Consider the following 115314-nt stretch of genomic DNA (forward strand, 5'->3'; position numbering starts at 1 on the left):
TTGGAATAGCGTCTTATAGGTCAGAGTAACCGAAAGTTTTCACTTACACGTTCACTCTGTGGTAGCAGATGCTGAACCTGACGAAAATGTTGTCAACGATATTTCGTAATTTCTTGGAAAATACTATTATTATTGAGGACTTCTGGGCATAGCTATGCCATATGTTTGCTGATAGACCTAGCTGACATCATGTTTTGGAGCAAAAAAAAACAAGCGAATAGAACAATATCATTGATTTACTGTCTCTGTCTCCATCTACTGAACACAGGTAAAATGTCATCATTGCTATGTAAGTATTACTGCTCAAAATATTTCGGTTATATAGCCTACGTTATTTTTGAAATTGAGTGTCTTTAAATAGGTTAGTGGTATTATATAATGTGTATATTTCACACTGTAGCCTAATGTAAGCGTTAGTAGTTTAATCATTTTTACGAAATGTAGGCCTATACTTAACCTTGTCTGAAAATGACCATTTGAAAAGTTAATGCAGGATTTAATCATTTTATATCAGACATAAGGGCACAAACTCAGAGGAAATGGAGGGAGGAGAGAGAGAGAAGGGGGAGAGAGATGCAGCAGTGAAGTCCCGTCTCTTCACCTGCACACAACGCTGAATCCTTAAAAACAAAACAAAACAAAATCCTTAAAGTCGTTAACGCTTCCCCACCCTCACATCTAGGTCTGTTGTTCTATACTTCATCTCTGGGCCTTTTGGACTATTGGACTAGTCTTTGTTAAATATATGGGAGGTGGTCATTTTCAGACCACATTAAATTAATGTTATTTGGTTAACAAAGCTAAAGGCAAACAGAGAGTGAGCTGTGCCTACACAAGTTGGGAGAGCTTGAGCCCCCCAATTTATCACATAATTTGTGGTTAGTAGGCTAGATCAGCGGAACTGGGATCTAAAAAAGTGAACTATCCCTTTAAGTAACATGTGGATTACGGTTATTCTTATCCAAAATTTTATGATCAAGGTTTACTAGATAGCACTGCTGCTTTGCTATATAAATACAAAACAATTATTGAGACACACAGGGGTGGCCCAGTTGAAACTATAATTGGCTGGCACCATCAGAATCCCAGCACAAATCCCCTTGAAAAGCACATTATCTACTCACTCATTTGAAGGGCATCTGATGAGCCTACATTTACAAAATCATCAGCAATCGACTGCTCCCAAGCTCTGACGCTCTTTACAGTAAGTAGCCTGTAGTCAGTTCAGTCTCTCCCTATGCTGCTCCTCAGATAATTCTTGATTAATTTTCATTTTAAAAAATGATGAATTCATTTAAACAGCACTGTGCTGTTGTGACTGTGGCACGCAATGTCACAACAACCACATTAGCCAACTCCCCAAAGGTTACTTTCCACAGTAATTATTTTCACAAGTTTGGAGACGTGTGTGGACAATCTCAGTTTTAAAACATGTATTTAAAACCTGAATGACAGCAGTTGAGCAAGGAAGGTTGTTGATATATTTGTGGTAAATAAATACTGATAAAAATGACAAATATTTTATATATATATAATAATATAATAAATATTTATAAATAAATCTTACTAACCTATCATGACATTGCCCCATTAACATTTTTGTGGGTCAAATAAAGTTTAGCCAAATAAGTACAATAGTACAATTTCTTTTTCAATGTAAAATAATAAAAATTCTTATTTGTGGAAACAATTTATTGTTATAATAATAATAATAATAATAATAATAATGCACTTTTTTCCATCATGTGCTTTTCATACACCCAAAGAACTGGATGCAATTTTTTTTTGCTGTGACCGCAGCTCTGTAGCTCTGTCTGTCGGTTGGTTGGTTGGTCCAGAAAAGTGTTCCACCCCGTAGCGGTCACAGTTTTAGCCCCAGAAGGCTGAAATTTGGCATGGAGGTTGTTCATGACCGAAGGTACAACTGAGTAACTTTCAGGCCGATTGACCAAGAGGGGGCGTGGCGATTGGCGTGGCCTATCACAAAAATGCGCATAACTCCAGAATGGATCCACAGATTTGCGCAAGATTTTGTGGAAAGATTGGTCATGAGCCAAAGAAGAGGTCACGTGTTTGTGTGAGGGTGTGTGCGTGGATGCATGCACACATGGATGCATGGGCGTGTGCAGTTCCAGCTATTGCGGATTCGCGCTTGTTAAACATATGGTGTCATCATTTTACAAGTTCCAGATTGTTCCCACACTACATTGATTGGAATTTCGCACTTTCATGTTATACATAAACTTTGAATGACTACATTCTCTTCATTGAAATGGTAAGACGAAAAAAACACAGGGCCAAGTTAGATTCAATAATTTTTGAAACATTGAGCACATTGCTTTGGAATTGAGCTTGTTTTATTTGCGTGAGCTAAGATAACTAATACTGTTCGTTGTAATTTGGCCTAATTTTGATATCAATACGTTAGGCCTAGATTTTGCAAGTTTAATTATAGGCTTATATATAGTGCTTTGTATACGTCAGTAACTTCCCATTTTTGTACGTTGAAGACGTGTTCTTGTTGAAATTAAGTAAATGAAGCATAAAATGGAGCAATGGAAAGGTTTTCAGATCGGTTGCATGGTCCTTTAAAACCACGTGATTTGCTTTAGTAGCTATTGCCGGTATGCCTGCCCTTGCATGAGCGCACACAAGTTCCTGGCAGCAGGTTGATCACTTTACTGCAGTTCTCTGTGTTTAAATGAGAATTCACCGTTTAAGTCGCGAGACTTGCAAAGACCCGTGGGTGAATTTATTTGCGAGGACTCAGGTTCTTTTCGAGCGATAGGTTTTTATGGAAACTTGTGGATAATGGAACACGAGACGTTAATGTAGCTGAGCCAACAGCAACTGCTAAGGCTATGCGCAGATAAATATACAGGCTATTTTCACTGCAGCCACTAGTTAGCTATGTTTACACTGACAGAACCAGAGAGACAGCTCCGCCCCAACTGAGGTCAGATAACTGCAATGGTGTTCCCATCTGGACATCCCCTTGCCGACCTCCTCACTTCACGAGGTTTTATCCCGTGTAAAGGTCTTTAGAATTAAACCGAGTAATCAATGACCACAAAACGTCTGTATGCAACATGCCCGGTGACAAAGAGCTAAAGGTAGGCTTCTGATTTTGTGTTCTATTTAGGCCTGCTGCATTGGCTGAATTCATCAAAATGTTTCATTTGGCCGACATTTCATGACATAATTCCGTTTGATTTCAACGTGGTTACCTGAATAATTTAACTTTAACCATATCTCTGGATAGATGTGGTAATTTAAAACTAGCTGATAACGTTACTTCCATTTGAGAAATAGCCGATAGCCGCTGGATTTAACTGGTTCGAGATTTAATATTACGTCTGTTAACCCAACACGTTACAAATTAAGCTGTCGGGCAAATGTCATTGACATCTGAATTTGAAAACCGGACATTCCGGTCGAAAATTGGGCGTCTTGCAAACCCTAACCAGAGATGGTCCTGTAGGCCAGTGGATTCTAATCTCTGTCCTGGAGCTCCTCCGTGTATCCTAGTTTTTGTTTCAACCGCAATGCCAGAATTTTAACTAGCTGTTAATTTTCTTAATTATGTGCTTGTCGTTTTTAGATGGATTATTTACCTTATTAACCACATTATGTCAGAAACGGCTATGCATCCCATGAAGTACTGTACAAAATTACAGCGGTCATATTGTGCCATATTGCAAACAAATTATTTAATTGATGAAATTAACCCCTTGGCGCAGTTGCATAATCTGGGCAATCCTGACCCATTTAGGGTGTGTTCTATTTAAGGTTTTATTACTCGAGGTGTGAGTTATAAAACCTGGAAATGGCTTAAATTAAGCAGGACTCTTGTACCATTTACAATACTAACTTAATTTAGCTAGAAATAAAGTGCCAAAAATGCAACTATCTTGGTGAAAAGTGCGAAAATGAAATTGTTCGCCTTCAGATTGAAATGAAATATTAAGAGATCACATATATAGCAGGTAAAACGATACATGTCCTGGATCATTTAAACTCCTTGACCACAAGTATGGAAAATCTGAGGGTGATACACAGAACTGATAAAGATCAGTGAAGCAGTATCAAGTTAGTGTCTCCTAATCTATTCAAAATATCAAAATTCTGCATTGCTGTAAATTATAGCATAATCATATATTTCACTAAAATGAACTGTTTTGACTCATGAAACTAACTTTTGCATCATTTTTGAGTGCAAATCTTTTCATCGGTATAGGCGTCTAAGATATCTTTCAAAAAACTATACAAAATCGCTCAAAAAATGAATACATTTTTGTCCATTATACATATGTAAATGTGTGCCTTTTTGATGGCTTAAGATGAAACATTGATATCACTTTGAAAAATAATGCAAAAACATTGTGACACATTGTGATACAAGTACCTAAATATGCAATCATTCACTCTTGTATGCGTTTCTGAGCTGTACAGTAGGTAATCTTTTGTTGCATGGGGATGGGACAACATTTTTACAAATGTTACTATTTATGATCAAGGGAAATTTTATGTTCATCGAGCACATATTGCCACACAGTAAATCTGAAGTGTTTTCCATTTCCATTCCATACTAGCAGCAGCTAATACTGTTAGTTAGCCCCCAATTGAAATGTGCTGAGTATTATTAGCAAAGGCTGACAATTGTCTCTTGCGATCAATGCAAATATAACAATATCAAAAATATGTATAATGTAATGTAAATAATGTAAATAATTGAAATGTTACAAGCAGTAATACGTTGTTCTTGTATCCTAGCTAGACTGTATGCTTTTTCCTCTTCTGACCCACTCCCCAGAGAATTTTCTTTAGCCATGCTGATGAGTTGGCAAAATTAGAACAAGACCAGGTCAAAACCTAATGGCTGGACCTAACACACTTCATCCAGCCGACCAATGTTGTAACTTCATAACTTGGCCGAACAATGGTGTAACTTCATCACTCAGTCACTCTGTCTGATCACTCAGTCACAGACATTCGCGTTTGTAGGACTGGCCTCGCTGTTGTGGTCCAGCCAAAAATATTCCAAAAACCAAAGGGAAAAAAACAGTTGTGCCTTAATGGTTGCAGTGTAATGTTATGGTTGAATGCACTATGCTGTGCTGAAGCAGCCACTCATGCAGATACATGGGGCTCTCTCTCTTTGTAATAAAATTCAAATGAAACATGCCATATAGGCCTACTGTTAAAGCTTGTACCATACTCTACACAATCAAAGAAAATGAGATGAAAGGAGTTATGCCGGGGTAAATAGCTACTGGGGTTTTGCACATGGCCATTGAAAATACCTACTCCCACTTTCTATTTGTGTGTTTGTTTCTCAAATTGTTTATTCAAGACAATAAATGACCACTGAACCTTGAAAGGGACATCTTTATGTGTAAAACCAATGGTAAGATTGTATAGGCTATTTATTCCATATTTAGTCACAGATATTTGATAGTAGAATGACGTGGTACAATTCCACAAAAATTCCTTTTTTTTATTTTGCTATTAAGTGAGCAGCATTTTTCCTGACTGTATTGGCGTACCTTTGGGCTATTGGCTTTATCTTGTTGCAGTGATGGAATACAAAGTTTTGGTGGTGAAAGAATATTTTCATGAACTCCCTGATAGACACAGTTGTCCAGTGTATCATGCTTGGTGTAGTTGCAGATGAGACTGCTGGGAGGGGTTGGTTGTTAAATGGATGACCTATGCAGCAATGGTGGCACCTAGAAACTCCATATTTTCCATAGTGTATCCTCTACTCATAAAGCGAGAACACAGAGTTTGTTGTTTCCACTCATAGTTTGGTTGCTGGAGCAAAGAATGTCTGAGTTGTGCAATTTAGGATGCCAGCTTCCTGGCCACTAGGGGCCTCCTGCAAAAGGGTTAAAGACCAAAATTAATGACAATGCTCCTAACCGGTGATGGTGTGGACACCTGGCCACTAAAACTAACCATCTGGGGAAAAAAAAAAAGTATTCAAAGACAAAAAAAGAAAATAACAAGCCAAACCTGCGTTGTGTTAATAAGGAAAAAAAAACTATGAAAGAAATTAAACGTGTGTTCAGCAGTCTGCTTAGGAGTCTGTTGTTTAAACTCAGTCCTTCAATTGTTACCTGTTTATGTAATTGTTTTGCAATGTAGCACAGTATGAACATGGGAATTTTACTCCTCATGGCACACAAAGCTATTTCTAGAATAATTTGGCTTACGAGGGTAAATAGCTAATTCCTTTAAACATGAACATGGTTGAAATGAAGACCAGCATACACTGGGGTGCCTCAGGACTCAGTCTGGAAACCACTGCTGTAGGCTACCATACAGCATCGTAACCTTCTGGGCAAAATAAACAAGATATTTAATGATTTTACTGGAATTTGGGGAAAAAAATCTGCACACTGTGATTACTGCTACTAGAAAAAGTGCATTCACCACACAAAGATCAACCCCAGATTGCAGTGTTGCATTTGACCAAGGTCAGTGGATTTGTTGGGATAATGCTGGCATCTGACATTGTATCCATGACATTTTGGCTGCTGGCATTAGGATGGCGTAACGTTGCGCTGACATCCACATTAGGATGGCATAACGTTGCGCTGACATCCATTGGCGTTGCATTGGCTAAGGTCACATTTTTGCACCTTTTGTAGTTTCCTCAACATTGGCTTATAGCTGACCAATTGCCATTTATTAAATAAAATTTTTTTTTTAAAAATTACTTACATTTGCAGAAATGCATCAGACATGGTTTATTACCAAATCATCAACAAAATCACAACATGTGAACAACAACTGTTCTAATGTCTCTGGCTCCATTGCACAGTGTTCAGATGTATTTTCTAAAAAAACATGAGTAGAAGGGGGTTACTTATTTAAAAATCATTTCTGTTGTGATGTCTGCCTAACGGTCAAGAACAAAATATCTCAACATTTAATGTCTCCAAATATGTCTGTAAAATGAAAACATTCATTAAAGCATTAAATGTACGTAGTTAGGCTTCAAAGTGTCATCTTTATCTTAAAGGGGAACTGCACCCAAAAATTTGTTTCCCCATTATTTTATAAGCCCATCATGAATATATGCAACTATGTCATTAATCGGTAGTTTACTAAGTGACAATTTTTACTTACTGGAGAGTCTTCCGTGTGGCCCCGATGGTTTGGACTGCATCTTTGAGGTGAGTGAAGCAAACTTGATCACCTTCTGGATTCACATTAGGTAGCAAATATTCTCCTTTGTCCTACTTGTTGCAACATATAAAGAATTCTTCCTCTGATGGCATTGCTTGACAGTGCCCACAAATGCACCATGCTCTTGGTTGCTTGCTCTTGGTTGCTTTGAAACCACTGCACCGAGTATTTTGCTCTCGTTCTTGTTGTTCGGGACTGTACTCTGCTCGTAACAATATTTCACATGCCAATTTCCTCCATAATATGCTCCATATTCTCCATAATATGCCAAAATAAAAAAAACTGTCGATTTGCTCTTCACTTTCTGACTCTGCTGAATCACTTCCAGATGCTTATACTAATGTTAGTGAAAGTACTTACCAGTAACAAAATGGCTAATTTACTACAAATATAGATGTGGCCTGATTCAGGATCCCACAGTCTTCCAGAAGTCTGACGTACTGCAGAGGAAAACCTTTACCCATATCTGTGGTAGCAGTAAAAGACACTGCACCTGATGAAACGTTATCAACGATTTTTTCGTAATTTCTTGGAAAATATTATTATTATTGAGTACTTCTGAGCATAGCTAAGCCATATGTTTGCGGATAGACCTAGCTATAGCGAATAGAACAGTATCATTGATTTACTGTCTCTGTCTCTATCTGTCAAAACAGTTGATTTGTAGTGAAATACGTGAATATGTTGTGATTTACAGCTTTGAATAATTTAGACATTTTGGATAGATTTGGAGACGCTGGGTACACTGCTTAGTTTTTGCTTCATACATCTATAGTAGTTCTACATATCCACCCTTAGATTTTATGAACTTGTAGTCAAGAAGTTTTTGATCCAGCACATGTATAGTTTAACCTGTTGTATATATGCAATCTCTAAGTATTTCATTGCAAACTAAAAAAGTGCAAATTCATTTTTGATTTTTTGTCTAGACAATTGCACTTGTGGCACTTTTTTCTTCCAAAATTATGAATATAAACTAATCTGCGTTAGTATTGTAAATAGTACAAATGTCTTTCTTCATTTAAGCCATTTTTCAAGTCTCTGTGGTGTTCACATCTGGAGTTATAAAGCTTTAAATAGGGTACCCCCGAAATGGGCAAGGATTGGCAAGATTTGGCTTGTGCGCTAAGGGGTTAAGAATGTTATTTACATGAAAAAGCATTTGATTTGTTCGTAATTAAAAACATTTTATATACATGTATTTACATTGGGGAAAACACATGTTGCCAACAAAATGGTGATTGTTTGTATTCTGTCTTTGTTATCGTTTTCACTCTGTCTGTGTAAGATGGTGTAAAGAGCCACAGTAAACAGCAAGTAAAGCTTACTATGACTCAAGTCATCATTTTGCAACAAGAGTTTAGCTAGTTGGATAGCTGCAGTTCCTACACTGTAGTGAGGACAACATAACAGCAAATGATGAAACAATAACAATTTTAAAAAAACAATAGGAGGAAAAAACTATAAAAACTGAAATATTGCCACGACACTGGTATTGGCACCCTTCAAATCAGTTTGAAAAAAATAATTACATTTGATTCACCTGTGATAAATTATAAATTAAACTCACCTGTGATAAATTGTCAGTGCCCACATGAATTAGCCAATGAACGATGACTTTAATGCTTAAAAAAGGCACTTGTTATTCCCTGTTCCTTTTACACAATGGTGAAGACAAGGGAGCTGTCTGAGAGCATCAGAAGTGCTATTATCACCAAACACCTCTAAAGCAGGGATCAGAAACTCACGGTCCTCGAGGGCCAGGAACTGCTGGTTTTCCACCCTCCCTTTGCCTGGGAGTCAGGTGTGAAGACAGTCTGGCCAATCAGTAGCACTAATTGCCCAGGAGAAAAGAAAACCAGGGCTAGATTTGGATTTGAGGGCCAGAGTTGATGATTCCTGCTCTAAAGGGTACAAGGCCATCTCCTAAGACCTTGGTATCCCTGTTTCAACAGTGCGCAATGTTATTAAGAAGTTTGCTAAGCATGCAACTGTCAAGAACCTCCCTGGATGTGGGGGGGAGAGGAAAATCGATGAGAGAAGTCTTCGGAGGTTGGTGCGAACTGTGGAAAAAACACCACGTAAAACATCCAAAGAGCTGAAGGCTGACCTGGGACAATCTGGAGTCATGGTTTCAACACATACCATACACCGCACACTAAACCAAAGGAGGACCTCATTGCTGAAAAAAAGACATAAAAAGGAACTGATCTTTGCCAAAGAGTACCTGGACAAACCACAAACCTGGGCACATGTTCTGTGGACAGACAAAACCAAAATAGAGCTTTTTGGCAATGTACACCAGTGATTTGTTTATAGACGACGAAATGAAGCTTATAAGGAAAAAAACACCCTACCTACAGTTAAGCATGGTGGAGGATCCATAATGTTGTGGGGCTGCTTTGCTGCCTCTGGTACTGGAGGCCTTGATTGTATCGAAGGAATCATGAAATCAGAGGATTATCAAGGAATTTTAGAGCGAAATGTGCTACCCAGTGTAAGAAAACTAGGTGTGGGTCAAAGATGGGTTCTCCAGCATGATAAAGACCCAAAGCACACATCCAAGAGCACTCAAGAATGGCTGAAAAGGAAAAAATTTACTGTTTTAAACTGGCCAGCAATGAGTCCTGATCTCAATCCTATTGAAAATCTTTGGAGAGAGCTGAAATCTGCCATGGGGAAAGGAATCCTGCAAACATTCAAGAGCTTGAACAAATTGCAAAGGAAGAGTGGGAGAAACTACCAGCTGACAGGTACAAGAAGCTTATAGATGGCTACAAGAAACGTTTGGAGGCCGTCATCATTGCCAAAGAGTGTGCAACCAAATATTAAGGAAGGTTGCCTTTATTACTGTCCAGGTCATATTTTCCATTTCTTCTTTGACATTACTGTAATGTAAGTTGAAAAATGTTTTTTTGTTGAAATACTTTGGACATCCTATTAAAATATTCTGATGATACAAACTTGGTACATTTCCATTTATTTTTGAAGATATTCTACAGGTTATACAAAAAATTCAAGGGTGCCAATAATGGTGACCAGGACTGTATAAGTAGCTTGTAAAGTTCGTATTTTATTACACAAGCAGTGAAGACAGGTAACCTATTAAAACAGCGGTATTCACATCTGATTCACGTTGTCCTCGATTGGGTCCAATGCATGGAAACATTGAGTGGAAACTGAGTAAACGGTGAAAGTAGGCGTTTTCAAATGCATTCCTGGCTTTAATGTCAGTAGATTTGACATATTTAAGAGTCGCAAGTCTCCCCTGCATAAAAAAAAGAAATTACCCTACGTTCAGAAATAAGAGCGTTATTTGACGAGGATTAAAGGGAGTGCTTTTTAACGCAATTTGCATCTCTTGGCTTGAACAGATTAGTCGGGCCAAAATCATTTGCCAGTCGGCTCAGGCTCATTTTGAATGACTGCCCAAAGTCTGCCCTATTGCTCTCGCCCTGATCCATTCACAGGATCTTTGCCGACAACACAGTAACACTGCTGATGCACCAGAACCCTCCCAGATATGATTGATCTGGCCTGCGTATCGTTTGCCAACACTGCCGTTACAGCACCAGAATCCCCCCAGATATTGTTCGATTAAAGGATCTGGCCCGGGTCTGTCCGCCAGATCTTTACCGTCAGAATATCAGAATCTCCCTAGATACGGTACCTGAAGAAGTATAGTCAACAGTAGGCTTGGTCTTATAAAAATTTTATTTTATTTGCATCTTCACATTGTGCTTATTGTGCTACTTTATATTGCAAACAAATGCATAAAAAGAGGTAACAGACTGCGGTAAATAAATAAGCTCCAAATTAGGTCCATACTTTCACCAATCAGGAGCCAACTGGTTCACCTCAGTCTTTAATATGGTTAGTTAAATCATTTTTACCTGTATGCAATATAGCACAATATGATTATGGGACTTTTATTCTTCATGACATGCATATACATTTCTGACATAATGTGGCTTAAGACCGTGATTAATCCCCTCTAAACATGAAATGCATATAATTAAGAAATATCAACAGCTCGTTAAAATTCTGGGATTGCCATTGTGGTCGGAACAAAAACTAGCATACACAGGGAGTTCCCAGGAATGAGGTTAAGAGCTACTGTCTATAGGCCTGTTATAACCTTGCTCCTGAGGAAAACAGAAAATATATTTTTTTTTAATCAAAGCAATATTAATGTCATTTAAGGCTTAAAAAATGTCTCTATTTAATACCTGTGGTGCTTTGGGCCAAAACAATAACTAATGCTTAAATTAAATGCTTTGGCTAGAAGCGGGCTATATTGAAGCAGACAGGTAATGGGCTATATGAGAGCTACAGCATAACCAAAACGTTCAAATCGCATCTACTGCTTGGTGGACTGAAAAGTATCATAAGCCGTTCTTCTCTCTCAGTGAACATATCTGCAAGGTCACAGAAGACACTCTTTCCACTGCACGAGTAGCCAAGTGCTCCAATAAAAGTAAACATGCCACTGTCTGGTTTGATGATAGTGCTCTCTTGGTCCTTTAGTCTACATCATCATGAATCACTCTGAACAAGCTTTGGTTATAATTAAATTGCCTATGAGGTCTCTGATTGTAAGCTACTGAAACATTGTTTCGCTACTATGAGGTTTCACAGTACTGTAACTCATTTGGCAATAAGGACAAGTCAAGTATAAGCCAGCGTAATACCTTCCCGCGTATTTCCAAACACACATCCAATTTGATTGTACCAAAGAACATATTCAGGCAAGAATACAAGGATCAACGCCGCAAGGGTAGGGCAATTGTCTGTGTTTAGATCGGCCAAATATGACCCTCAGGGATCACTAATTGCCGATTGTATTGACGGTGGGGGCCGTTGGGTTTCTCATGGTCAGTTTTGCATTTCACAATTTCACAATTTTGATTAATAATCCAGCCTATTCAGTCAAATAAGTACTTTTTATTATGTGCTGTTAGGCTACAATTATATAGGAAGCTTCATGGTTTCCGTTGGTAATAATCAGTCGTGCTGCTACACCACAGCAAGATTTAGAGCACCACGATAAAATATTTCCCAAAATCGAATAAATTTAAATGTGACAACACGGAACACAACTTTCTGAAAAAGAATTGGGGAACTTTTTCCTGCCACCATTGGATGGTTTTTCTCCCCGCTGTGGAGTTTTTTAATTTAAAAAAATTATTATTTTTTTTACCACCTGCTATTTGGGAGTTCAGGTCTGGTTTTTTTTCTGCTACTGTGTAAAGCATCTTCGCGATAGTTTTCTATAAAATACAGTACGCATAAAATTGATTTGATTTGATGTATATTCATTAAAAAACGTGTGTAGAGCCACCTCCTTAAGCACAAGCGGTTTAAATGCCTGCTTCCGATTGGCTCGCATCCAGTTCAAATGAGTTGCAAAGAATTTTTGAAAGGATGCGGCAAACAGATTCTTTGGTGGTCATTCCACCAACAAGTCCAAAGTAAGCTATCTGAAAGAAAAACAAATCTAATTTATTATGTCCACAATGAAATATGCCCCAAAATACTATATACATTAAAAAATGGAATTTAAAAAATTAGATTTCAGTCAAATTAACTACAAAGGCAAACGGTAGGGATATGACGGAACACTGAATTAATGGTGCAATTTGTTTCCCAATACAGTTCACGTAATGGGGGTGATTAAGAGGCAGGAAATACAGACCATCAAATGTTAGACTGCTGAATTACACTGTTTAGTTTTTCAAGTGACATTCCCGATGAAGCCTATGCATTTTGTCTCTAGTGTGTGCATTCATTAGGCTACTTGAACTAGCAGCGACCAACTCCTTTTTTTCCCTGAATTGTGGCGTCAGTGTGGAATTTTTAAGAGTTCAATTTATTCCGCCGTACTTTTGTAAGTAGAAAAATAAATGCAGGCACGTCTTCGTTTCAAAATAGGTTGTTTAATGTAGCAAAGGAACTAGTGGGTCTGTTACCCAAGTACAGATAAACACAGAACCAACAAATGACGGAGACAGTGAATACTTATACCCTGTTCCTTCAAGGAAACAAAGGGCCAAATGGTTATCTTAAACACATCACGGGGAAAGGGGGGGGGGGGAGGTAATCAGACATTGGGGGGGGGGAAGAAACAAGGTGTGGGGGAGTTGGACTGAAGTAGGGGGTAGAGGATATCACACAATGGTACTGCATATCAAAGTGAGACAATTTGACTGGGCAAGGGGGTAGAGGATGTAGCACAAAGGGTGTGATTAGAAGGTTAATTTAAATGAGTGTGGTGGTAAACAATCAATGTTATCTGTAACTGGCCCACTACAATGTGAGACACCTCAGAAGGGTAAACTGTGGCTCCCATGTTTTCCAACAGTCAGCTGCAAGGTATCTATGAAGTTCAATTGATAGGAACACACATTTCTACATTATCTTTGCTCTGTGCAGTTAACTCACTTTGTAACTATGCAAATATAACTTTATATAGATCCGCTTGTTATGCTTTGCACTCAATATTTCTATTGTGTTTTATCCTGTGATATGGTTTATTTATGCATATAGTTGTGCCATAATGTAATTCCAAATTTCCGTATGTAGGACAATAATGGATTGAACGGCGTTTCAGGATTTTAATAACAATGGGCCTCATTCACGAAACATACATACGATCACATTTTATCATAAACTGACAGGGTTCGTACGGTCATGGAAAACCTGGAAAAGTCATTGAAATTTAAAATGGAATTTCCAGGCCCTGGAAAAGTTATGGAAAATAATATTTTTTGAAAAGTAATGGAAACACAGCTAAAGTTGAATCAAATATAATTACTAATTAATCCAATCATAAAAATAGTATGTATAGCAATAAAACGTAAATTGGCACGTAACCTTCGCGGTATTTTGGTGGTGTGAGAAGTTCGGTCTGGCTCAGTCTGTTTACATGCACGCCCAACAGGCACGCTTCTGCTAATGTAGCAGTTAGTAAACTTAGGCCCTACTGTGCCGACAACATGCCAGGGAAGTGCAGCTTCAATAATATGTCAGGGCTCGAAATTAACTTTTTTACTTAGTAGCACTGGTGCTCCCAACTTCAGACAGTTAGGAGCACCCACCAAAATGTAAGGAGCACCAACAATATATGCAATAGATTTTTTATTGATAAAAAACGACAATATAACAGTACGGTTTACAAGTAACAGTTAAACTGTCACGCCTAAAATGTGTCAACTCTTCAAGGAATTGCGTGTTATGCATTCAAACGACTAAGCGCTTCTCGTCACATTAATACCGCGAATTAAATCAACCGCCAGTAAACTGCATCGGAGAAATGAGCTGTTTCAACCGGGTCGCTACACAAAACACTACGTTAACGTTTCAAAAAAATGCCGTAATCGTTCGCTTCAACTTTTCAGCTTTCGATAACGCTAATAAATTGAACTTAATAAACTTTTGTCTTCAGGTAACATTAGTTGACGCGTTAGCTCTCTCTGTCGCGTGACAGTGGAGTGCAACGAAAGGGAGTGATTGAAGGCTAATATTAACCTATTTAAAATCAGCATTAAAGGTAAGAATGTCAAGCTCACGATTGGTTAGAAGGGTCACCGTCAGCTCACAATGCACATACTGAGTGTACTAACTAGCGAATGTACAGTGAAAGACGTTCGACTGGAAAAAGAAAAAAAAAAGGTCGCACCAGAACAATTACTTGCACTCGCACAAATGCTCCCAATTATATTTCGAGGTCGCACAGATTAAATTTCGGAGCATATGCGACCAAAATGATCGCAATTTCGAGCACTGTTTGAGACATTGACAAAAATGTTAAACTATTCGAATTAAAATATGAGAGAATGTATCTGTGTGTCTGTCTGGTGTTTATTTGTTTTAAAGAGACACCAAATGTTTCAGATGCAGGCCTAATTTTACTTAGTGTTACAATAAATAATTTTAAATCATCCCGCTGAGATAAAGTCACTTGTTTTGGTCATGGAAATTCAGTTAAAGGTTGTGGAGAAGTCATGGAAAAGTCATTGAAAATCATTGGTGAAAAAGTGTATGAACCCTGACTGTGTATAAGAACATTTCCATGAACATTTTGGCATTCATCTTTTTTTTCTTATCTGTATTTGTTAATGGCTGTTTCCTTATGCTAATCACATGAACAGGATTGCACATCAAATTTACAAATGCTCAGCATACATCTCATACACCTGGGACATGCACAAAAACAAATACACATGTAATGAATCCCGTATTGGTTTTTTGCAGGAACATTTTTAAGAAGAAAAGATATATAATTTCAGAAACATTTTGTGAATGAGGGCCAATGTCACTGTGTCATCAACATTACCAGTTTGTTTTTTAACTCGGGAAGCTGTGAAATCCTGTTCTCCACATTCCTAAGCTGGTGATGGGTAACTTAAAAGCAGTGGTGCTTGGAACCTCTCCAGGGCCACTGGCATTTGACCACAGCCTTTGTAGCTTCAGTAGAATCAACTGATTCTTCTGCTTCAGCATGTCCAGTGTAGTGAGAATCTCACGAAGAACAACTGCCAAGATACAAAACACACATTTGAACCCCTGTTACAATTCCACAATCATGAAAAGTTTTACTAAATTTAGACTGAACTGATTTCATATACCACATTCAATATATGTGAGTGAATATATTCCAGGGAACACAACATTTTACAAAAAAGGTAAATCGTACAAAGAGATGATTGACTTTATTACTACTCCTGCAATTAACCATTTATAGAACTTAAGGTGTTCTGGAAAAATTATTTATCACTTTATCTAGAATGTAGAATTTTCAAGATGGGTGTTTTAGAACCACATACCACCCCCTGCCACACACACACACACACGCGCGCACGCGCGCTATGTGTCAGCATGGCTGAATAACCATTGTGCAGATAGTAAGACTATTTAGGTTGGGATCTGTTAGTTGTTCAACTATCCAGATTTAAAACTGATGGTCGCAATGCCATCTGTTATAGCCCCTGGATTGTGAAACGGCCTGTACCAGGAGTTCAGAGAACTTAATACTGCTATGTGCTCCCCCAGTGACCTACAGTATGTTTGCAATGTGAAAGGAATTTTTCACTGTCAGATGTGTGGATGTTTTGTCAATTGGTGATGTTAATTTTGTTGATCGATGCAAAAACCTTCTGATTAAATGTGATACAGGTGTTCATGGACATAGCACAGCGATCAGTACCATCTAGCGATAAAGACATGGAAGGTTGGAAAAACACATTATTTGCCCTCATGACATGCTCGCACAAATCACAAAGTTTACAGATACAGGCTATGTGGTTCTAAAACAGTAAATTACTGGTTGTAATGCTCCAGGTCCAGGGTTTCCCAGCAGTCCAGGTTCTCATTTGCTACTGGTGATGTCATCTGCCATGGCAGGTCTAACCCTTGTGGTGTGGAAGTAGATGCCGTGGTGGGTTTGCTACTGGTGGTAGTGATGGAGATGTTGTCTGTTATGGCATGGCTGCTCTTGGTGGCATGGGTGATGATGTCCCTTGCTGTGGCAGGAATTCTATCTTTGGCGCAGGAAGTAATGCTGCACATTCCCAATTTTTTGTTTGGCTGTGGTTGGTTGCCTCGATGCTGCTTCTTCCTCATCCTCATTTTCTGTGTCTGTTAGTTCCTTTGAAGATAAAACCCATAGAGTTATCATCTCTCAGGATACTGCAACACATTTAAATAGCCTTTTGGTAAAGAGGAAAAACATCCATTTTTACTGATGCCAAATTTTTTAATCCAATGATGATTCATACGGCATAGCCCACCAGTTATCAATGTTTATGACCAGTGTTTGACCAAAAAAAGTTTGGAAAAGGTTCAGGTTGAAAACAATTAGAAAAATGTGAAAAATTCTGGAGGAACTTGTACTTGAATGTACAAAGGATGTCTGGACTACTACTTGTCACGGTGTCCCCTGACATGGGATATTATTATTGTTAGTATTTTGTATTAGATGTATTGTTTTTTTCTATAATACATTTTCCATATTGAGATTAAATATAACAGTGTTTCTCCATGATATAACCTGTCTCTACTGTACTTTTCAAAAACACAACTGAAACCCGCCATCACTGACCACTGCCATGCTACCACTTTGCATGATAAGTTTGATGTATTCATTTCTGTAATAAAATCGTTTTCTACTTTCTACCTTAGTATATTCTGGGTTCTCACATCATCTTAACATCAATTTTAAGAATACTGTCTACAATTCAATGACTTTTACTCAGCATAATCTGTGACAAACATTTATGTTAATCTTTTAATAACAATAATTTTGAATAACTAAATTCTACGTCATCTGAGACAATTCAATGTTTGTCTCCAGTTGTACTAAAGTCACATGGTCTATGATCCAAAAGAAAAAAAGTAAGGAAGTCATAAGGACACATTTGATGAAATACACAATTTATCCCCTGCATGAAGGACAAATTTTCTGTGACACTTAGAGAGGCCTAATTTTTAGAAAGGCCTACCTTCCTTTTTCTCTTCAGGTATGCAGGACATTTATCTTAATCCTCTGTTGCAGTCGTGTCTGTACTTTTAAATGAACAGGCCAATATTATCTTCAATTCACCAAAATAATCTGTTGTACAACATACCATGCAATATATTTGTATACACAAATTCATTAAAATGACTGGAGACAGATTAGAACGCTGTTCTATTATTTCATCCACTTATGTACTGAAACACATTCAAATCACTTGAAACAGACTGATCTTGATACATCACTTCAGTAATACATTGTAGTGGCTGAGATACCAATAAATCATTTTGTGTTCAACAATGAAAAACCGTATTTTTACTTTTAGTATGCATAATGCACACATCATAGCGATTTGCATGTTGTTGGGCTCTCCAGCCTCATCACTGCCCAGTCGAACCTCGCCCTGTCTTCTTATGGGCACCAGTAGCACATGCCATCATGGACCCATGAGGCTGGAACTACTGTATTTCTGTTTCATTGGAATGGATAAAATCCACAAATCTGAAACATCCTACATTTAAAAAAATAAGAAAAGTTAACAAGAGATGCCATGTTTATTCAAGACAACCGCTAAGGAATCCATAATGCAAATGAAAGACGTTGTCCAAAGAAGTATTGATTTAAGCATAAATTATTTACTGCAGTTAATATAATTTGATTAAATAGGCCTTCATCAAAAAAAACAGCCCTATATCATAAAAGTTAACCAGGTCTTGTGTGTATGATGAACTTAACTATACAAACTACAAATACAAAATGTTGCCATAAGCCACAAAAGTACAACAACATTAGTTCTGGTACCATGGTTTGCTACAACAAGGTACAAGACAGTCCACACAAAATGGAAACTCCCCAGCCCAGCTGTCCATCTAACTTCAACCCTAGTCTTTGTGCCATTACGTGTGTGGGGTACTTATGCACTTAAGCTCCTTGAGACAGAAAAGCAAGTGTAAAACCCACAACCTTTCTGAAGAAAGAGATGTGCTCCTGGGGGAACTGCTCTACCCACATTTACTACAACTTTAAGATTTAGAATGACTAGTCCCATAGAGGGAAAGTAGCCTTTCCCTACCCAGGGTATTTGGTTCCTTTGAGGTGAAGTGACTGTCCTAAACAAATTATTGCAACACACTAGCCCCAAACTTATCCAAGCTGAGCACCTAGAAGCCAGGCCAAGATTAATAAATTGAATCCTATGCTTCGTTTCCTTTGTCATATGCAGTCACTACCTTGTGTAACCTTTATGCGGAAATTTTGAAGGTATACTTCCTTGAACTCTGGCCCTGTTACTTGAACTGGGAGAGGATCATCATGGTGGGCTTTTTTGACTTGGGATAACATGGCTGTTCCATATTGTTGAACTCTGACATATAATCAAAGCAACAGGGAAGTGTGGCCTATGTACTACTTTTTTAAAGGTGATTCAAGGTGAATCAAGATGTCCATGCAGTTTGACACTTGGATGTATAAGGCCATGGACATTATAAATTAAATGCTCTCTGCCATAAAGCTGACCAAAAATGCTCAACAAAATGCACTGAGGGATTTTGCTAATTCACACATTTGATCATTTTGAAGAGTGTGGATTTGCTCAACTGAGAAAAGCATGAAATTCTGATAAAAGTATTGAATATCATAGAGAAGATCTGACTCAGTATACAATAAAAACGGTCTAAATTTTGTAGCCTTCCATCTTTGCCTCTCTTCCACTGCACTTGTCTTTCTTGCTGATTCAGAGGGAATGTAGTTTCTCGGTGAGATAAGCCTCTCTGAGAAGAGGGATACTGCACAACCTGGTAAACGACATTGCAGAGGACCAGTGCTACCTATTGAAAGCTCTAACATTTTCCGCATAACTCCGAGATACCCAAGGTGCATATAGTCATGGGAGAATGCTATTACCATGTATATACCTATGTCAGCTAGTGGTGAGGTTTCTTTATGATGTTCCTCATCTGATTGTAAAGGAAAAGTCCTATCTGTTCTCAGGGTCTCTGAAAATGTCATTCTGAAGTTCACACACTCTCCATATGTTGTGCATTTATCACATTCAGCGTAACCTGTGTGACTTGTTATGCCTTTTGAGATTAAATACACCACTGTTTCTCCATGATATAACCTGCCACTACTGTACATTTCAAAAACACAACTGAAACCTGCCATCACTGACCACTGCCATGCTACCACTTTGCATGATAGTTTTGATGTATTCATTTCTGTAATAAAATAGTTTTCTGCTTTCTAACTTTCTACCTTTAAAGAATACTGTCTACAGTTCCATGACTTTTACTCAGCATAATCTGACAAAAATGTATGTTCATTTTTTAATAACAATAATTTTCAAGAACAAAATGGTACATCATCTGAGACAATTCAATGTGTCTCCAGTTGTACTAAAAACTTTTTATGCCTTTCATAAAAGCCTTTGCTGAGGCATTACATATCACTGAGGGAATTACACTTTACAACACTTCTGCTTCTCATGACTGATATTGTCCTTCTAATGAATGTGTCGCCCTTCATTTTTCGATTAGTTATTTTATTATGTTAATATTTTACGCTGTTTTGTTGTTTTCCTTTACAAATGCAGGAAGTAGACCCAGACAGTTTAGTGTCGAACTCGAGGATGCACATCATTGCGCGACTTCTGATGTGGGCGTACCTGCAGACAATAACATTAGGTTGATCGTAGAAATAGTGTTGTATGACTACTAGCCAGCGAAATCGAAAATGTCTGAGGATGAAGGCGATTTTGTTTTTGATCATGGGATTGTTGTGCCCTATCGATTCGAGCTGGAATACACAGAAGAAGAGCTGGCTAATTTGCAGGCTGATCATGTGAGAGCGAGATCGAGTCAGGAGCTGACCGAGATTGAGGAACCACAGGCTATTCCCAGGACAAACGGCAACTGGTGGTAGACATCCTATGTTTCACAGACAGACGCGATAGCGTTACCCAGCCCGCATAGTACCTACCTCGAGTGGTTCAACGATGGGAAAACGGCGGATACAACTCCAGGCTTCTGATGGTCGCCTTGTTAGTCGGTGCCTTCAGAGTAGTCGCTGCATACCCTTAGTCCTCGTTTGCGAACTTCTTCGACTGATATGTTGGGGTGTCTGATTACATCCAGCCATGTCTTACACAAAGCATTGTGTGGAAAACTATGAAAATGTGCTTTTAAGGCAAGTTTAACGACGGCATTATAACAACCGGGTACAATGCAACTAATTTATTACACTGATATTGCATCAAACAAAAGCTAGCAGCCGTTAGTTTGTTTGATTTCAACATTCCAAGTTAACGGAATGTTTTGCTTCGCTTCTTCTCGATTTTGCCGCGATACAAAATCGAAGAAGAAAAAAACGGAAACAGTACTACTATGTGGACTTCCGCTAAAAAAGCAGGTCTTTGTTTCTAAGGTTAGACACTTAAAATGAAATAACTAATCGAAAAATGAAGGGCGACACATTCATTAGAAGGACAATATCAGTCTTGAGAAGCAGAAGTGTTATAAAGTGTAATTCGCCTTTAATTGTTAGGAAGAGTTGTTTTCTTTAAAAAATAAAGCCTGATTCCAGGGGCTTTATTTCCTTGATCAAATCTTTGAAATACAGAGAGAAAGTGTGTGGTTATAATGTCCCACCATATACTTAATATTGATTCAGAAGGGGTGTCTTGATGTTAAATCCCTGGAATAAACCTAAAATTTGCCACAAATGCCGACCTGAGGATTTGAAGAGATGGACCCCATCAGAGTTTAGCTGTAACCTTATTGAGTGTTTGTCTGGTATTTTATGCCATATTTTGGCGAGGGAGCCAGAAAGACAGTTCAGAATGCTTGAAATAATGATAAATCCCACCTGCAATTCACTCAATTTTATATGAGCAGTTGGTATGAAAGATAATTCTTCCATCCTTGGGCAAAGCTGGGTGGTATACACAACTGAGAGGAGTACAGAAAAGGCAGCTAATGTAATGCCAAACTGAAGGGCCCAACCCATCAGAGAATCCTACAAATTTTTCTTGTGAGATCCCCAACCTCATTCTCCTCCTCATCATCATTATCATCATTTACATGATGATGATCCATAACCTCCTCCAGATAATCATCATTTACATTATCATCTATAACAAAATAATCTGAAGTATCCCCAAACACCTCATCTTCCTGGAACTGCACTATTTCCTCCGTAGCATCCATGGGCATGACTTGCTTCAGGAATTAAATGCTCTTGTTCTTTTTCTTTGAGTAATTTGGACACATTGACTAGGGACTTTTGCCTTGTGCTTATACCTGTCTGCCATGTTGTTGTGTAAATTTAGGATTATCTAAAAACTTTCTCCTGAGAGAGAGAGAGAAAAAGATAGACTACTTACACACTGGCATGCTAGTTTATGTTTATATTTTAAAAAATATATTTCACCTGAAATGCCCATTTCATTTTGCTTATAAATGTATGTTTTTTGATGCAAAATTAGTTAATTGGCTAAAGAGCTTCAAACTATCGATTTCTGAATGCGATTTTCCTTCCTTCCCAGCAGCTATTGGTTTCTGTTCATTTTGGAGTGATATGAAAATCAGACTCTTGAAACTTACTTCAGAGGTAATCTATCATGATAAAAATGACGTCAACATTATTTTTGGCCAGGGGGCACTGGTGGTGCAACTGCTCCTTGGTGGAAATTCCAGCTCAGTTACAACCTGGTTTTAAGCTGGTCTAGCTGGTTTGAAGCTGGTTTGGAGATGGTCAAGCTGGCAACAAGATGGTTGAGGTAGCAACCATGCTGGAAAGAATATGTTGAGCTGGTGGACCGTATCGAAGGATACGAATGTTCGTTTTAGGTGAATTTGCCATCTCTTAGCGTGTATTTCATGATTAAAAAAAACACACAGATATAAAGCATAATTGACCGGGCTTTTTTAAAAGTACCAGAGTTCTGGATAGTGGGTCTAACAACATTACAGGGCAGAAAGTAGTATCAAAAGGTTGTCTTTGCCCATATTGTACTTTTCCTGTAAACAATGAAAACAAGCCAATATTGCATTAGGTGACAAGCTTATTTTATTACTACACATTGTTTATATACATAGCCAGAAATATAAAGCACATTGCATGTTTTCATCTGAATAAAAAATACAACTTAATATTGATAATCATTTGCTTTCTCTCATGCACTACACAGGCATTCAAGACCAAGCAAGCAGACAAATCATGTGATTTGTCTATATTAGCTATCTGTTCCTGTCTGCAATCACTTTTCACAACAATGCATTTTGCTTGCGATCAGGGTAATGTTGGCTAGGTAGCTAGGAACCGCAGGGAGGTCATTTACAAATTTAGAAAGACTATAATCAAATTGAAGAGTTACCAACCACATTTGTATTTAATTTGGAAGTCACTTGTTTGTCTCCTTTAAACAGCAGTAGCTAGTAGTAGCTACCCTGACAGCAAGGAACTCCAGGATGGATCTGCTCCGATTCCATTCCAAATTCAGATCATCTGGGCCCGATCTGGCCTGAAGTCACTTGCTAAATGGGAAGTTACCATGACACAGAATGGCTGAGAGTGCACATTTCTTGACTGTAGGATTTATAATATGTTGCAGTCGAGTGCCACCGAATGTTTGTATTGTTCTGAAAAGTTAGCTAGCTATGGTAGAACTGTTCTAATGTCTAGCTGTCTGGGGCTAGTCAGTTAGAGAGGTCGATAGCTAGCTTGTGAAACATAATAGTTCTTTAGTTGGCTATCTTACCACAACTTCTCACTGCATTTCAGTCTTGCTAGCTCGTGCACCTGTTAGCTTCTCCAAGTATGTATATAGCTAGCTAGCTAATGTAATGTACAGTCAAGTGTTGATGAACGCATCTATAAAAATCTTGACTGCCTTTTTATTAATTTAACATTTAATATTAGAAACTACGTTATAAGTGGCTTTGTCACAATGAGTCACTGGTTTTCTTACACAAAATCCTGTAGCTGGCCTGCAAATTCACAGTTTGTCAGACAACCTGAAAGGCTGCATGAAACCCATCCCCTTCTCCATGGGTGATAATTAAATGCCAGTTTTCATATCGGCAAGATTGACAACAATGCACTTCTGTATCTGGAAAAAAGCACCCACATTCACAGATTGCAGATACACTACGATATTGAGAAAAGTATTTTTGGACCTCATCATAATTTAGGAGCTCGCTAATGTCATTAAAACTGACAAATAGTAAGCTTCTAAACTTTTCTGCATCATCGGACAGCTAAAATTAACTATACTCATGATGATGTGCATCAACAGCTCATTGAAGAGCCAATGTACAGAGCTAGCAAAGCACATTTTAATGTATGTTGTTCATGTAGGCTGTGATGGATAAGGTCACGGTACAAGGAAACATAATGTTATTATGTCAGGCCTGTCTACTATGGGAAACCTCACTATAGGCCTACCATTTTATGAAAAAATGTAACTCTGCTATTAAAGGAATTCTGTAACAATACTAGAGCCCGACCGATGCCAGATTTTTGGGTCCGATGCCAATCCCGATTTTGGAGCGTCCTAGCCCACCGATTACCGATGTTCTGACCGATATTTTGTCAAAAAGTGAAACATTTTCAAATCAATTTGAAAAACTTATATTTTATCAAAGTTTCTATATTTGAGAACATTTAACTTATAAGCAAACAAATAAATAAAAATAAACACACAAAGAACTTTTTGGTAGATAAAATGTAAAAGATGATATTAAATTAAATATATATATTAACACCATCTTCATGGCAGGTATGCCAACCCCCCAAGTTACACCTTGGTGGGGCAGCATGCCCCATACCTGTACAGCACTGAGAGTTTTGGCACTTTTCAGGATTTCCTAAAGAAATACATTAGATGTGTGCACATCCAACCAGTATTTGGCCAGGTGCAGGATAAAAGTACATGTGAAGATTGAAAGAAAATGGATATCCGCACACTGGATTACAGCTCCCAATACTTTATTGACTAAAAAAAGCAAGGCAACGTTTCAATCCAACAAGGGCATTTGCCTGATGAAGACCCTGTTGGGTTGAAACGTTGCCTTGCTTTTTTTTTATTCCCAAAATATTATTTGCAAAAGGTGCGGTTCATCCACACCATTTCAAATGTACATTAATTCCTGTTCTCATACACACGTGATGCAACATTGAGACAATTAGATTTTGAGGCAAGAAAAAGATTGTGTCTTTTCATATTACAGATAATAAATTACAGAAAATACAAGTGAAGGGAACATAACCTAAATTTATTTATTTTTTTCACATAACCGCCATTGTTCAATTTCTGTTTTAAGCCATAGCTCACTTTTCAAAGCACATAATAGTCTTTGCAAACACGTAAGGAAGACCAGGAAACATGAAACGGTCCAATTGCATTAGATTTAAGGTGGACCGGAAATTTTTAATTGGGAGCTAACTTCAGTGTCGTCCTAAATAATGAGAAATCATGATGGAAAGCATAAACATGTCCTTTCTTGTGTTTAAGTGTTCATCAGATGTTTAAATCATTCATTTAAATGATGTCTTCCATGTGGAAATTTAAAAAAAGTGTGATCACTTGATGTGACATTTAAAGGTTTGAATGACCACAGTGTGTTCATATAAGATCAATGTGTTCAGATAGGGGGGGGGGGGGGCAGTTTTTTCTAAGCCACAGTATGTGCCATTCAGTTTACAGGCCTGCATTGCCTAGTGATTTTTTTTAAGCGAAGATCATTGACTCTGTCAGGTTTTTGTTGCAGCAAATGGTGGACCACCTCCATATTAATGCCCATAGTTTTGGATGTTGGATGTCAGGTCCATGTACATTTGGCTAAGTAGTGTACATATACTCTACCTTTCACAAGCTTAATGGTTTGCTATTACAGTACTTCAGCTTCCTGGAGATGACACCAGATCAGACCACATTGACCACAGTGCAACTAATGCTAAATAATTAACAAGTTAATTCTGGCCAAAGCATTCTTTCTTGCCTTGAGGTACCATATTATAACTCTTTTTCACTGAATACAATTTTATTGCCTCATTTTTATATAAGTATTAAAGCAAAGAAAGCCATATGTTTTAGTCTAGCAAACAAATGTAAAAACATCATTGTGTAGCCTTACGTCCTCTGGTATAAAACCTGGAATGTTTAATGTTTTAAAGATCTACATGTCTACATCTGCATAAAAATCTTTTTATGAGTGATTCATACTGTTGTCTATGCCAACAGGGTAATGCTCGAATCCTGGTCCTGACAGTGTGTTCGGCAGCCATTGGAGGAACTCTTCAGTATGGTTACAACATTGCCATAATCAATGCACCTACTATTGTAAGACTGCCAGTTTCAGTTTTTTCATCAGTAACTACAGTTTCACAAACTGGTGAAACAAATGTTTGAGCAATGAATGTTTATGTTTTCTTTATGCAGTATGTCCAGAAGTTCATCAACGAAACTTTCCAGGAGCGCTGGGGTGCTGAACTCCAAGTCTACCAGGTGACTCTAATATGGACCTTCATTGTGTCCATCTTCTCACTGGGAGGGCTGGCAGGTGCCCTGATTGCTGGTCCAATGGCTATCTACTTTGGAAGGTAATGATTGGTAATGTTTGTTATAAACTCTTTCACTGTTGCACTGGCTGCAATTGATTTAAAGAATTCCACCCTAAATCGATCTTTTATTTGTAGAAGAGTAGCTGTCCTGATTAAGTTTGCAGCCAACTCTCTACCTGTAGAGAGTGCAGAGACATAGGCTTAAACTACTGTGCTACATGCTCCAAGTACCTACTGAATACAAACATGGGGCTGGGTGTTACTACATGGCTCGGAATCATACTTTGAGGGTGACATTACTCACTAGCAGGCTAACCACAAAAGGTTGCAAGGTTTTAATGTAACTGCAATTTGAATAACAGTTTGCAGTTGGCATGTAGCAAGCTATTTCAGACATGGTCACAATATGTGCTGTATTTATCATAATAAATCCGGCAATAACAGATGTTTTAAAAACTCCTGGTGGGGAGAGAATGGGGAAGAGGAGATGAAGGCATTAAGCCAGGCAAGGAGAAATGTATGGTTGACATCATTGACATTGTCTCTGGGTGACATTCTTAAAATAATAACAGCAAGCAAGCCCACTACGCTGGTTAGCTCACAAGCTAATACTGTTAACATGTGGAACAGCAGCTACCCCAAATCTGTCTGACATGAGTTCGGTCAAAGCCCTCTTCACCTACAAGAACTACCCCGCCCATTGTAGTTCTTAAAAAATGAGAAAGGGTAATAATGACATACACCTCTATCAGATTCTTTTGGCCAGTCACTAAGAGAGACTTAATCAGTTACGCCTTGATCTGTTAAATGAAGTTAATGTTGTTATTGTGGTGGAATTTCCCTTTGATGTACATTTCCATATTTTTACAGTTGAGGCCAAAGGTTTACATACATCTAGGCTAAAGACATTCAAACTCAATTTTTCACAACTCTCACAACACTTGGGGTAGCCTTCCACAAGCTTCTCACAATACTTTTCCGGAATTCCTCCTGACAGAATAGGTGTATCTCAGTCAGGTTTATGGGCCTCCTTGCTCAAACAAGCTTTTTCAGTTCAGTCCACAAATTTTCTATGGGATTCAGGTCAGGGTTTTGTGATGGCCACTTCAATACTGTGTTGTCTTTAAGTTATTTTGGAGGTGTGCTTAGGATCAATGTCCTGCTGGAAGACCCAGTTGCGACCATGTTTTAACTTTCTAGCTGATGTCTTGAGGTGTCGTTTCAGTATTTGTAGATGATCCCCCTTCCTCATGATACCATCTATTACCTGAAGTGCGCCAGTCCTTTTTCCAGCAAAACATGCTAACAACATGATGCTGCCACCCACATGCTTCACAGTTGGGATGGTGTTTTTCGGATTAAAAGCCTCACTCTTTTTCCTCCATACATAGCGCTGACAATTATGGCCAAACAGTTCAATTTTTGTTTCATCTGACCAGAGAACACTCCTCCAAATGGCTAGGTCTTCGTCCTGGATCACCTGCAAACTTCTGGCTTTTTTATGCTGGTCTTGGAGTAGGGGCTTCTTCTTGCGGGACAGCCTTTTAGGCATTGACAATGTAGGATTCTCTTAATGGTGGATGTAGATACTTTGCTACCTGATGCCTCCAATTTCTTCACCAGTTCCTTTGTTGTTGTCTTGCAGTTCAGTTGAACCTTTCGGACCAAAGTTCGTTCAGCCCTGGGAGTTAATTTATGCCTCCTTCCTGAACGATGCAGGGTCTGTGTGGTCCCAAGATTTTTATATTTCCATACAATTGTTTGTACAGTTGCTCATGGAACCTTCAGTTGTTTGGAAATTGCTCCTAAGGAGGAACCGTACTTGTGGAGGTCCACTATTTTTTTTCTGAAGTCTTGACTGAGTTGCTTGGATTTTCCCATGGTATCAAGGGCAAAAAGGCAGTGGCTCTAAAGGTAGGCCTTTAAATACAGCCACATTTGCCAATTAAATCCCAATTAACTCCTAATTATGACAACTGGCCAATCAGAAACTTCTAAAAAGTCATTACACTAATTTCTAGAATCTTCCAGACTGTTTAAGACAATCAACTTGGTGTATGTAAACTTTTGACCCACTGGAATTCTGATATAGTGAATTAAAGCTGAAATAAATCTGTCTCTAATCGATTGTTTTAAAATGACCTCTGTGAACATATTAGATGCCCTAACTGACTTGCCAAAAGAAATGTATGGTAACATGAAATGTGCGGAGTTGTTTAAAAAGAGTTTGAATATCTTTAGCGTAGGCGTATGTAAACTTTGGGCCTCAACTGAACATAGCTCTCCGTCTAATTAAAAGTTTGTAGCTGCACTGTATATCTAGCCTTTTATGATTACCTCTGTGATTTCTCCAACTTTTAGGAAGAAGTCATTGCTGCTGAACAATGTATTTTTGCTGCTGAGTTCTGTGCTGGCAGTGTTTAGCAGAGCTGCTAGGTCTGTTGAGATGATCATTCTGGCCCGGTTTCTAGTGGGGATCAATGCAGGTAAGGAGTCAAACTTGTCTTTGGAAATGTGTTCAGATTAGCTCAAAATAAAAATGAGAAGAACCCTATACTCAGATATAAGCAGTGGTCATTTGTTTTAAATAACAGTTGATCCACACATAAATCTTACAATGTGAAAAGGTTCGAAAAAAAAATGTCTTTCATTTCTATCTCATCATCTTGGATACAATTATTTGAGATTCTCTCAGACTTGAGTGGCCAAGTGCTCCTAGAGTAAAGTAAATAATTTCCTTTAGGAGTTCCTTCTTGCGATACTGGATTACCATTCTTAGTTAAACTTACACGAAAGTGTGTGGAATGAATTATAACATGCTCACGTCCATTGTGGGAATCATTACATACCCACTGTAATGATTTTGTGAAATGGACGTGTGAAACTTCTGTGGCTGCCTGGCTGTGTTGCAGTTCTAAATATTACATATATTCCAAATATATGTTCACAATATCCATAGGTCCAAATATCCAGAGAGAGAAACAGTACGAGTAATTCCAGGAAAGACCTTCTGTAAAATGTAATAAACATTAGTTTTTAAAGAAAACTAATAAACAAATATTAATGTAAAAAAAAAAAAAAACCACAGCCGCAATTATAAACCCCCTTATTTGCACAGGTGTCAGCATGAACATCCAGCCCATGTATTTTGGAGAGAGTGCACCTAAGCATTTACGAGGTGCTGTTTCTATATCTTCAGCTGTGTTCACAGCTTTTGGAGTGGTGCTGGGACAAGTGGTAGGGCTCAGGTAGGCACACTATCCTTATGCGTTTTACGCCCATGGACCTTAGTACACTTTCTAACAGACATCTGTAGAAAAGCCCACTTGAAGAGAACTTAAATCAGGGCCAAACATTGTGGTTGTGAGTCACAGGTGAAAAACTACATTTGAGAATTTTAAGTCGCTGGTGAAAACAAATGTAATCAGATGATCCATTTTGTGTTTTAAAAAAAAAACTTTTCAGGAATGACTTAAATTATTAAATGCAAAGATCAGTGTATTCATAATACCACCATTTGACATAAATCAATATAGCATAAGTAAAAATATTCAGATGGATTTCTGTCCTCAAGAGCTGTATAAAGCAATAAGTGATAATAAATGAATTTAGCATGGTAAGAAGGATAATAATGATTTGTTCCCAACAGGGAGATCTTGGGGAGTGAATCCTGCTGGCCATACCTTTTGGCTAGCAATGCTGTCCCTGGTTTCATCCAGCTGCTGACATTACCCTGGTTCCCTGAAAGCCCCCGGTACCTCCTCATTGACAAAGGAGACAAAGAGGCCTGCATCAATGGTAAGGAGAACCCAAAGTTATTGTTTTGTGAAGCCAAATAAATGTCATCTTTCAGTTTAGTTAGTCAGTTAGTTCGTTTTTAGGTTAGTCCTGCTGTTAATACAAGTAGGTTTGACCTTTTGTGAAGTCAACTTTGAACCAAACTCTTGTTTTCTTGTAATTCCACATTCTGTGGATGGGATTATATGTGAAATGACCAGATTTTGAGAGACAGTGTGAGAGTGAGAGTGAACAAGTTCTGAGACTGATCCCTCCTGCCTTTGCACAGCCTTATGTCGGTTTCGGGGTTGCGATGTCCTGCACAGTGAGATCGAGGAGATCCAGCAAGAGCAAGCAGCAGCCCTGGGAATAAAGGCCAAGGGACCCTTGGAACTGTTTACGGATCAGAGTGTGCGATGGCAGCTGCTGTCAGTCATGGTCATCAGCAGTGCCATGCAACTGTGTGGGAATGATTCTGTGAGTGAGGTTGGATGAAGAGCGGGGGGTTGGTGACTGATCAAATGTGGCATAGTGAATCATCTTGGAATAAGGCTCAAGTATGTATTTTAGTCAATGGATAATTATAATTCCAAGCACCACAGGTGGTGGAAAAGTATTATTTTTGTTACAATTAAATTTTTTGCCCATTGACCTCAAATAACTTTTAGCCTGGAAGTCTGAGGCTTACCAAACTTGGGGGTCTCATTTTTGATGTCTGTAAATATGGCGCAGATTGGAGACCTGATGGCGCGATAATGCACATGGCAATTTTTCAGCTTCACAAGGCCATGCCCAGTTTGCCATTGAGCCACAAAAACTGGCACGTCGGTCCCTCTTCTGAGGAGCTAAAAAGAGAACCTGGGTAGTTTCTCTGCCATTTAGAATTTTTAAAAGAACTGTTAAAGCCACTCCTTCTAAATGGAGAAATTTGCTTGAAATTTACAGTTTCTTCATAGACATTTTACAAATTTGGATATATCAAAATATTTGCGAATGGTAAGATAATAACTTGTCAACACGGCTTTACACAAATGTGTATAATTCCCAAACTGTTTGACATGAAGTCATGTAACTTAGCGTGCATGTTGATAACAAATAACAAAGTTAAAACTCCAGCCCTAAAAAGTTGGCCACCACATATATATATATATATATATATATATATATATATATATACAGTACCACTCAAAGGTTTGGACACACCTGCTTAAACCAGTTTTTCATAATTAAAAATGCTTTAAACTGCATAAACTTGTCTATAAACACTTAATTTTTCATTATATGCTATCTGTACTTATATGAGCAGATAATCATAAGTGAATTGCATTCAAAAGTTAAATTTTTAAATGAAAATGGAAATCTTGTAAGCTCATTGGGAAAGGGGGTGCATTGTTTTGTTATTTAAATATCTTTGTACGTACTAGTGTTCATGATGACGTCTAATTTAACAGGTGCTTTTGAAATATGGCGGATGGCCTTTATTTTTTTTAAATATGAAAAATTCTACAGGTCCTGGAATACCTGTTAAGATAGATGTGATCATGAACACCAATACGTACCAATATATTCTAATCTATTTAAATAACAAAACAATGCACCCACACAATGAGCTTACAAGATTTCCATTTTCATTTAAAAATCTAGCTTTTGAATGCAATCCATTTAAGATTATCTGCTTAATGTATATAAGTACATATATCATATAATGAAATATTAAGTGTTTATATTCAAGTTTATACAGTTTAAAGCATTTTTAATCATGAAAAAACTGGTTTAAGCAGGTGCATCCAAACTTTTGACTGGTACTGTATGTATATGTATATATATATATATATATATATATATATATATATATATATGATGCAGTTTCAAATGTATTACTAAAAATAAATAAATAAATAAATAAATGTATAGTCAGCTGTATACCTTTTTCATGATTTGGCTCTCTACTCCACAATTTTAGATTTGTAATCAAACAATTCACATGTACTTAAAGTACACATTCACTTTTATTTAAGGGTATTTTTATACACTTCGGTTTCATCATATTGGGATGGCAGGTATGCCATCCCGCCAAGTTACGCCTTGGCGGAGGCATGCCCCATACCTATACAGCATCGAGAGTTTGGCACTTTTCAGGGTTCCCCACAGAAATAACCACAACAGCCACAGACACTCAGCCCTTAAAAACATTACATTCTGTACATTCTGACCCCATTTCAACAGACAGATTTCATAAACAACTTCACATGTCCACACAATAAAGCCCCAAACTAAGGGGATTTTGCGTTTTCTCTTCTTCTTCTCTTTCTTCTTCTTCTTCTTATTTTTCCTGCCGCCTATCCCACTAACAACATGTCTCCCCATTGGACATTTTACCGACACCAGCCAAATCTTCACCTACACGACCCAATCAAAAACTTGCATACACACGCAAAATACCCATACCTTTTTACTCTGAAACATTTCCAGTTTAAACAGCTAGTTTGCCTGTGGCCTAGTGGGCAAGGTTGCAGTCTTGGGAACATGGAGTCCTAGGTTCAAGCCCAGCTTGGAACATGTTTCTTTAACCTGCTTTTACCCTCACTAATAATTGTCTACTACTTCTCAATTATTGCTTTTGCACCATATCTACCCGCCGTTCACCGAACATATACACTGCATTATGACGTACCGTCTGCACGTTCAGATATTAACCGGCTACAATATTGCAAAGCCATATGGATTCAACGGGAGCTCTTCTGTCCTTACTGGCCTGTGTTCTTCTTTAAAACCACGGACAGGTTTGCTAATGATATTTTACGCATTGCATAGCTATGTCATGGTGCTGCACTAACAAAGTCACAGACTGGTAAACCTCCGGTTGAAGGATTGAATCCTGCCTCGCCGTCAGGCAGATAATTTCCTCTTTTACAAAGAATTGAGGAAATATTGGGTAGCATTGCTTTGGGATACATCTTATTTAATTTTGGTGAGGAAAGATAGCCTATATTGTTTGTAGTACCGTAACTTGGCGTCATTTTGATATCAATACTTTTAGTGGCAGGCGTGGATTTTGGCAGTCTGAATGAATGAGTTATAGACGGTGTATGCCTTGTATGTGTGAGTAACTTTGCGTTTTTGTATGTTGAAAACGTGTTTTTTATGAGATGGACATTACAGCACTTTTTATACATAGCCCCTCATTTCAGGGCACCATATTGTTTGGGACATATTAATATTATGTAAATGAAAGTAGTCATGTTTAGTACTTTGTCTAATATCCTTTGTGTGCAATGACTGCTCGAAGTCTGACCCATAGACATGACCAGGAGCTGAGTATGTTCTCTGGTGATGGTCTGCTAGTCCTGTACTACAACCATCTTCAGCTCCTGCTTGTTTTGGGGGCTGGTTGCCTTAAGTTTTCTCTTCTGCATATGAAATGCATGGTCAACTAGCGGGGCTGGCCCAAGCCTTTATGGGGCCCTAAGCAGAATTTGATTTGGGGGCCCCCCACCGCCTCGGCGCCGCCAATACTATTGACTATTGTCAATGCTTGACCATTCACACATCTACTGTAAATCTAACACATCCATTATCAATTTTATTAGTTGTAGCTGTGTTGCTTTACATCATACCAATGTCAGCCTGGTACGTTTTTACCCTTCTATGGTTTTTAATCTTAAAAGTTAGCAAACTCAAAAGTGGTCTGGTGTTAATTTGCACTTTATTATTCAAAGTGATACAGTACTAAGTGGCATACTGAACACGGTGTACTGAAAAGTAACAAAATAAACCAGCAGACAATGCATTCAACTAACTAGCTAGCTAACGTTAGCTAACAACATAGCCTAGCTAGCATATCTTGTCTTAGTTTAGTAAATGTTTGATTAAACATCCCTGAATTACGGTGGCCCTGAAGTGCAAAACAACAGCAAGTCAGAAAACACACACCAGCAAGTTCAGAAAACACGAGCAAGTTAGAAATCACACACCAGCAAGTTCAGAAAACACCAGCAAGTAAACAAAACACACCAGCAAGTTCAGAAAACACCAGCAAATTAAAAATCACACACCAGCAAGTTCACTGAAAACGGAAAGGGTAGGTACGAATGGAAAGAATTCCTTGTTGCTGATTGGACAGACAGTGTGTCAGTCTGGGACTAATGGAAGTAGCTAGTTTGAGTGCTTTTTCAGCTGAGCTGAACGAACGAAGAGCCCAGTACAGACCCAGAGCTTTTATTAAAGGGCATTTTTATACATTTTGGTTTCACCATGTAGCAATTAGCTAGCTAGTTATGGTTATCATATTTCTGTATCTATGATGGCTACATTCAACGTAGCTAGCTAGCTAACTTGGCTAAATAACGTTAGGCATACACTTGTCATCAGTGTCTAATTCCGGTCCTGGAGAGCTACCCACTTGGAGGTTTTCTCTCCAACCATAACCTAGCACATCTGATTCTATTCGCTAGATAATTAACTGTTAGGTAGCTAAGTGAGCTGAAATCGGTATGTTCCCAAGGATGTTGTTGGGTCAAAAGCCTGCACATAGAGTAACGTTTAGCTCTCTAGGACTGTAATTGGAGAACCGAGCAGCCTGTTGCACCAGTATAACGTTCGAGCGCAGGCTAGTTTGATAGTAAATTCAGAGTTACGCCATAACTTAATTTCATTTCAATTTTCCGGGATAGATTACCCATTTGATTTGTATGATTATATTGATGTGCACTTGTGCGTTCGTTTTCGGCAAGCTGAGATACAAAAAACAACCGACCTTTCTGAGTACAAGAACAAGTTCCTCAGTAAATGATAACAGAGAATATAATTGAAAAAAATATTTTATTTCATACCAAGTCAATTGTTGGAGAGCAATACATATCAAAGAAAAAACAGAGTTAAGGCAGTCCAAAATACATCCACTAAAGGCCCATAACAAATCACCAGCTAGTGGTGGTGGTAGCTGTGTCAGTACAGTACAATAATTTAGCCATCATAAATATTACTTGACGTTAGAAGGGCACCTTTAAGTGCGTTTTTAGGGTGCGCATACTCATTTTAATGTCGTGAAAAGTTGAGAGTATCCAGGATTATGTCATGAATGTCCTTGATTAAAATAAGCACGTATGTGTGCAATTACATGACTCGAATCGTTTAGGCTCATTTTCTTTCTCCCTAGAGTAGCATGTCGCCACTTCCTATTTCCCGGTCACCCAGAGTGACAGACTAAAAAGTCCAATCAGCAACGAGGAATACTTTCAATTCGTACCTACCCTTTCCGTTTTCAGTGAACTGGCTGGTGTGTGTTTTTTTAACTTGCTGGTGTTTTCTGAATTTGCTGGTGTGTGTTTTCTGAACTTGCTGGTGTTTTCTGAACTTGCTGTTGTTTTGCACTTCAGGGCCACCATACTAAATTGCCTTGACATCTTAAATCCACCTAGTTGTATGTATAATAGCAAGCTAGCTAAACTAGCTAGCTAGAGAAATTTCGATTTTAACAGGTGAATGTGTTAGATTAAAACGATAGATAGCTAACGCTAGCTGAATATACCTTGACTGAACTGAAGGCTTGTATGATGCATCTATCTAGCCAGTGGAATGTTTATGGTAAAATACTGTAATTAGTTATGCAAACATACCTTCATCTTGCTATTTTTTCTCATCTTCTGTTTTCTCTTTCTTTCTTTTCTCTCCAGAAGGATATGTCCTTTTTTGCGACATTACTTTTTTGCTGCTTTTTCCATCGACCCAGAGGAGAGGACTGTAACGTTAGTCTGACTGACTGTGCTTGCATCAAAATGCAGTTAATGTCCGTTACAGTGCGCATGAACTTGACACCAGCTCAGAGGCAGCGGCAATTCATTACACCAGTAGTATTAGCTAGCCAGGCCGTTAACATAATATTGCGTTTTTGTATGATTACCATTGACATAATATAATATATCAAAAAAATAATAATTCAAGCTCGCTTGTGGGACATTTCAAGCACTCTTGGGGGCCCTCTGGTGGCCACGGGGGCCCTCAGCAGGCGCTTAGTTAGCTTATGCGTCGGGCCGGCCCTGTCAACTAGATCCAGAAAGGGTGAATGGCTTCACCAGTCAAGAATTTTCCTGTTTTTGGTTTTGAAAACTCTTTGCAACTTTAGTAGGAGGGATTATAGGTTTGAGGGGGATTTCCCCCCTTATGAGCAACATTTTGGGGGTATTTCAATGGCTTGGGGGGCTTTTGATTGAGCGAGGGAAGGGTGGTGGCAGAAGTGTAAAAGACATGACAGGCAAAATTGCGTAACATGCTCACTTGCAGCAGTGTAGTATAATGGGGAAGGAGCTGCTCTTGTAACCTAAAGGTCACAGGCTCAATTCCTGGTAGGACCCTGCCGTTGTACCCTTGAGCAAGGTACTTAACCTGCATTGATTTGGTATATATCCAGCTGTTTAAATCGATGCAATGTACAGGGTTTCCCCCAGAAAAGTTGTTAGGCCCGGTGGCAAGTGTCTTTTGACAGGGCCCGGCGTGGGCCGGCAGCCAAGTGTCTTTTTTGACGGGGGCCCGGCACAGGTCAGCGACAGACTGATGGGAGCATTAAGGTAGGGCCCTCAACCCTCAACCGTAGCGTTTTTCCCCAAAGATGGTATTTCTAGATATAGCCTATTTTGCCGCTGTGTTAACACATTTCTTTTCCGGTCAGGCACTCTTCACCGTAAAAAATTTTTTTAGGATTTTTCCGATATTGTGTCGAAAGTGCTGGGACGGAAACAACGATGGATTTACTCTGTAGCCACATCTGTCCAAAATGTAAACAAGTCAGGCAGTTTTCACGGTCGGGAAAAATTTTATGACAACGTTGTCGTGCACATCAATGTCATCAAGCTAACGTTATTAATAAACAAGTGAAATCGTTATTTTGTTGGCGATTAATAAGTCATGTAATGTTACAATATATCGAACGTTACATTCATGCTACTAGTTTAACGTTGCCTATACACTGCTTAAGTTAATATAAAAAGAATGTAGGCCTACTTACCGACGAGATGAAGTGATAATGCAGTTTGTAACGAGGTTAGTTAGCCTACTGAATGAAAAATGGTGGCTTGCTAGGTAACGTTAGCTTGTGATAGTTGGAAGCGTGTTGAATGCAGAGACTGTAAAAAGGTTGAATGTCACTCTACGCACAATAAGGGTAAAGAACACTGATCTCAGACCTGCTGTTTTTCTATTGCGTTCACATTTTAACCAACAGATGTCGATGGTGAGCTTTTTAACCGAGCCGCTCCACTGTAACTGTAGTATAAAAACATCTTAAAAATACATTAAAAAAAAAAAAAAAATTTTCCCCAATGCTTAGGCCCGGCGGGCCGCCGGGCTTGCAGTACACTGGCGGAAACCCTGATGTAAAATGCTATGTAAAAGCTATGTAAAAAGTTGTGTAAGTCGCTCTGGATAACAGTGTATGCTAAATGCCTGTAATGTAATGTAACTATTGTTTCCTATTGCCATTTTATTTTTAAGCCTGAAAGTAAGAAATAGCCGAACCCTTTCCCTTTCTTCATGACCTGCTTTAAAACTATCAAAATAACTTATCCGGCACAGTTTTCCTGAACAGTTTTAATAGCACACATTTGGTTTTTTTTTTTAAAAAGAACATAAATAAATACAAATAACAAGCAGTTTCACTTTGAACATTTGATTGAAAATGTTAAATGTTGATGTTAAAAATAAATTGTATGGGTAAGTGCTATTAGCTTGTACTACCTACATCACATGGTCTCATAGAATTGTGATCAAAGGCAAACACACTAACACTTGCTTTGTATAATTTTGATCACCACTGCAGTGAGGTTAAAACAGTAAACTAACTAATGCATTGTCATGCTCATGTGGACACACTGCTGTCTACATTCTAAAGCTTCATTTTGCCCTTCCTACCTGACATACACTATATGACAGTATCTGGACACCCATTGGTCTTGGGCTGTTTTTTATGGTTTGGGCTAGGTCCCTTAGTCTCAATCACATTTTAGACAATTCCGTGCTTCACCAACAGTTTGGGGAAGGCCCTTTCCTGTTTCAGCATGATAATGCCCCCGGACACACAGCGAAGTCCATACAGAAATGGTTTTGGAGAACAATGTGGAAGAACTTAACTGGCCTGCATAGAGCACTGACTTCAACCCCATCCAACACCTCTGGGATCAACTGGAAAGCCAGTTGCGAGCCTGGACTAATCGCCCAATCAGTGTCCATCCTCACTAATGCTTTGGAAGCAAGTCCCTGCAGCAATGCTCCTAACATCTAGTATAAAGACAAGAGTGGATGTTGTTATAGCAGGAAAGGGTGGACCAACTCCATATTAATGCCCATAATTTTAAATGAGATGTTGGATGTCTGGTGTCCACATACTTTTGGCTATGCAGTATATGTAGCCTATGTTGGACAGTGGGTGCCTGGCTTCAGTGTTTGTTTAAATAACATATATTTTTTCTTGCATTTCACAAATACACCCAGCGCACTTATACACAAATTAATTTACTTGGAAATGGGATATTAATAGGGTATTAACCTCTTAACACAGAGCCCCTAGTGGTTGGCATGCCGGCGTGCCAAGATTACTGAACTCAGACATTCAGTGCTGCGGCAACCAAAGTATGAGTTAAAAACAGAAACGCTCTAGTTTCATTAGTAGACGATACACGACAACTATGCCAAATTCGAAGTTTTGCAGCGCCACCATTGTCGCTCTGGTCGTTCATTTAACACCCACCCCTCCCTCATCTGCAACTGCACCCACCCCCCACCCATGACATAATGGACAATATTGTCTATCTTGGCATACATAAAAATATTCTTTTACCACTCAAAAATCGTATTCCGTCATAGCAACAAGATAAACCCGACAATAGTCCTAAGATACGCCAATACAACAGTGAAAATGCTGCTCACTGAATAACGAAATAAACACGACAAAGATTTCAAAAATCATACCATGACATTCTACTGTCAATATCTGTGACTAAATATGGAATAAATATACAACCTAACCATTGGTTTTACACGTAGAGATGTCCCTTTTGAGACTGCGTGGTCATATATTGTCTTTTTGTGAAATATACGCTCATTTTGCCTGGGTACCTTCCAAAATAGCTGTGTGTAATACCACACATGTTGTTTACAGTGTTGTCATCGTTTGTAGTACAATCTGGCTTGATTGACAATTAATCAATCCAATAGATGACCAAATAAGCTTTCGAGCAATGTATAATATGCCTAATTTTACTTTTGGAATAGGGTTTTATAGCTCAGCCTAACCAATTATATTATCTCATTGCTGTGGTAGCAGTAAAAGACACTGCACCTGGCAAAATTTTATCGATCATTTTTGTAATTTCTTGGAAAATATTATTATTCTTGAGAAATTCTGAGCATGCCTAATGCATATGTTTGCTTTTCAACCTAACTGATATACTGTTATCTGGACTCTAGCTAGAACTGGGGAACAACAGCATTCATTCTGTCTCTGTCTCTGTCTCCTGAACACAGATAAGATTTCATCCTCCAAATGTAAGTGTTACTGCTGTAAATATTTTGGTTATATACGTTATTTTTGAGTGTCTTTAAATAGGTTAGTGTTATTTTATAATGAGGATATTTCACACTATAACGTAAGCGTTCCTTGGTTTGCTAATTGTGTTTGTGTTTAAGGCACCAGATGTGTGGTCAGCTGGAACATTGTCAAAACGTGGTGGATGGTTGAATATTGTTTTCATGTCGTCCCATCCCCATACAAGAAAGCATCACGTACTGTAGAGTACAGAAAAACATACGAGAGTTAATGATTACACATTTAGGCACTGTACCACATCGTGTCATAATGTTTTTGCATTTAAAAAAAAAATCTGATATCAATGTTTCACCTTAAACCTTCATAAGGGGCTCATGTATATGCTTTATAATGAACAAAAAGCATTTTATTCATTTTTGGAAAGATTCTGGATATGTTTCAGGACCCCTAGATATTTTAGGCCACTGTACTGAAGGAAAGCTTGTAATTCCCACTTGAAAATGATGCAACAGTGAGTTTCTTGGGTAAAAACCGTTGATTTGTAGTGAAATACATGATTATGCTGTGATTTACAGCAATGAATAATTTAGGCATTATGGATAGATTTGGAGACACTGGGTACACTGCTTACTTTATGATTCATAGATCTTTAGTAGTTCTGCCTATCCACCCTTAGATATGATGCACTTGTGGTCAAGGAGTTTTTGATCCAGGACATGTATAGTTTAACCTGCTGTATATATGCGCAATCTCAGTATTTCATTGCCAACTAAAAAAGTGTAAATTCATTTTTGAATTTTTGCCTAGACAATTGCATTTGCGGCACTTTATTTCTTCCTAAATTATGAATATAAACTAATCTAAGTTAGTATTGTAAATAGTACAAATGTCTTTCTTCATTTAAGCCATTTTTCAAGTCACTGTGATGCTCGCTTCTGGAGTTATAAAGTCTTAAATAGAACACCCCCTAAATGGATGAGGATTGTCAAGATTTTGGATCTGTGCAATGCGGTTAAATGCAAATACCGGTAACGTTAAGGCCAGTTAAGATCAATGATACGCAACGAGACGAAACGGTTTTAGAATGTTGCAGAGAAAATTTCAGCGGTGTGAACTGGTTAGTTGCAGAGCCTCTGAAGCCGTTGCCTAGGGTCTCAAAAGACCCACCTTGTCAAATCGCCAAGTGCAGTTTTAGAACGTTTACAATCAGACGTCTTGGAATTTTGCAAGTTGCATCCAGTCTCGTTGCGAATCATTGATCTGAACTGGCCTTTAGTTAGCTACATTGCAACGCTGCAACAAGGTAGCATTGCATTCGAGAGACGGTTTGCGAGGTCTGTACCGGTCGGTAGCGTTAGCTGGCGTTTTTTCTAATTGTTAGCTGACATTAGATTGTGTTAATTACATTAGCTAGCTAGCTAACGCAACATTACCTGATATGAGAGATGGATACTGTGTGCAACGTTGTCTAAACTAATGTTGCCTTTCTTGACATGGTCCGGTAGCTAGCGTTAGCTGTGCAAATAGCTATGTAATTTAGTAACGTTACATTGTCATCAAATGTAATACGAAATCTACATCAACAAATAATATGACCTCTCATGTTACACAAAAACCTAATAGGGTTCCATAACCACCCCACCTTTAACGCTAACAGACACCGGAAAAAAACAGTACGCTGCTCACACACAAGTGAGTTGAAGAGCAAGCCTGTTGCGTTAGCTCCGCCTACCCTCTCTGGCGGACCAACCACTGATGGGTGATGGAAAACGCGTCACTATCTATGCGCCGCTTGTGATTTTTTCCCAGGAATGTCGCCACAGACACCCAGTTCTTTAATCATGAGTAATAATAATAATAATAATAATAATAATAATATAAATTAATATAATAATAGGCTCAATCACCATTGTGTTACCTAATTCAGCGATAGATAGTGACTTAACAGACATATATTTTAATGAAAATTTTCGAGATTATTACTTTAAAATTAATATTTTACCAAGATTTTTATATCCTTTCCAGCCGGACCCTACACTACTTAATAAAATAATTAAAAGGGTAAGCAGCTGCTTCAGTGCTTTCATTTGGAACAAAAAGAATGACAAAGATGCAAATGCCGGTGGAGCAACGAGGTCTTGCTGTGCCAAATGTCAAGTTTTACCAAATGGCTGCTCATCTTCAGTATATTGCATTTATATGATAAAGGCATGATGCTCTCGTTTTGAGCAGATTTGACAGAATTATGGTTTCCCTCAAAATCATTTCTTCAGGTACTTACAGGTCCAAAGCTTAATTCAGAATCAAACTATCTATTAATTTGACTGTCAGATTTCACAGATTTGCGGCGTATTCCTATGTAATAGCCTAGGTAATAGGTAATAAAATGTCAGGGGTATCAAGAATTTTTCCATTATAGAGAATGGACTCAGAGTATTTGCGACATATGGAATAATGACTTAAAGCTTTACAATAGACATGGACGGAAATATGGAAATTTGTGGGTGCAATCTCCATATGTAATAGGATGAGACACAATTTAGGATATTACACTGGTTACAGAATGCATCCCTACTTAAACCAAGAATGAATCCGATTAAGACGGACAGATTTATGTTTAAAATGTCAGGTGAAAGTGCGAAGTTACAGGCACTGTATGTGGACTTACTCAAAACAGCAGTGTGGTATAATGTAGTTGCAGAGGCCGAACAATGGTTTTTGAGAACAAATCATCCTATTTGTCCTGTATTTTATAGTTTAACCAAAATTCACAAGTCTACTCATAATCTATTGATAATTGTTTTGAGTAATACCGCTAATGATTAATGGTATTACTCAAAACAATGTTATACAATGTTAAAGGTGCTTATGTCAGAAAGGCACACAAATACTCCTTTGAATTACAACAACAATCGTTAAAAAATATCCCAATTTTATTTAAATGCAAAAAAAAGCATAATGCATGAACATACATACAAACACACACATGCGTTATACTTATTTTCTCCTGAAAAACATGAATGTGCTCATTATGCAAGATTGGGGACAGCAAACACTCATGTACATACTCGCCACCAACGTGATGACAAATGAAGCCACTTTTCTTATTTTAGTTTATTATTTCTCTTATTGTTTCACCACTAGCTATGTTTTCCCTTCGCTAAAAAATGATTCTTTCAGGCTAACATTGAGCATTTAATTGCCAGCTAAATTCTGCTGTATTTTTAATGGTGCATTTGACAAATAAACTTTAATTTGATTAAATCACTCAGCTAAATCCAGTTAATGAACTAGACATGTTATGTAATGTTATTAATAGGCAGAATATAGCTTACCTTCGTGCAAATGCAGGTAGCTGTATCTGTCTGCTGTATTAACTGCATGTGTTCAAGTTCTCTCCACAACAGACACTTTTCTAAATTTGTGTTCGGGTTGGGGAATGGAATAAAAATAATCTCCCCTCCAATCGTTCAGAATAACATGGGTCAAGTTTTGCAAGTTCCCAAATAACAGCTTTTAACCTCCTATATAAGCTTTGTAAGTCAGACGGTGTTGGAGTTAGATATCGGAGAAAGTAGTATATAGCAACCATCTGTAAGCAGGGATTGGTGGACTGCAGTGTTAATCATTCATTTGCTAAAGGTCTACATTTTTTGTAGTATAAACTCTACAGGGGTGGACTTATTGACAGTCTCTCAGATGTCAATATCATGCAGAATGGATGACAAAGGTGCTATACCATCAGGTGTGGTATGTGTTGCCATGGGTCAGTGTATGGGGAGGGGGCATAGGCTGCTCGGGCATGGTGTGTAGTAGCACAGGAAGTTGAACAGGTGGCAAGGCACTTGTGGGTGGCATAGGTCTGCAGTTGAGTGCAGGTGGGAACTGATGTTGGACAGGATATATTGCAGAGATCAGAGTGTCCATTAGCTGCATAAACATTTGTTGATTGGCCTGCAGCTGAACCTGCACGGCAGCAAGTTATCAAACGCAGCATTTTCTTGACTCAGCCTTCTTTAATCATCTTGGTTAAGTTTGTCCAGCTGCTGCCTTTGTTCTCAAAATAGCCTTGGATTCGGGTGTCATCCATCTTATCAGCAGCTTTTTGCTTCCTAGCTCATGTCCTAGGAATGGCGCACCTTCCCAGCCTTCTGACAGTCCCCTATGTTCTGAGCGCTCTGCTCACCACCAGGTGCTGTGCTGGCAGATACACCTATTGATTAAAGGGTCAAATGTCAATTCACATAGGTAGTTATGTATCTTTACGTTGTAGGCTAATGCCATGTCCATAGCAGTCAAGTCAAAATGTATTGTATTACCGTGATGTATTGTGCTGTTTATTTAGTCTCCACAACTGATGTCACATTAAATGAAATGCATTTTAAATAATCTGTCTATCATAGTTTAGCAGGTATAATGTTATATGGACGAATGAGTCAAAAGTGGAACTTTCTGAAAGCAAATACAGCATTTCACAATAAGAAAATCATACCAACAGTCAAACATGGTGGTGCCTCAGAACCTTGCCATTATTGAACCATGAATTATGTTCTGTACCAGAACATTCTAAAGGAGAATGTCTGGTCATCTCTCTGTGGGCTGAAGCTGAAGCATAATTGGGCCATGCAGCAAGACAATGATCAAAAACACAAACGCCAGTCCACATCTGAAAGTTTTGGAGTGGCCCACTCAAAGTCCTGACTTGAACCCAATAGAGGTACTGTGGCAGGATCTGAAATGAAATAGTTCATGCTTGGAAACCTACTAATTTGTCATAATTAAAGCAGTTCTGCGAAGATGAGGCTAAAATTCCTTCACAGCAAAGAGAAGGACTGATATCAAAGTTATAAGAAGCGAGTGGTTAGGTATTCCACCACACCGTTGTTTACAATACTTAAATATGTTTTCTAAACTTTCTTCAATGTAAACTGTAACATAATCAGTGTTGCACATTTATCAACTTTTTCATTAGATCTAAAGACTTCTCAAAGCCCACCTCATGTCTTTTTCCCCTAAAACTGACTATGATAAAATTAAGGGCTTTCTGAATTTTTATCCCGAAAACCTTTTTCGCTAAGTTCCTACTAGGCTACTTTTCCTTCTACTCTGAATAATTATATTTTTCACAACCATTCAGTACAGCACATAATACCAATAAGGTAGGTTAAAAAAATTTTTATTTAGAAATAAAACATTTACTCCCAGAAATGTACATTATTTATGTTAATAATTGCTCTGCACTCTGCTTAGATTTGAGTGGGCACTCTTGCAAACAGTCACATCATTGGGTAATAATGTTATAGTACCCTATTTTCTGAAATTAATGGTGCACAATGCAGGGGCGCAGTCAATGGCAAAGTGCATGGGTGCACTAGGCATGGCTACTGAATCTTGACATTTTCACGACCAGATGAGAGGAGTGCACAACTCACAGTGCATGGCACATGGGAGAAATGGGCTGGATTAGGTGGAATATATTGTCAGTGGGTCTGTTGCAGCTGGATTCAATAATAGCCAATCTAATCTTTTCTTTCCCTTTAAGAACCATGCAATTTGTGCCCTAGCATAGTGCTAATTTCCAGGGTCTACCACTGCAATGGAAGTCAAGGATATACATCATCAGAAGACGCTCCTCACTAAAGGAAATTTATGTTATTGTACAGGAGGTACAGAGTAGAGTTGTCATGTTTTTCCAAAAATTGAGTTTGAATGAATTTCATAAATAAGATAAATTTGTTTGAATTATCTGTCTCTAGCAATGCAACATTGCTTAAAGGTCTAATTATTATGGCTTATAATAACTTTTAGTCCCAGGAACTACTTTTCAAGGAACTAAAAGGTTCCTTCAGCCCATTTTTGTCTGCGTTTCCACCGCGGTCTAAAGTCCCGCGAAGATTAGGCAAATTAGCCCACTGACGTATGAAAAAGCGACGTTGTCGTCGGTCCATCTGTCCTATGATTTCTTCTGTAACCCCATACTACCACCGAAGTAGCCGACATTATTTTCTAATAACCGGGACGGCCCGGAGGGGTTTATTCCACTTATATACAACGGGTTACCAACAATGACTATATATGGTTACTTTTGTATTTATTGATTTTTATCGATTTAATCACCTGGAATTGAAATATTCTTCTGCAGCCGTTTGGGCATATTTTACCGTTGTCAAGCAAAACTGTCGTTGGTAGTTGAACTTGGACCGTTGTTATGCAACAAATAGGATATAACAGGCCAATAGTCAGATTGTAACTGTTTTATATATCCTCTCAAACACATTCATTATGTTTTTATGCGAACATTCACTTTCATGTCTTGACATCCGAGGCGACAGAATGCATTCACATTTCCAATATAACTGGCAACAACAGCAGAAAACATGCACATTGTTGTAAACAATTTGCTGTTTGATTACTTTCTCATCATCAATTCCATATAGGCTAATCGCAAAATGACAAGAATAGAACAAAAAAACTCGGACTTGCGTGAAAATTTAAATTAGCAGTGGTACAGCCACTGTTTGCTTTCCTTCGAAGTTACTGCTAGCCGAGCAGTGAAGTGTGCCCTCCAGATGCGAACCATGCACCATAAATTAGTCCATAGTCTTCCTGGTCTTTTTGTGGAATTGAAGAATGGCAGAGTAAAATTACGGCAGTCTGAGAAAGCTAAAGGGACGATTACTAGAATTAACCTGTTATTTTACCCTGACAAAAAGTGCGGAAGGTGATTTCCAGTTTGCTTTTACTGTATCACCAATGTGAATTACGCAGAACTACCGCATACCTCACATAACTGTATGCGGCTACTGCGCCGCATAACATACAAGTTTGATTTGAAGTTATTATGAAAATAAATCGGTTTGCGGCTGCAGATTTTTAAACATGGCGGTTGAAATAAAACACTGCAAGTAGTCGACCAATCAGAACTTGTGCCCCACCCCAAAGGTTCCGGTACTTTTGGAAAGTACTACCCCCCGAGCAGGAACTTTTTTGGGGGTAAAATAAAGCCCCCAGAACTAAATTTAGACCCTAGTTCCTGCGGTCGAAATGCACTGAGTTCCTCAAAAGGTTCCTAGTTCCGGGGTAAAGTTCCTGCGGTGGAAACGCGGCTTAAATCTGCAGTTAAATGGCTTAAACGCACTATGCTATAACTAAAAAATAATGAAAACAGTATCTTGTAGTTTTATTAAACAAAATAAAACCAGGGAAGATCATAGCAATGCCAATGATGCCGTTCACAGTGTAGGAATTTCTAAACAAAAATTATGGTGTTGAAGATAAAGATAACAAATGACAGAGTCAATTTGTCTTGGATCCTCCATTTCATATGTATAGTCTGCAGGCTAAGCGGATAGCAGGACCCACACATGAACTTTATATTTATTTGAGAGTATATGGTGATAACTAATGATGGTTAATACATATATCTTTCATGTAGCTTTCATTTTAACTACAGTCACATAATTAAAATGAAAAGAGTAGAGGTTGCATTTATTGTCATTCTTCTAATTACAGATGGAGGTGCAGTGCAGTACAAGCTAAACAATTAAAAACAGAAATAAATTCAGGAATTAACATTATAACATTATTTCGTTATAAGAAAAAAGACAATGAACAATAACCCTGAAGTACGCATTTTACCTGCTTGGGGGATTTTGGAATTTGGACAGCATATAATCTAAGAAAATTGTTGGTTAACTTTTGAATAGTTTATGATCCTACACTTATCGCTTGAAAAAGCCCCAAAATTAGTGACTGCCCATATGCTGGGCTGTGACTCGCACCGTAGGCCTGGTCTGAGGAGGCAGACAGCAGAAGTGCGAATCACAGGCTATGCTGACAAAAAAATGCAATCCGCTGCACCAAAATTTCAATGTGGTACTTGATCTTCACTGACACACCCCAGACAGCGCCTGTTTTCCCACATTAGCTCTCAGCGAGTCACCAAATTAACAAATGGGTTCAGGCACACCAAAGACAAAAATCCCACTTCACCAGTGCGACTGCTCACCACACACCAGGTGCAGCTTCAGCAAAAAATCACTCAATCAACAATGACATTCCACAAAAAAAGTTGACAACATTGTTTCAAATTTGTTGGGTGACTAATCTCTTAGGAACACATACAGTATATCTGTCCTATGGGTTGCTGCCATCTTGAATTGCTGTCCCTAAAATGAGGAACTATGTATAAAAAGGGCTGTAATTGCTACACGGGTCACCCGATATAGATGTAAATATCCTCAAATTAAGGCTGACGGTCTGCACTTTGACCTCATGTTCATTGTTTTAATTTCGAATCCAATGAGCTGGAGTACAGAACCAAAAACACTAATATGTCATTGTCCAAATTCTTACGGATTGCACTGTATATTTTTAAAAATTGTTCTGCTCCCTCCTTACATCCTACATTGACATTAATCTTAGTTGCCTTTATAAAAAATAAAACTGTTCTTTGAGTTTTTACATTTGATTGTTTTCTCACACAATAGATATATTTCTATGCATCGTACGTGTTCCAAGAAGCTGGGATTTCTGCAGATAAAATCCAGTATGTGACCATTGGCACAGGTAGCTGTGAATTTACAGCTTCAATAGTCAGTGTGAGTATTTCTGACAAATCCACTTGTTACAACATACTGTATTTACATGCTACAGTTGAGGCCAAAAGTTTACACCTAGGCTAAAGACATTCTAACTCAATTTTTCACACTCCACACATTTCATGTTACCATACATTTCCTGTTAAGTCAATTAAGGTATCTACTTTATTTCCATAAGAGGTCATTTCAAAATAATAGCTAAAATACAGATTTATTTCAGCTTTTATGTATCATATCAGATTTTCAGTGGGTCAAAAGTTTACATACAATGTTAGTATTTGGTGGCATTGCCTTTTAATAGCTTAACTTGAATCAAACGCTTGGGTTAGCCTTCCACAAGCTTCTCACAATACTTTACCGGAATTTTTTCCCATTCCTCCTGACAGAACTGGTGTAACTCAGTCAGGTTTGTGAGCCTCCTTGCTGGGACATGCTTTTTCAGTTCAGTCCACAAATTTTCTATGGGACAGGTCAGGGCTTTGTGATGGTCACTCCAATACTTTCACTTTGTTGTCTTTAAGCCAGTTTGTTACAACTTTGGAGATATGCTTAGGATCATTGTCCTGCTGGAAGACCCAGTTGCGACCAAGTTTTATCTTTCTAGCTGATGTCTTGAGGTGTTGCTTCAGTATTTCTAGATAATCCTCCTTCCTCATGATGCCATCTAGTTTCTGAAGTGCACCAGCCCCTTTTCCAGCAAAACACCCCCACATCATGATGCTGCCACCCCCATGCTTCACAGTTGGGATGGTGTTCTTTGGATTAAAAGCTTCACTCTTCTTCTTCCATATCAAAGCGCTAATCATTATGGCCAAAAAGTCAGAATAAAGTTTGTAGGTGATCACCAAGATGAAGACCTAGTCTTTTGGAGGGGTGTTCTCTGGTCAGATGAAACAAAAATGTAACTGTTTGTTCATAATGATCAGCGCTATGTATGAAGGAAAAAGGGTGAGGCTTTTCATCCAAAGAACACCATCCCAACTGCGAAGCATGGCGTATGTAGGTGTATGTAAACTTTTTGCCTCAACTGTATGTAAGAACCACAAAAGCAAGAAAGACTCCTCTGCTTTGCCAAATTCTGTATGTTAATGGAAAAATGATTCTCATTTTTAAATGTTTATTCAGATTATTCATTGGTGCTAGGAACAAATGGTCACTCTGTGGCTACAGTAATAATTAGCAAACTTTTAAATCCCCTATCTACCTCTCAGAACCTGTTGATTGAGAAACTTGGAAGGAAGTTCTTGCTGATGGGTGGGTATATTCTCATGGCTGGCTGGGCAGTGGTCTTCACAGTGAGTCTGTCATTCCAGGTAAGGATATGTCAAATCATGAAAATGTGCAGAATACTGAAATTAATCAGATAAATAAACTGTAACTATTGTCTGAAAATCATATTTAGTTAGTTATTTGTGTGTAAGCTAACTGAAATGCAACTATTCAAAAATGTATTTCATTAATATATTTTCCCCAGACAAATATACAGTGAACACCACAATTCATTGGACAGTGACACATTTTTTGTTATTTTGGTTCTGTACTCTAGCACTTTGAGTTTGAAAGGATACAATGACAATGAGGTTGAAGTGCAGACTGTCAGCTTTAATTTTAGGGTATTTTCATACATATCGGACCTTCTAAACACAACCGTTTTTAAATTATAGAACCTTTTGTACATAGTCCCCCCCATTTTCAGGCATCAAAAAATATTGGACAGTTTAACATAATGTAGAATAAAGTAATCATTTTTAATATTTGCAGAACCAAAATAACAAAAAATGTGTCACTGTCCAATGAATTATGGTGCTCACTGTATTCAAGATACAGTAAAAATGAATGATTTTTTAAAATAAAGGCATTGCATAACTGTTCCTAACTAGTATTAACATTCATTGTAATTGTCAAATTATTGTCAGCTTGCCAGTTCTTAATTCTGTGTCTTCACTTCAGCAGACGTAAACTCTAAAATGTACTGTTCAGAGCCGATTCTACTGTTGTGTAAATCCCAAGTAAAAGTACATTGTGGAGACATAACTGAACAACTTACCTTGTTTGTGTCAAAAGGTAAAGATCCAACATTAATGGGTAGAAATTGGCCACAATACTTGCCCCTAGACTGCTCCAGGGTAAACCATGTGTCAGATCTGGTAATTGAGATCTGTGAGAAGTACTTCACAGTATTTAACTTAGACAGGGGAGGTATCTCTGGAAAAACCAAAACTTCACATAGTGGGGAAGGCAATTCCAAAATTTTTCAAGGCAAGAGCAGTACTGTATGCTTTGTGAGAAACATTTGACAAACAGTTGCAACAGCTAGAACAACAGGGAATCATCACACCAGTAGAGTATTGTGAATGAACAGCTCCAGTTTTGTGTATCCCTGAAAACAATGAAGAAGTAAAAATTTGTGGGGATTATAAGGTCACAATAAATCTTTGGTTAGAGGCTGACAAATACCCTCTCCCAAAGATTCAAGACTTGTTTCCCGCATTAGGTGGTGGCAAGTATTTTGCCGCATAGATCTTACTCAAGCCTACCAGCAGGTACAGTTAGACCCACGGTCAAAGCCATATCTCACCATTAATACGCCTAAGGGACAATTCTAAATGAATATTTGCCATTTGGTGTGGCCAGCTCACTGGCTATTTTCTAGCATATAATGGACCAGGTGTTACAAAACCTTCCATGTGTTGTCTGCTACTTGGACGGCATATTAATATCTGCTCAAACAGAACTGGAACACTGGAATGGGTTGCTTCCCATTCAGGAAAACGTAGATGCAATAGCCAGTGCACCTACCCCAAAGAATGTTACTGAATTACAGCATTTTTCACTTTCCTATTCTACAATTTGAAATTCATTGAAAACTTGTCAACTCTCATAAAACCACTGACTGAACTATTACTTCCCATTATCACAATGATTCCCATTATCCAAGCTTGTGATGCTACTGCTAATGGGATAGGAGCTGTAATACCACACCAGATGACAGACGGTAGTGAAAAACCTATCGCTTATGCCTCGCTCACACTCAGCAAAACTGAAATATTCACAAATTGAATAGGAAGTTCTACGTATGGCATACAGAATTTCAGAGAGTACCTGCATGGGAGAAAATTCCATCTGATTACAGATCATATGACTCTAGTAAAGATTTTAGGCCCAAACACAGGTGTGCCAGCCTTAGACTGTGCCTGGTTACAATGGTGGGCATTACATCTCTCTGCTTATCAATATGATATTGTGTACAAGCCTTCCTTAGGATGCAAATGCAGATGGACTGTCAAGGCTGCCACTGTAAACAGAAGCACCTCCATGCAATCCTGAATTCAAAGTGTCATGGTTGGACGTCATTCCTATCTCAGCAAAAGACATTAAAAAAGAAATAGAAAAATATGCAGCACTTACCAAAGTTATACACTTTACTAGTTGGCCCAAGCATGTAACTGATGACAAGTTTAAACCACACTGGCATAGATGTGAAGGCCTCAAGGTTAAAGATGTTTGTGTTTTCTGGAAAGTCATTGTACCTAATCCACTGAGACTGAACCTTCTGAAGGCGTTACATGAGAAACCTTTAGGAATTTTCATGAGTAAAGCTGTAGCCAGAAGTCACTTTTGGTGGCCTAGCTTAGATAAACACACTGGAGATATTGTAAAGAGTGCATATACATTTTGCAGAAAAGGGGAAACACCAGTTTCTACTTGCAATTGATGCTTACTCGCATTTGGCAGAAATTACACTGATGTCCAAAACTACAGCTGCCGCAACAACTGAAGCTATAACAAGCACGTTATAGCTCCCTCATGTGGTTGTGTAATATAATGGTCCACAATTTGTATTTGAAGCCTTTCTCCAGTCAAATGGAGTGAAGCATAAGGTCCACACCGTGACATTCAGCCTTGAATGGGTTAGTAGAAAGGCTGGTTTGAACTTTAAAGCAGTGGAAAAACAAAAAGGATTAGGGTATACCCTGCAGCATAGTACTGACTATGTTAGTCACTGAGCATCACTGAGGAGTTGTTCTTAAAGAGACAAGTAAGAACATGGTTATCATAAAACGTCCAACCGAAATTCTCTGGTGAAATCCAGGAAAGACACAAACCCGTATAAAACATGTGGATCAGTTAATTGCTGACAAAGCAGTTAAAGATAGAGACATGGAAGATCTATATGTTGGAGACACTGCAGAACTGTTGTCAGCTGTGGACATGGGAGAAAACTGGTATAGTCTTCTTGAAATGGAAAGTCATGAATCTGATCACGCTTTTTCTGGGACCTGTGTTTAGATATGTGCAGTAATTAAATAAACTAAAGTGAAGTACATTAAAATGTCAGCCTTCCTGATTTTAAAACCACTGTGTCCATAAAGACAACAATTTACATATATACGTTTTACCATTTTGCAGAAACAGCAGTTGTTGTGTTAAGTTCCCCCATTTTCAGGTCCAATTATGTGCCAGGTTATGTACTGTAGGTAACCTTACTTTGATGATTATAACAGCAAACTGATCAGCTCACAATGGAAATTGGCTTTAGCCAATGGCAGACTGAATAACACATTTGGTGAATATCATCCTTTGCCCTATAAAATGGTCTCATGCTCATTGCAGCCTTGGAATAATGTTTAAATTGCATCATATTCCATAATGCAGCAGCATAGCCAATAAGATTTCTCTGATATTCTTAAAACCGCAGTTCTATGAAACCAGACATTCTATTTGAGATATTAAACAACCAACTGTCCAGTGGATAGACAGCTGTAGGCTATTGTAAAAAATGAGGTGTTCAAATGACTCTAAAAATAATGTAATCACATATAAGTTTTTTTTTTTTTTTAAATTAAGTTATATATCACCATTACAATTACACAATCAAATTAAGTCAGGACAACTATGATTCATGATTTAGAACAAAGTGGACTCAAGTTACCTTTAATGCACTATGATTCTTTAAAATTCTTTAAGTTGTGTCAACTCAGAAGGTCTGTACAAACAGTTACCTTAATTTTCTTACTTATAATTTACTTTAAAAGTAGGCCTTTGACAAAACATTGCTTTGAGTATAGTCTTCAGAATTTACTAATGAATGTAAAAATATCTGGAGAATACAAAAACATATTTTATTAAGTAAATCTTAGTTTGTAATTTCTGTATTTACTTAATCTCAGAATCGTTTTACAATGGCAAAATTGTTTTCTGTAGATTTGTCATCTTTATTGCGCTCATTTTGTGTGATATGTTAAAATTTTGCCTTATGTGTTGTTGGTTGATCTTAATTTGCTGAATGTGTGAACAAACCTTTGTTTGCCTTGAAGTTTGACCATACTAGCTAGCATCCTATCCACATGACAGCTGACTGCCTTATATGCTACAAAAATGCAGTCATAGTACTGGAAATGGCAATTGTATCAAAAGGTTCCTAACCATCTTAAATGATAAATACCATGTTTTAAAGTTCTGTGTCGATGCGTTTCGTATTTAGAAATACCCCTTAGCTCTATAGTTTCCCTATCTAAAGTATGTCTAAATGACCCATCAACACAAAACTTGATTGGGATGGCCAAGTTACGCCTTGGCGGAGCAGCATGCCCCATACCTATACAACACAGAGAGTTTGGCACTTTTCAGGGTTTCCTACAGAAATAACCACTACAACCACAAAGTCTCAGCCCTTAAATACATTAATTTCTGTACCATCTGACCTCATGTCAACAGACAGAATTCACAAACAACTTCATACGTCCGCACAATAAAGCCCCAAACTTAGGAGATTTTCTTCCTTTTCCCACGGCGCGCAGGAACTGGCACTGTGGACTATGCATGGCAAATTGTGGTCACTCACTCACGGACGACCTTTCAGGGATGTTTTGTGGGATGCATGCGCAGGTGGTGCTTCGTTTAGTAGGACGCATGCGCAGGTGGTACGGCACGACATTTTTAAGCACAGCTTTATTGCCTAACGTCACTTTAGCTAACCCTAACATGTTTGCGTTTCTCCTACTTTAGCTAACCTAGTTAGCGCGTATGGATCACCTACTTTAGTTAACTTAGTCAGGGCGTACGGATGCTATCCTGCACGCATGAGTAGGAGCTAAGGACACACAGCTACAACCACCGTTTTTAGGCATCTCAATGAACTGAACATGAAAATGCAAGGCAAAGACAAATATCTTCTCTCATCTACCGACAAATTGCAAGGATTCCGATCGAAGCTCGCCCTCTGGCGCTCATATGTAGAACAGGGCCTTATCTCTCAGCATTTTAAAATCTTCGAGGAGAGGTTTCACTTTTACTTTCCAACTGTGTCTTATGCGCAGTTTGACTGGGTCCGTGACCCATGGAGTTCATCTGCAATGGAAAGCTCAAAAGACATGCCACTGCAGGCACAAAAGCAACTAACAGAACTAAGGGAAGACCGCAGTTTGAAAATAAAATTTGGTGACATGGCTTTTGGCTTACAGTTGATAAGGAGTATCCAATAATTGCTAGTAGCGCCATTGCAATTCTGTTACCCTTTTCCACTATTTGTGCGAACACAGCTTTTCAAGCCTGACATACATCAAGAACAAGTACAGAGAACGTCTGAGAACATCTCTCATCCATTCCTGCCAGGATACACACATTGTGTGCATCATCACAAGCTCAGGTTTCCCATTGAAAGTAAGTGGTATTTACTTGGCCATTAAGCAGTGTGTGTGTGTGCGTGTATGTGTGTCTGTGTGTACGTGTGTGCGTGTGAAGGGTGTTTATTTTTTATGCTTTTGAGAGTGGTGTGCCATGAGATTTTGTAAATTTGGAAGGAAAAAGGTTGGGAAATGCTGACCTACACCAACCAATCAAAATGTCACATACATATGTTAAATGGACTTGTATCTTCTTCCCCAAGAAAATTCCCATTCAGTACAGCTAGAGAGTTGCACGCTTATTTTCTCGCAAATAATTAGGGGTCCAAGCAGCGAAGCTGGTGGAACCCTATTGTATCTGTTAGGATTATTAGGGGTCCAAGCAGCGAAGCTGGTGGAACCCTATTGTATCTGTTAGGATTATTATTATTAGGGGTCCAAGCAGCAAAGCTGGTGGAACCCTATTGTATTTGTTAGGATTATTAGGGGTCCAAGCAGCGAAGCTGGTGGAACCCTATTGTATCTGTTAGGATTATTATTATTAGGGGTCCAAGCAGCGAAGCTGGTGGAACCCTATTGTATTTGTTAGGATTATTATTAGGGGTCCAAGCAGCGAAGCTGGTGGAACCCTATTGTATCTGTTAGGATTATTATTATTATTAGGGGTCCAAGCAGCGAAGCTGGTGGAACCCTATTGTATTTGTTAGGATTATTAGGGGTCCAAGCAGCGAAGCTGGTGGAACCCTATTGTATTTGTTAGGATTATTAGGGGTCCAAGCAGCAAAGCTGATGGAACCCTATTGTATCTGTTAGGATTATTATTATTAGGGGTCCAAGCAGCGAAACTGGTGGAACCCTATTGTATCTGTTAGGATTATTATTATTATTATTAGGGGTTCAAGCAGTGAAGCTGGTGGAACCCTATTGTATCTGTTCGGATTATTAGGGGTCCAAGCAGCGAAGCTGGTGGAACCCTATTGTATTTGTTATGATTATTATTAGGGGTCCAAGCAGCGAAGCTGGTGGAACCCTATTGTATTTGTTAGGATTATTATTAGGGGTCCAAGCAGCGAAGCTGGTGGAACCCTATTGTATTTGTTAGGATTATTAGGGGTCCAAGCAGCGAAGCTGGTGGAACCCTATTGTATTTGTTAGAATTATTAGGGGTCCAAGCAGCGAAGCTGGTGGAACCCTATAGTATCTGTTCGGATTATTATTAGGGGTCCAAGCAGCGAAGCTGGTGGAACCCTATTGTATTTGTTAGGATTATTATTATTCTTATTTTTCTCCGCTAAAAGTGTCTGAGGCTCAGCAACCGTAAGTCCTAGAGCAACCAAATTTGGCTGGTGGGTTCCTACCAACCCTATTGTATCTGTTAGGATTATTATTATTATTAGGGGTCCAAGCAGCGAAGCTGGTGGAACCCTATTGTATCTGTTAGGATTATTAGGGGTCCGACACTTTTTTCTCCGCTAAAAGTGTCTGAGGCTCAGCAACCGTAAGTCCTAGAGCAACCAAATTTGGGTGGTGGGTTCTTACGGCCCCCCACTACTCAGGCACTAAAAATCACCTATGTCAGCCAGATGGTGGCGCTATAACAAAGGGTCATGCGTAAAAGGCCATAACTCCCACACCATAGGTTAGATCAACACAAAACATCATAGACCTATGCATCTGAACGCGCTCTACAACTTTGCTATTGGCACCACCTATGTCCGCCATATTGTTTGCCAGCCATTTTGACATTTTCGTTGGGGCGTGGAAGCTTTCTCCACTAAAATGTCTGAGGCTCAGCAACCATAAGTTTTAGACCAACCAAATTTAGTAGGTGGGTTCCTATGGCCCCCCACTACTCAGGCACTACAACTCTCCTATGTCGGCCAGATGGTGGCGCTATAACAAAGGGTCATACTTTGTAAGGTCATAACTCCCACACCGTAAGCCAGATCAACACAAAACTTAATCGGCCGATGCATCTAAATGTGCTCTACAACCTTGCCATTGGGACCACGTATGTCCGCCATATTGTTTTCCCGCCATTTGGACATTATTATTAGGTGGGATGCGGAAGAGCTGGAGCTCCAAATCTAAGTGTTACGACATCTAGTAAACTTCTTTATGGCAAGCGACATCCATGGCGACGCAAGTAATCCGACACCGTAGGGTCTAGTTTTTATCAGTGAGGGGAGGGTGTGAACGTCGGGGAAGCAATGGAAGACAGTGCCAGCCAGAATGCATGCTAGGCTACCAAAAGTTTGTTAGTAAAAGCTTTTTAAGAGGATGAATAATTACTTTTCTTGAGCCTGGATCCATTTCAAGACAGTATCGGGTGAGTTTGTTTAGTCTTTGAATCTGTCATTATGCTGAGAAATAGCTAAACCATTTTATTGATGGTTTTTGAGTTTCTGTGCAAACGCGCGAAAACACGCTGGTATAATAAAAGAATGACGGTAATACATATATAGTCCGCTTCGTTCCGTTGCTACCATAACATAACAGACTATCTTGCGTCTACAGCTGCAGTTTCTCGCTGCAATTACTAATATTGAATATAAACAAAAGACGCAATTTATGCTGTAGTCTGCCAATGTCTAAATAAATAATACGGTACTCTGACCGTAGGAAGCAGTTCGCATGGATGGCGAGTTGATATTTCGTTTTTTCCTACTCAACGTTTGTTAGTAAAAGCTTTGAGAGGATGAATCATTACTTTTCTTTGGCATGAATCCATTTGAAGACAATATCGGGTGAGTTTGTTTAGTCTTTGAATCCGTCATTATGCTGAGAGAAATCGTATTCTCAATTTAATCTCTAAATTGACTGTAAGTTTAGGGTTATAACTAGGTAGCTGTTTCGTAGGTGACTTAGTTAATGCACTCGTCTTAACTATTGCTTGTATTTTTGTTGCTGTTCTTGTTTGTGTTAGTGTTAACCAGTTTAACCTGCAGGGTCCAAGTTGAACTATGCGGTTGTTCCCTGCACTTGGAATGGTAGGCTACTTCTCTCTAGGGTTTTTGACACACTTGTTCCTCGTTATGGTTATACACTTTGTTGTACGTCGCTCTGGATAAGAGCGTCTGCCAAATGCCTGTAATGTAATATTCCGTAGCAACAAGATAAACCCTACATTAGCCCTAAAATATGCCAATACAGCAGTGAAAACGCTGCTCACTGAATAATGAAATAAACGAGACAGATTTTTTAAAATTATACCATGTGAAAAAAAAAAAGAAAGAAACGGTTCGGTATTAGAATTTTCCGACGTTCGGTAGTTTTGTGTCAAATGTAAAAGCCAGGGAAATGTGTCTCCCGCATTACTGATTTAGAGGATGAAAAGTGTACTTTGTCAGAATCTTTGCTAGATGGCAGTAGCAACTAAGGTTGCCAAGTGAGGTGACTTGCGCTTGTGCACTCAGCTCCTTGATACAGCGCAAGCTTCGACTCAGTTCACTTCAGTAGCAATAGGTGTTCCAATTTGGAAATATTTTATTATAGATAGATGCTGTATTGTTATTAAAATATGCTGTTTTTAGATCTTTTTAAAAGTGATTATTTAGTTTACAATTGTTTAATTTTTAAAATATATTTAATATATTTTTCTATTGTTTAGTGTTGTAACACTATAGGCCTATGCTTATTAATATGTTGAACAGGCTGCAACTTAAAGGTTGTTAATAAACCAGGTTTTATGAAAATGAGGTCAATCCTTGTGGACATTACGTTTCTGATTTATTAAGGTCATTTGGTACCAAGTATTGAATAAGTATCGCTTCAGTATCGAGTATCGTGATACTAAACCTGGTATGGGTATGAAAATTTTGGTATCGTGACAACACTAGTGTGACGCCTTTTTTAGTTGCGGCATGGAAGTGCTGCAGCTGTACATACACGCCGGGCCATATATGTGTTACGACATCCCATCTAAGTGTTACGACATAGTAAAGGCCTTTACGGGAAGCGGCCAGGACACATCCATGGCGACGCAACTAAGTCATTCGACAGCGTCTCTTAGCACAAAATTGGCCATAAGTCATCAATATTTTATACAATCATCATGATATTCAGTAGATATGTTGGGTGAAGGCATATGATCATGTAGGAAAAAGCCATTTTAAAATCGCTCCATAGGGGGCGCGATGGTGCCAATGCTTGGACCCGTCCCAACGCCGCTTGCGACTTTAATTGTCTATTATTTTTCAACTATTGCTTTCGCAACTGTATAATTCTTCTGGATCCTTATGCACCATATTTACCCAGTCTTTCACCGAACGTATGAACTGTATTATTACATACAATCTGCACTTTCAGTTAACCAGCTAAATTTTCTAGTTGGCTAGAATATAGCCAGGCCATATGGAATAAAACTGGAGCTGAGTTGTGCTTACTGGCCTGCGTTCTTTAAAACCATGAGCACATGATGGCATTCAACAACCTCTTCTTATTGCAAAGCCATTCATGCCCATTTAACTAACTACATGTTTGTGACTTCATTCACTTATGAAATATTGACATTCAGATTATATCAAAACGTTCAATGCATATGTTTCACATATACACGCATGCCTTCATGCCTCAGACAACTACTTTGTTAGTGGCTCACTGCTAACACTGTTGCCTTGGGATTGAGGGTCAGAGGATTGAATCCAACCTAAGGCTCAGCCAAATCTTTAATTTGTTATGCATGCTTATTTTCTAACGAATAATTTCCTATTGCTTTTTAACTATTGCTTTTGCAGTTGTCAGATTATCACTATCTTCAATGCAATGTTTAGCAAAAGTCACACACGGAGAGCCATATGCATTTCATGACAGATGATTTATTGATTTTCATAAAAACTTACAACAGCTGACCACTGTGGCGTTTCTACTAACTACTTTTTTTTCTTGGTTATCAGCAAACACCACATTTCTAAATTCATGTTACCTCACCCTGTTCTCTATCTACCGACATACAAACAGTTACTACGTCTGTAGTCTCGACAACACCACATTAAAAACATTCCATTTAAAAACATGACTCATTCATTATTATAACTAATAGTACCCTACATGAAAAAACTACATTGGTACAACAGTTTTCGATGTAATTTCGCAAAAACTGCATATATGAGGACTTGCTAATACTGTCTCTTTTATATATACCATTCAATAAGGAAACTCATCTCGGTTATGGTTGGTATATTTTCACATGATAAAATGAAAAAATACTAGGCCAATTTACTTGACATAATTTGTGTTAGGTAAGCCAATATTGTTTATTGTAACTTGGCTTATTTTTGATATCAGTACTTTTAATGGAAGGCCTAGATTTAGCAAGTGGTAATGACTTATACAGTAGTCATAACAAATAACTGTAATACCGATTAGACTCACTGGGCATCACAAGTCGATGATGAAATATTTATTGGTTTTCTAAAAATTCAAGTGACAATGGTCAAATTAACAGCTGCAGCACTTTTTTCTGCAGAGTGATATTAAATGGTAAATGGACTGCATTTATATAGCGCTTTTATCCAAAGCGCTTTACAATTGATGCCTCTCATTCGCCAGAGCAGTTAGGGGTTAGGTGTCTTGCTCAAGGACACTTCGACATGCCCAGGGCGGGGTTTGAACCGGCAACCCTCCGACTGCCAGACAATCGGTCTTACCTCCTGAGCTATGTCGCATATTAAGAGTACTAGGTTAAAGGGTCCTTTACCCATAGCAGCGGTCATTATACAGAAATATCTAACCGCTGAATGCCTGACATGACCAATCAGAATGGGCATTCAACAAAGCCGTGTAATAAGTAGAATTAATAGTTGAATTTAGACTGATAAAAGACACATTTGGTAATCCACAAGTGCAAAAGCAGCATCTAAATAAAGATGAAAATAGAATTCAAGGAAAAGGAAAACTTGGTAAATCATAAATACAATAGCATTATCCAAATCAAGATAAAAATGAGATTTTACAAAAATTTGAATTACTACGGTAATAACAGTGATGTAAACCACATTATGTGGCAGCAAAACATATCCAAATCAATCAAATGGGCCAATCAACTACCCATGGATGGGCTTAAACTGTGAACAACCTATTTTGCCTAAGTTTGGAATCAGTGCTTATACTGTGACTTGTTATCAAATAAATGATCTAACGTAGTTCAGTAAACTGGTATGCTAGCTACTTGAACTTAAAAACCTTAACTTTGACATTATAAATGTAGCATACAGTTTTAGTTCAATTTAGAAATAAACATTTTTTTAGCTTCAGATGTATAATTAGGGGGCCAACCACCAGGTGGAGCCCCATTGTTTTTGCTAGGATTCTTCTTCTCCTTCATCTTCTTTAGCGCTCACTAAACTTTCACCCCTTTCCCATGTTCAGAAACTCATGAGATTTGGCAGGCAAGTTCGGTATGACTGCCAATTTTGAATGACACCCATGCAACTGACATTCTAGGTGGCGCAACCTGTTTCATGTACATGCACCTAATTTCTTCCTCATTTCTACCTCCTCACCCTGACCAAGTTTTATAGAACCCATAGTGTCCACCATATTTATTTTCCTCCATTTTGAATTTTTGGAATAAATAAAACGAAACTTTTTTTGTATTTCTCCCTACGTTCACCAGATTTTCTCACAATTTGGCACGCACGGTCTACAGCAGACAGCTGTGTTAAACTGAGAAGGAAATTCTTATATGTCAAAAGAGGGCCACAGAACTATTATTTAAATTGAACAAAAATGGTCGTATTGTGGGTGAGCATGTCCAGGTATGCAGAGTTATAGTGCACTATGGCCTGTGGGGAGCACTTTTTGCAAAATACTAATGTGCCTAGCCTCCATACAGCTAAATTGTACAAAATTCTGTAGGAACCCTCAGAAAGCTTCCTTCCAAGGGTCCTGAGAAGGACGTCCCCCTCAATCTGAGATTATTTAAGATAATTGAATATGAATATGCATAAATTGTGGAAAATATATTTGACTACAGCGCCTTTAAATTCAGCCTCTATTCAAATTTTCTGAATATACAAATTGAAATGGGACCTATGTAGATCATGTGTATCAATTTTCATGCCACTATCACTCTACATGGTGCTACAGTACCATTTCAAAATTGCAATTTTCAAATAATTATTACATCCAATATTCAAATAAATCTAAATCAGCATGGATGCCATTTGGATTAGGTTTGCAGTCCATGACCAAGTGCTCAGATTTTTTTTTTTTTGGCCAAACAATTACTTTTGTAATGGCCTGCATTTTACCTGTCACTTATACAGCTTCCCTCCCCCAAATTCACACTTTGATGGTCGGAGATAGCAGATAGAACCCCCCCCCCCCCCCCCCCCCCCGTCATTCATAGCTCTTCCCCTCTTCCTCAAATTCACAAATTCACACTCTCTAGCTCTAAAATAGGGTTTTTCAATGGGCTGGTATGACCCCCCAAGGGGTGTTCTGAGATTACTAGGGGGCATGGAAACCCTATGGAAGACAGGGGGTTGTTGGAGCTATTATGGGGGGCATCTGCCCCATATTAATTCTCAGAAGTTGTCAGATGGCCTCCAACGTCTGAGGGACGTCTCAATCATCTCAATTAAAAACATAATTCCTAGCTGCACTGAACACTTAATTTTGCGACTGATGCCTGCGCTCTGGTTGGCTGGTGAGAGCATGGAGAAGGTGGTTACTTCAGGTTCTGATGCAAAGTTAGAAGCAAGTAAACAACACAGCTAATGCACAGAACTGTATGTGGGTTGTTGTCAGTGAAATCTTCTAGTTAAAGGGAGCTAGCTACCTAGCTCCTGCAGTGCTGTTAATATTCAGGTGATCTGTATGATGCAGACATTTTTTAGGTTTTTTAGCCAGTGAGATGTTCTGTTTTGTAGTTTTGTAGTCTACTACATGTGGGTAAAAACCACAAAAATATTTATCGAACGCACTTTCAATTCCTATAGTCGCTAGTTAAGACTTGCTTTCTAGCTCCTGTTAGACAGCCATAAAGACCAAGTGCTAGTCAGGAACTGCAAGAGGGATTAGTTACGAGGTTCTTAATAAAACTTAGGTGTTCTTAACTCACTAATTTTAGCTACATAACATCATAAGTTACTAATGTTGTAATCGGCAGATGAATATTGAATAGCCTAAAAAGTTAAGTCAGATATTTGAGTGCTGGTTCAAAATAATGCTTTCATTTGCTAGTCACCAACTAGTTAACACTAGAAAGGCCAGGGGCAAGGCCATCGGGCATTTGGACTTGAACATTCAACTTACACCAACACTGAAATTGCAATAACCTATCCTCCTCATTCCCTAATTTTTCCTAAATTTAAAATAAAGGCTTTTTAGAATGAGAAAAATCTACTCATTGAGGAAATACAGGCAGTTTTTGCCATTTTCTTCACAAAAACCCCCCACCAGACAATAGGTTGCAGGTACTGGTATCCATTTATGTTTTGCCTTGTTTTGCACATTTTTTCTCAGCGTGCCTGCAATATGTCTTGAAACATTTTCCCTTAGATTATAGGCCTATGACAAAACCACTAGGTCTATCAATTTCAACATAGGTGCCGCTGCTGGACATCGAAACTATCTGTATGTCTGGCAACAGGAGCTATCCAACTGGGCTTGACCCCTCGTGTCCAGTTAAACATTAATAACCAATAACCGTAATACGTCAGGAAAAAATCTGTTCCATAGCATTTAGCCTACAGCTGGATTAGACCACAACCTCTGACAACGGAAAGAGGTTCGACCGGGTTCTACACACAGAGTGCATAACCTATTATGTGAAGGAGTACAGCCTAAGATCCTCTGCTGCTATTGTGGCCAATGTAGTTTTTTTTCAGTAGATATTTGAAACCGTAGAATTTCAATAATGCGGCTATGTTGTGTTGTCTATCTACTGGGTTGTTTGTGACCTGTGTTGTCTAAACCTATATTGTTAGTATTGTGTTGTTTGTAGCCTGTATTGTGTGACTGCTTGTTTTTTTATTGTAACTATTGTGAAGCCAAAGGCAAATTTCCACAAAAGTGGACAATAAAGTATGTATCTATTTATCATCTATCTTTGGAAAATCATTTTTAATTTAGCTTGGACCCACTGCCAGCTCCTTTTGTTGTTGTTGTCACGTGCTTAAAAATGAACAAATTTAATGTTTCAGTGTGGTGACATTTTCATTAAGCAAGTGAATGAAAGTCTTCTTACGCAGGCATTGGCCTATTAAAAAATGCAGTATGTAAGTTTGGAGGAAACTGTAAATCACATTTGTGAAATGGAGTACGCTCAAGTTAAATTAATTAGATAATTTGATAAGAAGCATCAAGTTAACCCGGATTGTTTAAACAAAGTGCTGTATGTGAAACAGGTCCCTGTTTCACTGCAGGATTACAGAGCTAATTGGTTAACAGCAATGAGTAAAACCCAGAACCCTCTCAAATCTGGAACATGGACTGAAGTAAAAAGAGCTGTTCTGGGTTTTACTAACCACAGTAATAATAATAATAATAATAATGAGAGAAGGTGTTAATCAGTGCAGTGAGGAGCGTACAGACTTATACACTATTGAGAAAAAACAACTGCTCAAGAAACATGTGATCTTGGCGAGTAGTTAAGATTTTGGTTTACACAAAGGTAAAGTGCCTAATAACCCATCTGAATAAACTAAGTGAAATATTGATTTAACATCATATTTCCTTGCCTTTGATACAGGACTGGGCCTGTAAGGAGCATCTCCTCCACCTTCTATTAGCTTACATTGTGGAGAGCTGACAATAGGCTGTCATGGAAAGAGGATAGCTTTTTCATTCTGTTGTTGATTTCATTAAATGAACTGCTATGATGTAGCTCAAATTAATACAATTCCGATACACATAAGTGTTAAGAAACAAACTGAAAGGGAAAAACAACTACATTAGATCATTGTCAGTCTCACCTCAGGAAACAATTTATTGAGGAAGTACTGTACTCTCTCTAGGATTCCAAATGACCTCTTGGTCCCAACAAGGACCAACAAGTTCCCAGGTAGGCCACTAGTGCATCCTGTTGTATGTCATCATCTAAGTACATTGGGACCAGGGTTGAGGACTTCTGCATCTGGTTCAGCCATTTGGAGAATAGTTTGCCATTAATTATTGCCTTGGGACAGAGAAAACACTGGCACATTAAAACAATATACAATATACTATTTATCAACTCTAAAAGAAGGTTTTGTGGTATCGTATGACTGTACCAAGAGAGTAACACTTCACCTCATCTTCACACACTAACTGGTTAAAAAAAATGTGATGCAATTTTTTCTCCCTCTAGCCCATTACCAGCAGGCAATTCTTCATCCCACAGGTTTTTATGATGTAGTCTATGAGTTTTTGATTGGCACTGGATGGAGGCTGCAATGCAGCAGACATGTTGAACTTTCTGTCCAAGAGCCAAACCTCTTCCCATGGCTTTTGAGAGATTTAAAAAAAAAAAAAAAAAAAAAAAAAAAAAGGTTTGTTTTGGCTGAAAATAAACAAATACATACATACACTTCAGTTTAAAAATTCTCCATGAGTTTGGCACATCACTACTCTCGAATAGATGGCATGTCCATTTTAAAAAGATTAGGATGTCAGTCAACACACATTTACATTTTCAAATTCCAACTACAAAAGAGCTTTTTGTAAAGAAAGTACAAATACTAGCTGACAACTTGTGGATAGTACTTTTGTTATTACAAATAGGTAGTCCATAAAGGAAGGAATACAACAAGAAATAAAACATGGAGAAGTTGTTGTAGCAGTAGAGCTTACAGCTGGCCCAGTAACTACATCCAGCAACTATGACAATCAATACTGCCAAAATCCTAAATAAGACACACAAGCCATTTACATCTTGATAAATGAAAATACTAACCTCTTTAAACTGAAAAGGAGCATTTTGTTACGGTCACGACACGGGGAACCCAAATGCAGGACTTGGACGCAGACAACTTCTGTGATTCACAACAGTGAAATTTATTAGCAAGTTTCAGGAAGGAATAGAGAGAGAGGAAACTGGAGCTGCTGACGTGGAGGCAGGTTGTAGGCGTAGCCAGGTGCAGAAGCTGTTCGGTGTGACGGCAAGGGTTGGATCATGGCAGGGAGCTGACTGGAGCTGGATCGGAGGTGGAGCTGTCACGGAGCTGGCAAGACGATGACTGGACAGGGCGGAGCTGGACTGACACGGTGGGGCTTGACCAACTGGGCTGGACTGGACCAGGCTGGACTGGAAGGCCGGCGAAGGGCGAGCTGGATTTGGCGAGCAGGAAACTCGAGGGGGTTGACAAGACAATGACAGGACTACAAAACAATCTCAAAGACAAACATACAATGAGACAGAACCTGAGACGTAACAGACAGTGTAGGGGAAGCAGGCAGGTGCGCGGATCTGAGAACGAGAAAAAGTACTGAGTTAATTCAAGACAGTTTTTGTATGGGATAACAGACAGGCTAGGATAAAGATCTGTCAAAGATCTGTAGAAGAGCCGAGTATATAAGCAGGAGAGGAAGCGTGCGGAGTGCAGAGAACGCAGGTGAGTGGAATTATCCTAACTGCAGGCTGAGAGCAAGAGTCCGCCTACACTGCAACAGAGAACAAAGATTTTACGAGAAAAGAAAAGATACGTAAGGCAAACACAAAACACGAGTGATATGACACACTTGTAACAATGCAGAGGGAAATCTGGAAAAAACTTACATATTTGTAACACTTTCACCACAAATAGGAAATTACAATTTACCATAAGCATTAGAGTCCCACTGTAATTTCCTGTCATCTGGGAATTGCTGCAAAAACATTGTTGTTGAAGTGAGGATTAGGTAAAATGTTTGTTTTTATGAATCAGGCAGTTTTAACCACAGACGCCCTCATTTGACGACCTGCACTCTGAATACTGAACACAAGTGCATCAAGTTAAAACACCTCACTTATCCAACATGTAAAATATATTTATTAGATTTAATTTGGTATTTACTATCAGAGATATCAATTATCAATTAAATCACTGAATTTGTTGATTGGTTAGACCAACCTTTATCAAAATGTACAGCTCACAACCAGATTACAATGAAAAAATTAAGTTAACAAATATCCCAAATAACAAATATTCCCAGTAATTCCAAGAAATGTGCCAAGACCGAAATGACAAAACCAAAAGAGCAAAATATTCCAAAAAACCAGAGATGAAATATGCCTAACCTAGATGCAGGACTCCCACCCCAGGATGCCTACTTCCAACTAACTGTTAAAAATGAACTGCTAACTACTAGAAAAGCACACATTTTATCTTACACTTCTCCTGGCCTGTGCATACTTAATTAATGATCACAGAGGATCCAAGGAGTACTAATGTCTTCCCCTTTATATACATTATTATTGGTTCAGGTAAATTTACAATACAACACATCTTATAGGGAAATTGACCCTCTCCTAGTAAGCATTATGATGACATTAAATATTAATATGTGATATTTTTGGGAGGGGCAGCTTTGGCTATTATGGGAATGTTTGGGAACTACTATGTGTATACGCTAGATCAGGCAACAAAAAGTTACAAAGTCAGCAGTGACACCTTGACTTGCACTTTATTATGGTATGGCTAGCCAGTTAATCAAACGTCTAGATGGTAGGCTATGTCATAAGACAATCTATACGTTCAGTGAAAGACCGGATAGATTTGATCCACAAGGATCCAGAAGAATTATACAGTTTCAAAAGCAATAGTTTAAAAGTAATAAACAATGATTAATTAGAAAATAAGCATGCATAACAAATTGAAGACTTGCCGGAGCCTCAGGTGGGATTCAATCCTTTGCCTCAATGGTTCCAAAGCAAGAACGTTACCAGTGAGCCACCAACAAAGTAGCCCCAACGGTTGTGTATTTTCTTGGTGAAAAATATATATGTTTATTTTGCATGTGTATATAATGTTTTGATTGGCTGGTGTAGCTAAATGTCCAATGGGAAGACATATTGTTTGTGGGCTTGGAGCATTTGTGATGATATAATCAAGCAGGAAAAAGAAGAAAGAAAAAATGCTAAATCCCCTAAGTTTGGGGCTTTATTGTGTGGATGTGTGAAGTTGTTTGTGAATTCTGTCTGATATGAGAAGGTACAGAAATTAATGTTTTTAAGGGCAGAGAGTCTGTGGTCATTGTGTTTATTTCTGTAGGAAACCCTGAAAAGTGCCAAACTCACTGTGCTGTATAGGTATGGGGCATGCCGCCCATGGCATCCCACTTGGCGGGATGCCATGCCTGCCATCCCAATTAATGTATTTGAAGTGGCTAATGACTACTGACATGTCAAAGTTGTTTGAAGTAAAATTTCATAGTGCTAGACTCAATATTCAATATATTTATTCTCATTCAATATATTTATTTTTCATGTATACTGTCATAATGCTACAGTTTAATGAAATAACTACATTGAAATAGCTAACTTACCAGAAAATAATAGTTGTTTGCTTTAATATTATTTTTAAAAAATAGGCTGCTTCCCTCTTCTATGTAATCACTCTTCTCGAATCATCATGTGTGTGACTTTTAGGGTGGGGTTATCTTTTACTTAGCGGTATTAGCACAGTAAAACTAATATACTGTACACATTTACTTGTATATATTGTTATGGAATGTGACGTTTACTGTACTGTCACTCCTGCAACTTCAGACTAAGTCTTGCAACTGGCTTTTGCTCTACTTGGGGGACTTGGTTGTGAAGAAATTAAACTAATTTAGCTGTTAATGTACAAGTCAAGGGTGCACAGCATGTCAGTCCACAACTTGTCAGAGCAAAGTAAGTTGTCCAGTGAAAGCAAACAAAAACATAATGGCTTTGTTTTTTCCAAAAGTGTTCCTCTGAAGATCATCACAAAATGCACCATGGCATAACATCAAATAAAATTTCTGTATAAACATCATTGCAGTATAGTGGAAGATCTCCTTATGTGGAAAAATTACATTCTTCTGTCCCCTACTGTCAGAACCCTGCAAGTATTATCCTCTGGCAACTGCGTAAAATGCATCTCTAAACCAGCAGTGCACAAACTGTGGGCCGTGACCCAAGTCGAATTTATACCAAACACGGCATTATAGCAGCACTCTTGCCGGAAGTAATTTATTTTCAATGGAGAGAGAGGCAATCCACGTAATTCCTACTTCACTCAGCCAAACTGTTTACTATAATTGTACTTAATGCTCTTGCTTGGCTAGTACAGTTGAGGCCAAAGTTTACATATACCGAGGCAAAATATATTCAAACATAATTTTTCTCAACTCCACACATTTCATGTTACCATACTATATGTCATTTCCTGTGTTAAGTCAATTAGGGTTTCTACTTTATTTCCTTAAGAGGTAATTTCAAAATAATAGCTGACAGACAGATTTATTTCAGCTTTTATGTACTATATCAGATTTTCAGTGGGTCAAATGTTTACATACACTTTGTTAGTATTTGGTGGCATTGCCTTTAAATGTTTTAACTTGAATCAAACGTTTGGGGTAGCCTTCCACAAGCTTCTCACAATACTTTACCGGAATGTTTGCCCTTTCCAGGTCAGGGCTTTGTGATGATCACTCAAATAGTTTCACTTTGTTGTCTTTAAGCCATTTTGTTCAGACTTTGGAGGTACGCTTAGGATCATTGGCCTGCTGGAAAACCCAGTTGCGACCAAGTTTTAACTTTTCAGCTGATGTCTTGAGGTGTTGCTTCAGTATTTCTTGATAATCCTCCTTCCTCATGATGCCAACTATTTTCTGAAGTGCACCAGTCCATTTTGCAGAAAAACACCCCCACAACATGATGCTGCTACCCCCATGCTTCACAGTTGGGATGGCGCTCCATATATAGTGCTGACATTATGGCCAAACAGTTCAATTTCTGTTTAATCTAACCAGAGAAAACTCCTCCAAAAGGCTTGGTCTTTGTCCTGGTGATCACCTGAAAACTTCTTTCTGGCTTTTTTATGCCAGTCTTGTGCGACAGCCTTTCAGGCCATGGTGATGTAGGATTCTCTTAATGGGGGATGTAGATACTTTGGTACCTGATGCCTCCAACTCCTTCACCAGTTCCTTTGTTGTTGTCTTGGGGTTCAGTTGAACCTTTTGGACTAAAGTTTGTTCAGCCCTGGGAGTTAATTTACAATGGAGTGTCTGTGTGGTCCCAAGATTTTTATATTTGCATACAATTGTTTGTACAGATGCTCGTGGTACCTTCAGTTGATTGGAAATTGCTCCTAAGGAGGAACCAGACTTGTGGAGGTCCAAAATTTTTTTTGGCTGAGTTGCTTAGTTTTTCCCATGGTATCAAGGGCAAAAGGGCAGTGACTCTAAAGGTAGGCCCTTAAATACAGCCACAGGTACCAATTTACTCTCAATTAACTCCTAATTATGACAATTGGCCAATCAGAAACTTCTAAAAAGTCATTACATCTATTGTAATCTATTGAAAATGAAGTCAGTTTTAGTCATGAAAAGCATGGATTGATATGTTTGGTTCATTGCTGGAAACACTGTGCACCCCTGCTATAAACCACAGTATATAACAAACTTTCCTACTCTTGCTCTCTTTTTAACAGCACACAGTGTCAGAGATGCCCTACTTGAGTATGACTTGTGTTTTTGCCTATATACTCAGCTTTGGAACAGGGCCAGGTGAGTCACTTCTTTTTAATAGCTGTATCTCAAAAGCAAGTTGATGCTCTTGGTATTTGATGCTTCTCAAGCTGTTGATGATGTGCATTAATCAAACATATTTAAAAGAATTGTCCATTTTTATGTTCCTAAATGTATACCACATGAACATGGTAAAGTAAAAAAACAAAACTCATCTCCCAGTGTTTGTCCCCAAGCTGGAGTAACAGGTATCCTGCCGACTGAGATATTCAGTCAAACAGCTCGCCCAGCTGCCTACATGATTGCTGGTTCCATGATGTGGCTCAACCTCTTCTTGATGGGCATGGTCTTCCCCTTCCTTGTGGTGAGAATGTGATCCTCATGCTTAGCCATGCTTGGCAAGCTCTAAACAGTGGTAAAGTAATTTTTCACAAATCTACCCATCGGAACGACGACTGAAGACCCACCTCTTCAGGCTACACCTCTCCCCATCCCTCCCTTCCCCCCTGTAAATGACTAAACTTAGGGTTGTAACTAGGCAGCTGTTTCATAGGTGACTTAGGCGCATCAACTGTCTTAACGACTACTTGTATTTTTATTTATTTTTATTTTTCCATAGATTGCGTTGTTGCCGTTCTCGTTGTTAGTGTTAATCAGTTTAACCATCAGGGTCCAAGTTGAACTATGCGGTTGTTCCCTGTACTTGGACCGGTACTTCTCTCTAGGGGTTTCGTCATACTTGTTCCTGGTTATGGTTATACACTTTGTTGTACGTCGCTCTGGATAAGAGCGTCTGCCAAATGCCTGTAATGTAATGTAATGTAATGGAACGAGTCACCATTAAGCGTTTAAACTGAAGACCAAAAAAACTTTGTTCAATTTAATTTTCATGAGCTACTTAAAATATTCATTTATAGCCTAGATTTTTGATCAGGCCCTTGAATCATGTAATACTGGTTTTCATTTCTACCAGATCTCAGATTGATTAATTAATGTCGCTGATTGCCCAGGGATAACACTAATCTGGTGTCCCAGGCAGGGCCGGTTTTAGCCTGCTGTATTAGGGTGGGCTGGTAGAAATAATAGGTGGGCAACTTGGGCGCAGTTTCGTCACTAGGATTGGTGTCACCCAGTGCGCTTGACGGGGGGGACGGGGGGACGGGGGGACGGTGTGCTGTTGGATGCTCTCCGGGGGGGGGAAGGGTGCTGGCGGGTGTGGGCGTGTGTAATGCATTAAAATGATATAGCACTTCTCGTCACATTAAAGACCATCTGGCAGGTTAAATTTTTTACGAAATGTATACTTAACCTTGTCTGTAAATGACCATTTGAAAAGTTAATGTAGGCTTGAATAATTTTTACAAGACATAAGGGCACAAATTCAGAGGAACTAGTGGCCATTTTGAGCAAAGCTCCTAAAAACGCCTTTTTTTCTCAACATTGCGTCATATTAGCCCAATGTGCAGTAGTACTGAGTCTTAGCGGTCGTGATATAATGAGTTGGTTTTTTTCATTAGTTTTATATTGCATTTCACCATGTATCATCATGGTAAATTATTGTGTTTGTGCAGCCTGTCAGGACACCCAGCACACAATTTTCCTAACAGAAAAGGAACGGTGCTAGCTTTCGTGTCTGGGTGCGTTTTGTGCAGGTGAAGAGACGGTACTTCACTGCTGCATTTGTTGCAAAATACTCCTGCCGGTATTAGACAACCAATACTAGTTTTGTTATAGCCTGATACATGATAGCAAACTTTACAACGTTGTGATGTGAACACAACGTTAATATCGTTAGCTAACGCCCATAGATACGTGTTCATTCTACAGTCAATATCCAGGGTTTCCCCCAGAAAAGTTGGTAGGCCCGGTGGCAAGTAGGCTATCTTTTGACGGGGGCCGGTGGCCCAGCGGCCAAGTGTCTTTTTTGACGGGGGCCTGGCGCGGGCCAGCGACAGACTGATGGAAGGATTAAGGTAGGGCCCTATAATTTCTGTGATAACAGAATTACGGACGGAATTGTGGAATTGAGAATTTAAAAAAGCTATAACCCAGATTCCATAAGGCCCTACATTAAGTCAGTGCTAAAAGCTGACTGAAGATTTGAAAATATGACTATGTAATGTGAATGTTGTTATAAATAAGTCATTTATTCAACACACATTTTAAAAAATCAACTATTTACAGCATAGCAGAGTCTTACAAAGAATCTGACAACAATGTAGAGTCTTGGAATGCTGTGTTTTCAACAATAACAAAATAAACTAAATTAAATTAAATATAAGTTTTTGCACTCTACAAAAAACTTGTATTCAAGTCCTGATTGGCTACTGAATCTTACAACAAGCTTTGGAATGCTGGGCACATTTAAATAGGCATGGGAATCGAGAACCGGTTCCAAGTTGTCCTATTCATTGGAATCGTATGCCTCCGAGCTTATCGATTCCGCTTATCGAAGCCAGCCTGTTTTTACGACAGCTGCGCATTGCAGAACAATGACGTAACGCCTTGGGGGAGGCACGCACGCAGGCAGCCTCTCTCAGGTGTTTGTTTTGGACGGCAGCTGTCACAACAAATTTGATCCGGGCTGCCAGCCTTGATACATTCTGTTGCGATAAAGATTCTAAAACGACTCAGCAATTTCTCTGGATTAACGGGTTATTTTCTAGCCTGAAATGCGATCGTATTACGAAATGGCTACACATGTCATGTAACGTGCAAGTAGTTGGCTATCTCCCTGGATACGAAGTAAATGTTTTTACCAATAAATAATAATAATAAATGCGATTTTATCCATGTAAATACCTATACAAAAAGGCAAAATAAATGTCGTGTTTGCGATTGCCGTCGTAGATGTCAGAAGGAAATGTCACTGACAAAAAAAAGTTTGCTGTCTTCGTAGTGGTTTGGGCTGGAAACAAGCTGTAAGAGCGGGATATGCACAACACTGCCTACTTATTGGCTACTAAATCTTACAACAATGTACAGCCTTGGAATGCTGGGCACATTTCAACAACAAAATATCTATGTATCTGTGTTACTGACTGTTTGGCTAGCTAGCTAAGTTAGCTAAATGACCACGTTGTCGTGCACATCAATGTCACCAAGCTAACGTTATTAATAAACAAGTGAAGTCGTTATTTAGATGGCGATTAATACATCATGTAATATTACAATGTATTGAATGTTACATTCATGCTACTAGTTTAACGTTACCTACACACTGCTTAAGTTAATATAAAAAGAATGTACTTACCGACGAGATGAAGTGATAACACAGTTTGTAACAAGGTTAGTTAGCCTACTAAAGAAATGGTGCCTTGCTAGGTACCGTTAGCTTGTGATAGTTGGAAGCATCAAGTGTTGAACATCACTCTATGCACAATGAGGGTAAAGAACAGACCTGCTGTTTTCCTATAGTGCGTTCACATTTTAACCGGCAGATGTCGCTGGTGAGCTTTCCAACCAAGCCGCCCCACTGTAACTGTAGTTTAAAAAACATCTTAAAAATACGTTAAAAATAATAATAATAATAATAATCCCCGATGCTTAGGCCCGGCGGGGGGTCAATTTAGGCCCGGCGGCCCGCCGGGCTTGCAATACACTGGCGGAAACCCTGAATATCTGTGACTAAATATTGAATAAACATACAATCTTACCATTGGTCTTACGCGTAGAGATGTCGCTTTTGAGACTGAGTGGTCATATATTGTCTTGGACAATCCGTTTGTGAAATATATGCACATTTGTGACACCTGGGTGCCTTCCAAAATAGCTGTGCATAACACCACACGTGTTGATTACGGCGTTGTCGCCCTTTTTAGTATGGTCTGGCTTGATTGACAATTTATTTATTCAGTAGGTGAGAGTATAAGCTTTCTAACGATGTATAACATGTCTATTTTTGCTTTTGGAATAGCGTTTTATAGGTCAGTGTAACCATATTTTTTCCTCATCATCGCATTCACTTATGCACACTCTGTGGTAGCATTAACAGACGCTGCACCTAACGAAACGTTGTCAACGATTTTTCGTAATTTCTTGGAAAATACTATTATTATTGAGGACGTCTGGGCATAGCTAAGCCATTTGTTTGCTGATAGCCCAGCTGACATCATTTTCTGGAGCGAAACAGAAGCGGATAGGACTGTGTCATTGATTTACTGTCTCTGTCTCTATCTACTGAACACAGATAAAATGTTATATTGCTACGTAAGTATTACTGCTCAAACTATTTCGGTTATATACATTATTTTTGAAATTGAGTGTCTTTAAATAGGTTAGTGGTATTATATAATGTGGATATATCTATAAGCTAACACTGGTCACTCACCAAGACACCTGTCCAGTTCTCCACTGGTTCTCCTCACACCACAACTCAATTTGTCTCCTCTGACCGTTATTCCTTGTAACCCTGGTCTGTGCCTGGTCTCTTGGACGCCTAGCAGGCTCATAATGGTAAGGCTGTGGTCCGTCATATGCGTTCACATAAACATTTACAACCTCTTGTGTCAAACCTAGGGTTGAGATCCAATCTACTTATTGTTCAACTTGACCGCTCTCCCTTCTGTTAAGTCACTTCCGGGTTGGCGTTTTTTGGATGCCGAAGTAAAATTCTCTCACAAAGAAACGACTCCAGAAGTCACTAGTGTATATATATAAGTATATTTTTATGAACATCTAGTTCCTACATCGTTTTCCTACACATTGATTCACTGGGGTGTCCAACCTGCAATATGCTCTTTAATACCACTAATTAATTCAACTGGCAGTAGGCTACACTGCATCAGAGAAACTAGCTGTTTCAACCCGTGGCTGCCCACCCAATCAGAAGTTATAAACGGTACTGGTATTTTCTGTGCTATTTTTCTATTGGCTGAACAAAAAAACAATTTTTTAATTTTTTTCTTAAGTTTTGATTGGGTGGGCAAGACGCCCGTTTGGGTGGGCTGACCCCACCCCTGCCCATAGCTACCGCCGGCCGTGGTCCCAGGACTAAAGCAGTCTCAGAACAGAGGAGAACAGTGGAAGCCAGCAGCACTCCTGTGCCAGATCTGAGTATCCGTGGTTTTTAATTAGGATTTTTTAAACTTTACTTCAGACTGGTGAAATTAACATGAGGAGACAGCATTTTTTTTTGTGTTTCATATAATTCTGGTTTTCACACTGATATAAAATTTTACAGAATGAGCCACCTGACAGTAACATATAGGTGTCTATTATATTTGATTGCTTTCTAGAGGTGTTCTCTGCCACTGCTATCATCTCAAATGAGACATTTTGCCACAGGGACTTGAGCTTATCTGTTTAAAGACACTTTTTACTCCTATAGCAGTACTGGGTATCATTGACATTTCTGGAATGGAATCTTTCAATCCCCTTTTTAAAAAAAATCACATCACAGGGACTGGAGTACACTTTGCTCAGCACAAAAGACACTGTTAATTGAATAGGGTAGGACTGTCATTTCAACGTCTATGCGGTCTTCCACAGAGTCAAAAAACACAAATTAAAGGGTGGCAACGGGAGGAATCTAAATACCCTCCTATTGATTATATAGTGTAAGGTACGCCTGTGTAGAAACAAATTACCGCATACATAGAATAATTGTAGTATAACATATGACATATTCACTGATACAATAAAAGGGGTAAAGAAAAAAGAGAACCAACAAATCAAAATAATTAATTAAACAAATTATAGGCAATGCAGATCAAACAAACAGTAATAATCTTAAGAATTTTTTTTTTTTTTTAATTAAAAAAAACATGAATGATTGAGGGGCTCATTTAGTCCATCGGTTTCCAGACTATTAAGAGTGTGTATCCAAAATGCCTCTCTGCAGAGCAATTTCTTAATTATGTCACCGCCTGAGGATGACACCTGTCTTTTCCTGAAGTTCAAAGTGGTCCTCCACTATCCCTTTTCCATGTGTGTTCTAATGACAATTGTCATACTTGACCACTTGACCATACTCCATTGTACATGGTCTCACTTAGAATCTCTAATATTTTATATATTAATACCTTCATAGTTACTGTTGTCTTCAGCCTACTTGGTTATACTTTTTCGCAGGATATGATTTCTTTTCATTGTGTGTAATAACTGTTTAACATGATTTTCAACATTAGTTGTTTTCTAATGTATTGTATTGTCAGTTCTACCTTGTTCCAAATTGCCTTTTGTTGTAAATAGGTCAGACTTTTCTCATGTAGTACAATGTTAAATAGTAATTTCAAACACATATTTTCTCAGAATTCTCATATATGTTTATACCTGTCTGTTTCAGAGAGGCTTTGGCCAGTTTTGCTTCCTTCCTTTCTGTGCCGTCTGCCTTCTCTCAGCCGTCTTCATTGGGCTGGTGTTACCTGAGACAAAGGGGAAGAGTCTCCCTGCCATTGCTGAAGAGTATGACAAGCTTAATTTCAGGGGCCAGGAGCTGCAGCTTTCAGTTTCAACTCAACTGGCCCAATACCAGCCGAGCAAAGTACTCAGTTCTACTTCACTGTAGTTTGTGCATCACGCGAGCAGCAGAGCTGCAACATTTGACAACTGTTTAAACAGGTTTATCCATTTATGGTTGCAGTAAGTTCTTGTAGAATGGAAGTTAAGATTGATATGTTTTTAAACCAAAATGAACTTTAATCATGGGATTTTCTAACCTTGGTCCCAGGTGATCTCAGGTTGAACCTTTTAATTGATCAGGACAATTGAAGACCAGATCCTAATTCTTTTAGCTAAAATATTTAATTCAAAATATTATGGCACAGAATAATTATTTGCACATCTACTAAATTTATATGGACAGTAACTGTGGAAAGATTACTTGCCACTTTCATGATTTTCTTTATTACTGTACATTTGTCATACTGAATGGTTTCAGATCTTTAGACAAAATATAATATTAGACACAGGGGGGGATTCCTTTTTCACATGAAAAAGTGATATGGGTGTTTGATAGATTTTTTCATTAAATAAATGAAATAGTAATTGAAAAAATGTGTTTTGTTTACTCAATTACCCTTTCTGTCTAAAGATCCGAAACCATTCAGTGTGACAATTATGTAATAATAGAGGAAATCAGGAAGGGGCAAATACTTTTTTATGACACTGTATCTGTTTTCTATACTGGCATGCATGACTGCAGTACAAAATGTGCTATACAATTGTTGATCTGAGTTGATCTGTACAGCTTTGTTTTGCCAATTAAAATTGAATGGCATTATTCATTGAATAGCTTGTCTATTTGATTGCTCCCGGAAGTATAGGACATGTACCATGGTACATTCATTTAGCCAATTATTTGTTATCCAATACAGGATCACTTTGGCTCTTGGGAGCGCACGCATGCATGCGTGTACACATGCACACACACACACACACACAAACACACATTTAGGGCTGTCAACTGTTTTTTTGTAGTATTTTTAAATGTGTTTAATTAATCTGAATACATTTAATATTATCCCTGTTAAATATTAATTCAATATTTATATTAAAGCACATTACTTGAAATCCATTGCTAGCTGTAAGACTCATTCCATCCCCTGCCCTTGACCAAGTTAATTGGCTGGCCAGTTGATACTTGGTAAATACTTTTTTTTGTGATGCACTCAGTATTATTGATTTGAACCACTTGAAAACTTGACTCGCTTTAAGTACACACCACCAGTCTAGCCACTGTCATTGGAACTTTTCCCTTCACCGTTTCTGTTTAGCTGACTAATGGAATCTATTTCTATGAATGGGTGTTTTTCTTACGGGCATACTGTATACTATGCACACTACCTTATACAAAAAGCTCTGTTTACTATATAGACATTGCATGGTTTTTGTGGTGTTATTTTCTACTGCATCCAATATGTAATTAATATATTCAGGTAAATGCTGGTAGCTTTAATGACCCAAAGTCCCAGCTAACAGGGACTGCATTATATATTTTAAATGTTATAAATTGATCAATGTTTTATGTAAATTTATTTTGTCACTGATCATAACATTAGTTGATTAATTGTATTAATATGTTACATCATTAGGTTAGCATTTTATATCTGAAACGTACATTAATATATTGAGAACTGAAAAACTGTTTTACTGATTATATTGCAGCAGATGTCCTGAAATAAACCTATAGTTTAGGAAATAAATTAGGACACTCAATTAATTGGTGGCATACCAGCATACACTCTTACAGTACCCCATGTGCACGGTTTCACTATTTTTCTTTGATTCAGTTCTTCAACAAACATTTAATCTAAAACTAGCTAAATTAACACTTTCCATACTTCAAAGGGAAAGCTTGATAGAGGCAATAGTGGTAGCAACAATCCCTATGCAAAAGAGCATAACAGAGAGAAGCGGTTTTTAATAGAAACACTGACAAATAGGCGAAGATTTTTCTATCATCAGATGACAAGGATGAAGAAGAGATGGATCAGACACCTGATGAGAGGATGCTGATGGAGTGTCTGGTTTATCATTGTTTGTTGATGCAGTGTACACCCTCTTTAAATTCTGTGGTTTTATATTTTAGGACATAACTAAGTCCTAACAGTAGATAAATCTAACCTCACGTAACTTGAATCACAAGTTAATTTGTAATTATTTATTTATTTAACCCAAAAATAAGACATGTAGAAGCCATGCGTGAAAAGGTGTGCACTTTACTGCTTCCATATCAATTTTTTTTATTACCATGCATCTGCAGGATGATGAAGTTTGTCATACAGCTCATAGATTTAGAGGTAGAGTGCAACAGGACAAACAGTACTGCTAAAAACAACAATAACAATACATTGGGCAGTACAGTAGACACTAGACATGGGATAACAAGTGCAACTTTTAGGTAACAAAGTGCAAGTGTATTGAGAGGGGTGCTTTGGGTGTGTTGTCATTACCACCTGTATATAAAACCAGAAACTTTGACAGCTTGGTCCGGAGCATTCATGTTTGTGTTAACGCAACATGCAAAGGTAGCAATTCCTGCGGTTCATCAGTCTGGGAGGGGTTTCCAAAAAATATGAAGTCCATCATTTCACAGTAACAAAGAACATTTATAAATGGAGAAGATAAAAGACAGTGACCAATCCACCCAGTAGTGGGCATCCCAGCAATTCACCCTAAGGTCAGTCACAATGATCCCTGATGTAGAGTTTGGAATATTTTTATTGTATTGAATTTTATGTCCATCTGGTGAATAAATAAATATAATTTGGAATTTTATTTAAAACCAGTTGCCGAAAGCTTGAATAATCCCTCAAGGTTTGGGAAAATGAACAAATGATTCTAACCTGCCTGAACATATTGACTCAATTATGGTACAGGATAAATAAGATTTTGCTGATTGGTTAATACAATCTTCATACAATTGACACAGGCCAGTAACAAACTCCAGGCTGCTTTTATGTCTTTGCAAGAAAAAATACACAAGCTAAAGTGTTTTTTAAGTGCAGAAAAAACAAAAATCATGGGACCCCATTTATAAAATTGTCTTACGATCACCTTGTATTTTTGCATGTAAGTTCTGAAATATTTCCAACAGCCCCACAGCATTTTTTTCTTTTTTTGTGCACCAGCTGTTCAATTTGCTTGTACCATCACACTAGCCTTCACAAGGTTGACGTTGCCCTTGTGTGCAATTAGATCAGACTACCTAACCCCAATTGTAGGTTTACCTATTCATTGGGACAAACTGACCCCACATCACTGGATAACACCCACCATCACCCTACACCATGTGACCAAATGGCTCTGCACTGTGTGTAGCTGCATTTTGTTCAGCAGCTGCTGTTATTTTTTAAAAGCCTAACTTCTACAATTTTGTCTGCATTGGATGTAAGTAGATGGCGGCGTGTGCAGACACAGTGGCTCGGCTCTCTCTTTTTTCTCTTTCTTTTTACCTCTTAGTTCTCTTAGTTAGTTTATCTTCTATCAGTAAAGCAGTAGCCTTTAACACATACGATCGATCCCAGTTGGTGGATAAATACTGCTGCCCAGATTTGGAGCTGCTAACGGCAAGGTGCAGACCGTTCTTTCTCCCGAGGGAATTCAGGACAATAACAATCATGGCAGTATATATTCCCCCACAAGCTAAGGCTATGTTAGCATTGGAAAAGCTACATGATGGCATTAACAAACAGCTTATGGCGCACCCGGATGGGGTGATCATTGTAGCAGGGGACTTCAATCACGCGGATCTCAAACTGGTCATGCCCAAATTTCATAAAAATGTGAATTTCCCAACGAGAGAGAACAACGTCCTGGACCAAGTCTACACAAACATTCCAGGAGCATTTAAAGCAACCCCATCTTCACATCTAGGACAGTCAGACCATATTTCCCTAACTCTGACCCCAGCTTACAGACCACAGATCTGCAGAACAAAACCAGCTATCAGGACCGTACAAGTGAGGTCTGAGGAAGCCACCTCGATGCTGCAAGTCTGCTTTGATAACACAGACTGGGATTTGTTTGCAGAAGGAACAGACCTTGAGGAATATGCTGGATCAGTCCTAGGATACATACACTTTTGCACAGAAAATGTATTAACAAAAAGGACAATAAAGGTGTTTCCTAACCAAAAGCCGTGGATAAACAGCAATATGAGGACATTACTCAAGGAGCGGGATGCAGCTTTCAGGTCAGGTGACAAACAAGCCAGTGAAGCATGGGGGGCATCAGGGACGCAAAGCGCAAATACCAACAGCGTATTGAGGATCAATTTGACAACAACAACCCCCACAGCATGTGGAACGATATCAAGGCACTGACTGACTACAAAACCTCCAATCTGCTGCCCAGTGATGACGACAAGCTGCCTGTCCTGAACCAGTTCTTTGCCTGCTTCGACACTCAGAGAGGGGAGCCTGCTCCACTCATCAGTCGATACTGGTTCTACAGCACCACCAGGTGAGGACCACCCTGAAGAAAGTTAATGCACGCAAGGCGGCAGGCCCAGATGGAGTGCCTGGCCGGGTACTGAAACTATGTGCTGAGCAGCTTACAGAGGTGTTTACTAAAATATTCAACCTCTCATTACAACAAGCTGCTGTTCCAACATGCCTTAAATCCTCCACCATTATTCCAGTGCCCAAAAATTTATCTGTGAAGTGTCTGAATGACTATCGCCCAGTGGCGCTAACACGCATAGCCATGAAGTGCTTCGAGAAACTTGTGCTTTCACACATCAAAACCATCATCTCACCTGATCTGGATAAGCACCAGTTTGCCTACCGGGCAAACTGCTCCACAGAGTATGCCATCATAACAGCTCTCCACACCGCTCTGACACACTTAGAGGAACCAAACAGTTATGTGAGGATGCTATTCGTGGACTTTAGCTCCGCATTTAACTCTGTCATCCCCCACAAACTGGTCAGTAAACTGGACAACCTGGGCCTTGGTTCCTCGCTGTGTTCATGGGTCATGGACTTCCTCACAGACCGACCACAGCAAGTCAGGATTGGCAACCACACCTCCTCCACCCTCATCCTAGGAACCCCACAGGAACCCCACAGGGCTGTGTGCTGAGCCCTATGCTCTTCACACTCTTCACCCACGACTGCACCCCCATCCACACCTCCAACTCCATAATCAAATTTGCAGATGACAGCACTATAGTTGGGCTGATTTCAGACAATGATGAGATGGCCTACAGGCTTGAGGTGGTGGAACATCTAGCTGAGTGGTGTAGGGACAACAACCTGGTCCTTAACACATCTAAGACAAAGGAGATGGTTATTGACTTCAGGAGGACCTCAGAAGTCCACCTCCCCCTCCACATACATGGAGAAGCAGTGGAAAGCGTGGACAACCTGAGGTTCCTTGGAGTCAATATGTCAAAACAGCCAGCATGGACCTGCAACACCTCACACTTGGTTAAAAAGGCCCAACAAAAACTCTTCTTCCTCAGGAAGCTGAAACAGGCCCAGCTCCCACAGAAACTGCTGCTAAACTTCTACAGGAGCACCATTGAGAGCATCCTGACTAACCGTGCCACTGTGTGGTATGCCGGCTGCACAGCCGCTGAGCGAAAGGACCTGCATCGGGCGGTGAAGGCGGCCCAATGCATTGTCGGGATGAGCTCCCAAACCTGGACACTATCTATGCCAGTCGACTAAGGAAGAAGGCTAGCAGCATTATCAGGGACACCACACACCCCAGCCACTCCGTTTGAACCGCTGACGTCCGGCAAACGGTTCAGGACAATAAGATCCCGTACCAACAGGCTGAGGACCAGCTTCTTTCCCAGAGCTGTAGCCTCCATCACACCCCTCCCTGCCCAACCACGAAATGAATAACAGGAACTGTGAGCGCACACACACATTAAGGACTGTGGCCCATACACGCACACACATACACCCACCTCCACCCTCAAAGTCTGATACTACAAACACAATTTATAAACACAAAAGTTAGCACTACTTTTATTTATTGTACTGCTTTTATTTACTGCTGCTTTTATTATATTGAGAGAAGCCATGCGGAATTCCATTGTACCTGAGTATAATGGCAATAAAGATCATTCAATTCAATTCAATATCCAACAATTTTATTAATCTCAGTATATAAACATTTTTAAAAATACAAAAAAATTGGTTAAAGGTCCAGACAGAACATACACGACTCTTCAACAAGACCAGGTTAAAACCTAGTATATGGCTGGACCATAGACCGTATAAAAATATGGACGAAGTGATCATGACGTCACCCACTGATTTGCTATGTTTAGTGCTCACCGGTGCATGAAGCCCAAACTAGGGCGCAGCCATTGCCCATTGCAACCAATGCAAGCACAGTGGAGCGAAAGAGTGGAGTCCACGACTACAGGAAAATCCACCCCAACTACCTTACATGATAATTGGACACGCCCACATCTGGACAACAAGCATGTTCTTGCAACCACAGAACCATACTGTCATAACATTTCAAAAAAGTTAATTGTACAAGATACGTTTAGTGTTAAGATATTTACATAGAAAAATAGATAAAATAGATCACTAGCTAGCTAGCTAGCTTACTAGCTAGCTAATTATATAGACAGATAACAGAACTCTAGATAGCTAGACAGATCTATCATGAGGTAACTAGCTAGCTAGCTAGCAAGTTAGCTAAATAGACAGATAGATCGATAGAAAGCAGTAAGCTTGCTCCCCCTAGCTAAGTAAATCCCCTTAGCTTGTCTTCTTAAAGAAGCTTCAAAACTGCTTACAAATTTGATTTCACCAACAACATATACAAATTATATAAGAGGAGACTTTATAAGAATCAACTGAAACCCCGAAATGGTCAGAAATCTCGTTTTGACATAGAACCTTGTTCATCTGAAAATGTCTCAAATGTATTAATCGAAAGAACTGGAGAGAAGAATCCTTAGAATAGCGGTTAGTACAGTTGAACGCAGCACATAGGCAGTGGGCCGAACGCTTATTTCGTGAACTTGATCGATCTCCTTCGACAGAGTACACAATTTTTTATGTATGATATTGAATAATTCTGTTAAGTCTAATAAAATTTGTTGGCAGCTCTGGTTTTAACATATATTTTCACAAACTTATCTTTTAATTGTCTGCTGATCAGGCACATCATGGGATGGCTGTAGCTGATGAACCAACAAGAACTGTAGTGTACAACGTCATTGAAAATATCAACCAATAGCGTACGCTTAAGTAGGACCCCAAAATATAAACATGCAGAGCGGTCTGTAAACATGACCTATCGGACTGACTCGTAGTAGTTGTCGGAATGAACAAACTAATTAATTAATGTCAAAGTATGGAATATGTAAGGAATAAACCATAACGGGCTGTCCCGTTATTGGAAAATAATGTATGACGGGGGTGGTGATGCGGCCGAGGTGAAGCCAAGGTCACTTAACCACCACCTAAGTACATTATTTTCCAATAACGGGACAGCCTGGAGGGGTTTATTATACTTATACAATGGGTTACCAACAATGACTACATATGGTTACTTTAATATTTATTGATTTTTATCGACTTAATCACCTGAAAGTGAAATATTCTTCCACGGCCGTTTGGGTACATTGTTTTATCGTTGTCAAGCAAAATTGTGGTTGGTAGTGCTATTTGGACCATTGTTATGCAAAAACTCTGGTTGGTAATAGTCTAAACACATTCCTTTACAGGTGCTTAACATGTCCTGTGTTCTGATTTAATCTGCTGTGTAATTTTCTCATATTGTGATAACGTGAAACAGAATAAAGAGTTTGCATATTTGTTATAGACCCTATGACTACTTTATGAGTTTCTAATGTATAATTTTATCTGTTAAAAAGAATGCCCAAATAAACTACTTTATCTAGCCATTGTTTGTCTGAGTCATGTCTGACATCTCATTTGATGCCTGACATCTACTGTATCTCATTTGATGTCTGACATCTAATTTGCATAAACCCAAACACACACACATGCATACCTCAGCAAGTCTGGATTCTGGTTGGAAAACGTGAAAACGTGAGAAATATGGAGTGTTGCATGCATTCAACAAGCAGTACAACAAATATTTAACAATTTTCAGTTGCAATTTTGACAAAATTTGTAAATAGTTTACTTCAGTGGGTCAATCTCCCTACTAAAGAAAGCCAAATTGCAGAAAGCGCTGTCAAAAAGTATAATCTAGCAGATGGCCACATTCCAGATGTGCCTGCTAATGTTGGCTACCATAGAGAATGTTATATGCAGTATGCCAACATAAGAAACATCGAAAGAGCCCGCAAGACGAGAGAAAAGACAGTACAGGAAGTTGAAGGTTAGTAGCAAATTAAAGCAGCTTTAAATTTTGTCACTGCAAGAAAAACAAGCACGAAACCGTGCAGACCCACGGCACACCTGTACAAAGTGTCATGAGTAAAACTTGGCTAACTATAGCCGCGTTTCCACCGCAGGAACTATACCCCGGAACTAGGAACCTTTTGAGGAACTCAGTGCGTTTCCACCGCAGGAACTAGGGTCTAAATTTAGTTCTGGGGGCTTTGTTTTACCCCCCAAAACGTTCCTGCTCGGGGGGTAGTACTTTCCGAAAGTACAGGAACCTTTTGGGTGGAGCTTGCAGCGCTGAACATTTCTGATTGGTCGAGTACTCGTAGCATTTGTGTTGTATTTATTTTCCGCCATTACCCGCCATGTTTGAAAATATGCAGCGGCAAACCAATTTATTTTCATAATAACTTCAAATCAAACTTGTATGTTATGCGGCGCAGTAGCCTACTTTTGGTTATAACCTGTCAACGTCTTGGAATTATAACGTGTGCTCTACTGTTCTTTTCTTGCTTTAGTATTCGTTTTATAAAATGCTAAGCATTCGTGCTGGGACAGCATATTACGTAGGCTACCAAAACATTCAAACGGATTAATTCGGTTGCTGAATATTTTCTTCCGGATTTTCTTTGTTAGCCCGTTGTAATTGACTCAAAACTTTTGATACAGTTATGTGAGGTATGCGGTAGTTCTGCATAATTAACATTGGTGATACAGTACAAGCAAACTGGAAATCACCTTCCGCACTTTTTATCCGGGTAAAATAACAGGTTAATTCTAGTAATCTTCGCTTTAGCTTTTTCAGACTGCCGTAATTTTACTCAATTTTACTGCCATTTTTCAATTCCACGAAAAGACCAGGAAGACTATGGACTCATTTATGGTGCATGGTTCGCATCTGGAGGGCACACTTCGCTGCTCGGCTAGCAGTAACTTCGAAGGAAAGCAAACGGTGGCTGTACCACTACTAATTTACATTTTCACGCAAGTCCGAGTTTTCGTTCTATTCTTGTCATTTTGCGATTAGCCTATATGGAATTGACAACGAGAAAGTAATAAAACAGCAAATTGTTTACAACGTGTGCATGTTTTCTGCTGTTAATGAATGTGTTTGAGAGGATATATGAAAATCAATAAATACAAAAGTAACCATATATAGTCATTGTTGGTAACCCGTTGTATATAAGTGGAATAAACCCCTCCGGGCTGTCCCGGTTATTAGAAAATAATGTAGGCTACTTCGGTGGTAGTATGGGGTTACAGAAGAAATCATATGACAGATGGACCGACGACAACGTCAGTGGGCTAATTTGCCTAATCTTCGCGGTACTTTAGACCCCGGTGGAAACGCAGACAACCATTGGCTGAAGGAACCTTTTAGTTCCTGATAAAGTAGTTCCTGGGACTGAAAGTTCCGGGTAATTTTGGTGGAAACGCGGCTTATATAGCTACCTAGCCATGGCATGTCCTCACCTCTGTAACGTTATTTGTTGTCCTCTGTGTCCATACATCTGTATCAATGGCACGCGCTAACTAGGTTAATTAAAGTAGCCGAATCGCTAACATGTTAGCTGAAGTAACGTTAGGCGATAAAGCTGTGCTTAAAAATCTTGTGCCGTTCGAAGTGGTGATTTTGGGAGATGCACCTGCACATGGTTCTTACTAAACGAAGCATCACCTCCGTGATCTGGAGTTATGCGCGCCGTGGGAAAAACTGGTTAACTGTAGGCTAGTTGTGTTGATCTTATTTGTGTGTATAAATGCTAAGACTCCATTATAAGCTGAATCATACAAAACAAAGAGCATGTTCATTGTTTCAGCATTACATTAAAAGCAGGGACTAATAGCATGTACTAATTGCAAAGTACTGTAGTTTCTCAAATACTGTGCCTAAACAGACCGTGATCCTGTCAGATCCTGTCAAAGCATGTGGGGATGCTGATCTAGGATCAAATTTGTACCTTACACCAACACTCTATTTCATTAGGCTTCACCAATTTTTGTATATTATTTATTATTATATTTTATTATATTAATATTATTACAAAGGCATTTTTTTCAAATGTTTTAGAAAAATATATGCACAATATCATCAAGGCATCGACGACAGGGTCAGGTCTGGTCCAGAAGATGTCTGATAGCAAGGCTGAGCATCTGGGGTTACCTGGGGAAACAGATTAGGAGAGTTGTAAACAAATTAAAACTTGAATGGATACAGTACAGATTCACATGCGGTACAGATTCACATATTTCTCTCTCCCCCTCCCCCCTGTTTGTTTCACATCACAATGTAGCAATTGCGGAAGCACACACTCAACATACAAGTGAAAATGACTATACGCCACCAAAGGTTAGAGTTCTCCGCTCAACCACAACAGAGGTTCCGGGTCACCTAAAGAAAGCACCACAATCTCCTTCCTATGCAGTGCATAATATGCAGACGTGACAAATATTCCATTATAAGTCATAACCGGAAGAGGGTCAAGGAGAATTTTCAGCAACGTGAAAGACTGACAGCTGGTAAGCTGCTTGCTGCAGTGGAGGCACGCAAGGATGAAAACTTGTTACTTCAAATACGTGGGATGGATCTTGTTGCCTCAGAGGCAATGTATCATTTCAGATGCTACAGAAATTACACTATGTTTCTGTACGAAAAAGACGATAAACAAGACTGCACAGGGAACAGCCAGTATCAGTCTGGATACAATCACTTCTGTAAGACAGTGGTGGAGGAGAGGTTACTGAGGAAACGGAAGGTGCTCAAGCTATCCAAGTTAAATGCCCTGTTCAAGAAATGTGTCCATGAAACAGAAGGAATTGACATCTCCTCTTACAAATCTTGTTCTTTAAAAGGGAGGCTACAAGAGTCCTATCCTTTTCTGAAGTATCAGAAGTTGCCAAGACATGACTTTGTCTATATTGGTGATTTGACACCACATGAAGTGGTCCAAGATGAAGTTGCCACAGCTGGATCATCATCGTCATCATCATCAGATGAAGACGACACAGGAACAATTGAAACAGATGACAGAAATGAGACGAGACTCTTGTTCCATGCAGCCATGACACTGAAAGATGTCATAGTGGACAAGTGTAAAACAACCCCTAAACTCACATGGCCACTAACAGCACAGCAACTTACAATGTCAGCTGATGTCAACTGATCCCAAATAAGCTCTTCAATTTCATCGCCTGAACTACAGGCATGACAACAGATCCCTCTACTGACAATGAAAGAGTGAATGTTTGTGAAGAGAAGTTGATCAATCAGAAGATTGTATCAACTTGCCAGGATGTGATGAACCTCACAGTGAAAGAGAGATGGCTCATGCCCAAACATTGTTCGTTAGCCATGACTGTTAAACACATGACCGGATCCGGTCAGCTTTTTTATTGAATGGTCTTGGGTACTGCTCCTCCAACTCACAATTACTTGAACATGACACAGCTTTAGCACAGCTACAAATACAACACTTACATCCCCCAAAACATCCAAGTAAAGCTGCAAGCAACTCTTGTTTGGGACAATAATGACTTTGGAAAGGAAACATTGTCTGGTAAGGGGACTACACACAATACAAATGGCATAATAATTCAAAAAATGATTCCATGTGATGCACCTACACCTGACAATCAGTATTTACAGAAAACAAGAAAGAGGCCTCTTGATCGGCCCCCTACTAATCTTGAGACATACATCACAGGAAAGAGGACAGGCCCAAAACCTTTTGGGAAAGAAGTTGAACTAGATCTAGAGAACCACATACTTACCAGGAAAGCAGCACAAACATTAGACAGCACCTACTTCCTGATGAGGACTGCAGTCCATGGCAAAGTCCTTCCCAGATGGACTGGTTTTAACACACTCATTCATGGAGGTCCAATTCCACCACCAACCAACATTGGGTACCTTCCAGTGATTGATGCAAGTCCTACAGAACTGGGAACTGTACAAACCATCCTTAAGAGGTCAACAGAAATTGCAGACAAACTAGAACTTCAGGATATAGTTCTAGTCTTTAGCTAAGCCATCTATGCCAAAGCTCAGAAGATACGGTGGAGGAGTGAAACATACAAGGAAAGACTATATGTATGGATTCCCTGTCCTGTATTGGCAAGCATTTTGGGGATGCTGGCTTACAAGACATCCTGATTGAGGCTGATGTTATTGCTGCTGGGTCTGTTGGGGGAGTTATAACAGGTCACCAATATAACAGAAGCATCCGTAGCCACAAGTTGATATATGAGGCACTACACAGGTTACGCTGGCAAGCATACCTTGACACCCTACCTCAAGACTGCTGTGAAGCTGCTTTAAAAGTTGCCACTAAACTCCAGAGAGACTTTCCTAAAGAAAACTTTGAAGTCATTATTGAATCACAGGAGGTCAACACAGTCCTTGAAGGCTATGAAAAATTCAACAAACAACAAGATAGTAAGACATTCCAATTTTGGAGTTCCTACATTGAAATGGTAGAGGCTCTCCTATCCTTTATCAGGGCCACACGAGAAGCAAATTCGGGTCTGTATCTTTCCAGCATCCGGATTATATTATAATCCACCATTAAAATGCTCATCTCCAGCCAGTATGCTGATAGGTATCTACTGTAGTTGATTCCTATCAGCATACTGGCTGGAGATGAGCATTTTAAAGGATACTCATCTGAGAATCTACACACAGGTACAGTCGGGTGAATTCGTGGCACAGAGGCAGCAGGCATATGGCTTCACACGCACTGCATGTGACCAGGTAATAGAGCAGATGGCAAACAGGGACTCAAAGACCAAAGGTGGACTTATAGGTTTTTCGTTGAACAAAGGTGCAGTCCACAAGTGGACACTGACACAGCACGAGAGAGCAGCCATCACAATGGAGGTCAAGGACATGGCTAGGCAGAACATGACAACAAGACAGACAACAGAATTGGATGAAAAAAGAAAGGAACAGGATGAAAAAGATGTTCAGAGCATAATGTCAACCATACAAAACATGATGTACCCATTTGATCAAACACTGGAAAAAGAGAAGCTTTACCATATTACATCCGGTCAGGTAGCATCAGAAGCCGTCTCTGCTGATCTGTCAAATGCAAAGGAGAGAGGTGAGAAGGCATTTGTTGAATTCTGTCAGCAACGTCTCAAAACAGATGAGGTGGAATTTCATGCTCCAGCGAAAAAGATGAAACTAAAGACATTTAAAGACACAGCAACCTCAAGTGTAACCAAAGTGAGAGGTCAGGAGATAGCCCTCAAAGCAGACATGATCTCTTCGCAAGGCTTATTGTGGTCAGAACAGTGAGGAATATAGACATAGGGGAAATGCTGGTCTATAGTCTGGGGCCCTTGCCTGCAGCAATTTCTAACATAGATGGCTCTCGTGAAAACTGACAAAACCAAATTAATGCACTTTCTAGTAAATCCACCAGCCACAGTTGAAATCCCTGATGGCTCAACCTGGGTGTGGGATGCAATGGCACTAGTACAGGCTATGAAACCCCAAGATACATTTGGACGATTTGCCAACAGTGTACTAATGTACCTGATCACTGCAGCGAGTAAAATCTAAAGTGGTGCATTTTGTCCCTGACACCTACAAAACGATGAGTATAAAGAATGCAAAACGAGGCCGACGAGCAACAAAAGGATGTCAGTTGACTACAATATATTCAGCTGACCAGAAAACCCCCAAACAATGGTCTAAGTTCTTATCTTGTGGTGATAACAAAGAACAACTGCAACAGTTTCTCTTTGAGACATGGTCCAAGTCCAGGAAAGATCAAATTGAAGACATCACACTAATAGTTGGACATGGGTCTGAGTGCCATGTAATCAGAATGAACAACAGTGGCACAGAACTTGAGGTCTTATCACTGCCAGCATTGTTCACAATACAGGAGGAGGCAGACACTCAGCTATTACTTCACTGTGCGCATGCCTCACAGTATAGTTCAAGTGTTGTAATAAACAGTCCTGACACTGATGTGTTTGTACTGGCCATCACTTTCTGCAAGGAAATTGGAGCAAACCTGTACTTCCACACAGGGAAAGGGGCAAACAAACGCACCAAACATGTGCAGAGAATACACAGCCATCTTGGTGATGAAGTCTCTGTGCTCTGATTGGCCTCCACTGTTTCACCGGCTGTGATACACTGAGTGCTCTGCATGGCATTGGTAAAGTGAAGGCAGTAAAAACACTGCTATCTAACAAAGAGCATTGTGCCACATTCAGGAAGTTGGGAACAGCTTTTCAACCCTCAGCAGAGGTGTATGAAGCAACTGAAGCATTTACCTATGACCTCTACAACCTAAAATGCTGTAGGGATGTAAATTATGCACGGTGTCAAATGTTCAGGAGTGGAAAATGCACAGACAGAAGTCTACCACCAAACAGGGATGCCTTACATAAACACACTCAGCGGGCAAACTACCAGGAAGCCATATACAGGAGGTGCCTGCAGAGCCAGCCAGACATACCCCCACCAACGGCCAATGGCTGGAAGACTGAGGGAGACTTCTTTGGGATTGACTGGATGACACTTTCCCCAGCCCCGATCAGCATCTTGGAGCTTGTGTACTGCTCCTGCAAAAAAACACAGTGTGTGAAAGGGAGATGCACATGCAGGCTGAACAAGCTGCCATGTACAGACATGTGTCTTTGTTTGGACTGTGAGAACACACCACAAATAATCACAATATAAAGGAAGAGTAAATAATCAAATTAAAAATAAGCAAATATATACAATTCACAGTTTGATTGCTTTTTGTTGTTTGAGGATAAAATATTGACATGACTAATTATTAGTTGATCAGCAAATGATGTAAAGTTCTGTTCTAAAATAAATGTTATCTCTTCCACTTCAATCTCTGTCTAGTCTGGTCAATCACAGGCAAGGCAAGTGAATATGCACTTACTGTTACACAGTCTTGGGTTTTGTCTTGTGTCCAAAGTTTAAGTCTTCACATACAGTAGATCGATAACATACTTTTTTCCACTAACTAGGCCTACAACATGCTACACCAGACGGGAATAGGAGAGAACTTGAAATGTGATGACAGTACATTTAATAGGTTGCCAATATTGACTGCATCGAAGATTAGCTAGGGATTGACAAAATATTAAATATTACAATTAATTAACTAGAAATTAACCAACTTACCTGACAGCAGTATTCGCATTCGCAGCTTCTGAGCTTCAGCCGTCAATTCCTGTTTACTTCCTATTTGAACGAATATCATTGGCAGACTTCACGTCACATGACGCTAGAACACGTTTTTGATTGGTTTGCGGTATAGTACTCCCTGGCGTTTGCCTAATGAATTTATGAAACGTAAGTTCAGTTTTCGTAAAAATATGCTGGAATTCAGACTGCCAACAAACGGAAACGTGTTCATAAAAAATGCATCTGTAGTGAGCACTGGGGGCAGAGAGAGGCAGAATCCCCTGTGGCAACACGCCCACGTTCCCAGACTCACCTGACAGGTGACGCGTCAGCCGGGAGGGAGAGATAAGCCGGGGGTTTAGCGAGGGAGAGCAGAGCTTCCTGACGTGGCAGTCTGAGTGCATGTTTGCCAGAGCGATCTGCTCAAATAAAGTGATTTTTGCATACTTGAAACCCAAGTCAGTCGTTTTTCTCTGCAAAACTCCACATTGGTGACCCTGACGCTTCTTCGGACGATTCCGAAGTTGTGCTTTTCTCTGTGAAAGATGCACGCCGTCGCTCTCAAGCTCCCGGAGTTCTGGCAGGAACATGCCGCCGTGTGGTTCGCTCAAGCGGAGGCTCAGTTCGCGTTGAGAGGCATAACGCAGGAGGACACGAAATACTATTACGTGGTTGCGGCTTTGAATAGTTCAACAGCATCGCGGGTATTAAGCCTACTCCAGGATCCTCCGGAAGAGGATAAGTACTTGTCTCTTAAACAGCTCCTTTTGGAGACTTTCGAGCTGTCAGAACCTGAGCGGGCTCGCAAGCTCCTTACACTGCCTGGTTTGGGTGATTCTAAACCTTCGGAATTAATGGACCATATGCTTACACTTTTGGGTAACCACCAACCTTGGGGATTGTGCGGAGGTCCAGCAGTCCTTGGGCCTCACCCCTCCACTTGGTTCCGAAGACAGGGGGGGGGTGGCGACCGTGCGGGGACTATCGACGACTGAATGACGCCACGACCCCTGACCGCTACCCTATACCGTACATACAGGATTTCTCGGCTCGATTAGCTGGGAAGGTTTTGTTTTCGAAAATTGATTTAGTCAGGGGTTATCACCAGGTTCCGGTTCAGCCGCAGGATATCGCTAAAACCGCGGTAATAACCCCGTTTGGGCTATTTGAGTTTTTACGCATGCCTTTTGGTTTAAAAAACGCGGCCCAAACTTTTCAGCGCTTAATGGATAGGGTTTTGCGGGATATGCCTTTTCTTTTCGTTTATTTAGACGACATCCTGTTAGCCAGTGCCTCCAGCGATGAGCACCAGGCCCATCTCCGGGCCCTTTTTGCGCGCCTCAGCGAACACGGGTTAATTATTAACCTGGCCAAATGTCAATTTGGGGTTCCCGTGGTGGATTTCCTCGGCCACCGCGTCACCAGGGAAGGTGCGGTGCCCCTCCCTTCCAAGGTCGAGGCTATTCAAAATTTTCCGCGACCGGTTACAGTTCGGGCTTTGCAGGAGTTTTTGGGCATGGTAAATTTTTACCATCGCTTCCTTCCCAGAGCCGCTCAGCTAATGCTGCCCTTGTACGCTGCCCTTAGAGGGGCCGCAGCGAAGCAACTGGTAAGTTGGTCGGTCGAAATGTCGCATGCTTTTTTTAAAACTAAAGAGGCATTAGCGAATGCTACTCTCCTTACGCACCCTTGGCCGGACGCGCCGGTTTCTGTAACTACGGATGCGTCAGATGTTGCGGTTGGCGGGGTGCATGAACAGCTAATAAATGGGGTTTGGCAGCCGCTTGCTTTTTTTAGCCGCCAGCTCCGTCCTGCTGAGCGCAATTACAGCGCGTTCGATCGCGAGCTCCTTGCTCTTTATTTAGCTGTGCGTCATTTCCGGTTCCTGCTCGAGGGCCGCACGTTCACGGCCTTCGTAGACCACAAACCTTTAGCTCTAGCTATGGCTAAGGTTTCGGAGCCGTGGTCCGCCCGTCAGCAAAGGCAGTTGGCATTCGTCTCCGAGTTCACCACGGACATCCAGCATGTTGCAGGTAAGGACAACGTGGTGGCTGACTGTCTTTCGCGGTCCATAGTGGACGCGGTCAATTTAGGGGTGGATTACGCGCAGATGGCTGCTGACCAGGCGTCTGATCCAGAAGTGCAGGCGTTACGCACAGCGACTACAGGTCTGCAGCTGCAGGAGGTAAGCTTTGGTCCTTCAGCCACTCCCCTCCTTTGTGATGTGTCCACCGGGGTCGCCAGACCAGTGGTGCCCGTGGTTTGGCAGCGGCGTATTTTCCAGGTTTTACACAACCTATCCCATCCGGGCCGCAAGGCGTCACAGAAGCTATTGTCTGAAAGGTTTGTGTGGCATGGCCTGAAAAAGGATGTCCGTGACTGGGTGAATGCTTGCTTGGAGTGTCAACGGGCTAAAGTTCACAAACACACCAAGGCTCCTTTAGCGCCGTTCGCCGTCCCTGAAAGGCGGTTTGACCACGTTAACGTGGATCTAGTGGGGCCGTTGCCTCCGTCGCGGGGTTACACACACCTTTTAACAGTTGTAGATAGGACCACGCGTTGGCCGGAGGTGATACCGCTGACGTCCACCACCACTGCTGAGGTGGCTCGGGCGTTTATTAATGCGTGGGTCTCGCGTTTCGGGGTTCCGGCCGATTTATCCTCTGACCGTGGGGCTCAGTTCACGTCCGAGTTGTGGGCGGCGATAGCTCGGCAGTTGGGGGTGACGCTGCATTGGACTACGGCGTATCACCCTCAGGCTAACGGGATGTGCGAGCGCTTCCACCGTTCGTTAAAGGTGTCCCTCCGCGCTGCGCTGCAGGGGGACGCTTGGGTTGATACGCTCCCGTGGGTCTTACTGGGTCTTAGGACGGCCCCTAAGGCTGATTTAGGAGCATCATCTGCGGAGCTAGTTTACGGGCAACCGTTGCACGTACCAGGGGAGTTTTTACCTAGCTGTTCGGTGCCTTGGTCAGCTACGCGCCAACTCCCGGTTCTGAGGGACGGTCTGAAATCGTTTGCCCCGGTGCCTACGACGCATCACGGTTTGCCACGCTCCCACGTTCATCCAGGTTTGGGTGAGGCGCGCTTTGTGTTTGTGCGACAAGATAAGTATCGTGGCCCGTTGCAGCCTCCTTACGAGGGACCGTTTCGAGTATTAGAGTCCGGGGAAAATTTTTTTGTTTTGGATATCGGTGGTAGGTCTGACCGCATTACCGTAGACCGCTTAAAGCCGGCGCACGTAGATTTAGATTCGCCGGTAGAAGTCGCTTGTCCTCCGCGCAGAGGTCGACCTCCCGCTCTCGGGTCGAGAAATCCTACCCCTGGCTTAAATCCTGACCCTGGTAACAGCCCTAAACCTGACTCTGGTATGGGTCCTAATCCGTCCGAGGCGGCGGGCAAGAAACTGGGGAGGTTTGGCCGTGTCATCCAGACCCCTAGGCGGTTTTGCTGCCACAGTAAATTCTGGGGGGGCTTGTGTAGTGAGCACTGGGGGCAGAGAGAGGCAGAATCCCCTGTGGCAACACGCCCACGTTCCCAGACTCACCTGACAGGTGACGCGTCAGCCGGGAGGGAGAGATAAGCCGGGGGTTTAGCGAGGGAGAGCAGAGCTTCCTGACGTGGCAGTCTGAGTGCATGTTTGCCAGAGCGATCTGCTCAAATAAAGTGATTTTTGCATACTTGAAACCCAAGTCAGTCGTTTTTCTCTGCAAAACTCCACACATCTATCTTATATGAAAAAAACAGCTACTCTGTAGCCCAGGATCGATCATTTCAAAAACTAAAGCAGATAGCAACCTTCGGCCCACTGCCTAACACAACATTTTTGGACCTTGGACTTAAACTGGTGAGATCATATGTAGCTAGCTAATCAGAATAAAACGACACAGCATCACACCTGCCGCTGAAGCACTCTGCCTGGCTGCGAGGATGGGGAAATCCTTATATGGTCATACGGTAGTAGGACAAGCCACATTGCATGCACTGAAATTAACCCAGATTTGGGGATTTTGGCGGAATTATTTTTAAAAATCAGACCCAGCGGAGACATTACAAGGGATGGGATTAACTAGTTAAACCATCACTTCTTGTGTAAAAAATGTATTCACTTTATATTTTATATTTAAATTGGCCTCTTTTCAGGCTCTACCCATTGACTTAACATTGGGTGGGCGGAGTTTCAAGTTCTTTTTGCAAGTGCAACCAGGCATTGCAGTTCACTCTGTAGCCAATGGGGTAAAAGGCTTCACTAATAGAGGCGAGTTGTTGGCGCATGGGCTGGACCGAACCGGCCGACGTCACAGACATGCGCGGTGTAACTTTATCACTCACTCACTCAGTTAGTCAGTCAATCACAGACATTCGCATTTGTAGGGCTGGCCCCGTTGTTGCGGTCCAGCCAAAAAACACGACTGCCTTCAGCCAATCAGATTTTAGCACTCATTAGACAAGACTTCAATGTCCAGGAAACTTAAATCTGTGAATTCTTTGCTGATACATTGTTTTAATACTTTTTTACATTCACAAACAGCTGAGAAATATTTTTAAATGATTCTTGCAAAAGAAAACGTATAAAAGCCTGTGCCGAAATTGGCTTGCTTTCCCCCTTAGATAAACAGCATTTTTTACTAAACCTACTTTGGTGAACTAGTCTGGGGCTGTTTGGCCCATCATCTAGAAAGAATCTCTGGCATCTCTACCTCAGTAATTATTTAAAAAAATGTTGACTTTTCAAAACAATATGGCTGCCACACATCAATCAATTGTTGTAGGCATTATTTCTAAAACAGCAGTAATTCATGAATGCTATGAGTACAGCACGTGATTCCGAAGAAGCACTTAAGTGTTGGTGTCTCTCTTCTTATAGACAGTGCTATAAGAACCCAAAAAGTTTAAATGCATGCATCTTTGCATGCAGTTTTTGTGTCAGTCTGCCATTGGATGTGCAATAATAAAGTCATCAAAAACATAAACACCATCAGCCAGTTGTCAGTGGGCATGTGACAGACTTAGCAATCACTGTATATAGAAAGCCTACTGACAAAAACACTATTTTGTCAGCTGATAGTTACCACCCAAAATCACTCCAGTTAGCCAATTGCATGTCTGTGAAACTGAATATCAATATTCATATCTGTGAACAGAAAAATATGGTAACAATCAGTGTATTTTTGAAGGTTTTTGCTCAAAAGGCTATCCAGAAATGTGGCTTGAGAGTGCCAAACAAAAAGTCACAACAGATTGACCTGTTAAACAAAACTCAGAAAAAGGAAAAAAGCATTTCTCAGTTAAATATCTTAACAACGGCTCAAACCACATTACATCAATTGTAAATATGCACTGGCATATATTATCCTCAAATGCTTCTCTCAATTCAACCTTTCAAAATCTTCCTTGGTTCTCCTATAAAAGAGCCAGTAACTTGGAAAATATGCTAGTAAAGTCAGATGTAGTGAAAGCATAAATGGTTTCTTTCCTTGTAGGGGCTGTACTGTACATCCTATAGCAATATGGTTAAGGGAAATCTTTTCCCTTGTCATCACTTTATATTTTTATAAAATCAAGTATAAAATTCACAACAAAAGGTGTAGTTTATATGTTGAGATGTCCCTGCCCTAAGGTAAATATAGGTAAAACTATATGCCCTTTAAAATTGCATATGTATTAATATAAGTCTTCTAAAAGGCAATGGGATACCACCTCACTTGTAGCAAGACACTTTATAGACCAAAATAATTCCAATAGACATGCATGGGGTAAGAAAAAGTAATGCCAGCCTGCAGAGCAGGTGATTTTGTAAAAAGCTACTCAAAAGAGAGGCTTTCTGGATACACAAAACTCAATTTTGTGTCACCAGGGAGCATCAATGATCATTTTTATAGGCACAGACTCTACTTCTGCTTTTCATTCAATAGGTTCATTGCCTGAGCTCCTGCATTGTGTGTGGCCCAAGTGTTTCTGTGCTTGTGAGGGATGACTGTGTCTATGGGCAGCCAGTCAGATTTATGAATGGCTCAGCCTGATGTCGTCTGCTATAGCAACTCATGGACACATTTACCCCTTTATTAGTCCTTACTCTGATTGTTCTGTCTGCTATAATTGTTAACAGTAAATAAAATAAAAGAACAATATAAGGTGAACTTTAAATGCTTGGAAAATCTTTTTTTGTGCGAACCATTTCACTTTTCTCATTTGAGCTTGTCCAAAGCGGGTGGTGAGCGTTTAAATGGCAGACCAGGGCTGTGTCCCAATCCACTCTCAATCTGCTTCCATTTACATTTCTGATGAGTGGTTAGCAAGGCAGCTAATGTTAAACTCTGTGAAAGTGCCGAAATCAGAACTGTGTAAAGCGTGGGTGTATTTTATTATTTTAGTGGTAATGAATTTCACCACTGTCTACAGTAGTAACTTTATGCAGTTGGTCTGTCGTGTCGTTGGCTAGGTTGCTGATGTGAAACTCTGGTAAAATGGTGAAAGCAGAACTGTGTAAAATGAGGGTGTATTTTATGTGTATTTGAGAAATATAAGCGAGTTTCCTGCAGAGATTATATAGATGCAATAGCAGAAGCGTTAATGTTTTGGCAAGGCAGAAAATGAGTGAAAGAAAGGTTTCTGAGGGGGCTCGAACCTCGCCTGTCAGTCATGAAAAATGTTTATAACGTGGAGATTTACTCAAAGGTGGGGTCCTAGACAAAGTTATGACGGCACTGGAGGGTATTTAAGTTCACTGAAAAAGGGAGTATAGTGTTTTCCTTACTATTTCTACTTATTTCACATCAACATTCTGTACGCCACTCTTCCAACAGCTTTTCAGAAAGACCTAGCAAATCTGGCTTGTAGTACAACTAGTTGCTTATGCTTTTTGTGCAAATAGCAATTTTTTAAAAAGATGTTTACAATTTCACATTGGATAGTTTTCCATTGATTGTGAACAACACACTTGCAGATACAAGCTCTAATCGTCGCCGCCAGTGCCATAGGTACAGTCTCCCTCTCTTTAGCAAAGCTTATAATGGACAAATTCTCTGGCAATGGGTGGGTAATGTTAGCAGCAGTAACATTAGCAACAGTTATGTCATTTTGTGCAAAATTTCACTGCTTTTATGTACATTTTTTTGCAGTGGGTACATTTTTAATAATAATTTTGACGCTAGCTCATGTGAATTTTGTGAAATAAACAGTACAATTGCAATTTTGAAGTACATTTAGTCTATATCATGAATAATTCTTCACATATTTCCTAAATTTAGATACATAGTCTCAATGGCAAGCGTGCCATTCAAATAATGCCATAAGCTGTCTACTCTGCGTTGCCACAAAGTTGTAAGGCCTTATTTAAAAGTAGTACACCCAGGTGAAAATTGCCTTTATGCATGCTTCAGAAGAAAGGGTTTAATGCATAAGTATTAAACTTAAACTGTTTTCAATGAGATAAATGTATCCTTTTGCAATGCTGTGGAACAATAACAATAGCTTCATTCACAGGTCACTACTTTGTCCTTGTGTCATTTTGAAGAACTTATAACAGTCAGCTACTTGGATGTTTTGATGTCCTTAATTTACAGGAATGCTAGTAAAAATCTATCACAAAAAAGTAACAACTAATTTGTTTTATGACCAGCTTCATTTCCCCAATGTTTCTTAAACAATATAGTAGCTTCTAATCAGTCTCTTCTTCAGTGTCACTGGATTAACATTATTGACCAGTCTCCTCTCTTGGGTAAAAAAGTTCAGCTTTAATTTAAAGCCAAATATCTCTGCAGCTGCAGCAGAACTAGCATTACCACACCACTATTTCAACCACTGATAAAATCTTGCAACTGACTTCTCTGTTGAAGTATCCTTAGTTTTGTATGTTGTGATTCACTTTCTTGGTGTGTCTCTAACCCCTTTGGTTTTCAAAAAAGACATCAAACTGGATTGCTGTTTTTAATTGAACTTTCTGCCCGCAATGTAATCACAATGGGCGTAACACATACAAACATAATACAAAATTGGCATCTGGGCTCACTTTAACAGCTCATTTAAGAAGGAAATACAGTTATACTTCAAAATTCAAGTAGATCAAGCTATTAAATTGCTTCAAAAGTGCACTAGTTCAACAATGTGACTTTTTCACTTCTGAAGTCAAAAAATATTATTCTAATTTGACTTAAGTATTTGTGCCTGAATTTGTGCCTGCACATTGCACCGAAATCAATGGAGTCATTACAAAAAATGTGATCACGTCATTATTTTGCTAGTTTAACAATGAAACAATTAATTTGCTGAATAATCAAAACCACTATGTAGCCTATAATGATTAAGAAATGCTACTGACAAGAGTCTGCAATATGAGAATGTTAAATATGATGGTAATAATCTGAATAATTAACTACAGTTGAAGCCAAATATTTACATACACCTAGGCTAAAGATATTGTATGGAAATATAAAAATCTTGGACTACACAGACTGCATCATTCAAGAAGGAGGCACAAATTCACTCCCAGGGCTGAACGAACTTTGGACCAAAAGGTTAAAATGAACCCCAAGACAACAACAAAGGAACTAGTGAAGGAGTTGGAGGCATCAGGTTGCAAAGTATCTACATTCACCATTAAGAGAATCCTACATTGCCATGGCCTGAAAGGCTGTTGTGCAAGGAAGAAGCCCCTACTCCAGCATAAAGACCAGCATAAAAAATCCAGAATGAAGTTTGCAGATGATCACCAGGACGAAGACCTAGAGGAGTGTTCTCTGGTCAAATGAAACAAAAATGGAACTGTTTGGCCATAATGATCAGCGTTATGTATGGAGGAAAAAGGGTGAGGCTTTTAATCCAAAGAACACCATCCCAACTGTGAAGCATGGGGGTGGCAGCATCATGTTGTGGGGGTGTTTTGCAGGAACAGGGACTGGTGCAATTCAGAAAATAGATGGCATCATGAGGAAGGAGGATTATCTAGAAATACTGAAGCAAGACCTCAAGACATCTGCTAGAAAGTTAAAACCTGGTTGCAACTGGGTCTTCCAGCAGGACAATGATTGTAAGCATACTTCCAAAGCTGTAACAAAATGGCCTACAGTATTGTGTGTCCATCACAAAGCCCTGACCTGAACCCCACAGACAATTTGTGGACTGAACTGAAAAAGCATGTCCCAGCAAGGAGGCCCACAAACCTGACTGAGCTCCACCAGTTCTGTCTGGAGGAATGGGCAAAAATTCCAGTAAAGTATTGTGAGAAGCTCGTGGAAGGCTACCCCAAGCATTTGATTCAAGTTAAGCAATTACAAGGCAATGCCACCAAATACTAACAAAGTGTATGTAAACTTTTAATCCACTGAAAATCTGATATAGTACATAAAAGCTGAAATAAATCTGTCTCTTGGTTATTATTTTGAATTGACCTCTTATGGAAATAAAGTAGATACCCTAATTGACTTAACACAGGAAATGTATAGTAACATGCAATGTGTGTTAAAGGAGTAACATGGTGGTTTTCACACTTTCTCAGTTTTATGGGCTATTTGCACAAGAGGCATTGAAGAAACACGATGAGTAAAGTATTAAATATGTCCGTTCTTTATTTTTGGAGAAATATGCGTTTTGAATTTATCGTCCGATTTTCAGCCGGTTGAGAATGTTCCCTTGTAGTGCGTCACACGAGGATAACCACTCCCCTTTCCACGTCCCATAAAGAAATCTGACCGGACACACCGTCCTGCTACAAGTGTGCTGTGAAGTTTAGGTAGCAAACAACAAGGCTGAATCCTTCTGACGTAATTTACATAGAAACTATACGCTCAGATCGCCTAGTTTCACTCACTGTGGCCAAGCGGAATCGATAATGTTTCAGAAAATATATAACTTTAAAAGGTTTAATTCAATAATCTACTGGGACTTTTGCCATTTATTGAAGGTGTGAAAGGAAGTTTTCGGTGCCACTGACTGTAATCGAATGTTTTTCAGATTTACCATTCGATTGAGCAAGTATCATTCAAAGTACATTTTTATGGGTTAGTGCGGTCCGATTGTGCTAACTACTTCACATTAACCTTGTACGGCAATCAGTAAAGGCTAACAGCACAACACCACTTAATTATTGTCACTTCTATCACCACTGTAATAAACTAAATAAAGGCGACAAACTACCTTTTCTGTGAGAAATGTATTGTCGAGCTCACGCGCATACACTGCTGGCGACATTCTAAAGCTCCGTTTTGCCCTCCCTACTGTCAGATTGCTGTGATAGCTCATTCTAAATCATATTTGGGGACCCCTGGATAACTCGTGACCCATAGTTTGTGCCATTAGCTTACAGGCAAGACAATGCAAATATTTGACTAACGTTAGGTTCACTTATTAGAGTGCCCTTTAAGGACTATTAGACTATTTCTGGTTGGTTATATTAATTTATAGCTAGCTAGCTAACGTTAGCTTGCTATGTAGTTTGCTTTCATAATGTAATGTTATCAATAATGTTAGCTAGCTAGTTTGCTTTCATAAGGACGTTATAGTTCTGGTTTTATCTTAACTTGGCTGGTTAGCTAGCTAGCAAAAACTATTATTGGACATAAGTCAACGTCCTTAGCTGTCGATACTTGATATACTAAGTTAGCTAGCTTATGAAAATTCAGTCTCCCAAGATGAGCACGTATCATGGAGGTAGCTATGGTAACGGGGCACGGTCTGTCGATCATAGCTAACTGACAGTTCTCATTACCATGCCCAGGCAGTTCGGGTGAACTTTTATAGTGGGAAATTTAGGCTTAGAAAAATACGTTTTAAAATACATTTAAATGACTGAATAATAAAAAAATTATGCACATTTGTTTTGTTGTTGCCTAAAGACAACTGGCAAGTGTCACATTCAACTACCAAGTGTCACATTCAACTACCATGTTACTCCTTTAAAAATTTGAGTTTGAATGTCTTTAGCCTAGGTGTATGTACACTTTTGGCCTCAACTGTAGAATAAAAACCCAAAGCTTTCTCTTGTAAGCATTGTATCTCATGTACGCGTTGCGCTTTCTTCCCGTCACATTAAAGAACGTAATTCATTTTAAGTTTAATTTAAATGTTAGGAAGGCATACATTTAAAGAGAGAAAACCTCTGTTAAGTGTCTCGAACACAATGCATAGAAAGAGAAACGGAACAGATAAGATAAAGGCCAGCTTGACACTTGATGCTAAGCTACCTTGTGTGTCAACTCCGTAGGGCCAGCTTGACACTTGAAGTGAATTGTGGGCAATTGTAGACCCTGCTCTGGTGGATACTCGTTCGCTTCTGAACAGTTGAGGGTGGAGGGGCTATGACACAAACTTCTTTTGGCTTTTTAACGGATTGTACTCACAGTCATGTCGCAGCGGAGGGTACATCCGGTTCTCAAAAGGGATTCCCACAAATTAACTTTACAAGCGTGTAGCAAGTGGACCAGAAAATTGCAATGAGCCACACCAAAATTGTAGTCCGCTGCTTGATCCTGACCATGGATAGCTTTATGGAGACAGCACCAGTAATTTGTTTATTATTTCATGATATTCAATGTTTATGTATATATGTATAATGTAATGTTTATTTTTGTTCATTTCTATGGTTACATTAAGAAGGCCGAAATTTGCTGATTAACATTAACTAGCTAGGTATGTCAAGCTCAATGGAAGGCAAAAGAAAATGTACACCTTTGAGCAGTTCAAATCATAAACAAAATGTCTTAGAATTCCAGACCTGTCTTTGTTCATTTTTTAAAAAGTGTTATTCATCTACAGGTCTTAAATCGTTTATACATTATATTATGGCTGGCTAAATGCATAAATGCAACGTCCTTGGTTTTGTAATTCTTATATAAAATAATTTTCTACTCTCAGAATTCATCAGAATGAATCATTTCAGAGTGATTTTTGACAAAAGTATTTTGTCGCATACACGCCATTTTCCCAAAATGAGCTGCAAGAAACTGTTGTGGTCAACGGAGGAATTTGAATGTTTATTACAAATATGGGGTGACGAAAACATAAAGACACAAATGGAAAAGATGCATAAAAATGCCTAAACCTTTCTGTTCTTTAGTGAGTAGCTTAAGTTTAAGGGGTTCACTAGAACAGTTGAGCAAGGCCATGTTAAAGTAAAAAAAACTCCGTCAACAATATCTGAAAGTACGTGATTCCCTGAGAAAGACAGGAAGCTCAAGTGACGAAAAAGAAAAATTTCCCTGGTACGACGCAATTGATCAGATCCTTGGTTCTAGCCCTACAAGTAAGCCAAAAAATATAATCGAATCTTATTGACGTCATCGGCAAACAAACCAGGGTTCGGAAGAATTTTCATAGTGTGAAACCAAACTAGCGATGATGAAAAAACAAAAAAACAATTTGACAAACGATCTCAGGTTTGGACTCGAGCAAATGGCCCAAATGTGAAAACACCCTGAGAGTCATCATTGATTGCACCGAGTTTCGATGTGAGAGCCCAGAGGACAATACTCTGCACTCTGAAACATTCTCGATGTACAAGAGCCATACCACCTTCAAAGCCATAATCGGTGTTGCACTCTGTGGCGCTATTACTTTTGTGTCCAAATTGTTCACTGCGTCAATATCTGACCAGGAGTTGACAAAGGAGTCTGGCATTTTGGCTTTATTGGAGCCAGGGGATTAGGTTATTTCAGATAAAGGCTTCATCATTGAAAAGTCCTTGCAGGAAGTTGGGGCCAAACTAATCATACCACTATTTAAGCCAGGCATGTCAAACATACGGCCCGCGAGCCGGACCCGGCCCGTTGGATGATTTAATCCGGCCCGGCATACATTTCTGAGTATGTCAAAAAAAGAAGCGAGTCTCTAGCTCATTTCTATCAAAAGTTATGATTTTTTAAAATAAATACAAACCAAATGCTCCCTCTGGCCGCGGGAGGGCAGTAAATGTGTAAAAGAGCTGACGTCCAGCATGCGGCATTGACACGAGTTAGTACTAAAAATAAACCGGCAATCTTGCTTCACAATTCACCACTACTAAACAAGTTATCGGTCAACACACCCTTCCCAAAATGGCACTGTCAAAAAAAAAGAAAAGTGGACACGGAGTGCAGAGTTTTCAAGGAAAAATGGACTGAGAATTATTTATTCACAGAAATGAATGCAAAACCAGTGTGCTTGGTATGTAATCAGCAAGTTGCAGTGTTCAAAGAGTTTAATATTCGGCGCCACTATGAGACTCATCATAAAGACAAGTATGACCACTTGAAAGGACAAATAAGGAAAGACGAGATAAACAAATTGGTGGCTGGTCTGAAGAAACAGCAGTCTACTTTTACGCGCAGCCGCGATATCGCTGATGGGGCTGTAAGAGCCAGCTACATTATTGCCAACGAGCTGGTGCAGGCATCCAAGCCATTTTCTGATGGGGAGTTTGTAAAAACATGCATGCTGAAGGCTGCAGAAGTCGTGTGCCCTGAAAAGCGACCTGCCTTTGCCAATATTAGTCTAACGAGGAACACTGTCGCAGATCGGGTGACAGAACTCTCAAGTGACTTGACAGGCCAAATGAAAGAGAAAATCAAGTCATTTATCGCATTTTCAATTGCAATAGATGAGAGCACCGATGTCACAGATATTGCTCAACTGGCCATATTCGTTAGAGGTGTTGATGAAACTTTGACCATCACCGAGGAGCTGCTTGAATTGGTGCCCATGAATGACACCACAACAGCAGATGACATTTTCAGCGCTCTCGTTGGAGCGCTGGACAAGGTGGGAGCGGACTGGTCCCGTGCCGTGAGCCTGGCTACCGACGGTGCGCCATCAATGGTCGGGAGAAAGGCAGGCGTTGCCACAAAATTCCGTGACAAAGTACAGACCGCAAATGGAGGACAAGAGTTTTGGGCATTTCACTGTATTTTGCATCAGGAGGCGTTATGTTGCAAAACACTGCAAATGGACCATGTTATGAGTGTGGTTGTGAAAACTGTCAATTTCATCAGAGCGCGCGGTCTAAATCACCGTCAGTTTGACACATTTCTCAGTGATAATGTCATTCATGCTGGCCTACCATACCACACTGACGTGCGGTGGTTAAGCAGAGGTGCAGCACTCAAGCGCTTCTTTGAGCTACGAGGGGAAATTAGACAGTTCATGGAGAAGAAGGGACGCCCAGTAAAGGAACTTAAATGCAAGGAATGGGTGCAGGATCTTGCGTTTATGGTTGATATTACACAACACTTGAATACACTTAACACTACATTGCAGGGCCGTAACAGAGTTGTCACTCAATATTACGACAGCATAAGTGCGTTCAAGATGAAACTGTCACTGTGGGAGACGCAGCTATCCAACGGTGACACCGCGCATTTCTCTTGTCTCACAGCTGTGCGTCCGGAGGCACCGGACCGTCCCGATAATGATTTGGAAAAATATAAAGACAACATAACAGATTTGCTGCGAGAGTTTGAGCAGAGGTTTCAGGTATTCAGTGAACTTGAGAACAAATTTGGCTTTTTTCGCTCGCCATTTACAGTGAAGCCTTCTGATATGCCAGCTGACATTCAACTCGAGCTTATTGACTTGCAGTGCGATTCCGCTATGAAGGATAAATTTGGGTCCGTGGGATTGGATACGTTTTATCAATATCTCGTGCCAGGTTACCCCAAATTAACAGCCATGGCTGCAAAGGTTCTATCCATGTTTGGGACTACTTATCTTTGTGAACAGGTGTTCTCCGTAATGAACAATAATAAAACAAAGCAGCGCTCAAGGTTAACAAATAAACACTTGAATGACATTGTTAAATGTGCTGCTACTCAGGATTTGACACCTAATATCGATACACTTGTGAAGGCAAAAAGATCCCAAGTTTCAGGAGCCAGCAGCAGCAAGTAGACTGCAGGAGTGCAGTGAGAGAGAAAAAAAAGTGTGATGACACGAAATTTGTTTGCACTCATGAATACAGATCATTAAAAATAAGATTAATCTGGTTTCATATTAAAGACAATTAATATTGTGCAGTATATTCTCAGCTTCAGTAGGCCCAGCCTAGTAGTTTGATCTGATGTAGTCTAATCTTATTGCCCATGCACTGCTATAACTTTTATTTTGTATTTCTTTTTTTATTTATTTCAAAGCAGTATGACAATTAAGGCGAAAATATTTTTTTCATAGCTCCCACTTGAGTTTGTTTAGTGTGGTGAGTTGGTTCAGGTGTAAAACTGCATTCACTTAACTGTTAAAATAAACCAGTTGTTAACACATTCACCGCCTAACATGAAATCATTTTTTTTTTCCCATTGTTTGTGAATAAATGTGTTGTGCTTAGAAAAGATCCCTTGTCATCCGTGATTATAATATGTAGGGTAGGCTACAAATGTAGGCTGAATGATAAAGCATAGTACTGAAAAACAAAGCTAAATATTTGGAGTTGACATTCTTTTACTGATCCGGCCCACCCGAGAACAGAAAGTCTGGATCCGGCCCCAGAGCCAAACTGAGTTTGACACCCCTGATTTAAGCACAAGAGTCAGTTCAGCAGAGAGGAAATGGAGAGGACCCACGCCATTGCCAGACCTGTGTGGTGTGGCACAGGCAATGGAGGAAATCTCTGGGCACCTGGGTGGTTAATTACATCTTTGGGCAACACAGGGGGGAATAGCTAGCGAACAAGGTCTATTTAATCAGTTGATGTTTAATCAATTAGAACTTCTGCCCAGAGATCTAATTACTTATGTTAGTCGAGTACCACTGAATGTTTTTATTGTTCGGCAAAGCTAGCTTGCTAGCTAGCTATAACTCATAGCTTGTAGCTACAACTAATAACTAGCTAGCTGGCTTGTTGTAGCTGGCTTGGTAGCTAGCTCCTCAAAGATAAATTATTTAGTTAGCTAGCTAATGACAACTTCTCACTGAAATTCTAAGTCTTTCTAGCTATCCACTTATTTAGCATTTCTAGTTTATCAGCCAGCTTTAGTTGGCTAATGTAATATTACAGTCAAGGTTCTTTGCAGACTGAGGGGCGGTCACTGTGGTGCCATCAACAGTGATTGAGAGCTCCCATAATAGGAAGATCTTGTAGGGGATGAACAGCAGCTCAGTCTTGTTGAGGTTGAGCTTCAGGTGATGGCTGGCCATCCAAGTTGAGATGTCAGCCAGGCAGGAAGATAATCTCTCATTAACCTGTAAGGCAGAGGGAGGGAAAGAGAAGAGGAGTTGTGTATCATCTGCATAATAGTGATAAGAGGAACCATATGACTTAATAACTGAACCAAGAGATTTAGTGTATATGGAGAACAGCAGAGGTCCCAGTACAGATCCCTGTGGGACTCCTGTAACCAGGAGGTGAGGAGCAGAGACCGACCCCATCCAGGTGACCTGGTAGGATCTATCTGCAAGATAGGAAGCAAACCAACAGAGGGAAGTCCCAGAAATGGCCATCTCAGCCAAAGTGGAAATTAGTAGTTTGTGATAGGCATATTTCACAAGATGGCGACCAAAACCGGATGTAGGGATACTTTGTTTCCGATTACCATTGCTATGGACGCAAGTCCATTTCTGACAGTGAAAAATTGAGCCTGAACAGCGACGTGTGTTCTCACAGTCCCTAATAGCTCTGCCAAAGTTCACTGTCCGATGTTATCCGCATTGTCGAAGCATTGCCAGTGAACGTTAAGCGGTCTAAACTAGACAAGGGCTATAAATTCTTTTTTGAGAAGTTTATATTCGGTTATGAAGGGAAGTATAACATTAGCTCTGGTTCGCCAGAAAGCTAAATAGCTAGCTTGCTAACCATCAAGTTAGCCGATTAAAGAGATATTTCACTTCGACGTAACATAAATTATTTTCTGGAGGCGACTCCATTGTGTTTTCGTAGCGTGAAGCAACATCTGCTGTCCGTTAACTGCGTCTCTGTTCCTCTCGGTTGTCCTGAAAATGAATGAATAGGGAGCCTGACAACTGTGAGGAAAAGCGATTCTGTTAACGTTGACGGTCAGCAGGGGAGGCAAAGCTATGTAAGTACAATGTGTTAGGCTCCACAAAATTACTTATGTTATACCGAAGTGAAATATCTCTGAACTAAGTTTTGTACTACCGTTACTATTTTGTGACATGTTGTTTGCGCTGTACTTGTTCTAATAAAGATTTATATTGCTTGTCAGATCGCCTGTGTAATGGTGTTCAGTTCACTACCAAGCTGTTTGTTTTCATCGCTGATAAAAACTACCCACACATTTTTAAATCAGCTGATATATCTTAAGTAGGCTTTTTATATTAACTTAAGCAGTGTGTAGGTAACGTTAAACTAATAGTATGAAAGTAACGTTCAATACATTGTAACATTACATGACTTATTAATCGCCATTGAAATAACGACTTCACTTGTTTATTAATAACGTTAGCTTGATGACATTGATGTGCACGGCAACATGGTCATTTACCTAACTTAGCTAGCTAGCCAAACAGTCAGTAACACAGATACATAGATATTTTGTTGTTGAAATGTGCCCAGCATTCCAAGGCTGTACATTGTTATAAGATTCAGTATCCAATCAGTAGGCAGTGTTGTGCATATCCCGCCAGCTCGTTTCTAGCCCGAACCACGGCAAAGAGAGCAAACTTTTTTTTTGTTAGTAACATTTCCTTCTGACATCTACGACGGCAATCGCAACCACAACATTTATTTTGCTTTTTTGTAGAGCTATTTCCATGGATAAAATCACATTTATTATTATTATTTATTGGTAAAAACATTTACTTCATATCTACTTGCACGTTACATGACGTGTGTAGCCATTTAGTAATACGATTGCATTTCAGGCTAGAAAATAACCCGTTAATCCAGAGAAATTGCTGAGTTGGCTTAGAATCTTTATCGCAACAGAATGTATCAAGGCTGGCAGCCCGGATCAAATTTGTTGTGACAGCTGCCGTCCAAAACAAACACCTGAGAGAGGCTGCCTGCATGCGTGCCTCCCCCAAGCGTGTTTTGCAATGCGCAGCTGTCGTAAAAACAGGCTGGCTTCAATAAGCGGAATCGATAAGCTCGGAGGCATACGATTCCAATGAATAGGACAACTTGGAACCGGTTCTCGATTCCCATGCCTATTTAAATGTGCCTAGCATTCGAAGGCTGTACGAATCAGTAGCCAATGAGGACTTTTTTCAAGTTTTTTGTAGAGTGCAAAAACTTTGATATTATTTATTTTAATTTAATTTATTTTCTTGTTGTTGAAAACACGACATTCCAAGACTGTACATTGTTGTCAGATTCTTTGTAACACTCTGCTATGCTGTAAATAGTTGTTGATTTTTAAAAATGTGTGTTGAATAAATGACTTATAACAACACTCCCATTACGTAGTCATATTTTCAAATCTCCAGTCAGCTTTTAGCACTGACTTAATGTAGGGCCCTATGGAATCTGTGTTATAGCTTTTTTAAATTCTCAATTCCACGATTCCGTCCGTAATTCTGTTATCACAGAAACTATAGGGCCCTACCTTAATCCTGCCATCAGTCTGTCGCTGGCCCGCGCCGGGCCCCTGTCAAAAAAGACACTTGGCCGCCGGCCCCCGGCCCCCGTCAAAAGATACTTGCCACTGGGCCTAACACATTTTCTGGGGGAAACCCTGCAGTGTCTACATTAGGCTAACTAAAGCTGTCTTTACACTGGTGAGCCGGGTTAAAATGCTGTTGCAGACCTGGGGTAGAATTAGTGATGATCGTTTTCCACAGACGTTCTTTATCCACCTTTTGCCCGGTATGAACATCTTTACACTGCAGAGAAGAATCCGTGGGATTCGCTGTGGCTCGTGCAATTATGTATTTCGTGCACAGTAAACATTGTGTTTCTCGTGAACGATTGTTGTGTCATATTTTTGAAACAACTGCCTTGCAAATTGTTACCCCGGGTGTTTCTGATTTTGGTTGCTAAACTGTTCGAGAATAAAGCTGAGCTGGGTGTCAAATTAGCATTCAGAACAAGAAGAATAAAACAAAAACAAAGGAGATTTCATCAAAAAAGGGCATCAAGGCTGAAGGAACATATGAGGAAGCGTAATAAAATAATAACAACGCTAATCCATACTGCCATATTTTTTTATTTAGTTTTCTCTGGCTTGACATCTTTACACAGAATTCAGATCCGGCTCTGCTCCACCTATACCCCGGGGTTAATGATCTGTGTAAAGACGACTTTATTCCGATCATTATAATATATTGATGAACTTGATGACAATGTAAATAACGGTAACGTTAAGGCCAGTTCCGATCAATGATTCGTAACAAGACAAAATGGTTTTAGAATGTTGCAAAGAAAATTGTAGTGGTGTGACCTGGTTAGTTGCTGAGCATCTGAAACCGTAGCCTGGGGTCTCAAAAGACCCACCTTGTCAAATCGCCACGTGCAGTTTTAGAACGTTTACAATCAGACGTCTTGGAATTTTGAAAGTTGTATCCAGTCTCGTTGCGAATCATTGATCTGAACTTGCCTTAGTTATCTACATTGCAACGTTGCAACAAGGTAGCATTGCATTCGAGAGACAGTTTGCAAGGTTGGTACCGGTCGGTAGCGTTAGCTGGCGTTTCTTCTAATTGTTAGCTGACATTAGATTATGTTAATTACATTAGCCGGAATTACACCGGAAAAAAAACAGTACACCGCTCACACACAAGTGAGTTGAAGAGCGAGCCTGTTGCGTTAGCTTCGCCTACCCTCTCTGGCGGACCAACCACTGATGGGTGATGGAAAACGTGTCAGTAACTGTGCACCGCTTGTGATTTTTTAATGTCGCCACAGACACCAAGTTCTTTAAGCATAAATTATTATAATAACAATAATATAAATTCAAATAGTAATAGGCTCAATCACCATTGTGTTACCTAATTCAGCGATAGATAGTGATTTACACAACAGACATTTATTTTAATGAAAATCTTTGAGATTATTAGTTTAAGCCAGGACGAGATTGTCGTGTTGGCTGCGAACACTTTTGACTCCGAATGGATAGAGTCCTCGAAGGAAGTGCTGTTTGAACTTTGCCCTACTACTACACAGGTATACACCTTATGAATGCCATCAGAATGAGGATGAATATCTAAATAGGATTGCCTTCATCAATTCCTTTATTCAAGATAATACTTCTTCTAGTGTATATGTCAATGCGGATATCTCAGACAGGAACTCATTATTTGCCAATCACATGGCTCAGTTCTGTCAAGATAATAATTTTATATTGTCAAGCAAAGTGCTTTTGCCTAATGATAGTTATACACTACATCATGGCTGGACCATTGTATTAGTACAGCTGATGCACATGCTTCATTTGGGTTTATGAGGATTCTGTATGGGGCAACAACGACTGATCATATATCTTTTGCTATGTCAATAAACATCTACCTGTGCTATCTAGAAATGGAAATAGTGTCAACACAGAAAAACTGGACTGGTCAACCCTCACAAGGGAAGACATCTTAGCCTATTATGCTCATACAGACAAATCCTTAAGTAATATACATCTACCTAGAGATGCAGTTATGTGTAATGACGTTAATTGTAAGGATGCGAAGCATAGGAGAGATCTCTGCGCCATGTATAATGATATAGTAAGTGCTTTGAGGGCAGTAAGCCCTACTACAAGCATAAAAATAAGACACATAACATCAGGCCTGGTTGGAACAAGTATGTAGCTGAGTATCATGCTGAAGCCCGGGAAGCCTTTTAAATCATGGTCTATGGCAGGTAGACCCAGACAAGGGCCTGTGCTCGAGCACAAAAAGGTCACTAATGCAAGATATAAGTATGCCATTCGCTTCATTTGTAAAAATGAGCAAGCCACGAGGGCTGATTCTATGGCAAAGAAGTTGCTAAGTAACAATCGTATTGATTTTTGGAAAGAAGCGAGAGTCCTTAATAACTCTAAAACATCTCTACCATGCACTGTAGATGGAATCTCCGGAACAGACAGTATTGCTGAGTTATGGCATCAGCATTAGAGTACCTTATTCAACTGTGTTCAAAGTGATTTGTATAAGGCAGACAATATTGAGTGCGATTATGTCACATGAGGTGTACCAAGCTATAAACAAGCTGTCTGATAACAAAGAAAGTGGTCTAGACCATATTACTGCTGAACACCTTAAATATGCCAGTCCAAGGATAGCTCCTCTTCTTGCTATCTGTTTTTCTGGCTTTATGATTCATGGCTTGTTACCAGACTCAATGTTGTCTGTTCTGTTAGTGCCAGTCATTAAGTACAAGGCTGGTAAAGTATGTAGCTTAGATAACTACAGGCCCATGGCTCTAGCCAGCATACTGTCAAAAGTCCTAGAAAGAATCCTGCGGGATAGATTAAATGAGTTTATTAACTCCACAGATAACCAGTTTGGTTTTAAAGCTAAACATGGCACTGACTTGGGTATGTATGCATTAAAGGAAATTGTAAACATAGAAGTCAAAACTCATCAGTTCTTTATGTGCTTTTGATCCTGTTAATCATAGAAAGTTGTTTGTTAACTTGAGTCAAAGAGCAGTGCCTAAATACATTGTGAGAATTCTGGCTTACTGGTATGCCCACCAGACTATGCAAGTAAAATGGGGCAATAGTGTCTCAACCCCATTTGGGGTTAGCAGTGGTGTCAGACAAGGAGGAATCTTGTCCCCAGTTCTTTTTAATCTATATATGGATGATCTGTCCAAGCAATTGAAAGCCTGTAATACTGGGTGCATAATTGGTAATACTCTAGTAAACCATATTATGTATGCAGATGATCTTGAGGTCCTTAGTCCAAGTAACACTGGTCTCCAGCAGCTCCTTACTATATGTTCTGTGTATGGTGTGGAACATGATATCAAATATAATGCCAGTAAGAGTGTTGCCATGACCTGTAGAACCAAAGAGGACAAATGTCTAAAATTCCTTGATTTCAAATTGCCTGATAATAATCTTGGTGTCTGTAATAAGGTAAAATATCTTGGACATTTTATTACAGAACAAATGACAGATGATGATGATATTTATAGACAATGCCGCATGATGTATGCACAAGCTTACATTCTCTCATGCACGTTTAGTATGTGTACAGATGGAGTGAAGATGTCTTTGTTTAGAGCATATTGTACACCACTATATACTGCACTCTTGTGGTCAAACTACAAAAAAGCAAGCCTACAGAGACTTCAAGTAGCTTATAATGATGCCATGAGAATATGACTTAAGAGACCTAGATGGTGTAGTGCAAGTGAGATGTTTGTGGCTGCAGGCGTCAATAATTTCCAAGCTGTTTACTTATTTGCCAGGTTAATGACTCTGTAAATGAAATAATCTTTTATCTTGGTTTTATCTAACATAAGGTTTAGTACTACACGATACCAATCACAGCTGTGGAGATATTGAAACAGTTGTCTTTATGTAAGACATTCATCTGTATATATTTTTTTTCTTTTAAATTATGATATTTTTGGTGCTTTGTATGTAATTTTATCTATGTAATGTTCTGTCTTTTATATGGACCTTGACTCCAAAATAAAGTTTTGATTGATTGATTGATTGATAGTTGTTTGAGCACTGCTCGCTCAATGGTTTTGGACAGAAAAGGCAGAAGTGATAGAGGTTGATAATTCCTTACATTAGAGCGGTCTAAGGTAGGTTTCTTAAGGAGTGGGGTAACACAAGCCATCTTAAAGTCGGAGGGAACATAGACAGAGGCAAGGGAGGCATCACTGACTTTTTAAACAGTTACATGTATGTTCATCCATTAAGATATGTTTTTTTTGTGATTAATATCTTCCATTTATTTAACATTTTATTACTAGTAAATAAAGTAGTCGTAGCCTAATCTATAATGCTGTTGGATCATCTCCAAAAACAATTGTTAGCCACCACCAGGGTTTTTTTTTTTTTTGCGATCCGCCTACAACACTGATGACATGCTATCCAGCCAATCAGAGATGACATTGTGACCTGCCCAGTCAATTGCAGTTGACCATGT

At 39.5% G+C, this 115314-nt stretch overlaps 2 protein-coding genes across 6 annotated transcripts; both read left to right on the forward strand.

Annotated features, from left to right (window-relative positions):
- Nucleotides 1-2627: 2627 nt before the first annotated feature.
- Nucleotides 2628-77656, forward strand: LOC118207110 (solute carrier family 2, facilitated glucose transporter member 11-like). Of its 5 annotated transcripts, XM_035380426.1 has the most exons (13): nucleotides 2628-3113; nucleotides 7140-7181; nucleotides 25947-26045; nucleotides 26145-26305; nucleotides 28628-28752; nucleotides 29385-29514; nucleotides 29916-30064; nucleotides 30333-30520; nucleotides 48071-48181; nucleotides 49393-49494; nucleotides 70389-70464; nucleotides 70662-70789; nucleotides 76712-77656. In XM_035380426.1, the coding sequence occupies exons 1-13, from the start codon at nucleotides 3090-3092 to the stop codon at nucleotides 76931-76933; spliced, it is 1557 nt and encodes a 518-aa protein (XP_035236317.1). In that variant the 5' UTR covers nucleotides 2628-3089; the 3' UTR covers nucleotides 76934-77656. The 5 variants fall into 5 exon arrangements, with proteins under 5 accessions (XP_035236317.1, XP_035236318.1, XP_035236315.1 ...); XM_035380427.1 differs by lacking the exon at nucleotides 7140-7181; XM_035380424.1 differs by lacking the exons at nucleotides 2628-3113; nucleotides 7140-7181 and adding an exon at nucleotides 22265-22312.
- Nucleotides 77657-105238: 27582 nt separating this feature from the next.
- Nucleotides 105239-107733, forward strand: LOC118207109 (general transcription factor II-I repeat domain-containing protein 2B-like). Its single transcript, XM_035380423.1, has one exon. The coding sequence runs from the start codon at nucleotides 105265-105267 to the stop codon at nucleotides 107215-107217; it is 1953 nt and encodes a 650-aa protein (XP_035236314.1). The 5' UTR covers nucleotides 105239-105264; the 3' UTR covers nucleotides 107218-107733.
- The last annotated feature ends 7581 nt before the right edge of the window (nucleotides 107734-115314 follow it).

Source organism: Anguilla anguilla, chromosome 10 (assembly GCF_013347855.1).
Source record: "Anguilla anguilla isolate fAngAng1 chromosome 10, fAngAng1.pri, whole genome shotgun sequence".
NCBI lineage: Eukaryota > Metazoa > Chordata > Actinopteri > Anguilliformes > Anguillidae > Anguilla > Anguilla anguilla.

Bases quoted from the DNA above. Each gene is read 5' to 3' on its own strand.
- LOC118207109 (XM_035380423.1), top strand. From the start codon at position 105,265: ATGTGTAAAAGAGCTGACGTCCAGCATGCGGCATTGACACGAGTTAGT.
- LOC118207110 (XM_035380426.1), top strand. From the start codon at position 3,090: ATGCCCGGTGACAAAGAGCTAAAG. The intron at 26,306-28,627 runs GTAATGATTGGT...TCCAACTTTTAG, and splicing joins ATGGCTATCTACTTTGGAAG to GAAGAAGTCATTGCTGCTGA. The intron at 49,495-70,388 runs GTAAGGATATGT...TCTTTTTAACAG, and splicing joins CAGTGAGTCTGTCATTCCAG to CACACAGTGTCAGAGATGCC.